Below are 144,179 nucleotides of genomic sequence, written 5' to 3'. Positions count from 1 at the left end.
CCTCTCCCAATACTGGTGCCTGTCCGCTGGTGGGTCGAGCCCCCCCGCGGTGGGGGAGAGTAACATCTGCAGAAGAAAGACCATCTTCCAGCCAAAATAAGATGTCTACTTCTTTTCGTGGACAGTGTGATACGATCCCTTTCTTACGGACACGCCCATTGCTACAAATTCCAGATGAGGCACAAAAACAGCAGGTGCTTCAACGGATATCAAGTGCTCCTTCAAGTGGGCTCTCCTCCACCTCAACTTCAACATCACAAATACTCCAGTCCTCAGAGGTGTCACCCCAATCGCACTTGCTTCCTCACAGCTCCCAAGTCTCCAGCTGCCCGTCTGAGTATGGGGTAACACAGATGGTTGAGTCTGCACAGCTGTTTACTCATACTATAGCCTGGGAAACTGAGGTCTGCTCCAGAGCTTCTGTTAATCCAGACGAGGAAATGATCTGCACTGATGCCCAGAATCTTTATGAGTCGGATCCAGGACCAGATGAAGAAGGTTCTGAGCATAATGTAGACCCTCGTTCCCAAACTGTAACTCCTGTTGGTGGAGACAATGATGAAGATGATGATGAGACTCAAATACCTGATTGGAGCGACAACTTGACTTTTCAGTCAGGGCAGGAAGAGGTTGGCTCTGAGGACGACGGGTGTGAGAACACACAGGGTGATGATGACGAGGTTGGAGATCCCACTTACTGTCAACCCACAGTCAGCCAGTCGATGAGGTCAGCAGAGGAGGTGGAGGAGGATGTGACTAGCCCAGGGGATGGGGATGACTCGGTACCCGGGCCTTTGCCTGGCCTTTGGGATGTCGCAGTTGTCGGCTCCCATGCCCATACCCTGGGGTCACTCTTTAAAAGGGTGGATAATTGTTAATTTTATAAGAGTTCGTGACGCCACCTGTGGTATCTGGTGAGAAGCACCAGCGCTGCAGCAGTCCACTGAGGCCGGTGATAAGGCAGCTCGATGGTATAGCTCCCCACAGGTGGAGCTAGGCCTCAGAATAGCGTATGCAGGGGAAATGCAGGACAGGTGAGACCCAGCTGGGTCAGAGCAAGAACGAGAACGGACACGGTAGTCACTTCAGTACCTGTTACTGGTGGAAATTCAGGCACATCCCGGAGCACTGTAGGGTGAAGGGTGCATATCAGGATCCTCCCCAATGAGCGGGTGTAGGGCCTCCTGTTTCTTGCCTCTGCGTAGTAAGTTTCTGACCTGCCTGGACCTAGGCCTAACTTTGTCACTGTCCTGCGCTGGCTGAACTTGTGGTAGGGCCTTGTCTTGGAGTTCACGCCCCCAGTATGCGGGGCCTAAGCGTCTCCTGGCTCTGTTACATATCAGCACCTTAGCGATCCTGGGATTTGTATTTCTCCAGGGATTCTGGTTATGCCTTACTGGGTCATAGAGATCCCGGTAAGCTCAGATCCGGAGTCCGGTAAATGCTTCGGGGTGAGCTGGTTAAGCTCCTCTGCCCCCTATGCACTAACTCTCCACTCACCTTCGGCCTACTCGGGCCCTCACTAGGCTATACACACTAACGGCAGCTAGCCGCGCTTCACCGATCTTATGTCGCTGGCACACCTTAAGCTCTAACTGGGCTCCCTGAATCTAGCTAACAGGAGCCTCGTGCTCCACTGCTGAACTATTAACTGAGTTCTCTAGACTAGACTGAGCTCCACTGCAGACTGACCTCTCTTAGGCTTCTCTACTGCAGGAACTCTTCAGAGGAACCGAACTGCCTAGCTCCACCTTCCCTATTTATATCCCTAACGGGCTCCCTCTGCTGGTCTGAGGTGGAAGGTGGAGATGTGTGAATGTTTATGGGGGCCTCTTGTGGAGGATTCCATCAATGCACTCTTCTAGGATCTGTGATACCAAGCGCAGCTGGGCGTCACAGATGCTATTCACGACGAGGTTAGGTTGCGCCTTCCTGGACAGAGACGGAGTTCTGGAAGCACGTCAACAACTGCATCCTCAACCACAACTCTGCCTCTGACCACAAGTCGTAGTGGCTCTTCAGGTCGCATGGGCTCTAAGCCTTGCATAGCCTGGGCATTTTTTCAGATCGAAAAGGATGACCCAACTCGTGTTATCTGTAATATTTGTCACCAAAAGCTAAGTAGAGGCCAAAAAATCCATAGTTTGAGTACTTCATGCATGAACCGTCACATGGATATGAAGCATAAGTTGCAGTGGGAAGCTCACTGTGCTACAATGCGGCCTAGCGGGCCGGGCCAACCAACGTCTGCCCCATCTTGTGCATCCGCGGCCTCTTCATCCTCTGTGACTGGGGGGACAGCAGTCACACATGTTTTTGGACGCAAACCTGCCACCTCTTTACCCGCAACAGCCAGTGTGATTGGCAGGTCATCATTTCATTTGGAAGTGGAAACACCAGCTGGTGTTGAGCGCTCTCCGACATCAAGAGCACCACCTTTGGATCAAGGCAACCTAACTTTTCCGCCTGCATCTTCCTCACAGACTGGCAAGTTTGCCGGGGACACCCTACTCAACCCCGTCTAAGCACATCAGCCAGCCCTCGGTCCCTCAGATGTGGACAAGTAAAAGACCATTTCCTCCTAGCCATGACAAAGCTAAGAGGTTGAATTTCACCATATGCAAGCTTTTGGCTACAGAAATGCTGCCTTTCCGCCTGGTGGACACAGAGGATTTTCGAGACCTTATGTCCGTCGCAGTGCCCCAGTACCAGATGCCCAGTCGGCACTACTTCTCAAAGAAAGGTATGCCTGCGCTACACCAGCATGTCGCACACAACATCACCGCTCCTTTGAAAAACTCTGTGTGTGACAGGGTGCATTTCACCACAGACACTTGGGCGAGTAGGCATGGACAGGGGCGTTACATGTCGCTGACTGGGCACTGGCTAACTATGGTGACAGCAGGACAAGGGGCTGCTGTCCAAGTCTTGCCGTCCCCACGAGTTGTACGTCAATCCTCTTTATCTAGAAGTTCCTCCACTGCTTCTGCCTCCTCAACCTCCTCTCGGTCCTCCACCTGCACCCAAAGCCTGTCTGGTAATGCCACAAGCTTTCTAACTGCGCAGAAGGAGTCCTGCACACCTCCTTACTATGCTGGCAGCAGGGCTCAACGGCATCAGGCGTTGTTTACTTTGAAATGTCTGGGAAATGTGAGTCACACAGCTGAGGAGTTGTGGTCAGCTCTGGAGACCCAATTTCATGAATGGTTGTCTCCACTGGACCTGCAACCAGGGAAGGCCATGTGCGACAATGCTGCAAACCTGGGTGCGGTCCTTAGCCGGGGCAATGTCACAACGTGCCTTGCATGGCTCACGTGTTGAACCTGGTTGTCCAGCAATTTTTAGCCCACTATTCCGGACTAGATGGCCTTCTGCAGAGGGCACGGTCGCTGTGTGCTCACTTCCGCCATTCGCATCCCGCAGCTCAACGACTTACATCTCTACAGAAGTCGTTGGGCCTGCCAGTTCACCGGCTGAAATGTGATGTGCCGACACGGTGGAATTCAACTCTGCACATGTTGCAGCGACTGTGGCAGCACCGACAAGCCCTGGTGCAATACGTTCTGACGTATAGCCTGGGCCAACGAGATCCAGAGGTGGGGTAAATCACGCTGCAGGAGTGGTCTCAGATCAGGGACCTATGAAGTTGACGCGCCCCCTGGGCAGTGGAGTACCTGGATCCGGGCCGGTAGACGCTGGGGGTTGTAGTCTCTGTGGCGGCGACCCGGTCCGTGACCCAGGGCGGTCAATCCAAGGGTAATTTGTATATGTGGGTTTTATAATGTCCGACTACGCCACCTGTGGAGTGCGGCCAAAGGAGCCGCCGCTGCGGAACAGTCCTCTGAAGCTGGTGGTTTTGCAGCAATGGTATTATTACTCCCCACAGGAAGAGTGTAGCTTCAGGGCAGTGTGGGTGGATGATGGTGGTTGTAGTGCAGGGAGTCAGTAATGAACACAGAGTCCGTGTGATGCAGTCCCAAGATCTTTACTCACAGTTGTTGCAGTCCAGATTACAGGTACCAGAGAAATCTCCCCCGTCGTGCTGTGCGTACTCAGTGAGGGGCTCAGTCCACCCCCAGATAGCTCCGGAGTACTTAGCAGGACCCCCTTCTGTGTGTCCTTTCTCTGGCCTTCTCCCTGCACCTCACACCCAGTGACACTTCTATCCGGTATCCTCGGGCCTTGGCGGGCGACGTGTGTTCCGTCCCCTGGGTCCTTTGTGGCTACCTTCGTAGTGAGACTGGTGTGGACTTTGGCCTACAGTACATGAAATGCTGCAGCCTCCAGTTTCTAGTTGAGCCTTGCTGTTTCTCCGCTAGTTGAGGGACCGGTTCCCCTTATCTGGCCTGACCCCTCTACCTCCTGGTAGCAGCGGGCGTACGGGTGGCCTTCTGCACGGCCCGTACTCCTAGGGTCCCTTCGGTTCCTGGAGCCTTACTGCTCCCACTCCTCTCTTCTCTCCTTCAGTCCTGGGCCTCCCAGGCTAGGCCCGCCTCCGGAGCAGAGCTCATGCAGAGCCTCTGCTCCTGTCACTTCTCCTCTGACTGGCTTGCTCTTTCTAAGATGGCTTCCTATTTATACTCTCCCTGTCATGTGCTCCCCTAAGCTGCTTTCTCCACCCACACCCACTACATAGGACCCTCCCACCAGCTAGGGACCTGGGACTGTGCTCTCCCTTAGGAGCAATCTCGCCCTACCCCCACTGCGGGTATGTGTTGGATGCAGGTGTTATGGTCCCGAGCCATACTCCTTCCTTACCTGAGGGTGAGATACCACACCTCTGGGTGAGATGCAGTACCTCTGTGGTGACTGAACCCTCAGGGGCGCCACACACCCTTCTGCACAGTTTTGAAATGGCGACGAAGATGTTTAGTGCTGATGACGATGCCATTATCAGCATGACTATTCTGGTGATCTACATGCTGGAGCACACGTTAAACAGAATTCAGAGTCAGGTGGTGGGACAAGAGGAGCTGGAGGAAGTAGAGGAGGAGTCATATGCGGAAGGGATAACATCTCCAAGGTCCAGACGGTCGGCAGCACCAAGGCAGAAGGCATTTGAGGGTGGGGGAGAGGGATTAACCAGGGCGCATGGTAGCAGCCAAACTGTTGAGGAAGGTGCAGGAGCCGAGGAAGAAGTGGAGGACGAACTGGCGATGGGCATGTAAGACTCATCAGATGAGGGAGACCTTGATCACATTTCTGTTGTGCGAGGTTGGGGGGAGAGGGCAGAGGAAGGTAGCATGATTCTTACCTCGCTACTAACACAACAAGGACTTGGTCCTCCTGGATGCGCAAGACACATGAGTGCCTTCTTGCTGCACTACCTGCAACATGACCCTCGGATTGTCAGAATTAGATGTAATCCCGACTACTGGGTTGCCACACTCTTAGATCCCCGGTACAAAAGTAAATTTGCCGAAATAATTCCTGCCATAGAAAGGGATTCACGCATGCAGGAGTATCAGCAGAGGCTGTTGCAGAATCTTACATGTGCTTTTCCACAAAACACCAGTGGTGCACGTAGTGAATCTCACAGTTCCAACTTGCAAACCGTGGGACTGTCGAGTCTTCATCACTCAAACCGTAACAGTAACACAGTATCTGCTGGTAACAGCAATTTTGTGGAATCGTTTCACCACTTTTTTAGACCATCCTTTGCAAGGCCACAGGAGACAAGAAGTCTGACACATAGTCAACACCTACAGAGGATGGTACAGGAGTATCTCCAAGTGAACATCGAAGCTATGACTGTGTCACTGGACCCTTGCTCATTTTGGGCTTCCAATCTGGAATAATGTCCGGAGCTCGCCACTCACGCCTTGGAGATCTTGTCATGCCTTGCAGCCAGCGCTCTCTCTGAACGTGTGTTCAGCGCTGCAGGTGGTGTGCTGACAGATAAGCGCACGCGGCTGTCCACTGAGAATGTAGACAGACTCACGTTCATAAAGATGAACAAATCATGGATCCGCAAGGACTTTTCTACCCCTGTGTCATCCTGGGGAGACTAAAAGCTTCAGCATTTGGTAAAATCACCTCACCAACTGTTTTAAGCAACTCTGGGGCAATTGATGCCACTTAAGTGGTGTCTGTGCCACAATTTTTGGAAAAAATGGAGACTCTTTTTGGAGTCCCCTTGCTGTGTTTTACGTGACGTTGGCATCGTCAATTCCAGGTGGGTTGGGTCGCTCCCCCCCCCCTTTTAGCTGTAAGAAACTACATACACTATGGCTTGGGGTAACACAGATGGTTGACTGTGAAGAGCTGTTTACTCAGAGGTCTGCTCCAAAGCTTCAGTGTCTGCTAGTCAACGTAGAATTTTTAACTGCATCTAGCCTAGGCAATACTTTGGGCGTAGTAGCCCAGCTGTGAAGCAAGCTGCACCGCCTGTGTATCTAATAAGAATTTTTAAATGCATCTAGCCTAGGCAGACTGTGGGGACCCCCAACCAAACCCAGACGCTCAGCCCCCCTACAGCCCCCCTTTCCTTGACAATACAATAATGTAACTCTTACAACTGGATGGGTGAGGATCGGTCACAGCTTTATTAACTCTTTATACTCATTCCATTAGAAAGGCATTTTATTTCTAAAATAATTCAGCTTGTTGCAGCATGCCCTGGGTCTCCACACCGGCAAGTTGGCCAACAAGTGTAACTCTCCAACATGTCCTTTCAATTTCCAGGCCACGGAGGATCCTGCGTACTCGTATGCAGGACTCTGACCCCATCCATCACTCTTAACGCTTGTTCCACTCCGTCCTGGAGTCCTGACAGGAATATGTCCAGTCCAATATCCATTAAGTGAACACCGTCGGGCCATATGAGGCCTGCTTTATCTCCTTCCAGTTGTCGGTGTTGTATCACTACACCGCCTCTGTCTCTTCTAAATTTTGCCATCCGAATATTTATTACCCGACTTGTCCGTTCGATGGCCGTGATGTCTCGCGCACCTTGCCATACCGCTATCGGCACAATCTCTGACTATACTATAGTTAGTTTTGTGAAAAATTCTCTGAAGCGCTCAGTGTCTAGTTTCATTATTGCCATTAGTTATGCGCTCTTGTGATGACCTAGGTCGTTTCCCCGGCCTGTATAACTAAGATGTCCGGACCTCTTGCCTCTATCTTGATTACCTCCATTAGTACCTGTGGCCATAGCAGGCCTCTAATACCTCTCCAGTTGAAATATGTGTTATGAAACTCTAATTTCCTCCCGCCTGGGCGGACTTTCGCCCTTTTTTCTGCCCAATATATATACGAGTGGCCTATCACCCACACTGTTGGCTTAGCGTCACCTGTAAGAGAAGCAAACCACGTTAGCATAACAAGTCCGGTCTTATGTATCTCGCCAAACACGTGGATCGCCATCTCCCTATCCTCTGAACTTCCGTTTCTGACAGTCCTGCTCTTGCTGCTTCCGTGGCCGCGCCTATGCGGAATGAGTGTGTCCCGTAATCTTTGGGGTGGTTCCCTGCCGATGCTATGCATTTATTAAATATAGTTTGGAACTGGTATCTTGATAATGGTGTTCCATCAATGTGTGATAGGAAGAAATTACTTTGTGATCTGATGGTTATATATGTTTTTACTATTGTTACCCAACTCAGTGTACCGTTTGTGGATTGTAGAAGTACCCAAGTGCCCCTGCCCGCTGGAACCGTTTTCGATTGGCGTATGCGTAGACGTATTGCATTATTGGCTATGACTACGTCCTGGTGTAATAAGCCTCCACTGGTGGTAATTTTGGATTGAGGAACTAATTCGCTTATGCATAGCGCCCCGAAGAAGGCGATCGCAAATGCAGTAGACAGTAGTGTTGCTTCAAATTGTGAGTGTCATGTTAATGGTGTTAGGGATATGATGTGAGAAATCAGTTTTAGTGACACGGGACGGGATGTCTACCCTCCTGACTTGGCTGACCCCTTTTCCACCCTTTTATGGATTGTCTGATGATGAATCTCTTTGTCACATCTCCCCAATTCAGTAGTTGGAAGTGAAATGCTACTCCGGTCAGACACCGCTGCGCTGACGCACCTGATATGCCCCTCATCATTAGCTGGTGGAGAAATTCTATGGTGACTTGTAATCTGGCTTGTTCACATTGGTCAACCCGTCTGCCTGCTACTAGTCGTGTCCACTCTTCCCATGCCTTACCGTATGCTTGACACGTCGACGGGGCAACTGACGCTCTGATTAATGGCATCAACTATTCGCCACTAGATTCCATAGGGAGGGTGGGCAACTGTTGCCCGATGGGTGGGCGTTGGGGAGGAGCTCTGTGAAAATCTGCCAATTGAATTGTGATAAAGCGTTAGCAGCAGCTTTAGACCCCTCAGCACCGTGGCTAGCGCGGACCCATACATTGTGTTTTAGGCACAGGAATGCTAGCCGGCGTAGTAGGCCTAGCACTGGGAGAGACGATGATGCCATCTTATTAATGCAGTGCGCTAGGCTGGTGTTTTTTGTTATGAAGCGTATATTTTTGTTAGCCAGGAGCGCACCCCATATTTCTATTGCTACCGCTATTGGGAAGAAAAATTATTTTCCGGGCTAGATGCAGCTAAAAATTATTATTAATTTCAAAGCTGGTGGAGCTTGGTATAGATGGCCTAATACAATGAGTACCACACACTGCTACTATGCCCAAAATTATTTTCCAGGCAAGATGCAGCTAAAAATTATTAGTAATTTGAAAGCTGGTGGAGCTTAGTATAGATGGCCTAATAGAATGAGTACCACACACTGCTAATATGCCCAAAATTAGTTTACAGGCAAGATGCAGCTAAAAGTTATTATTAATTTCAAAGCTGGTGGAGCTTGGTATAGGTGGCCTAATACAATGAGTACCACACACTGCTACAAGCCCAAATATTTTTTTCATAGCTAGATGCAGATAAAAATTATTTTGAATTTGCAACCTGGTGGAGGTTAGTATAGATGGACTAATAGAACAAGTCCCACACACTGCTACAAGCCAAAGCCCAAATATTTTTTCAGAGCTAGATGCAGATAAAAATTATTTTGAATTTGCAACCTGGTGGACGTTAGTATAGATGGACTAATAGAACAAGTCCCACACACTGCTACAAGCCCAAGCCAAAATATTTTTTCAGAGCTAGATGCAGATAAAAATTATTTTGAATTTGCAACCTGGTGGAGGTTAGTATAGATGGACTAATAGAACACATCCCAAACACGGCTACAAGCCCAAGCCCAAATATTTTTGAGAGCTAGATGCAGATAAAAATTATTTTGAATTTGCAACCTGGTGGAGGTTAGTATAGATGGACTAATAGAACAAGTCCCACACACTGCTACAAGCCCAAGCATTTTTTCAGAGCTAGATGCAGATAAAAATTATTTTGAATTTGCAACCTGGTGGAGGTTAGTATAGATGGACTAATAGAACACATCCCAAACACTGCTACAAGCCCAAGCCCAAATATTTTTGAGAGCTAGATGCAGATAAAAATTATTTTGAATTTGCAACCTGGTGGAGGTTAGTATAGATGGACTAATAGAACAAGTCCCACACACTGCTACAAGCCCAAGCATTTTTTCAGAGCTAGATGCAGATAAAAATTATTTTGAATTTGCAACCTGGTGGAGGTTAGTATAGATGGACTAATAGAACACATCCCAAACACTGCTACAAGCCCAAGCCCAAATATTTTTGAGAGCTAGATGCAAATAAAAATTATTTTGAATTTGCAACCTGGTGGAGGTTAGTATAGATGGACTAATAGAACAAATCCCACACACTGCTACAAGCCCAAGCATTTTTTCAGAGCTAGATGCAGATAAAAATTATTTTGAATTTGCAACCTGGTGGAGGTTAGTATAGATGGACTAATAGAACAAGTCCCACACACTGCTACAAGCCCAAGCCCAAATATTTTTTCAGAGCTAGATGCAGATAAAAATTATTTTGAATTTGCAACCTGGTGGAGGTTAGTATAGATGGACTAATAGAACAAGTCCCACACACTGCTACAAGCCCAAGCCCAAATATTTTTTCAGAGCTAGATGCAGATAAAAATAAATTTTAATTTTCACCCTGGTGGAGGTTAGTATAGATGGACTAATAGAACAAGTCCCACACACTGCTACAAGCCCAAGCCCAAATATTTTTTCAGAGCTAGATGCAGATAAAAATTATTTTGAATTTGCAACCTGGTGGAGGTTAGTATAGATGGACTAATAGAACAAGTCCCACACACTGCTACAAGCCCAAGCCCAAATATTTTTTCAGAGCTAGATGCAGATAAAAATTATTTTGAATTTGCAACCTGGTGGAGGTTAGTATAGATGGACTAATAGAACAAGTCCCACACACTGCTACAAGCCCAAGCCCAAATATTTTTTCAGAGCTAAATGCAGATAAAAATTATTTTGAATTTGCAACCTGGTGGAGGTTAGTATAGATGGACTAATAGAACAAGTCCCACACACTGCTACAAGCCCAAGCCCAAATATTTTTTCCAGAGCTAGATGCAGATAAAAATTATTTTGAATTTGCAACCTGGTGGAAGTTAGTATAGATGGACTAATAGGACAAGTCCCACACACTGCTACAAGCCCAAGTCAAATATTTTTTCAGAGCTAGATGCAGATAAAAATTATTTTGAATTTGCAACCTGGTGGAGGTTAGTATAGATGGACTAATAGAACAAGTCCCACACACTGCTACAAGCCCAAACCCAAATATTTTTTCAGAGCTAGATGCAGATAAAAATTATTTTGAATTTGCAACCTGGTGGAGGTTAGTATAGATGGACTAATAAAACAAGTCCCACACACTGCTACAAGCCCAAGTCCAAATATTTTTTCAGAGCTAGAGGCAGATAAAAATTATTTTGAATTTGCAACCTGGTGGAGGTTAGTATAGATGGACTAATAGAACAAGTCCCACACACTGCTACAAGCCCAAGCCAAATATTTTTTCAGAGCTAAATGCAGATAAAAATTATTTTGAATTTGCAACCTGGTGGAGGTTAGTATAGATGGACTAATAGAACAAGTCCCACACACTGCTACAAGCCCAAGCCCAAATATTTTTCCAGAGCTAGATGCAGATAAAAATTATTTTGAATTTGCAACCTGGTGGAGGTTAGTATAGATGGACTAATATAACATGTCCCACACACTGCTACAAGCCCAAGCCAAATATTTTTTCAGAGCTAGATGCAGATAAAAATTATTTTGAATTTGCAACCTGGTGGAGGTTAGTATAGATGGACTAATAGAACAAGTCCCACACACTGCTACAAGCCCAAGCCCAAATATTTTTTCAGAGCTAGATGCAGATAAAAATTAACTTAAATTTGCAACCTGGTGGAGGTTAGTATAGATGGACTAATAGAACAAGTCCCACACACTGCTACAAGCCCAAGCCCAAATATTTTTTCAGAGCTAGATGCAGATAAAATTATTTTGAATTTGCAACCTGGTGGAGGTTAGTATAGATGGACTAATAGAAAAAGTCCCACACACTGCTACAAGCCCAAGCATTTTTTCAGAGCTAGATGCAGATAAAAATTATTTTGAATTTGCAACCTGGTGGAGGTTAGTATAGATGGACTAATAGAACAAGTCCCACACACTGCTACAAGCCCAAGCCCAAATATTTTTTCAGAGCTAGATGCAGATAAAAATTATTTTGAATTTGCAACCTGGTGGAGGTTAGTATAGATGGACTAATAGAACAAGTCCCACACACTGCTACAAGCCCAAGCCCAAATATTTTTTCAGAGCTAGATGCAGATAAAAATAAATTTTAATTTTCACCCTGGTGGAGGTTAGTATAGATGGACTAATAGAACAAGTCCCACACACTGCTACAAGCCCAAGCCCAAATATTTTTTCAGAGCTAGATGCAGATAAAAATTATTTTGAATTTGCAACCTGGTGGAGGTTAGTATAGATGGACTAATAAAACAAGTCCCACACACTGCTACAAGCCCAAGCCCAAATATTTTTTCAGAGCTAGATGCAGATAAAAATTATTTTGAATTTGTAACCTGGTGGAGGTTAGTATAGATGGACTAATAGAACAAGTCCCACACACTGCTACAAGCCCAAGTCCAAATATTTTTTCAGAGCTATAGGCAGATAAAAATTATTTTGAAGTTGCAACCTAGTGGAGGTTAGTATAGATGGACTAATAGAACAAGTCCCACACACTGCTACAAGCCCAAGCCAGATATTTTTTCAGAGCTAAATGCAGATAAAAATTATTTTGAATTTGCAACCTGGTGGAGGTTAGTATAGATGGACTAATAGAACAAGTCCCACACACTGCTACAAGCCCAAGCCCAAATATTTTTTCAGAGCTAGATGCAGATAAAAATAAATTTTAATTTTCACCCTGGTGGAGGTTAGTATAGATGGACTAATAGAACAAGTCCCACACACTGCTACAAGCCCAAGCCCAAATATTTTTTCAGAGCTAGATGCAGATAAAAATTATTTTGAATTTGCAACCTGGTGGAGGTTAGTATAGATGGACTAATAGAACAAGTCCCACACACTGCTACAAGCCCAAGCCCAAATATTTTTTCAGAGCTAGATGCAGAGAAAAATTATTTTGAATTTGCAACCTGGTGGAGGTTAGTATAGATGGACTAATAGAACAAGTCCCACACACTGCTACAAGCCCAAGCCCAAATATTTTTTCAGAGCTAAATGCAGATAAAAATTATTTTGAATTTGCAACCTGGTGGAGGTTAGTTTAGATGGACTAATAGAACAAGTCCCACACACTGCTACAAGCCCAAGCCCAAATATTTTTTCCAGAGCTAGATGCAGATAAAAATTATTTTGAATTTGCAACCTGGTGGAAGTTAGTATAGATGGACTAATAGAACAAGTCCCACACACTGCTACAAGCCCAAGCCAAATATTTTTTCAGAGCTAGATGCAGATAAAAATTATTTTGAATTTGCAACCTGGTGGAGGTTAGTATAGATGGACTAATAGAACAAGTCCCACACACTGCTACAAGCCCAAACCCAAATATTTTTTCAGAGCTAGATGCAGATAAAAATTATTTTGAATTTGCAACCTGGTGGAGGTTAGTATAGATGGACTAATAAAACAAGTCCCACACACTGCTACAAGCCCAAGTCCAAATATTTTTTCAGAGCTAGAGGCAGATAAAAATTATTTTGAATTTGCAACCTGGTGGAGGTTAGTATAGATGGACTAATAGAACAAGTCCCACACACTGCTACAAGCCCAAGCCCAAATATTTTTTCCAGAGCTAGATGCAGATAAAAATTATTTTGAATTTGCAACCTGGTGGAAGTTAGTATAGATGGACTAATAGAACAAGTCCCACACACTGCTACAAGCCCAAGCCAAATATTTTTTCAGAGCTAGATGCAGATAAAAATTATTTTGAATTTGCAACCTGGTGGAGGTTAGTATAGATGGACTAATAGAACAAGTCCCACACACTGCTACAAGCCCAAACCCAAATATTTTTTCAGAGCTAGATGCAGATAAAAATTATTTTGAATTTGCAACCTGGTGGAGGTTAGTATAGATGGACTAATAAAACAAGTCTCACACACTGCTACAAGCCCAAGTCCAAATATTTTTTCAGAGCTAGAGGCAGATAAAAATTATTTTGAATTTGCAACCTGGTGGAGGTTAGTATAGATGGACTAATAGAACAAGTCCCACACACTGCTACAAGCCCAAGCCCAAATATTTTTTCAGAGCTAAATGCAGATAAAAATTATTTTGAATTTGCAACCTGGTGGAGGTTAGTATAGATGGACTAATAGAACAAGTCCCACACACTGCTACAAGCCCAAGCCCAAATATTTTTTCCAGAGCTAGATGCAGATAAAAATTATTTTGAATTTGCAACCTGGTGGAGGTTAGTATAGATGGACTAATATAACAAGTCCCACACACTGCTACAAGCCCAAGCCAAATATTTTTTCAGAGCTAGATGCAGATAAAAATTATTTTGAATTTGCAACCTGGTGGAGGTTAGTATAGATGGACTAATAGAACAAGTCCCACACACTGCTACAAGCCCAAGCCCAAATATTTTTTCAGAGCTAGATGCAGATAAAAATTATTTTGAATTTGCAACCTGGTGGAGGTTAGTATAGATGGACTAATAGAAAAAGTCCCACACACTGCTACAAGCCCAAGCATTTTTTCAGAGCTAGATGCAGATAAAAATTATTTTGAATTTGCAACCTGGTGGAGGTTAGTATAGATGGACTAATAGAACAAGTCCCACACACTGCTATAAGCCCAAGCCCAAATATTTTTTCAGAGCTAGATGCAGATAAAAATTATTTTGAATTTGCAACCTGGTGGAGGTTAGTATAGATGAACTAATAGAACAAGTCCCACACACTGCTACAAGCCCAAGCCCAAATATATTTTCATAGCTAGATGCAGATAAAAATAAATTTTAATTTTCACCCTGGTGGAGGTTAGTATAGATGGACTAATAGAACAAGTCCCACACACTGCTACAATCCCAAGCCCAAATATTTTTTCAGAGCTAGATGCAGATAAAAATTATTTTGAATTTGCAACCTGGTGGAGGTTAGTATAGATGGACTAATAGAACAAGTCCCACACACTGCTACAAGCCCAAGCCCAAATATTTTTTCAGAGCTAGATGCAGATAAAAATTATTTTGAATTTGCAACCTGGTGGAGGTTAGTATAGATGGACTAATAGAACAAGTCCCACACACTGCTACAAGCCCAAGTCCAAATATTTTTTCAGAGCTAGAGGCAGATAAAAATTATTTTGAAGTTGCAACCTGGTGGAGGTTAGTATAGATGGACTAATAGAACAAGTCCCACACACTGCTACAAGCCCAAGCCAGATATTTTTTCAGAGCTAAATGCAGATAAAAATTATTTTGAATTTGCAACCTGGTGGAGGTTAGTATAGATGGACTAATAGAACAAGTCCCACACACTGCTACAAGCCCAAGCCCAAATATTTTTTCCAGAGCTAGATGCAGATAAAAATTATTTTGAATTTGCAACCTGGTGGAGGTTAGTATAGTTGGACTAATAGAACAAGTCCCACACACTGCTACAAGCCCAAGCCCAAATATTTTTTCCAGAGCTAGATGCAGATAAAAATTATTTTGAATTTGCAACCTGGTGGAGGTTAGTATGGATGGACTAATAGAACAAGTCCCACGCACTGTTACAAGCCCAAGCCTAAATATTTTTTCAGAGCTAGATGCAGATAAAAATAAATTTTAATTTTCACCCTGGTGGAGGTTAGTATAGATGGACTAATAGAACAAGTCCCACACACTGCTACAAGCCCAAGCCCAAATATTTTTTCAGAGCTAGATGCAGATAAAAATTATTTTGAATTTGCAACCTGGTGGAGGTTAGTATAGATGGACTAATAGAACAAGTCCCACACACTGCTACAAGCCAAAGCCCAAATATTTTTTCAGAGCTAGATGCAGATAAAAATTATTTTGAATTTGCAACCTGGTGGAGGTTAGTATAGATGGACTAATAGAACAAGTCCCACACACTGCTACAAGCCCAAGTCCAAATATTTTTTCAGAGCTAGAGGCAGATAAAAATTATTTTGAAGTTGCAACCTGGTGGAGGTTAGTATAGATGGACTAATAGAACAAGTCCCACACACTGCTACAAGCCCAAGCCAGATATTTTTTCAGAGCTAAATGCAGATAAAAATTATTTTGAATTTGCAACCTGGTGGAGGTTAGTATAGATGGACTAATAGAACAAGTCCCACTCACTGCTACAAGCCCAAGCCCAAATATTTTTTCCAGAGCTAGATGCAGATAAAAATTATTTTGAATTTGCAACCTGGTGGAGGTTAGTATAGATGGACTAATAGAACAAGTCCCACACACTGCTACAAGCCCAAGCATTTTTTCAGAGCTAGATGCAGATAAAAATTATTTTGAATTTGCAACCTGGTGGAGGTTAGTATAGATGGACTAATAGAACAAGTCCCACACAGTGCTACAAGCCCAAGCCCAAATATTTTTTCCAGAGCTAGATGCAGATAAAAATTATTTTGAATTTGCAACCTGGTGGAGGTTAGTATAGATGGACTAATAGAACAAGTCCCACACACTGCTACAAGCCCAAGCATTTTTTCAGAGCTAGATGCAGATAAAAATTATTTTGAATTTGCAACCTGGTGGAGGTTAGTATAGATGGACTAATAGAACAAGTCCCACACACTGCTACAAGCCCAAGCCCAAATATTTTTTCAGAGCTAGATGCAGATAAAAATTATTTTGAATTTGCAACCTGGTGGAGGTTAGTATAGATGGACTAATAGAACAAGTCCCACACACTGCTACAAGCCCAAGCCCAAATATTTTTTCAGAGCTAGATGCAGATAAAAATTATTTTGAATTTGCAACCTGGTGGAGGTTAGTATAGATGGACTAATAGAACATATCCCACACACTGCTACAAGCCCAAGCCCAAATATTTTTTCAGAGCTAGATGCAGATAAAAATTATTTTGAATTTGCAACCTGGTGGAGGTTAGTATAGATGGACTAATAGAATGATGCTATGCCCAAAAGGTTTTACTTGGCTAGGTGCAGTAAAAAAAATTGTATTCTATACACAGGTGGTGTAGCTTGCAACACAGATAGGTTACTCCACTGACTAACACACACTGCAAGAGGCCAAAAAGGATTTGCTTAGCTAGATTTAGCCAAATGCTGTGAAAAAAACTTGCACAGCACTGGCACAGACCTGCCTGGCAAAAAGTGATAGGAACTGATGTAACCTAGCCCTCAAAAGGACTGCAATTACAATTAGTCTTTACTCCCAACCTATCTATTTAAGAGCACAGACCTGCCTGATAAAAGTGATAGGAACTGATGTAACCTAGCCCTCAAAAGGACTGCAATTACAATTAGTCATTACTCCCAACCTATCTATTTAAGAGCACAGACCTGCCTGATAAAAGTCATAGGAAATGATGTAACCTAGTCCTCAAAAGGACTGCAATCACAACTATTCCCTACTCCCAAGCTATCTGTAGATTTGTGCGAAAATTGGCTTGAAATTAACACTCAAAGTATAGCGCACACAGCAACAGCGGTGCCGCCTAACACGCAGCTGCAGCAGTGAGAAAATGGTGGCTACGTGGAAAATGGCTGGGTCTTATAGGGCAAGGACATGTGACATACACTGCCAATGACACATGCCCTTGCTTGTGTGAAAAAAAGCAGTTCGCTCCGTGTGTGTGCTGCTGATAGGCTGACAGATTGCACCTCCCCACTGTAAATGCGGGGAAGAGAAAAAAAAATGGAGATCTTCATTATTTATGCAGAGATCCATCCCCTGCCCCTCCCCCCGCCCCGCTGTACACTCAAACTGCGTATTAACATTAATTTTCAGCATTACTGAGAAAAAATCCAGTTATGATTTTGTTGCACGAACAGTTATCGAACATAATCCCGAACAGCCGAATTTTTTTCAAATTGTTCGTGTTCGCCGAATTTGAGATTGGCGAACAGTTTGAGTCGAACATCGCTCATCTCTACTTGTGGGTCTATGTGACTTGTTACCACGGATACAAAAGGTCCTGTTGGACCCAATGCTACACAACTTTCTTTGAAAAAGCAAAGATTTATTCAACGCACATCAGGGAGCGTCCAAACCCTTTCATCTAGCAGCCTAATATCAAGATTGAGGTAAGAGATGCTAAACATATTAATTTATTTATGAACTCTCTATACTACTCTATGGGGAAACATGGTACAGATGCTTAGTAAATTACTGATATTTTTCATATACGACTTGATTAGGTTAGTTAGAGAGAGTTTGCAGAGATCTGGTATAGTACAGAATAGGGTCCATTGCACGTTCTTTCTGCTGCTGGAACTCATATCAATAGCCCTAGATATGAGGGCTAATAATATTCTTTTTGCTCTTAATCCTGATAATTTTGGTGAAAAGCAATATGATACACCATTTTACTGCTCCATTTGCTTGTTAACAGCATACAGCAAGATTTGGTTGATTTGAATAGCATTGCTGTATTGTGCAAGCAGAGAAACTTGTCCATCATCTCAGGTGGTCAAATATTACTTCAGTATTAATCCTGAATTTTATTGGAAGCTGACAAATATTATACTCCATTTGAGATGTGGCAGTTGTGCATTGAAAACATATCCAGACTTGGCCACTGACCAATAGCATCGCTATACCACCACTGCATAAAAAATTGCTCATCAGACGTGATAAAAGAACCTATACATGTTTGGTGTCTACAAACTCGTAATGACCTGGAGAATAATAATGGCAGGTCAGTTTTAGCATTCAGTGAACGTGGTAAAAAAAATAAAAAAAAAAACATCTGTGGTATTGCACTTTTTTTGCAATTTCACCGCACTTGGAATTTTTTTCCCGGTTTCCCGTACACGATATGGTAAAACTAGTAATGGCATTGAAAAGTACAACTTGTCCCGCAAAAAATAAGCCTTCACACGGCCATATTGACCAAAAAATAAAAACACTATGGCTCTGGGAACAAGGGGAGCAAAAAACGAAAATGCAAAAACGGAAAATCCCAGGGTTGCGAAAGGGTTAAAGAGCGCCTGTCAGCAGGATTTAGCCCTATAAACTAAAGGCATGGCCATAATGGCACTGTGATGCTGATTAATCTGATACCTGATGTGAAGGGATCCAATCATTGGCTGCTGAATACTCACCTTGTGAAGTTTTCATAAAATGATGTCTTGTGCGCTTCGGGGAGGTATGCGGAGGCAGGGTCTTCTTCTAGTTCTCCATCCCCAATCAGACGCTTCTGCTTTTTGCGCATGAATAGATCGAGATTTTGGTTCAGTTAATTTTTCACTAAGCCGAAATCTCGATCTGAGTAGCCTCTGGAGCCATTTTATTGAGGCCCTGCACAGAGGGCGCAGACTCACACTGCGCATGCACCACCCACACAATGATGGCAGTGGGGGGAGTGGTATTTTAAAAAGGAGGCAGTTCACTGAATAATCAGTGACCTGTACAAGAAGCAGAGGAGGTTGGTGGGGGGGGGAGTGGAGAACCAAAATTAGACCCTGCCCCCACATCTCACCCCGAAGCACACTGAAGCGCAGAAGACATAATTTTATGAAAACTTCACAAGGTGAGTATTTATCAGCCACTGATCGCATCCCTTCACATCAGGTATCAGATTCATCAGCATCACAGAGCCCTTAAGGCCATGCCTTTACTTTATAGGGCTAAATCATGCTGACAGGTTCTCTTTAACTGTTCATAATCACAGTAATTTTGACCAGGGGTGCCCAAACTTTTACATACCACTGTATTCCTTACCTGGCTTTGCAGCTCATGTCCATCTGATTCGAGCTGTATACTCTTTAATGATAGACTCCTGCTGCAGTCCATGCTGGAACATAAGCCAAGTCACTAGAGAGTTTCCAGTGCTCTTTCACTGAAAACCTGAAATGCGCTCGACCCTGTAACGCACGCCAAGATGCATCACAAGCAAAATGAACTCCTGCGTCTGCATCTTGGAACCAGGAGGCTGGAAACTGAGGGCACTGACAGGGAAGCGGCTAACAACAGGAGCTACAATCTATGGCCCGACTGCCAAAGAGGAGGAACCTCTGCCCAGAGAAGTGTCGGTCACGGACATTTTGACAGGAGGAAGGAACAGATGAACCCTCAATCCTCCTCACCCCATCTAGATAGGGGTAAGATTTTTACAAGCACAGTGTACCTTTTATACAATTACCTTCAATAGGGACAGGAAAAACACTGGTGGGTGGGTCTAGTGAACCTTTCATGCGCTTCTGTTCCTACAAAGGACAAGAATGACTACCTCCTTGTGTGCCATCAACAGGGACGTCCTGGAAAAATGCTAATACTTGGGGATTTCCCCCCGTATCAAACAGATCAATTTCTGGAAGATCCCATAGGGAGAAAATCGAACTGAAGATTTATTGATTCAGAGCCCACTGCCCTTGACTGAGTGGGTGACGACTTCTGCTACAAGATTCTCTGCCCCTTTCTAGTGATGGGTAGAGCGATCAGACATTGATGACCTATCCTTTTTAATTCAAAGTAACAATCCAGTGGTAGTCATTTGAGCATTCCTCGCATCACTTTCTGAAAAATGCAGGCGGTTAGACCAGGAGAGCAAGGCTGTGTCATTATTTCTTGTGTTTCTCCCCTCTACTAACCTAACTCTACCTAACATTGAAATTACCTTGGAGGGTTCAACCATAACTCTCAATCAGCACGCCTGCTGCCTTGGGGTCATATTCGACACTAACCTTTCCTTTTCCCCTATATCTGATCACTCACTCGCATCTTAAAAACATCTCCAAAATCAAACCTTTTCTCACATTTGAAACTGCTCAAACTCTTACTGTCCCTCTTATTCACTCTTGTCTGGACTACTGTAACTCTCTTCTGATCGGTCTCCCTCTTACCAAACTTTCTCCTCTCCAATCCGTCCTGAATTCGGCAGCCAGGGTCGTATTTCTGTCCAGCCGCTTCACCGATGCCTCCACCTTATGCCAGTCATTACACTGGTTGCATTGGGTCCAATATAAACTCATCGCTCTCACCCACAAAACTCTCCACAGTTCTGCACCACCTTATATCTCCTCTCTCATCTCTGTCTATCGCCCTACAAGTGCTCTACACGTGCCCTCTGTTCTACAAATAACCTAAGACTAACATCCCCCATAATCCGAACCTCACACCTCCGTCTCCAAGACTTCTCTCGTGCTTTGCCAGTTCTCTGGAATGCACTACCCCAGACGATCCAACTAGTCAGTAAACTAACTTTCCCCTGTTCCCTCCTTCTAAATATTATTCAGAATCTGCACCCTACTAGTCATCAGTATCCACACCCTCCATGCACACGATAACTGTTCTCGATACTTGAGTATTGCACTTAAACACACTGGCTGATTGTTAGAACCCTCCTGTTTGTTTTTTCCATCTTGTGTTTTGCGGTCACATGACCATCTGCCTTTATATTCCAGCTCAGCCCTTTTGGCTGTGCTGGACTTCAGTGTTTGACTGTTTCTCTAGCCAGGTGCTTCGGTGCCTTTCTCTGTCAAGTTTGCTTGGTCCTTCTGGGACCTTTTTGTCAGTTTGTCTTTTTGTGTTCTGCAACAACTTCTCTGTTTAGGAGGTGTCCCATTTTTGCCCCAGTCCTTAGTTCTTTTAGGGACCCCTCCCCTTATGCTATAGGTCTTCGTTCAGACTAGCCGAAGACTAAGGGGGGTCTGTTCGCTAGAAACAGTCAGCCCACTACATCGTAGGGATTCAGCTTAGTGTTACTGTAGGGACAGCTTTCCCCTATCTTTCCTTAGTACTTGTTGCAGATCATAACAGTAAGTCCAGCCCAAAAAACTAAAAGGAAAGAAATTCGGGGATCAGTATGGTTTCCGTCCAGGATTTGGCTCAACGCTTGCAGGGATTTTTTTTTTTCCTTTAAAAATGCTTGTTTGTTATATTTTCGTTTGAGACCAAGGTCCTCTGGGAATGAATCACAGCGCATTGGTTTTATTATGTCACTTTTGCACAATGAACCACAGGGGTGGGCCTTTTCTCTCCAACCTAATGATCCGTGTTTAAGGTCTTTAGAAGAATTTTTTTCTGCTATGGGGCTATTATATGACGATCCTGATAGAATCTCATCTGTTGAGGCAGAACTCAGGCGTTTGAATCAGGGGTCAGGTGATGTTGAAAATTATTGCACACACTTCAGGAGATGGGCTTCAGAAGTCAAATGGAATGATCATGCGCTGAAATGCTTATTTCTTGCTGGTCTGAGTGAAAGGGTTAAGGATCTGCTAATTGCATTCCCCGCACCCGAGACTCTGCAGGATGCCATGCAATTAGCTGTTCGTGTGGACAGGAGACTGAGGTCCAGGGTGAATGAGGTAAAGACTCCTGTAATGTCAGGTCCTAGTCCCCAGAAAATCTGCTCTGACGGCGGAGAACCGATGGAGGTTGGGGCGATGTCACTCTGCTCTCAGGAAAGAGACCGGAGGTTCGCCGAGGGATTGTGTCTTTATTGTGGTAAAGCTGACCATTTGATTAAGTATTGTGAGCTTTGTTTAAGTAAAGAAAAAAAAAAAAGTCAGTTACGCCAGTATAGCTTGTTTACGCTCTGCAGGAGTATTTCTTTCTGGGAGTACTACTTTGCAGGAAAATTTCATTGAATTTCAGGTATTTGTGGATTGTGGTTCAACACTTAATGTGATTGATAAAGGGTTTTTGGAAAACCTTAAATTGAAATCCAAACCTTTGTCATCACCTATTTCTGTGATTGCAATTGATAACACTCCTTTGAAATGTATTACTCACAAGGTTGCTGCATTTCCCCTCACTATCAATGGAGTTCACCAAGAAATTTTGGACTTGGTTGTATTAGATAATTTACCCTCTCTGATCGTTTTAGGTTTGCCTTGGTAAAAATTTCACAATCCTTTGCTGGACTGGTCTACTAATGTGATTAAGTCTTGGAGACGGAAGTGCTATGATAAATGTAATGGTCGCATTGCGGCTGTGGAAAAAGGGGAATTACCTGTACCCATTCAAGATTTTTGGAGGGTTTTTTCAGAGGAGGCGTCACAAGTTTTACCTCCTCATAGGTATTATAATTGCGCCATTGAGTTTGTTCCTGGAGCTACTCTTCCCAAGAGTCGCTTGTTTAATCTGACTATTCCTGAAAGAAAGGCCTTGGAGGAGTACATAGAGACTAGCCTGGCTGCTGGTCACATTAGACCTTCTAAGTTGCCTGTGGCAGTTGGATTTTTCTTTGTTAAGAAAAAGGACGGGGGTTTATGTCCATGTCTGGATTTTCGTGAAATTAATAAGATTACCGTACGCAATTCCTACTCATTGCCGTTAATTCCTGACTTGTTTAACCAGTTGGTGGGGACCAAGTGGTACTCTAAAATTGATCTCCGGGGGGCATACAATTTGTTACGAGTGAAGGAGGGTGGTGAATGGAAAACTGCCTTTAACACTCCGGTAGGTCATTTTGAGAATCTGGTGATGCCTTTTGGTCTTACCAATGCACCTGCATTTTTTCAGAACCTCATTAATGACATCCTGAGACCTTTGACTGGTAACAATGTGTTAGTGTATTTGGATGACATTTTGATTTATTCACCAGATTTAGAGTCCCATTGGCAGAGTGTACGTAAAGTTTTGCAGTTATTGAGTGATAATTCACTCTTTGCTAAGCTGGAAAAATGTGAGTTCGCTGTGCAGAAAATTAGTTTTTTGGGCTACATTGTCTCCAGCGAGGTCTTTGAGATGGACCCGGTGAAGGTTCAGGCTGTGCAGGAATGGCCTAGGCCTACTGGTTTGAAATCTATACAGAGATTTTTGGGTTTTGCCAATTATTAGAGGAAATTCATTAACAATTTTTCTATAATTGTTAAGCCTCTGACCGATCTCACCAGGAAAGGTGCGAATACGGTCCAATGGACTACTGAGGCCATTGAAGCGATTGAGTATCTCAAAGAGAGGTTCCGTTTTGCCACTATCTTTATGCAGCCTCATGAGACCAAGCCTTTCTTGGTTGAGGTCGATGCTTCATCGGTGAAGGTCGGAGCAGTTTTATCTCAGGAGAATAAGGATGGAGTACATCCTTGTACCTTCTTTTCGAAAAAAAATTCGGAAACCAAACTGAATTATGATGTTGGAAATCGGGAGTTGCTGGCTATTAAACTCGTGTTTGAACACTGGCGTCATTTTTTGGAAGGTGCTAGATTTCCTATTCAGGTTTTCACAGATCATAAGAATTTGATCTATCTGGATGCTGCCAAGCGCTTGAATGCCCATCAAGCTAGGTGGGCACTTTTTTTTTCTCGGTTTCATTTTTCTGTTACCTATATCCCTGGTACTAAGAATGTTAAAGCCGATGCTTTATTTCGCAGCTTCTCTCCTACGGTTGGTGCAAAGGAGGAGAGCATTTTACAGAAAGGAGTTGTGGTGGCGGCATTGGACTCCGTTTTGGAGAATGGGATTCTGAAAGCTCAAGATGATGCTCCATCTAACACTCCCCATGGGAGGTTGTTCGTGCCTAGAGCCTTTAGGAGAGATTTGTTTGTGGAGTGTCATGAGTCTCGGTTGGCAGGTCATCCAGGAATTTCGGAGACTAAGAGACTTATCAGTCGCAGTTTTTGGTGGCCTGGATGGCAGAAGGAAGTCATCAAGTGGGTGCGTCAATGTACTGTGTGTGCTAGGTAAAAGGCTTCATCTACTCCTGCTCCGGGGTTGCTTTGCCCTCTGGAGGTTCCTAGTGCGCCTTGGACGCATCTCACAATGGATTTTATTACTGATCTTCCTGTGTCAGAGGATTTTTACTGTCATCTGGGTGGTCGTGGACCGTTTTAGTAAGATGTGTCATTTGGTTCCATTCATTAAGCTGCCCTGCGCCAAGACACTCGCTAAGGCATTTGTTAAGGAGATTGTCAAGCTATATGGCGTTCCCACGGATGTTGTTTCTGATAGAGGACCTCAGTTTGTGGCTCGCTTTTGGCGTGCTTTTTGTGACAGGTTGGGAGTCCATTTGTCATTTTCATCTGGTTATCATCCTTAGTCTAATGGACAGACTGAAAGAAAGAACCAGGATGTTGAACAGTTTTTGTGTTGTTTTGTGGCGGACAATCAAGAGGTGTGGTCTGAGTTTCTGCCTCTCGCAGAATTTGCTCTTAACAATAATACATCCTCTTCTGCTGGGTCTTCTCCTTTTTTTTGTTGTACTGGGAGACATCCGTCTTTTGGTTCATTCTCCAAATTGGGGTTGGCGGTGCCGGAGGAGAATTTTTCCGGTGATTTGGAGAGAGTTTGGACTAATGTACATTGCAACCTTCAAGAGGCTAACAAGAAGTCCAAGAAGTATTTTGACAGGAAACGTAAGGAGGTTTTGTTTACTGTGGGTGACATGGTTTGGTTGTCCTCAAAGAACCTGCGGTTGAGGATTCCCTCTAAAAAACTGGGTCCTAAGTTTGTGGGTCCATTTAAAGTGCTTCAGGTTGTTAACCTGTCAGCTGTTAGGTTGGATGTCCCCACTTCCTGGAAGATTAATCCTGTGTTTCATGTTTCCTTGTTGAAAAAGGCTGATGTATCAGATAGGGATGCCACTGTCTCAGTTCCTCCTGTGGTGGAAGACTGTGAATATGAAATTTCTTGAATTCTAGATGGCATAAAGGGAGATTACAGTATCTTGTCTCCAGGAAGGGTTTCGGTCCCGTAGACAACTCCTGGGTAAGGACGGATGATGTCTCTGCTCCTAGGCTTGTTAACTCTCCGTCACATACAATATCGGTTCTAACGAGTTCACATACAATGTGACTGTCAGGCGCAGGCTAGAAAAATACCTATAATATCTAATGTTTGCAATTTCAGTGCTCTAAAAGTGATCAGTGACCTTCATAGCGATGTAATAAAAGAGACTACACATAATCAGGTGCAAAAAAAACCCATTTACTTAACATAAAACTAATAACTCTGAAATACAAACATTTCAAAACTCCCGCCAAATAGTCCCCAGTTCGACTCTGTCAAAAAACTCTACAAAGAAAATTTATGGAAACAAACTTAATTTTAAGGTACCTTAAGTACTATTAAACACATATTCAATCAGAATTAGATCCTGAAGTTTCCCCAGAAAAATTACACTTGCAGAGCAAAGAGCAAGAATTACACATCATTTTTGCATGTGTCAGACAGATTGCATTATGACATTTGTGACATTCATAATTAGAAAGCCTTCTGATTCCGCTTTCCGTGGTGCAGGTGGTGCATCTCCTTCTTTTGGGAGGTGGTGCAGGTGGTGAATTTTCACTATCATCTTCTGGGCGGAATCTTTTGAGCTGAACTTGAAGGCGAGAGGGGATACCGATTGTTTTCATACTTCTCCTGCGTAGCTCTCCAAGCACTAGCTCATGGGCCAATTTTTTCAGATAGAATCGTCTACAGAGTGGTTCAAGCTTGTTTTCAAGGTAAATGACTTGTGAATTTATACCACCCAAATTCAACATAGCAAAAAATATGACCATTGGCCAGCGTTTGGTGTTTCTGCGGACGTTGAAAGTTGAGCACATCTGATCAGCTGTATCAACACCCCCTTTGGTTGCATTATAAAATGTAATTATCTCCGGGGTTTTTTGTGCCTCAGTCCCAGGATCGATGGCATCATCATCATGAAGTGTTGATAGAAGAAGTACAATTTTTTTTGCTTGTGGTACATAGGAAACCAAAACCTTTCCATTATGGAATGCAAACATACTGCTGTACTGTTGTCTCCCTTTCACACTTACAAACTGTGTAGGCAATTATTTTTTATTTTTTCTTACAGTTCCGACATATGAAAGCTTCTGCATTTTCAGATAATCAATCAGATCACAATTTGAAAACCAATTGTCAGCTGTTATATTGCGACCCGATCCAAATAAGGGCTCAGCCAGTCTTTTTACAACATCACTGGGTTTGTTGCTGACACAGTAAGGACCTTCTGGTTGTTTTCCTGCATAAACTTCCAGGTTGTAAGTGTAGGTCTTACTGGCATCAACAAGGGCATACATTTTTATTCCATATTTGTTAGGCTTTGATGGAATATATTGACGAAAAGCACATTTACCACGAAAACCAGGGAGCATTTCGCCAATAGTGAAATTCTCCCCAGGGCAATAGCTTTTTTTTACAGTTTTCAACAAATTTTTGAAATATATCACGAATTGGAGCAAGTCGGTCATGTGTTTTACGTTCGGTTCGGGTAGCTCTGTCGTCAAACCGAAGGCAACGAATTTGAAGCTTGAATCTGTTTATGGACATAACAAGGCCAAATTTTTCAACTCCATCCCCATCTTTACTCCAAAGTTCCTCCAAACCTTGTCTATTTGCCCTATAAGCTCCTGCAAGGTATAATAATCCAAAAAAAGCATGCAGTTCTATTTCATCTGTGGCCTTGATGGTTCTGTTGCAGATGAACTTGTCCTTTATAATGTCTATATATTGGTTGGTATATGTGACAATAGAGTCCAGAATGTCATCTGTGAATAATCTATTCCAGCATTCAACTGCAGTTTTTGCATTACTTGCAGTTCCTATAACTGCAGGAAGGTGAGTAATAATGTTTTGAGGTTCCCTACGTTTTTTCTGGAGTGGCTTCTTGTTCCATTGGGTTTTTTTATCTTTTCCCATATAAGATTCTACACCTTCATCCTCATCACGGTCACCATCTTGCTCTGTTTCAGAATCCACTTCACATACTTCCACCTCATCATGAGAATCAATCTCACTTTCCTCTCCTAAATCCTCATTCAGTGTGGGGTCTGCATCATCTAACAGCATGTTTGTTACTTCCTCAACATCAAGGTTTTTTGATAAATTGTACATTTTCCTCTCCATTTCAGCAGATAATCTGAAGCAAGAGAAGGAATATGTGTTAGGGAACTACTGTATATGCCTGAGCAGCACACTTTCTTTTTTAATCTGCCTTATTGCTATGAAATATCCTCACACTTTGTGCTATACATTCATAAAACAAGCTAAATAAACAATTGTGATGAATAAAAACATAAAATACCAACCTTATTGAGTGTGACGTGTTCACATACAATGAGCCTGAGAGATTAGCGCAGTTATATCTGTCCTCCTGAAGCTCTGCAATCCAACTGTGGTATGAGGTTTCACAGAGCTGCTAGAGACAGGAGACTACCTAGAGGGAGGGGATTTCCTCACAATCTGGTGAGGAAGGAGAAATGAAAGTAAAAGAGATGTGCCTGTCAGGCCTATTGTATGTGACGGAGGGTTAAAGCTTTCCACAAGAGGTTTCTGGATAGGCCTGGGCCTTGAGGATCCTCATAAAAGAAGGGGTACTGTTAGAACCCTCCTGTTTGTTTTTTCCATCTTGTGTTTTGCGGTCACATGACCATCTGCCTTTATATTCCAGCTCCGCCCTTTTGGCTGTGCTGGACTTCAGTGTTTGACTGTTTCTCTAGCCAGGTGCTTCGGTGCCTTTCTCTGTCAGTTCGCTTGGTCCTTCTGGGACCTCTAGTACCTTTTTGTCAGTTTGTGTTCTGCAACAACATCTCTGTTTAGGTGGTGTCCAATTTTTGTCCCAGTCCTTAGTTGTTTTAGGGACCGCTCCCCTTATGCTATAGGTCTTCGTTCAGACTAGCCAAGGACTAAGGCGGGTTTGTTCGCTAGGAACAGTCAGCCCGCTACATCGTAGGGATTAAGCTTAGTCTTATTGAAGGGACAGCTTTCCCCTATCTCTCCTTAGTACTTGTTGCAGATCATAACACTGATGACCGGATCATGCAACTTCATATAAAAATCCCTATTTATTATAATTGCCAGACCTGAAATAACAAGCCATTTTCACCTATTCTGTCCCCCCATTTCCTTGTAGAATGTAAGCTTGCAAGCAGGGACCTCACTCCTAATGTAACTGTTTAAACTGTCTTACATTGTATTGAATTTATTGTCTGTACATGTCCCCGCTTAATTGTAAAGTCCTGCGGAATAGGTTGGCGCTATATAAATAAAAATTATTATTATTACATCTCACACACTGAGCAACCTGCTCAAGCTATGGTGGAAAATGTTCTTTCTCTAGCATGTTGTTGCCTGCTTATGATTGGTTGAAGTCATACAGAGGTAATAAGTACACTCCCCCAGTGAAACCTCTGTGATAACACGCAGTTGGTCTTAGCAAAATTTAACTTATTGGGTGGCAAATACTTTGATTGCTAGTATTTCTGCAAGGGAGAGGAGTAATTAAAAAAATAATTGTTTTATTTGCCTTTGCAGCTTTGCAACTATTACGTGTGTCCAGTTCAACATGAATGATTTGGAAGAAAGGTTCTCTTTAAATTGCACCTGTCAGCAGGATTGGGCTCAGTAAACTACATACACTGTCAGGTGGGCGACATTACACTGATTAAAATGATACCTTGATACATTTGTCCTGTGGTTCTTGTGTAATCTTTACTTTCAGTTTGGAGATAATGATAAGCTCGTGCTTCAGGGTGGCCTGTGGGGGGGGGGGGGGGGGCTCCATCTGGTGCTCTGCTTATATAGTCATCTGTATGCTCTTATTACAGCTCACAGTGCATTCATTCACTGACCTGCCTCCTATTTTACCTAGCCCCGCACTACTAGATGCATTATGTAAAATAGGGAGGCAGGTCAGTGAACAATCAGTGACCTGTCATAAGAGCATACAGATGAATATGTAAGCAGAGCACTGGATAGAACCCACCCCACAGTCCCGCCCCGAAGCACGAGCATATCATTATCTCCAAACCGAAAGTAAAGATTACACAAGAACCACAGGACAGATATACCAAGGTATCATTTTAATCAGTGTAATGTCGCCCACCTGACAGTGTATGTAGTTTACTGAGCACAATCCTGTTGACAGGTGCACTTTAAGTCTGAGGAACTGCCTTCCACTGAAGAACTCAATATTCCTTGGAAGAAATGATTACCCAGATGAACCCCACACTCATTTGGACTTGCATCTGTGGTAATTACCACCAGATCTATCATCACCCACTGAACTCCCCAGGAAAGGTTTTCCCTGTTCTACCACCAGGCCAGGAAGTTCAAGACTTGCGTTGATATGTGACACTTTTGGTCTAAATAAGTTGATTTTTTTGCTCTGAAATGAAAACATCTCAAATGGAAGGTGCCTAGTATGGCTTTGGGCCCACTGGACAGCTGCGATGCAGGCCTTGTAGGGACATTGCTTTCCTTAGAGATTTTCTGGATCACCGGTATTTCAAGAATCTTCTGTCTTATTTTTCTTATTTGTTCTTCCATGAGGAAACAACATTGACAAGGCGGGTCTATGAGGAACCTAAGAATAAGTTGAGCTTGTTTTTCCTGGTTTACAATCTATCCTAGGTACAGTACAGACCAAAAGTTTGGACACACCTTCTCATTTAAAGATTTTTCTGTATTTTCATGACTTTGAAAATTGCACATTCACACTGAAGGCATCAAAACTATGAATTAACACATGTGGAATTATATAGTTAACAAAAAAGTGTGAAACAACTGAAAATATTTCTTATATTCTAGGTTCTTCAAAATAGCCACCTTTTGCTTTGATGACTGCTTTGCACACTCTTGGCATTCTCTTGATGAGCTTCAAGAGGTAGTCACCGGAAATGGTTTTCACTTCACAGGTGTGCCCTGTCAGATTTAATAAGTAGGATTTCTTGCCTTATAAATAGGGTAGGGACCGTCAGTTGTGTTGTGCAGAAGTCTGGTGGATACACAGCTGATAGTCCTACTGAATAGACTGTTAGAATTTGTATTATGGCAAGAAAAAAGCAGCTAAGTAAAGAAAAACGAGTGGCCATCCTTACTTTAAGAAATGAGGGTCAGTCAGTCCAAAAAATTGAGCTAACTTTGAAAGTGTCCCCAAGTGCAGTTGCAAAAACCATCAAGCGCTACAAAGAAACTGGCTCACATGAGGACCGCCCCAGGAAAGGAAGACCAAGAGTCACCTCTGCTTCTGAGGATAAGTTTATCCAAGTCACCAGCCTCAGAAATCGCAAGTTAACAGCAGCTCAGATTAGAGACCAGGTCAATGCCACACACAGTTCTAGCAGCAGACACATCTCTACAACAACTGTTAAGAGGAGACTTTGTGCAGCAGGCCTTCATGGTAAAATAGCTGCTAGGAAACCACTGCTAAGGTCAGGCAACAAGCAGAATAGACAAGTTTGGGCTAAAGAACACAAAGAATGGACATTAGACCAGTGGAAATCTGTGCTTTGGTCTGATAAGTCCAAATTTGAGATCTTTGGTTCCAACCACCGTGTCTTTGTGCGACGCAGAAAAGGTGAACGGATGGACTCTACATGCCTGCTTCCCACCGTGAAGCATGGAGGAGGAAGTGTGATGGTGCTTTGCTGGTGACACTGTTGGGGATTTATTCAAAATTCAAGGCATACTGAACCAGCATGGCTATCACAGCATCTTGCAGCGGCATGCAATCCCATCCGGTTTGCGTTTAGTTGGACCATCATTTATTTTTCAACAGGACAATGACTCCAAACACACCTCCAGGCTGTGTAAGGGCTATTTGACCAAGAGGGAGAGTGATGGAGTGGTACGCCAGATGATCTGGCCTCCACAGTCACCAGACCTGAACCCAATCAAGATGGTTTGGGGTGAGCTGGACCGCAGAGTGAAGGCAAAAGGGCCAACAAGTGCTAAGCATCTCTGGGAACTCCTTCAAGATTGTTGGAAGACCATTTCCGGTGACTACCTCTTGAAGCTCATCAAGAGAATGCCAAGAGTGTGCAAAGCAGTCATTAAAGCAAAAGGTGGCTACTTTGAAGAACCTAGAATATAAGACATATTTTCAGTTGTTTCACACTTTTTTGTTGAGTATATAATTCCACATGTGTTAGTTCATAGTTTTGATGCCTTCAGTGTGAATGTACAATTTTCATAGTCATGAAAATACAGAAAAATCTGTAAATGAGAAGGTGTGTCCAAACTTTTGGACTGTACTATATGTAAGGATTAACAGGACTAGACCGACCATCCTTGCACAATTTGTTTCAGGGTTTCCTACCATCTGAAAGTCATCCAAATAGGGGATTATTAAAATGTCCTTATTTCTTATGTAGGATGAATGAACCTTTTACGGTAATTTTTGTGAAAATTCTGGGCGCCATGGAAATACCAAAGGGTAGGCACCGACAGTTAAGAAGCTGTGCCTTGAGTTTTACTGTAACTCAGATATTTTGTTGAATTGGGACATGATAATATAGGTCTATCATGTCTATTACTGACATAAAACAGTACTGGTATAGCAGCTCTAGGGTAGATTTTTAGCATCTACATTTTGAACTTTGCTGTTATTAAATGCAAGTTTAGGGCCATTAAATTGATATTTGTTCTGAAAGAACAGTCTGGCTTTTTGACCAGAAAGAGATTGCTGTAAAATCCATGCCAAATTTCTGCTTCTGGTACTCTGACCAGACACTGTTTTTTCAGCAAGTTTAGATCCTCCTTTTTTAGGACAGTTTAGTTCTTTGCCCCTACTATTGTCTCTATTATCCTCATTGGTGGGATGATATAAAAGTCTAGTCTGAGACCCTTACAAACCATGTCTAACACCTATTAACTTGAGAGGCCCATTGATCTGGAAAAAACCTCAGCATTAACCCCACTTGGGACCCTGCTTGGGCTTTCCCTCACCCCCCCATCCGCGTCTGAGTTAAATAAACCTAACAAGAACCCTCAAAAACACAATAGTATGTCCTGGCTTATGCCTCAGAACAAATTTATCAGTTGCCAAAACGGAACACATTTTTCCCTCATTCTACATTGGTTGCACAGCTTTGGCCAGATGGAATTAAAAAGGAGTGGTCCCAGTTGGTATGCACCTTGTCGGCCAAATCCAGGCATATGAAACGGACCAAGATAGATGAGAACAATCAAGGGGTATTTTGATCATCAAACACTTGAATAGAAGGGTAGGGCACGGCCTTGTACTACAGAACGAATTACTGCGCCACAAGTCTGGTCATTGTAGTTTTTTTGGGTTTTTTATGGCTAGAAAGCAAGTATGAGTAAAACAAGTGTCTTCACGCTATTTCCTGTTGAAGCTTCGCAGCCAAAACAATAAAACATTACAAAACTCTGATGAAAAAAAAAATAAATCAGCTTACTTTTCCAATGTGATACTGGGTAGTGTAGCACAACGCTAATGCTGTTCACATAAACAACTATGCCTTTCTGCTTGATGGGCCAACTGGACCAGTCAAACCTGTGGGCACCTTATTTCAAATAGCCAACAGGTTAAAATAAACGCACTAAACAAGGATAAAAACTGGAATGTCAGGTTTAGCTGCTTGGCTTGTACAATTGAAACTAGTGCCTTCTACTTGCACCTGTAGAAACTTTACAGTGAAAAGCTTCACAAAACTAATCATTTAAAGCAAAACAAGCTCATTTTTTTGCCATGTAATATTGACTTCTTAGCACACTGCTGATGTATAAGGGTGAACAATTGCTTACCAAAGTGCCATATAAGATATAGGCAGAGTGTGAAAACGTATGTTGTCGCTTCATTTATTTGGTCAATATGCCATTAAGATGAACTTTCCTTAGGGTAGGCAACCAATATATGGTCGATGGGGTGCTACACCTGTAACTCCCGCCAATTAGATTTTACTGGTGACGAACAAAAGTTCTTTGATTTTGCCTGAACACAGCAGCTCTTAAAACTATAGCGGCTGCAGCTGGGTACTATAGATCTGCCTCTGTTCAACTGAATAAATGTTGCATCTGCAATACTCAGCTGCAGCCACAATAATGACAGAGGTACTGTGTTCTGGCAGTATCGGAGAACCTCCATCCACCGCCGGTAAAATTGATAGGTGGGGGTACCTACTGGGTGTTGCACTCCCACTGATAACATATTCATGGCCTAATCTAAACATAGGCCATCCACTTGAAGCGCAACACCAGTTATCCTAATACCATTGTCAAATAAATATTTTATGATTAGAGAGATGTGCACAAATATGTTATCTTAATATTAAACTTCATTTAAGGAAGGTTGCCACAAAGATAAAATAGCACTGTTAGCAGAGGAGTGTCATAACTGATCATTTTCACAATTGTAGTTATATTACTGATATGTAACATGAACAAATTACAGCAATTCCTCATGTCCAATGACATGTTTTATTTCTTATCTAGCTATCATAAAGTTTCTCCTTTTAATAATGTGCAAAAGTCTGCAAATATATGAAGCACGCCATGGTGGGGAATGGATCCTTCTTACTACTCATCTTGAAGAAAATTTCAGAAGGGGTGAAAAGATAGGTGGCATGCAGCCTTAGACTGTTTCGCTCATTAAATCCTTAAACAGGACAATTCTCACATTGGGTCGGATGTAATCCTCGGCTAGAGACTCCAGTGCAAATGGAATACAAATATTCACATCCAAGGAAGAACATCCCTGGCACAGAAATCAACAGAATCCTATGGACAGAAGGCTTCCAGATCTAAGATGTATTATTAGTCAGTAGGATCCTGACATTCTTGACAATCTCTCATATCTTCTGAGTAATTTTCTATCTGGATAGTAGTTGTGTGAAAGTGAAATTTGCTCTGCAGCTGCAAACTGGCTTCTTTCAGCACCATCTGAGAGTCTGCATCTTCATCTACATCAAACAAGAAATGGAGAGTGGTTATACAAGGAAACACGCACATGCAGATAAATATTAAGGGCAGATCACGTTTGTAGGTTATCCAATAATATGTATTTTTACAAAAGGTTATTACTGTAGGGCGAGACTCCATTGTCAGTGCAGTAACAATTCAGCTGTAAGAGGACGCCCAAAAAGGTCAGATAGGCAATATCCAGAAAATACACTGGTATGGTACATTGTGGATGAGATTTAACTAGATCTCACTCACACAGTATAGAAAATCCACATGCTCCATCCAGATGTTAAAAATATCATATATAGATATTTTTATATACACACAGTAGAGACGTCTGTTATCCCAATGATCTAATTTCTTTACTGTTGGGAAAAAGATGCAAATGATTTGTGATAGTCTGCAATGCTATTTTATTACTTATATAGCACCATAAATTCCACAGCGCTTTACAGAGGACATTGTTGTCCCCATTGGGGCTCATAATCGAAATTCCCAACCAATCAGTCTTTAGAATGTGGGAGGAAAACGGAGAAACCCAAGCAAACACGGGGAGAACATACAAACTCCTTGCAGATGTTGTCCTTGGTGGGATTTGAACCCAGGACCCCAGCGCTGCAAAGCAACAGTAGTAACAAGTGATGCCTGTTTTTCCAGCATTCCTCACATGTATTAAATCTGTCAAACAGTCGCAAAATCATGTTCACGGAGTGAAGAAAACTTAAAGCCCGAGCACGCTATAAATACTCGGTGCTCGGCCAAGTATACTCGGCGAAAGGGTTAACAAAACATACTGGCTCATCACTAGTAGTAACCACTGAGACACCGTCCTCCCCATAAATTGTTGTTGGCTGTACAGATTAGCTTCAAGTTTTCATATGCATGTGTTAAGGTTTCTTAATCTTGTTATCACTTTCATCATGATTTTGGTTTACAAATAGCTAAAACTGCATCATAACTCTGTAAGGGGATTATATCACACTCCCCACCCCCCAACCTTATATTCTGTCTATATGCACATTTAGAAAACTATTTCTGTTGTTGAGTAGCAATGCCATATTTGTACCTCACACTCCATGCTCCTATTATTAATAGGTCTGCCATGTACTGCAATGCAAATCCGCATGTGCTGTGCACATCATGCGCAAATTTCAGTTGTGGATTCCCACTGCGGTAAAAACCGCAGCAAGACCAATTCTAGTGCGATTCCACTGCAAAATCGCCGCCAATGACTTGCATTGGACCACATAAGATCCGAATGACTACATGTAGTCATGCGAATCTTATGTGATTTAATGCGCGGATGGTACCCGGGTCTGGAGAAGAGGAGACTCTCATCCAACCCAGGTACCATCGTACCTAAAAGTTAAAAAAGAATTATAAAGTTAAAAATAAAATAAGATAATCATACTCACCTCTCCGGCGCCCCCGGTCTCCTCCCGGTGACGATGCGCTCTCCTCGGCTCCCAGCGGTGATCTTCAAGGACCTTCGGTGATCTCATTTAGTCAGCTGATGGTCACGCGACCATCACCTCCTGACCGCTGACGTCATGGAAGGTCTTTTTACATTACCGGTACCCGCCACGGAGCCAGAAGTGACGCCGGGAGCAGACCGAGGCTGCCGGAAAGGCGAGTATAAGGTTATTTTTTATGTTCTAATTCTTTTTTTTAACATTATGTTGGTCAAATAATATAAATCCATTCCAGTTGCATGGATTTATATTGTGTGACCAACTTTCAAGCATTTTTCCAAGTGATTCTAAAATCGCTTGGATAAGCGCTTGACAAAAGAATGTGAAATCGCATGCTAAAAACGCTTGACAAACGCTTGTCCCTGGCAGAAAAAACGCGTGTAAAATCAACATGTGTTTTTTTCTGGCAGGGAGATGCAGAAACGCTCAGGAAAAATCCGGAGCATTTCTGCATCGTGGGCACATAGCCTTACACTTACAGACTAAGGCTAAGTGCCCACTATGCATTTTTTAAGTGTTTCCGCAGTGGCAATTCCGCCGCGTTAACGCTTAAAAAACGTTTGGTAGAAAGTCCCCAATGATAATGCACATGTGCTGTGCACATGCTGCGGAAATTTACGCTATGGATTATCATTGCGGAAAAATCCGCAGCACTACCATTAATTTTGCGGAATCGCAGCGTTTTAGCCGCCATTGACTTGCATTGGAAGGCATAACATCCGCATGACTACACATGCGGATATTATGCGGTTCAATGCGCTTATGGTACCCGGGTCTGGAGAAGAGGAGACTCTCCTCCAGACTCTGGTACCATAGTACCTGTAGTTAAAAAAGAATTAAAATTAAATAAAAACCTTATACTTACCTTTCCCGCACCCCCCGGTCTCCTCTGAGCAGCGCTGCTGTCTCCTTGGCTTCCGGCGGTGGTCTGCAAGGACCTTCCGTGACGTCATTTAGTCATGTGACGGTCATGCGGTCAGGTGATGGTTGCGTGACCATCACATGATTAAATGACGTCATGGAAGGTCCTTTTAAAAGCACAGTCAGCCGCCGAAGATACCGGACGCATCGCTGAGGAGACCGGGGGGCCATCTGAAGGTGAGTATAATGTTTTTTTTTATTTTTTTTTTACTATTGATGCTGCATTTGCAGCATCGTAACTTGGTCACACTATATAAATCCATGCCGGTTGCAAGTGATGCTAAAATCACTGGAAAAGCACTTGACAACCCACATGCGAAATCACATGTTCAAAACGCTTCACTTACGCTTCTACCTGGCAGGAAAACGCATGTACAATCCGCATGCGTTTTTTCTGCCAGGGTAGATGCAGAAACGCTCAGGAAAAATCCGCAGCATTTCTGCATTGTGGGCACATAGCCTTACAAGCTATTTTAATGCGTTTTTGCGGCTAATATTCGGCGCAAAAACCCATTAAATCTGCATCGTGTGCACATAGCCTAAGGGGCTGGTGAACTGCTCCATCAGTACTGACATACCTTGTTGGGAGTAATTGACACCAGAATTAAAGGTTTTCTCGATGCAGTCATGGAGGTGAACAAAGTGCCAATCGGTTGGAGCTATAGTCCCGAGATTCCTACGCCAATGTGACAGTTGTGGTGCTTTGATACTGCACATGATTGGAGAACTGAGGTAAATGGAAGTCTATAAAAGACAGTGTTTATCACCAGTTGACTATGTGTGCACAGTGAGACACATAACATACTTGAAAAACCTGTCCTGAGAACAAAGGGAAGTCACTGTCCAGCCACCCAGGAGTAAGGCTATGCGCATACTGAGTTATATGCTTAAGAGATTTACACACAGTCTGAATGACCACAGTCTGAATAGATGCCAAGACATCAATCCACCCACCGCATGGGCCCATTACAAAAAGACATACCAGCCTGAATTAGTTTTTCACACTGACACAGAACACTTTTCTGTAAGGTTGAACAAATAGTTTGCAGACGCATACTGGCCAGGCTGAAGACAAAAGAACACACTTTTGGCATCCTTGTGGCGAATAAGGACCTATGTCAACGTTAGTATACGTATGCAAATGAAGTGACAGTCAGTAGCCTCTGAAGAGACCTACAGCAGCACAGAAGGTTCAGTTGAGTCAGCAGCAAACTTGGGCACTACCAGACCGTCTGGATCACACACACTGGTTCTAATAGACAGGCATTGGTGAGAGACCTTGCCATCAGCTATTCTTGTGTGATCCTGGGAGTCCAAATTTCAGCAGTAATCCAATCAGCTATGAGAAGGTGCTGGGCAAAGTTCTAACATTGCTCAGTGCCACAAATGTGTTAGAGGTTGTGATTGGTACTGCAACTATTGAATGGGAATAGTTGCTGCAAGTGGCAGTTCTAGGCACAGCAACTAAATGCACATTGCCATGCCTACCAAAGAAAGAAAGGGACAAGTCACAAATCTTTTATTCAACTGATTTTCAAGGATGTCAGCAGAGTCCCACAGATCACATACTAATGTAGTGATGACTTTATTACCTTCTGTACTTAATGGGCTTTTCATATAAAGTCCTCCAATTAGACAGAAAATGTAAGAAACAGTCCACTTCTAAGGATTGTATATACTAGAAAAATAGTTAATGCTAGTTTGACAGGTAATCACTTACTTATTGCTATGTGAACAGAAAGAACGGGTTGAGACACTGTAAGAGCCCAGATATGGAGGCTGTGAAGAGCTTTCACTCCATGGATAGAAAGAAGGGTATCCTTGACCATGTTAAAGTCAACACCTTTAGGAGTACCTGTAGTGAGACAAAAATGCTGTATTCTGTTATGGACAATTAGAACCCCAGCACAATTGCCTTCAGCTCCAATCGCAATCAATAAAATGACACAGCTTTTATACTTACCCTCCATTAGTACAAGCAGAACATCTCTAAGAATGGTCAATGTGGTACCCAGGACCAGGACAGAAAACAGGAATGTGCAGATAGGGTCGATAATTTTGTATTCTGGCTGGTAGAAGACACAGATTGCTGATTAAGGCATTATATTCAGATACTGCAGTATTTAGAATTCACGGCCTAGCATTTTCACACACAGTTGGTAGAATGTGGTAAAGTAATTAAAGGGGTTGGGCCACTTTATTTTAACAGCATAAAGTCAATTGTGGACCACCTAACTTATATGACTTGGTTGATGGAGGAAACAAATGGAAGCAAAAGAAAGAATGTGAAGAATCAATAGGGCTGTCCCAAAAGCATGCCATCTAAATATCTATATCAGAAGATGGCATGTTTTCAGAATAAATGATTTGTGTATACATAAAGTTGCTCAGGCAACATACTGTGTGTTGGTACAGATATGTAGATAATATCTTTTGTATATGGGATGGCCCTATTGACTCTACATTCTTTTGTTTCCTCCATCAACCAAGTCAGACCCCATTTGAGTTTAGCCTTAATTCATCCATGGAAATTGAACTTCCTTGATACCCTAAACATTAAAGATTAACAAGGGATACTAAGCATAGACCTTTATACAAAACGAACAAACAGTTATACTTCTTCACTTTGAAATATACTTTTTTCTATCTTCATAAATCTATATGCATATTCACATCTTAATCTTCTTTTTAGACACATTTAGGCCCATTATCCAGCAGGGCAATACCTTGACAAAGACCAGGGAGGGGGGGGGGGGTCGAAACAAAGTGGTTCATTCAACATTCTATTTTCTAATATATCATTGACATATCCTTTTATGACGCATCTTCTATTGAATATATTACTTCACGTTTGCATCATTTTGAGAATGTGTAGTGAACTTTTCTACTTTATTTTAACAAACGTGTTGGGAACATGGGATTTTGTGATAATTACTAATATATTGTGAAAATAAAAAATAAGGGACAACCCCTTTAAGATTTCTGTTATCACGGAGTTACCTTGAAATAGATGACATAAGCAGCAACTAGGACACCTAAGCTTTGTAGCAGGTCTCCCACCACATGAATAAAGGCAGCACGAACGCTAGGGTTTTGCAGCTCTCCATTACTGTGTGAATGAGAGTGAGTATTTTCACCCCCGTGACTGTGTCCGTGTCCAGTCTGATGAAGTGTCACACCCATTCTATAGAAAAAGAATTAAAGATAATGAATTTACACAAACATTATACTGCATAAAATATACAGTTAGGTGCAGAAATATTTGGACAGTGACTGAATCTTCATGGTTTGGGCCATTTTGGACTTAAATTGAAACAACTGAGATACTAATTGAAGGGGTGTAACAACCATATCCTGTGAAACGTTAAGAATTTGCAATCATTTTTCTACAAAGCCTCCTCATTTCAGGGGCACAAAAGTAATTGGACAAATTAACTTTACCATAAATAAAATGTTCATTTTTAATACTTTGTAGAAAATCCTTTGGTGGCAATGACTGCCTGAAGTCTGGAAGCCATGGATGTCACCAAATGCCGGGTTTCTTCCTCTGTGATGCATTGTCAGGCCTTTACTGCAGTTGTTGGTTGTCTATGGGTATTTCTGCCTTAACCCCTTAATAACATCTGACGTACTAATACGCGTCTGTGCCCTGGGACTTAAGAGCCAGACAAGTATTAGTACGTCATCGTGATCGCGCGCGCACACAGGCTGTGCGGGCGCGATTGCCGCCGGGTGTCAGCTGATAGTACCGGGTGTCAGCTGTGACAATGTGCAGGGAGCGGTCCTGCACCGCTCCCAGCACATTAACCCCCGCAATGCTGCGATCGAAGTCGATCGCAGCCGATCGCAGCATTACGGGGGCAAGGGGAGGTGATCGCAGATACTCGCCTCCTCTTCCGGCTTCCAGCGCTGTCTGCAAAGGCTTCCCGGGTGTTGCCATGACGACCCGATGTCGTCATGACAACATCCGGGTCACCAGACAGCAGGAAGATTGTTTGGACATGCGTAGTGCATCTCCAAACAATCTTCTCACTGTGCAGCGCTGATAGCCTGTATGACACAGGGATGGTGCTGCATTCCTGTGCCATGCAGGCGATCAGAGGAAAAAAAGTGAAAGTCCCATAGTGGGACAAAGTAATAAAGTATAAAAACGGTCAGTAAGTGAAAAAAAAAAAAACGAGGCAAAAAACAATGCTTTATCACATACCGCCAAATAAAAAATGGAATAACACGCGATCAAAAAGACGCATATAAATAAAAATGGTAACACTGAAAACGTCATCTCGTCCCGCAAAAAACAAGCTGACATACAGCTCCATCAGCCGAAAAATAAAAAAGTTATAGCTCTCAGAATAAAGCTATGCTAAAAAATATTTTTTTCTATAAAATTGCTTTTATTATGTAAAAGTGCAAAACATAGAAAAACTATATAAATGTGGTACCGCTGAAAACGTACTGACCCGAAGAATAAAGCTGCCTTATCACTTTTACCACACGCGGAACAGAATTAAAAAAAAAAAACAACAATTCCTGAATTGTTGTTTTTTGTTTATTCTGCCTCCCAAAAATCGGAATAGAAAGCGATCAAAAAATGTCACGTGCCTGAAAATGGCACCAATAACAACGTCAACTCATCCCGCAAAAAACGAGCCGTCACATGACTGTCTGCCAAAATCTGGAAAAATTATAGCTCTCAAAATATGGCGATGCAAAAACTAGATTTTACAAAAAATGCGTCTTTTTGTGTGTGACAGCTGTCAGTCATAAAAACCCCATATGATTCTGGTATTGCTGTAATCACACCGACCCGAAGAATAAAGTCGTCTAATCACTTATACCGCACGAGGAACGGCGTCAAAAATAAACTCTTGGGTTAGGATTGGGCTAGGGTTAGGGCTGGGTTTGGGGTTAGGGTTGTGCTAGGGTTAGGGTTGTGCTAGGGTTAGGGTTGTGCTAGGGTTAGGGTTAGGGTTGTGCTACGGTTAGGGTTGTGCTACGGTTAGGGTTGTGCTACGGTTAGGGTTGTGCTACGGTTAGGGTTGTGCTACGGTTAGGGTTGTGCTACGGTTAGGGTTGTGCTACGGTTAGGGTTGTGATGGGGTTGGGATTTTTTTCAAAAGTAAGAAAAAAGATGACGATATGGCGACTAGTGTTGAGCGCAAGTGCTCGCTACTTGAGTTTGCATCGGGTGCTCTGGTATGCATTGAGTATCGTGGGTATTTGAGTGACATGCTCGAGTCTCTGCCCCATATGCTTCGCGGCCAAAAAAACTTTACGGGGATTGCCTGCCATGCACGAGCGATCCCCACATGGTTTTTTTTGGGTGTCTAATAACCGTGAAACATGCGGAGCAGGGACTCGAGCATGTCACTCGAGCACACGCTGTATATGGTGCATACCTGAGTACCCGATGCAAACTCAAGTAGCGAGCACTTGCGCTCAAGACTAATGACAACTTATTCAATATGATGACCTAATGTAAAAACAAATTCTGTGTCGTACCTCTGGGTTCAAAATGTTCACTATACACCTTAATAAAATCCTTGAGGGGTATAGTTTCCAAAATGGGGTCACTTGTGGGGGGAGCTCCACTGTTTAGGCACATCACGGGCTCTCCAAACGCGACATGGTGTAAGCTAACAAATTGAATGGAAAATCGGCTCAAATTGTTAGCGGACGCCATGTTGCGTTTGGAGAGCTACTGCGTGCACAAACATTGGAGCTGCCCCACAAGTGACCCCATTTTGGAAACTAGACCCCCCAAGGCACCTATCTAGATGCATAGTGAGCACTTGGAACCCCCAGGTGTTTCACAAATTGATTCATAAATATGAAAAAGTGTTGTTTTTTTTTTCACTTTTTCATTTTTACGAATCAATTTGTGAAGCACCTGGGGGTTCCAAGTGCTTACTATGCATCTAGATAGGTGCCTTGGGGGGTCTAGTTTCCAAAATGGGGTCACTTGTGGGGGAGCTCCAATGTTTGGGCACACAGGGGCTCTCCAAACACAACATGGCGTCCGCTAATTATTCAAGCAAATTTTACAATCAATCAAAAAGTCAAATGGCGCTCCTTCCCTTCCGAGCCCTGCCGTGCGCCCAAACAGTGTTTTTTCCCCACATATTGGGTATCTGCGTGCCCAGGGGAAATTGCACAACAAACTTTGGGGTCCATTTTTTCTTGTTACCTCTGTGAAAATAAAAAAAATTGGGTCTAAAGTAACATTTTTGTGAAAAAAGTTAAATGTTCATTTTTTTCTTCCACATTCAAAAAATTCCTGTGAAGCACCTGAAGGGTTAATAAAGTTCTTGAATGTGGTTTTGAGCACCTTGAGGGGTGCAGTTTTTAGAATGGTGTCACTTTTGGGTATTTTCTGTCATAAAGACCCCTCAAAGTGACTTCAAATGTGATGTGGTCCCTAAAAAAAATGGTTTTGTAAATTTTGTTGGAAAAATGAGAAATCGCTGGTCAACTTTTAACCCTTATAGCTCCCTAACAAAAAAAAATTTTGATTCCAAAATTGTGCTTATGTAAAGTAGACATGTGGGAAATGTTATTTATTAACTCTTTTGTGTGACATATCTCTATAATTTAAGGGCATAAAAATTCAAATTTTAAAAATTGCAAAATTTTCACCAAATTTCCGTTTTTTTTCACAAATAAACGCAAGTGATATCGAAGAAATTTTACCACAATCATGAAGTACAATATGTCACGAAAAAACAATCACAGAATCAGGGGGATCCGTTGAAGCGTTCCAGAGTAATTACCTCATAAAGTGACAGTGGTCAGAATTGTAAAAATTGGCCTGGTCATTAACGTGCAAACCACCCTCGGGGCTTAAGGGGTTAAAAGGGGTTTTCCCACAAACAAAAGTTAATTTTAATCAATAGGTCTTGGAATAATAATAATTTCCACAATTGGATGTGATTAAATAAAATGTCCCTGTGCTGAGATAATCTTATAAATGTGTCCCTGCTGTGTACTGTGTAATGGCTGTGTCTGACCATACAGGGACATGGCCTGATCATACCACATCTCCTGGGCAGGGGAGGAAGCAGAAGAGTATACTGACATTACAGTATGGCATCACAAATTATTCATTCTTTGAAGTAAAACATTGTTTAAAAAGAGGCAGTGAAATGTTTAACCTCACAAAAAGAATCAGCTGTGATCCCATGCTGTCCTGTCTGTATACTCTTTTGCTTCCTCACCTGCCCAGGAGCTGTGGTATGATCAGACCATGTTCCCGTACACGGTCAGACACAGACAATACACAGGGAACATTTATAAGATTATCTCAGCACAGGAACATTTTATTTAAACACATCCAATTGTGGAAATTATTATTATTCCAATATCTATTGATTAAAATTAACTTTCATTCGTGGGTTTATCTTAAAGGTGAAGAGAAAGACAATAAAATCCACGGTAACAAAAAGTATCTTCTTTATTAATACATGACATAATACAAAACTGAGTACACACCCACATATTTATATTACCTCTAAAAATTAAAAACATCATATGATCAGCCAATTGAAATGGTAGTAACAAAAAAACACAAATTAAAGAAAAAAAAAAAAGCAAAATATACTTATAGTCATGAGTGCACTTATACATAATTTAAATGCACAATTATATGAGCTAGACTACAAAACAATACAAATAAAGGGTAAACAAGGGGCTAAATGGGAATGCCATTAAAGGGACTCTGTCAACACAGGATGACAGTTGAAACTAAGTACAGCCGCTCGGTGCTTCACGGAGGGGCTAATCATTTATATACACCTTCCCACCTGCTTGGTTTCCATCTATCTATGCCCTTATCTGGCTCTATGAAGCCAGAGCTGTCAGAGGGGGAATGTTGTTGGGAGATTGAGGGAAAACAAGCAGGTGGAAAAGTGTATATAAATGATTGCCTCTGCCATGAAGCACTGAGCGCCTGTACTTAGTTTGAACAGTCATTCTGTGCTGACAGAGTCCCTTTAATGAACTAGATGTATTACACTTCTGTGTATAGTAGTATTACAAGACCCAATGAGGGCTCCAATATAACAGAAATAAAAATTAAAAAAAAATACAAAAATAAAATAAAAAAAAAAGTATTCGATGAGAACAAAAAGCTTTGCCACAGTAAAAGTGAAAAATAAAATTTTAAATTACAAAAGAACTGCTCAGGATTGGACATATAACTGATGGGTTAACACAGACCTCAATTGACAGTGGCGATTATTTGCACCATCCACAAGCAAGAGTGTGAGAAAGACTTTATTTTTCTTTCTTTGATTATTGAGTAATTATTAGTTTTCTCTTTTTTTAGCCTAGAGACTTGAATACTTGCACTTCAATATTCATCATATGGAGCACTCTAGTGGATTTCTAAGATCGGGACTCCAAAATTCATAAAAAAACACTAAACAATGGTGGATCAACTTAGCATTTTTCATGTTCTAAAAAAAGCTTGCACCACTTATTTCTTTTGTGTGATCTTGTCTTTTTTTATTTTTATTTTCTTATGCTTTAACTATTGACAACACCACACATTAATCACTAATTAATCACACACATTAATCATTAATCAATTGATCACATTAATTCCACATTTATAATGGTGTGAAACTTTTTTCAGCCTTTTCCCTCATGGTCATACAGAACATGCACAGCACCTCTGATGAACTACTTACTCGCGTTTTGAAGCCAGTGCAATGTATTTGGGGGTTCAGTTTATCTCACTCGATGGGTGATGATGACAAGTTTACCTTATGGGATGTCTCCTTTCCCTGCTTATTACCATAGTGGACACATCATATTGTCTAAGGCCTTGTTTCTCACACTCTTGATTGTGGATGGTATAAGTGAAGGTCATTGTCAATTGAGGTCAATCTAGAGCAGTTTCTTTTGTAATTTAAAAAGTATTTATTTTTTCCCTTTTACTATGGCAAAGCATTTCGTTCTGATCGAATAGTTTTAAATTTCATTTTTGTCATTTCTATATTCTTATTTTTTCTGTTATGTTGTAGCCCTCATTGGCTCCTGTAATCCTACTGTACACATAAGCGTAATACATCTAGTTCATGAATTGAGTAACAACCTTTTGTCAGCCACTTGTTCAGACATTATTTGTATTGTTTTGTTGTGGTTGAAACTTTGCTGTCTCCCTGTATTGTGTGATGTATTAATAAAAGTAGAAGATCCGTTTTGCTACCGTGGATGCAGTTGTCGATCTTTTTACTTTTGGACCTTATGGAGGATTGGGATCATCCTCTTTTTGGCATGTTGAACCACTACCTACATATCAATTTATTTGTGGTGAGGTGCTGCCCTACATTTACTATTTTTCTTAAGTTTAGTTTAAAGCATGTGAAATGCATGCTCAGTGGGGTTGAGATCTGGTGATTTACTTAGCCATTGCAGAATATTCAACTTTTTTTGCAGTATGTTTTGGGTCATTGTCCATCTGTACTCTGAAGCGCCATCCAATCAACCTTCCTGCATTTGGTTGAATCTGAGCAGAAAGTATAGCCCTGTGCACTTCAGAATTCATCAGGCTGCTTCGGTCTTCATTCACTTTATCAAACACTAGTGACCCAGTGCCGTTAGAAGCCATGCATGCCCATGCCATCACACTGACTCCACCATGTTTTACAGATTATGTGGTGTGCTTTGGATCATGATCCATTCCAAGCTTTCTCTATACTTTCTTCTTCCTATCATTCTGGTATTGGTTGATCTTAGTTTCATCTGTCCAAGGAATGTTTTCCAAAACTGGGCAGGCATCTTTAGATTTTTTTGGCATAGTCTACTGTTCTCTGGCCTCTCTATATTTAAGACGGATTAGAGGTTTTGCACCTTTTGGTGAACCCTCTGTAATATCTGCTCTCATGAAGTCTTCTCTTCATGGCAGACCTAAATACAGAAACACCTACTTCCTGGAGAGGGTCCTTCACTTGGGTGGATACTGTCGAGAGGTTTTTCTTCATCATGGAAAGGATTCTGCAATCATTCATCACTGTTGTCTCCTGTGGATATCCATGCCTTTTTGAGTTCCCAAGCTCATCAGTGCAATTTTTTTTTTGCAGAATGTACCAAACTGTTGACTTGTCCATTCCTAACATTTCTGCTCTCTCTCTGATGAATTTCTTTTTTTTAGCCTGAGGATGGTCTATTTCTTCTCCACTGAGAACTCCTTATACTGCATGTTGTGGGTTCACAGCAACAACTTTCAAATGCAAATGCCACATATGGCATCTGTTCCAGACCTTACACCTGCTTAATTGATTATAAATTAATGAGGGAATAGCCCATTATAAAGCTTTTGAGATAATAGTCCAATTACTTTTGGGCCCTTTAAAAAGAGGCAGCTACATATTAAAGAGCTGTAATTCCTAAGCACTCGCATCCATTAGGGTGTTAATACCCTCATATTAGAGTCTGCACTATAAGCCCATATTGATTATATAACTGTATCTTGAATGTTTTGGCAAACAGCTAAAATGCCAAAACTTGTGTCACTTTCCAACTATTTCTGGACCTAACTGTATTATTCACCTAGCACACAGAAACATTAAAGTGAAACACATAAAAAGTACAATTATTTCTTATGGTCTAAAACCTGTGAGGAAATGATTGCATTCAAAATGCTTTTGGGCTCAATGAGTCTTCCATTAGACTAGGTGAAAAGATTCCCTGTAACTGTCCAATGGGAGAAAAGTCTTGACAATCATTCATAGCATGTTTGCTTATGATAGGAACAGTCACTTTTTTGGGGAAGCCTCAAGCCCATTTAAGTTCAGGTTTAATGAAAAAATATCAATAATTTGCATGCAGATAGATTTCAATTACAATATATATAATTTTTTTTTTCAAAATTGTAATTAAATCTATCTGCATGAAAATTATTGATATACAGTATATCAATAAAATAAATAAATCAATAAAAGGCCTTGCTGGCTAAGAGGACTCTGTTATATTTTTATCTTTGGTTTCCCAGTTAACCCCAAGAGGGACTGTTTATTTTATTGGGACACTGCTGGAGTTTATATACACTGATGACTTCCCTCCCATCTCTACACCATTCCCATACAATCACACCCTTTTAAAGAGGTAACCCCCAGCATATAATATGCTGGCAGAAAATCTAATGGTTTCAATTCACACAGGCCAGCAACCTGCGTGACACATACCTCCCCTTGCATATAATACCAGTGACTCTGGTTTGGGCACCTACCAACACCAGGCAGGGAATCCTAGAGAGGGCATCCGCGTTCCCATGTAACTTCCCGGGTCTATGCTCCACGTGAAAGTTAAAATATTGGAAACCTAGGAACCATCTAGTTACCCTGGCCTTTTTTTCCCCTCTTCTCCCTCAACCATCTCAACGGGGCACGGTCTGATACTAATTTAAATTTCCGGCCTAGTAGGTAATATTTTAGTGTATCCACTGCCCACTTTATAGCTAAACACTCTCTCTACTATTGCATAGTTCTTCTCTTAGGACGAAAGTTTCCGGCTCAGATAGAGAAAGGGATGCTCTTCCCCATTTATCTCTTAGAAAGTACGGCCCCTAGACCAACCACTGAAGCGTCCGTCTGGACCACAAATTCTTTCTTAAAGTCTGGCGTGACCAGGACCGGCTGCTTGCACAGTGCTAGCTTCAACTGTTGAAAGGCGGTCTTTTTCTTCCGTCCTTTTCACCATGGCTGATTTGGTGCCTTTTAGAAGATCCGTCAGTGGTGCGGCCATCATGGCAAAATTCAGAATAAACCGCCGATAATATCCCACCATTCTCAGGAACACTATTACTTGCTTCTTGGGAGAGCGGTTGTGGCCAGGTCTGGATTGCCTCCACTTTCTAGACTTGCGGCTGTATTTCGCCTCTCCCGACGACATAGCCCAAGTATTTGGCCTTTTCTTTTCTAACAGCACATTTTCTCGGATTTATAGTAAATCCCGCCTTTCTCAGAGCATCCAGAACGGCCTGTAGCTTAGGAGATGACTAGCCCAGTCTGGGCTAAAGACCACGATGTCATCAAGGTAGGCTGCGGCATACTTCTTATGTGGGGCTAGGATCCGATCCATAGCCCTCTGGAAGGTGGCTGGGGCCCGCTGCAGTCCGAACGGCATCCGCGTGTATTGAAAACACCCATCAGGTGTCGAGAAAGCAGTCTTCTCCTTGGCCGTCTGGGACATGGGGATCTGCCAGTAACCCTTCGTCAGGTCAAGAGTTGTGATGTATCTCGCCGGTCCAAGCCTTTCGATGAGTTTGTCGACGCAGGGCATTGGGTACGCGCCACACTTGGAAACCTCATTCAGCCGGCGGTAGTCATTACAAAACCTCCATTCGCCATTGGGTTTTGGCACGAGGACGATTGGGCTTGACCATCCACTCTGACTCCTCTATCACCCCGAGGTCTAACATCCTCTTCACCTCGGCCGAGATCACCTCCCGGAGTGCTTCTGGAATCCGGTACAGCTTCAGATTCACTCTTATGTGTGGCTTTGTTAGCACGTCATTCTCTACCACCTAAGTATGCCCCGGCAACTCTGAGAACAGCTCCTGATTCCGCTGCAGTAGTTCTCGACACTGTTGCTTCTGGGCCGGTGATAGAGTCTCTGCAATAGTGACCTCCTTCACCTTGCCTTCGGGTGCGTATCGCAGACAAGAAGTTTCCACAGGTTCCCGGTCCCGTCACGGCTTGAACAAGTTCACATGGTATATTTGGTGTGGCTTTCTTTGGCTAGGCTTGTGGACTTAATAATTAACCTCGCTGACTTTCTCCACCACCTCGTACGGTCCTTGCCAATTGGCCAAGAACTGGCTCTTGACGGTAGGGATTAGCACCAAAACAGGGTCCCTGGGCTGGTACGGTCTTAGTCTCGCCGACCGGTTATATGCTTTCGCATGGGCTTTCTGCGCCTGGAGAAGTTCCTTCACGATGGGCATCACCTTTGATATTCTCTCCTGTAACTGGGCGACATGTTCGATGATACTCCAATGTGGCGTGACCTCGGCCTCCCAGGTTTCCTTGGCGATGTCTAGGAGACCTCTTGGATGCCACCCATATAGGAGCTGAAACGGAGAGAAACTAGTGGAGGCTTGAGGAACTTCTCTGACGGAGAAAAGTAGAAATGGGAGCAGGTAGTCCCAGTCTCGCCCATCCTTTTCAATGACCTGAGCATCACCTTTAAGGTCTTGTTGAAGCGTTCCACTAGGCAGTCTGTCTGCGGAAGATAAACCTGACGTCCGAATCGGAGCTATCTGAAGGACTCTGCAAAGCTCCTCCATCACCTTGCTCATGTAGGGGTTTCCTTGGTCTGTCAGAATCTCTATTGGCAGACCTGTTGGAGCAAAAATATGGACCAGCTCTCGGACTATACTTTTACTGTATTAGTTCCTTATGGGTACCGCTTCAGGGTCACATAGTGCATGATCACCAGGATATATTGGTGGCCCCGAGCTGATTTAACTAAGGAACCCACGAGGTCCATGGCAATCCTCTCAAAGGGAACCTCTATCACAGGTAGTGGAACTAAGGGGCAACGAAAGTGGGAAGAGGGAGCAGTTATTTGGCAGGTGGGGCAGGACCTACAGTAGTTCTGAATTTTTCGGTAACGCCCTGGCTAACAAAACCTTCTCAGTATCCTCTCCTGAGTTTTCTCGACCCCTAGGTGTCCCCCCAGAACATGTGAATGGGCCATATCTAGTACCCTCCGTCTGTATGGCCCCGGCACTAACAGCTGTTCCACTATCTCACCACCCCTTAGTTTAGCTACCCAATATAGAAACTCCCTCTGTACTGCAAAGTGGGGAACCAGGTGTCGGCCCTTGGCTCTTGGTCAACCCCATTACATACAGTAACCTGGTCAAACGCCAGTATTAAGGTCAGGTTTCAGATTTGAGCAGTTGCAAAGTTCTCTCCGGACATGTCTAACTCAGGGAGGTCGGCCTCCTCGGTCACCGTCTCACCCTCGTCGCCAGCAAGGATCCACAGTGGGAACTCATGCACCTGAGACTTCGTTAGGGGGGGTTCTTCTCCAGGGACCTGGCTTTTGCCCACACTATTAGTCCAGTTCCATTCCCCCACAAGTCCCAAAATAAAGAAAAATCACGGCCCAGTATGACAGGATGTATCAGTCCTTAACCACCCCGACTTCGTGAGATTGAGCACCACAGTTTGATACCACTGTCACTGTGGCCACAGGATAGTCCTTGGTGTCGCCATGGATGCACTGAACACCCACAGTTTTGGAAGGGATCAACTGGTGGGGAAGGGTAGCTCTGATTAAGGTCACCAGACTCCCAGAGTCTAACAGTCCAAGCACTTTCACTCCATTAATGGATACGGCACACGCCTGCGGCCCCTCGCCGGGTCGACAATCCATACTGCAGGCTGGGTAAGCATAATAGGAGACCTGTCTGCCTAGGCTGCAGTCCATGGGCTCAGGGTATGACACCTGGCGGCTACGTGCCCAGGGTTGTGACACCGCCAACAGACTATGTCCTTAACCCCAGTCCTTGTGGCACCTTCAGTGGGAGTGGGACGCCCCCCAGTGGTGGCTTTAGACCCCTTCCGTGGTGAACCCGCCCCCTTTGGGGTATCCCAGTACGGAGAAATTACTATATCCGGTTTCCCGAGTGATTTCTCAACCACTTGGTACCTCGCTACCAGGCCGATGAAGTCATCTGCGTTCTGGGGATCGCCCTGGGCAACCCAAGTCTGTACTGGCTTGGGAAGGGAGTGCACGAATATGTCAATCACCACCCGCTCAACCATCTGGGCCGGAGTGGGGGACTCTGGTTGCAACCACTTCTGAACGAGATGCAGTAGGTCCAACATCTGACAGCCAGGGGTTTGCCATTGGCATACGCCTAGTGATGGACTTGTTGGGCTCTAACCGCCATATTCACTCCCAGGCGTGCTAAGATCTCTGTCTTTAGTTTGGCATATTCCTTGGCATCCTGCAGTGACAAGTCGTAATATGCCTTTTGGGGTTCACCAGACAAATATGGCGCCTGAACCTCTGCTCACTGTCCTGGTGGAAGTCTCTCCTGATCAGCCACCCACTCAAAGACAGTCAAAAATGCTTCTACATCATCCCCAGGGGTCATTTTCTGCATGGCCCGTCTTACCGCCTTTCTGACATGGCAATCATCAGTCGGCCCTGGAGGTGGGGTGGTTGCCCTGCCTTGGATGGCGTCCGCCAGAAGCTGTATCTGCTGCTGCGCCTCCGGCTGGTGCTGCTGCTGCGCATCTTGCTGCAACTGGATCTGCTGAAGCAACAGTTTGATCATCTCCTGGTGCTGCTGCTGACTTTGCAAGTGCTGCTGGTGCATCTGTTGTTGGCTTTGCACCAGGTGCTTAATGAGCTCCTCCATGCTACCAGCCTTCTCTGGCTGGGTGGCGGCCTGCCCCCAGGATATCCACCGTTTCTTATAACAGGCACACGTGCTCCTGGCATCTTGCTCGCACTCTCACACCAACTGTGGCAAGATGACTCTCTCGGCTCTCCGGCGGCAGACACAGCACACACGGCTTGGGTAAGCTTCCTGCGGGTTTATTGTGCGGCATAAACTGCAGCAGCGTCCCAATAAAATAAACAGTCCCTCTTGGGGTTAACGGGGAAACAAAAGATGAAAATATAACAGTGTCCTCTTAGCCAGCAAGGCCTTTGCCAGCTGCAGATAGTCCTGTGAAGTGTCCGCAACACCAGTCCTCCGGTGTTGCTCTCTGGTGTGAGCCACACACTCAGCCTGGAGACTTCCATCTCCAGAAAACACACTCCACCCAGGAAACAAACTGACTGAACACTTATACCCTGTTCAGCCACACCCTGAGGGGGAGGTATGGGGAATGACTTCCCTCCCATCTCTACTCTACGTCATTCCCATAAAACCACATCCTTTTAAAAAGAGGTAACCCCCAGAATATAATATGCTGGCAGAAAATCTATTGGTTCCAATTCACACAGGCCAGCAACCTGCGTGACACATACCTCCCCTTGCATATAATACCAGTGACTCTGTCACAAATTATATAATATATATATATTATATCACTGGTATTATATGCGAGGGGAGGTATCGGGTCCATTATACTCTTTGGGGCTGTTCACATGTCCTTGATTTTTGGAGAACAGAATGATCCGTAAAAAAAAACATGACGACATGTATGGTTTTGATCCTAGTCACGGTTTAAAATTTCCCATGCTAGTCGGAGAATTTGTGATAATCATGGACAGCACATGGTTGGCATCAGTGTGCTATCTGTGATTAACACTGCAATAAATAGGAGAAACTTGCAATTTTGTCCATTTTTTTAATCAATGAAAATCACTGATTAAACATTCATGGTAAAAGTGAAACAGCGCCTAAACACTGATGTTCATCAAGGTTTTGGATCCGCTATTCAACACTGTGTTTTTAAATACGAGAGAGATCACAGAGGTCTTATCCAAAAAAAATTTGCCTGTGGATTTCATAAACAGGAGTTTACTGCAACTTATTATGGCAATGCCTTCCCATAAATTAGGAATACTTATATTAACAGCAATCTATCAATTAATTGTGGTTCATGGTGGACAAACCTTAATGCTAAAGATCTTTTAATATTCTTAACTACACTAGTGGACCAATAAATAGAATGTTAGAGACAATTGTTAGTGAGAGCAAAAAAAATCCATTACATACAGAATATTCACGGCGACTGCACAGCCGGATGTGATTAGCATCGCTTCTCCTTCAATTTCATAGTCTCCTGAAATTATCCGTTGTACAGCCAAATACACTAAGACACCAGTCACTACCCAGATGGACAGGACAGATAGGAGGGCTCCCAGGATTTCTGAAGATGAGAGAAAACAATGCAGGCTCAGGACTACATATAGGAAATGAAATGTAACACATATGCAGATAAAGCAGCAGTTCACTGTGGTAATGCTAGACTGGCAGATTAAACTAGATCAAAGTGTAAATGGTGGGATAGCAAACTGGCATCAGCTCTTAAGGTTTTAATGACTTACCGAATTTTTTGGACTATAAGACGCACTTTTTCCCTCCAAATTCTGGAGGAAAGTGGAGGTGCACCCATGGGGAGCAGTGAATATTCATTTTCCCAATTACTGCGCAAACTGTAGCTGCAGCGCGGCTCCTGGTATGTATGGCACGCTTCATCCCTCATCCTGGTATGTATGGCCCCCCTCATCCCTCTTCCTGGTAAGCTTAGCACCCCTGGATGCCCATCACACTGCACACAAAAAAATAAACAATTATACTCACTTCCTCTCTCCTCCAGCGCTGCTTCCTGCTCTGCGGCTGACAGGGATCTCACTGTGTGAGCCACGCATGGCGTAACTGCCATGCGCCCTCACACCGTGAGATGGTCTGCTGGAATAGTCACTGCTCCTAACGCCGGGACTATGTGCGTGGGGACCAGAGACCATTCACTCTCCTTAATAGAGCGCACACTGTACCCGCAGCGCGGCTCCTGCTGCCGCTCTGCGGTCACGTGTGCCCACTATAAAAGACCATGAATATTCCCTACAACCCACTCCCATGGACGTGAGAAGTGAATACACAGTGAGATCCCTGTCAGCAGCAGAGAAGGATGCAGCGCTGGAGGAGAGAGGAGGTGAGTATAATTGTTTATTTTTTTTGTGTGTAGCGTGATGGGGATCAGAGGGTGCCAAGCATACCAAGATGAGTGAGAGGTGCCAAGCATACCAGGAAGAGGGATGAGTGGGGCCATATACATACCAGGAAGAGGGATGAGGGGGGCCATGCATATCAGGATGGGGATGAGGGACACATATAACAGGAAGGAGGGGGCCATAAATACCAGGATGGGAGATATTAACAGAATTGTGGGACATTACCCCTATAACAGTGACAGCAGAAGACCCCCTCTCCCTCCCCCTCTCATGACCACATTTTTTTTTCTATTTTCCTCCTCTAAAACCTAGGTGCCCCTTATGGTCCAGTGCGTCTTATAGTCCGAAAAATACGGTAATCAATGGTGATTACATTATAATACCCTTTTAATGGATTTCTAATAAAGGAGAAGCAAAGCTTTTGTATTTTCAGTGATTGTGCCATCAATTCTTTTTTCTCCAATGGCATAATCCATGTTCTGCTTACTGCAATCATAGCAAAGCTTTCAGGAAACCTTTAAGGTAGAAGAAATATACACTACCCGCATGTGAGAGAAGGCAATGTTGTGGAGTATAATTGAGCTAAGGCACAGAATGGGTAGAACAGAACGTAATACTGTACATCATATAACATACCACCAGATAAAATCTTTAGGTTTTAAAATTAACCTACGTATATACAATATGTATACACAATTTTACTTTGTATAATGGATGCCATGTACAGAGTCACAAGATCAAAGGTGTTGTCCGGGGTTATAATATTCATGACCTAAAGTTGGGAAAGATCATCAATATCGGATCGGTAGGGGTCCATCATCTAGCACCCACACTGGTTAGCTGTGATAAGCTCTAGTGGTGGCCAGATGTAAACATTGAACAAAGCTGAATAGCACAGCTCCGTTGTGTTGGGCTGTTCTGCTATTTTCAATGTTTACATCTGGTCGCCGCTGGAGCGCCAGTTGACAGACCACCATCAATCTGATACTAATGACTCGTCTTAAGCACAGGTCTTCAATATTATATGGCTAGGCAACACCTTTAAACCATTGTGTAATTAGCATGTCATTGAATGTTGATGGTATGTTAGATCATAGTGTAGATTGTCTCAAGTAAAATAAGGGCTAACTTTGTGAAGGAAAAAAAAAAAAAAAAAACGCAGATAGACTTACAGAAATATTCTACCATCTAGTCTTATAAACCCCACTTCTCATCAAATATAGTAAAGTGGCTGCTCACCTGCCCGATGCCAGCCAAAATTCATAGTTTTTGTGGCTGGGCGAGAAGACATCCAGAGGGCAAATAAACTGATCATCATGCTTGCAAAATCTGTCAGAAGGTGGGCAGCATCAGTCATGATGGCCAAACTGTGTGCAATGTACCCACCTGTCGATAGAGAAAGAGGTGGGTAAAAATGTGGATTCTCTGTCCACTCACACAAAAAAATAAAAGAAAAAATCCAGTTTGTAGAGAATACAGACATCTTTAAAGGGAATCTGTCATCAGGATTTTACATTATGAACTATTTATATGTGCATGTAGCTTTTTCAATCACAGGTCGAGCAATACCATGACAAGACATGACCTCCATTACTTAGAAATCAGCATTTTAATTATGGAAATTAGGCTAAAGAGCTATTGCAGATCTGAAGCCTCTGTCACTCCAGCTCTATTTCCCCACATTCTCCTGCTTGAGTGACACGTCCTTCGCCTGAAGTCACACAGCATAGAGGCTGTCAGTCAAGCAGGAGTAGGTGGCAAGGGGTGGTGAATACAACTAGACACACAGACTTCAGATCTACAGCCTCATTTGCCTATGAATTCAAATGCGGATTCCTCGGTAAGGGAGGAATGAGCTAGCCATGTAAAGGTATTGCTAGACTGGTCTTTGAAAGAGCTATATGCACATATACAGTGAAGGAAATAACTATTTGATCCCTTGCTGTGTTTGGTAAGTTTGCCCACTGACAAAGACATGAACAGTCTATAATTTTAAGGGTAGGTTAATTTTAACATTGCGAGATAGAATATCCAAAAATAAAATTATATAAAATTAGATACTTCTTTCTCACTGCAAAATGTAAAAAAATGTATTTGATCCCTCTGGCAAACAACACTTAATACTTGGTGGCAAAACCCTTATTGGCAAGTACAGCAGTCAGACGTTTTTTGTAGTTGCTGATGAGGGTTGCGCACATGTCAGAAGGAATTTTGGTCCACTCCTTTGCAGATCATCTCCAAATCATTAAGATTTTGAGGCTGTCGCTTGGCAACTCGGAGCTTCAACTCCCTCCATAAGTTTTCTATGGGATTACGGTCTGGAGACTGCCTAGGCCACTCCATGACCTTAATGTGCTTCTTTTTGAGCCACTCCTTTGTTGCCTTGGCTGTATGTTTTGGGTCATTGTCTTGCTGGAAGACCCAGCCACAACCTATCTTCAATGCTCTTACTGAGGGAAAGAGGCTGTTGGCCAAAATCTCGCGATACATGACCCCATCCATCTTTCCTTCAAAACGGTGCAGTCGTCATGTCCCCTTTGCAGAAAAGCATCCCCAAGTATAATATTTCCCCCACCATGCTTCACGGTTGGGACGATGTTCTCAGGGTTGTACTCATCCTTCTTCCTTCAAACATGGAGAGTTGAGTCATTGCCAAAGAGCTAAATTTTTGTCTCATCTGACCACATCACCTTCTCCCAATAACTCACAGAATCATCCAGGTGCTCATTGGCAAACTTCAGACGGGCCTGCACATGTGCCTTCTTGAGCAGCATTGTTACCAATGGTTTTCTTGGTGACTGTGGTACCAGCTGGCTTGAGATCATTAACAAGTTCTCCCCCATGAAGTTTTAGGCTGACCTCTCACCTTACTCATGATCAAGGATACCCCGCGAGGTAAGATTTTGCATGGTGCCCCAGATCGATGTTGATTGACAGTCATTTTGTATTTCTTCCATTTTCTTACTATTGCACCAACAGTTCTCTCCTTCTCACCCAGTGTCTTAATTATGGTTTTGTAGCCCATTCCAGCTTTGTGCAGGTCTATGGTCTTGTCCCTGACATCCTTAGAAAGCTCTTTGGTCTTGCCCATGTTGTAGAGGTTAGAGTCTGACTGATTAATGGAGTCTGTGGATAGGAGTCTTTTATACAGGTGACTATGTAAAACAGCTGTCTTTAATACAGGTAACGAGTTGTTTAGGAGTGTCTGGTCTGTAGGGGATCAAATACTTATTTCTCACAGCAAAAAAAAAAAAAAAAAAAAGATCTAAATTTATACAATGTGATGGTCTTGATTTTTTTGAGATATTCTCTCTCAATGTTAAAATTAACCAACCCTTAAAATTATAGACTGTTCATGTCTTTGTCAGTGGGCAAACTTACAAAAACAGCAAGGGATCAAATACGTATTTTCTTCACTATAGTTTGTGGGGTGAAATCCTTATTCCCTTTAAATAAGCTGTTCCACTAGAGGCATTACACATGGGGGCCAGCAGCTACATTACGTCAGAAACTAGTAACTAGAAATTAATTGAAAGCATCGTGCCATTCGATGACAGCCATATATGAAAGCGTGCACGTCCAACCAATATTACCTTATGGCATTCTTTTATTAAAGTGGCTGTATACCCAGCTAAGAAGATCTCAGATGTACAATACATGTTGACAAAACAGTTGCATACAGTAGTTATTTCCCTCCCACAGCTTCTCTATTAAGCCATTCATACTATGGGTCCATGTGCATTCTTTCTGCTATTATGAACAAACGTACTTTCTATAAAAAAGGTGGACGTAATTCGTTGGCAGATACATCTGGCACTTATTTCTGCTAAATTAAAAAAATAGAATAGGATTGTTGGAGTTAAAATCATCTCTCAACAGATGTCAAAACAGTTAAAATCATCTCTCAACAGATGTCAAAACAGTATGCAGCATGTATATCTTATGGCATTGGTCAGCTTGACAACATCGGTGGCTATTAAAGATTGATTTCTGTGACTGTGAATTGTTATTTAATTAATACAGGAATTCCAATGTCATGGTTCTCCTACCTATAACCTCTCCAATCATGAACAGCAGACAGACTACAGATGCCACATAAAGTTTCTTTCGAGCACGTTCCTTTTCTGTGCTGTGCCACTCATCTTGTGCTTTGTTGGAATGGCAGTGCTTCTTCCCCTGGTTACCCAATTCAATACCATTTAGATCCGACATATATGCAAACATTTGATTATGGAAGTCTTTGCCCAGAACGCCAGAGTATGACCTAGCAAATACAAGAAGTTTTCATTAAAAAACAGAACATAGATTAGCAGCAAAAAAGCATGGCTTCTTTTAGTGAGTGGCATATTAGTGAACTGTGACATTTGTGTTACTTGTATACAGGGGCTACAAAAAACAGAAACTAAAGGCTCATTACACGATAATTTTGCAATATAAACAGACTGCCCATCATCCGATGAACGAGCAAAACACTAATATATTGGGAGATATGATCTTTTGTGCTGCCCAAAAAAAAGATCATTCACAGCAATGAATCTTGCCAAACAGGACTCGCACTGTCAAGAACAATGGTTATATGCGCACTGAGTGATCTATTACAGTTTCATCAGTGCGCATCGATAAGACAGGTCTTACTTGCTTGTGATGCATCAGAACTAAATAGTCTAAGTTGGGGAAGTAAAGGGAGAAAAATATAGGCATAAATTACATTTATGGGATCAAATGACTAAATTGGCATGTGCATATGGATTCACCCCTTTTGCTATCAAGTCCCTAAAAATTTCTGGTGCAAGAAATTGCCTTCATAATGTGTCACCCAGACCTGGATGCCACAAGTGAAATAAAGCTGTGTCTGAGAGCAGGGGGGAGGTTCTCTGGTCAGGGGAACATTAGCATGCAATGCCTCCTGTCTCAGGCCAGTAGGGGGAGCTGGCTGCCCCTATAAAAGCTGGTACTGGGGACAGGGTTAGGGAGAACTGGATTGCCTGTCTCAGCTTTGAGACGTGTCCCAGAGTGGAGCAGGGACAGAAAGTTGATTGCACCTAAGAGGAAGTGTGGCAGTAGGAGAGAGCCACAAGCCAGAGACAAGAGGCGAAGAGAGCCTGTCTTGGCAGAGAAAGACTTCGCTTTACCAGACTTTGGTGTCTGAGGCTGGAAGGATTCCACATCCCCCAGCAGAGAACCAGTCCGCAAGGGACTGTACATTCCTTGGCCTAAGAAGCCTGGAGGCCCTGTCACAACCGAAGGGACCAGTAAAGCCGTACAAGGCTGGGAGCAGAAAGGAACCCACGTCGCAGGCCATACAGGCGAGAATACACGGAAAGCTCGGAAACGTGGGCTGTTACCCTATCAGGAGGAGATAGCCAGAAGGAGCGCAGAAAGCACGGTAGGCCTACACCCTCACCCTGACCAGGGCCAATTTCCCCGTTGCTCTCAGACATCCAGGTCCCCTCCTAGCTGGGACTGTTTATGGGTCAGTTTACCTGTTTCAGTAAAGACCCTGGACTGCAACTTGTTGTCTGTGTGCTCCTTGCTCCTCCAGCACTATCAGCACCGGGACTCTCACTACCATCACTCCCAACATCCACTATACTGCCCTGGGGCCGCACTCTTCCCGTGGGGAGTCACACTACCATAGCTGCACACCTCATCAGCCCCAGCGGTCTGCAAGCAGCGGCGGTTCCTAATAACCGCAATCCACGGGTGGCGTAGTCGGACATAATCAATAACATATAACGGACTACCACTGGCCTGACCACCCTGAGCCACGGAACCGGGTTGCCACTACTACTCCCATCGTTTCCCCCTATTGCCCGGATCTGAGTGCCCCACGGCCCAGGGGGCGAGTCAGCTCTGGCGTAGTTGGCAGGATTTCGTGCCCGCAACCACCGGGTATTGCTTGCCTGAAAAAGACTTTTGTAACTTACCTGTGGCAAAGTTTCCCGCCATCCGGAGTCGTTTCCCGCCATCCGGAGCCGATTCCCGCCATCAGACGCCATCTTGGACCGTTTCCCGCCGTCTTCTGCCGTCTTCCCGCCATCCGCAGCTGTTTCCCGCCATCGGACGCCATCTTCAGGACGCCGCGCGGGAAGAAGAGGGGCGTGGACGTCAAAACCGCGCGAGATCCGAAGCTCCGCCCCACGCACCGACGCTGCGCAAGGTCCTGGAAGGGAGAGAGAGCGACGCCGACGTCATCAGGACGCGACGCCAGGTCCTCGTCCATAGCAGCAGCAGCGGAGCCGCAGCCTACAGAAGAGGATCGCCGGAAGGTAGGCCACACTTCACTAGGGGGAGAGGAAGATGTCGGACACAGAGGCGCCCACTACCACCAACGCAGCTGCAGCAGCGGTGATGCCCTTTTCCCTGCCCTACATCCCTGGAGCGGCCTGGCTGCCCAAATACTCAGGGGAGCCCCATGCCCTAACTGACTTCAAGGAAAGACTGTATAGTTTGTTCCAAGTTTACCCCCTGACAGAGGAACAGAAGGTCAGCATATTGACAGGGCAGTTAACTGGCGCAGCCCAAAGGGAGGTAAAATCATGGCCCATTGAGGAGAAAGGGACTGTGAAGGGTATTCTGGCCCGGCTGCGGGGTACCTTTGATACACGTACCTCCGCTGAAATTAAAATGAGGTTCTATGGGTGTAGGCAGCGGGCACAGGACAGCATCAGAGACTATGCCCTAAATCTGCAGGAAGCCTTGAGGGCTATTCAACAAACTGACCCTGGCAGTGTGCAGGAAACGGATAAACTGCTAACAGAACAATTCATAGAGGGTCTGCTGTCTAGCGCCCACAGGGCCCAGCTGCGCCTCATGTTCTTCCAGAACCCCGACCTGACCTTTGCCCAATTTAAGGACAGGGCCATAAGGGTGCTCCGTGAATCTGCAACCAGTGGCGCTATAAACCCCCGGCGCCCTGCTATCACCTACCACCAGGAGGCGGCGCCCTCCTCTATGGACTCCGTGGAGGCTGATGCACAGGCCCTGAACCAAGCCCCGTCGAAAGGCCTGCACCACCAAGTCCAGGAGCTGACCAGGAGCGTCGCGGCGTTGACCAGGACCGTCCAGGCGTTGCAAGTGGACCCGTCAAGACCCATCGAGCTGGCTTCAAGTCCGGAGGATGTCCCGTGGCGTCGACAGAGGAGGATCCCGTCGTTCCGAGGGAGGCCCACAGACCGCTACGCAGAGGATGGACAGCCCATTTGCCGTCGATGCAACCAGCCCGGACACATTTCCAGGTACTGTAATTTAAACGGGTCCAACCTGGGGCAGAGGGCCAACCCCCAGGCATAAGATCACCAGGCCCTTACAATTGGCGTAATAAGTACGTTGGGGGGCGCCCGGTTTTACCCGTGGTGCTGGACGGTATCCCCATGAGCGCCTTGCTGGATACTGGGTCGCAAGTAACCACTATCCCTTATGTACTTTTTAAGCAGTATTGGACTGATGCTGATATCACACGGTATCCAGACAGTAACTGGAGCATCATCGCCAGTAATGGCTTACCCGTGCCGCAGATGGGGTTCAAGGAGATGACCATTAAAATTGGTAAAGTTGAACTGCCGGCACAGGGAGTAATTATTGTGGACATTGACCGTCATGAAAGTCACCCTAAAATAACTGTGGGTACTAACATAATTGAAAATTGTCTTTCAGAAGTAATTGTAATTCTACAACAGGTGGCGGTGAATGCTAGTTCCAGCCAACAAAGAGTCCTCAACAAGGAAATAAAAGCCCTGATGAGACGGCAGCAGGTAGAACTGTCTGGTGGTGAGATCGGTAGCGTAAGACTCAGTGATCCATTCCCCATTTCCATGCCTCCCAAAAGTGAAATGATGATCTGGTGTCGGACTGCAATCGGGTTGAGAGGTAGAGACTACCAAGCCATGGTAGAACCCGTGTACTCAGACAGCAGGCCCACCATTTTGACAGCCCGGGGGGTGGTTGATGTCCGTCATGGGAGGGTGTCCGTCCGCATCCTCAACATTGGGGAGAGGGAAGCCAAACTGTTTGTCGTCGAACACCAAGCTATCAGGGCCGTGGAACCCTTGCCTCCATCTCCACAGGCGGAGGGTAATGGCTCCCAGAAACAAAAGGAGGACTGGTGCCAGAAACTCCACGTGGGTGCTGACTCCACTCCCCTGCACCAAAAACAAGGAGTCTACCGGGTGGTACGGGAGTACGAGAGAGTCTTTAGTAAGCACCCGCTAGACTTTGGCAGAGTAAAAGGGATAGAACACCACATCCCCACAGGGAGCCACCCACCAATAAAAGTGAGGCACAGACCTGTACCCCCTGCACATTATCAGAACGCCAAGGGTATGCTGCGGGAAATGAAAGAAGCTGGGGTCATTAGAGACAGCTGTAGCCCCTGGGCAGCCCCCTTGGTTCTGGTCAAAAAGAAAGACGGCACCATGAGAATGTGCGTGGACTATAGACAAATCAACCGTATCACCCACAAAGACGCATATCCGCTGCCTAGAATAGAAGAGTCTTTAGCCGCACTAAAATCTGCTAACTTCTTTTCTACTTTGGACCTTACTAGCGGGTACTGGCAGGTTCCTGTGGCAGAGGCTGACAAGGAGAAGACCGCCTTCACCACCCCGATGGGACTGAGCGAATTCAACTGTATGCCTTTCGGGCTCTGCAACGCACCAGGGACCTTCCAGCGGCTGATGGAATGCTGTCTAGGGCACCGAAACTTCGAGACGGTCCTCCTTTACCTGGACGACGTGATCGTCTATTCGAAGACCTACGAGGACCATCTCTAGCACCTGGCTGAGGTGTTCAAAGCCCTGGCAGGCTATGGCCTGAAGGTGAAACCATCGAAGTGCCACCTGCTGAAACCAAAGGTCCAGTACCTAGGGCACGTGGTAAGCGCGGAAGGAGTGGCCCCCGACCCTGACAAGGTCACGGTAATCAAGAGCTGGCCAAGCCCCTCGAACATCAAAGAGGTGAGACAGTTTCTCGGGTTAGTAGGCTACTACCGAAGGTTCATCCCCGGGTTCACTAAGATGGCAGCTCCTATGCAGGACCTCCTGATCGGACAGTCCAAGTCCAGAAGTCAAAAGCCACCCTTCAAGTGGGATAAACCGGAAGAGGGGTCCTTCCGCCAGCTAAAGTTGGCCCTCACTGGGGATGAGATCCTGGCCTACCCTGATTATGGCCAGCCTTTCATTCTCCACACAGATGCCAGTAATGTGGGACTGGGAGCCGTACTGTCCCAAAACCAACAGGGCAGAGAACGGGTGATCGCATACGCCAGCCGGAAGCTGAGGCCCACCGAAAGGAACCCGGAGAATTACAGCTCCTTCAAGCTAGAATTCTTGGCGGTGGTGTGGGCCGTGACGGAACGCTTCAAGCATTACCTGGCCTCCGCAAAGTTCACCGTGTACACGGACAACAACCCGTTGACACACCTGGACAATGCAAGACTGGGTGCCCTGGAACAGCGGTGGATGGCCCGTCTCTCCAACTATGACTTCGTGATCAAGTACCGGACAGGCAAAACCAACGCCAACGCGGACGCCCCATCAAGAATGCCTCACTTACCTGAAGGTGACGAAGACCCAGAAGAGCTGGAGGAGGTAGAACTCCCTGCGTTTCACCGGTATGGAGCCGCTCAACACTCTCACCGCGTGAAGGAGGAGGATCTAACAACTGTGATGATGAATCCCCTACCTCACCACAGCTGGGCCGAGACCCAAGATAGTGACCCTGCAGTCCGCCTGGTGAAAGATCTGCTGACCCAGGAAGACGCCCGCCTAGATCCTGATGCCCCAGAGGAAGCCAAGCAGCTATGGAAGGAGAAGAGCAAGCTGTTCCTCTACGAAGGCAAGTTGTGCAGAAGGATTGTTAACCACCGGACGCACGAGCTGACCTGGCAAGTCGTGGTCCCAAGGCGAGATGCAGCTATGGTCCTGGGGGCTTACCATGACAGAGCGGGACACTTCGGTTGGAAGAAACTGGAGTTCCTACTAAGAGGAAGGTTCTTTTGGGTCGGCATGAGAGGAGCTGTGGAAAAATGGTGCAGAGACTGTGGCCCTTGTCACCTAAGGAGGAAGGACCGTACCAGCCAGAAGACACCCTTGAGGCCCATCGTCACCACGCAGCCTCTTGAGCTGGTAGCTCTGGACCACGTCAAATTGGCTCCAAGCCGGTCCGGATACATCTACGCCCTGACAATCGTGGACCACTATTCCCGTTTTCTAGTGGTGGTCCCGGTAAAAGACTTGACAGCCCAAACAGCAGCCAGAGCCTTCCAGCAATACTTCTGTCGTCCACACGGGTATCCGGAACAGGTCTTGACAGACCAGGGTCCAGCGTTCGAAGCTGAAATCTTCCAGGAGTTCTGCAACCTCTATGGCTGTAAGAAAATACGGACAACGCCTTACCACCCCCAAACCAACGGGATGTGTGAGAAGATGAACAATATAGTCATTGATCTCCTGAAGACGTTGCCCCTGGAGGAACGCAGCCTGTGGCCAGAAAAACTGCCGGACCTGATAGACATGTACAACAATATCCCGGTGAATGCTACAAACTGCACCCCGGCTTACCTGATGCGAGCCAGACCGGGTAAGCTGCCCGTAGACCTGGAGATGGGAGTCCTAATACCTGAGGACACCTCCCCGGATGCGGACTGGGATACGGAAAGGCGACTGCAGTACAAGAAGGTACAGGAGAGTGTGGAGAAGAGCCTGGCCCAGGTGAGAGAGAAGCAAGAAAGACTCTTCAATCAACACGCCCCTGCTGGTCCCCTAGAACCCGGTGAGCAAGTCCTAAAGCGAAAAAGAAGGCTACATAAGTTGGACGACCAGTGGGAAAGGGAACCCTACACCGTACTGCAGTCTGACCACGACAACCCAAAGGTGTGCGTAATCACCAAGGACGGAGGAGAAACCACTAGTGTCGTCTCCAGAGACCACCTCAAAAGGTGCCCCGAGCAACTCCGTAGTACAGAAGAGGATCAGAGTGACCTTGAACCCGCAAAGGACAAGGAAGAAATGATCAGCACCGTTCTCGGAGAGTTCCCTCAGTCCTGGACTCGCATAAATGATGCTATAGTGGTACCTGTCCTGCATTTCCTGCAACCGGCACAGCAACAACCAACACCAGAGCCGGAAGGTGAAGAGGAGCAAGCGGTTCCAGAGGCAGAAGAGCCTGTATCAGCAGCCCAGGAGAGTCAACCCTCTGCTGACAGTGAGCCTGCCATGCCTGCGGTAAGCCAAAGAACCCGCAGACAGCTGCCTGCCCTACCTGTACACCCAGCTGGTAGCTGTACCCCTAACGCTAGTACGGAAAGCCAGGTTGGTCCACCACCAGACAGTGGGCTACGTAGGTCAACCAGGAGCACAAAGGGGCAGATACCCGCTCACTGGAGAATATAGGATGTACTAAAAATTGTAAATAACCCTGTTGCCAAATGTTGAAATGTTTGCCAAAGTTACCTGCATGTTTATTGATAGTGTGTTTCAGTCTCTTGCAGCAACCATAAGGACTCACAGGTTATGGACTTTTATAACCGGGACCTGGTATGGACTGCGTTCGGAGCCTAACCCAGGAATGAACTAAGACTGTGAAGGACTTGGGGTAGGACAGACCCCCACCTGGTTAAGGCTCCCCGTTGTTTTAGTGATATGGACACCCGGTCACAGGCCACACTGTGACCTAAAGAACTCAATTTGTGCGCCGTCTGTCTATTAATGTTTTATTGTTGTGCATATTGTCTTTGTTTATTGTTTAGTCCCGGAGTACTAAATTTCACTAGGGGGGAATGTGTCACCCAGACCTGGATGCCACAAGTGAAATAAAGCTGTGTCTGAGAGCAGGGGGGAGGTTCTCTGGTCAGGGGAACGTTAGCATGCAATGCCTCCTGTCTCAGGCCAGTAGGGGGAGCTGGCTGCCCCTATAAAAGCTGGTACTGGGGACAGGGTTAGGGAGAACTGGATTGCCTGTCTCAGCTTTGAGACATGTCCCAGAGTGGAGCAGGGACAGAAAGTTGATTGCACCTAAGAGGAAGTGTGGCAGTAAGAGAGAGCCACAAGCCAGAGACAAGAGGCGAAGAGAGCCTGTCTTGGCAGAGAAAGACTTAGCTTTACCAGACTTTGGTGTCTGCGGCTGGAAGGATTCCACATCCCCCAGCAGAGAACCAGTCCGCAAGGGACTGTACATTCCTTGGCCTAAGAAGCCTGGAGGCCCTGTCACAACCGAAGGGACCAGTAAAGCCGTACAAGGCTGGGAGCAGAAAGGAACCCACGTCGCAGGCCATACAGGCGAGAATACACAGAAAGCTCGGAAACGTGGGCTGTTACCCTATCAGGAGGAGATAGCCAGAAGGAGCGCAGAAAGCACGGTAGGCCTACACCCTCACCCTGACCAGGGCCAATTTCCCCGTTGCTCTCAGACATCCAGGTCCCCTCCTAGCTGGGACTGTTTATGGGTCAGTTTACCTGTTTCAGTAAAGACCCTGGACTGCAACTTGTTGTCTGTGTGCTCCTTGCTCCTCCAGCACTATCAGCACCGGGACTCTCACTACCATCACTCCCAACATCCACTATACTGCCCTGGGGCCGCACTCTTCCCGTGGGGAGTCACACTACCATAGCTGCACACCTCATCAGCCCCAGCGGTCTGCAAGCAGCGGCGGTTCCTAATAACCGCAATCCACGGGTGGCGTAGTCGGACATAATCAATAACATATAACGGACTACCACTGGTCTGACCACCCTGAGCCACGGAACCAGGTTGCCACTACTACTCCCATCGTTTCCCCCTATTGCCCGGATCCGAGTGCCCCACGGCCCAGGGGGCGAGTCAATAAGTCATGTGCTTCGTGAAAGGAAGTCCACCTGTGTGCAATCTAAGTGTCACATGGGCTTTCAGTGTACTTTAATGAGAAAAGAAAATGAACTTTTTAGAATTTACCAAATGGCTGCAATGAAACAAAGTGAAAAATTTAAAAGGGGTCTGAATACTTTCCATACCCACTGTATGCACGCCACAGGGGCTGCACCACCATTAAGCAAGAGGCACCACTAAACAAAAAACAACATGAAGACCAAGGAGATCTCCAAACAAGTCAGGGACAAAGTTGTTGAGAAGTACAAGCCAGGGTTTTTTAATAAAAAAAATATCCCAATCCCTGATGATCCCGCAGAGCACCATCAAAGTCATGATCATCAAATGGAAAGTCAAATGAATTTGGAACTCAGAATATAAGCAAAAATATTTTTTTTTTATTGCACAGATTTTCCTCTGTTTGCACTGGTTAACGTTTTGGCCAATTTCTAGCCTTCTTCAGAACAGTTAACTGTTCAACTGCAGGCCTATGGTTTGAGAAGGCTGAGAAAGCTGAACTTTGGGATCCTGAAAAATGCACCAAAAAACGCACCAAAACCTGTTTTTGAAGCAGCGTCTTCCCTATCAAGAGCTCAGGTTTTGCTGCAGAGAAAAAGATGATCAAAAAACGCAATGTGTGAACATAGCCACAGGGGTTTATAACCGAAACATTGCTACTTAACCCTGTACCTTTCGCAGCGTCATTAATGACCATGAGAAAATACTAATAAATCGTGTTTGAAGCATCCTTCCTTTTCCTCTTGTGTGCTGTTCCTCCCTATGAAAGGACAGCAAAGTACAGCTACAGGTCCACACTCCTACTACCCAAAATTATAGAAAAGAAATGTAAGGCTAGTAGGAGTACTGAAATAATACAAATGGGCAGAAATTTACTAAACTGAATATATCAACATTTACATACCCTGCACAACTTTATGGTGTAAAAACTTGAAAAATATTTGGACAACCCAAAGTTATGCAAACATTTTTAAGCTTTTGGTGCTTTTAGGCTGCCCCCCCCCCCCCTCTTTTCAAAAAGTACGAGGAACTGGGGCATGACTAAGCGTGTTTGACTAATTCATGATAATTTAAGCTACTAATGTACGGTAAATTTACTTTGGCAGTAACATTTCCAGGGATTGCTCAGTGCAGTTGAAGGATGTGCTAAATTCATAAAGAGGTGCACTTCTCTTAACTACTTCACCACTGAGCCTGTTTTCACTTTCCTAACCAGGCCAAATTTAGCAATTCTGACTAGTGTCACTTAATGTGCTAATAACTCTAGAACACTTCAACATATATGAGTGATTAGGAGATTGTTTTTTTGTGACACAGTGTAATTTATATTAGTGGAAAATTTAAGAATTTGGGGAAAAAATTTGCAATTTTCAAACTCTTAATTGTTATACCCTTAAACCAAATAGTTATAGCACACAAAATAGTTAATAAATAACATTTACTCAATGTCTACTTTACAAACAGCATCATTTTTTAAACAATCTTTTGTTAGAAAGTTAGAAGGGTTGAAAGTTTCAGTAATTTCTCATTTTTCTACCAAAATTTACAAAACCAATATATATATATATATATATATATATATATATATATATATATATATATATATATATATATATATATATATATATATATATATATATATATATTTAGAGACCACGTCAAATTTGAATGACTTTGAGAAGCCTATATGGCAGAAAATATCCAAACGCAATTTTAAAAACTACACCCCTCAAAGTGCTCAAAACCACATTCAAAAAGTTTATTAACCATTTACGTGCTTCACAAGAATTAAAGCAATAAGGGAAAGAGTTAAATGAAAATTTTATTTTTTCTCCCCACAAAAATGTTGCTTTACCCCCAAATTTTGCATTTTCACAAGGGTAACAGGAGAATATAGACTGTACAATTTGTTGTGCAATTTCTCCTGAGTACATGGATACCCCATATGTGATGGAAAACTGTTTGGGCAAACGGCAGGGCTTGGAAGAGAAGGACCACCATTTCATTTTTGGAGTGCAAAATTGGCCGCAATAGACAGCGGACCCCATGTCGCGTTTGCAGAGCCCCTCATCTGCCTAAACAGTAGAATCCCTCCACGATAGGCCCCATTTTGCAAATTACACTCCTAAAAAAAATGTATCTATATGTGTGATAAGCATCTTTAACTCACAGTTGCTTCACAGAATTTTCTAACGTTGAACCGTGAAAATGAAAAAATATATTTTTCCCACAAAAACTTGCTTCAGCCCCAAATGTCTAATTTTTACAAGGATAACAGCAGAAAGAGGAAAGTAAAATTTGTTGTGCAACTTCTACTGAGTATACAGATACCCTGTATGTGGAGTAAAACTACTGTTTGGGTACACGGCAGGACTTGGAAGGGAAGGAGCGCCAATTGAAGTCTGGAGAGCAATTTTGGCTGGAGCCCCTGACATACCAAAACAACAAAAAAAAAAAAAAAAAAAACACAAGTGAACCCATTTTGTAAACTACACCTTTTGGGGAATTCATCTAGGGGTATAGTAAGCATTTTAACCTTCAAGCGATTCACAGAATTGTATAATATTAGGCTGAGTAAATGGAACTAAAATGTTTCTTTGGCTCCAAGTTTTTAATTTTCAAAAACAATAGCAGAAAATGAATGGTATAATTTGTTACACAATTTCTCTTGAGTGTGCCAATACCCCATATGTGGTCGAAACACCAGGGTTACTTATCGGTAGCCGTTTTTTCCAGAACCCATGACCACACACCTAAGAGAGGAAATTGCCCACCAAGGACAGGAAACCTTCTGAATTAAAAGGGCAGCACCTCTCCCCAGCTTCAGTTGGATTACAGTGCATGAGAGGACCTCCATAAAAAAATTATAAACATAACCAACATCACACAATCTATAGCGCACACCCATATGGTGATAAAGGGGGGGGGGGGGGGGCGAGGATATACGGGTGCTGTCATGAGTTCTGGAAAAACCGGCTACCAGTAAGTAACTTTGGTGTTTTCCCCTTCAGCCATGACTGGAGAATTTTAAACACCTTAGGAAGGGACCACAGTTTGCAGCACCCTTCTACCAAAAGGTAGCCATTTCAGCGCTACCATTTTGATTTGCATTCGTCTTTTTGATCGCGTTTTATTCCATTTTTTGTTTGGCGGTATGATGATAAAGCATCGTGTTTTTTTGTTTGTTTTTTTACTGTGTTCACTAAAGGAGTTAAACTAGTGGGACAGTTTTATAGGTCAGGTCGTTCCGGACGCGGCGATACCAAATACGTGTACTTTTATTGGTTTATTTTTTTTTCATAATAAATAAATATTATGGGTACAATATATTTTTATTTTTTGGGGATTATTTTTTTTATTTTTACAATTTAAAAAAAAAAAAAAAAAAAAAGTTTTCACTTTCTGGCACTTTTTTTTTTACTTTTACACTTTGTCCCACCATGGGACTTTCACTTTTTGCAGCCTGATCGGCTGTATAGAATAGAGAGCAGCAGCTCCTTATGCTATTCAGCCTCTCAGCGCTGCACAGGGAGAAGTTATTTTAGTCGTGCACATGACCAAAGTAACTTCCGCTGTCTGGTGACCCGGGTGTTGTCATGACAACATTGGGTCGTCATGACAACATCTGGGAGCCGCCACAGACACGCGGGACGCCGGAGAGGAGGTGAGTACCGGCGCTTACCTCCCCTTGCCCCCGCAATGCTGCGATCGACTTCGATCACAGCATTGCAGAGGTTAATGTGCCAGCAGTGGTGCAGGACAGCTCCTGGCACATAGCACCGGGTATCAGCTGTGACAATCAGCTGACACCTGGCGGCGATCGCCCCGCACTGCTTGTGTGCGGGCGTAATCGCAGTGCGCGTAATAGTACATAGCTGGCTCTATAGCCCCAGGGTGCAGCTACGTACTATTACTGACAAGGTCGGAAAGGGGTTAATGCTACCTTAGGAAGATAAGCCGGATCAGGTCTTAACACAACTCTATCCTCATATCTGTGTAAAAGGTGGGATTGTAGAAAGGGCCTGTATATCACTCACCCTACGGGCTGATGTCAAAGCTACCAATATGATCGTTTTGAGGGTAAGATACCTAGCAGACAACTCATGCACGGGTTGAAATGGGTGTTTGGTCAATACTTCTAGCACCAGGTTTAGATCCTATGGGAGGACCCTAGGCATTGGGACTGGCCTGGACCTACCACAAGATTTCATAAACCTTGATATCCACTTATTGGCCACGAGGTTACAACTACAGTACAGACCAAAAGTTTGGACACACCTTCTCATTTAAAGCTTTTTCTGTATTTTCTTTACTATGAAAATTGGACATTCACACTGAAGGCATCAAAACTATGAATTAACACATGTGGAATTACATACTTAACAAAAAAGTGTGAAACAACTGAAAATATGTCTTATATTCTAGGTTCTTCAAAGTAGCCACCTTTTGCTTTGACTGATTTGCCCACTCTTGGCATTCTCTTGATGAGCTTCAAGAGGTAGACTTCCAACAATCTTGAAGGAGTTCCCAGAGATGCTTAGCACTTGTTGGCCCTTTTGCCTTCACTCTGCGGTCCAGCTCACCCCAAACCTTCTCGATTGGGTTCAGGTCTGGTGACTGTGGAGGCCAGGTCATCTGGCGTAGCACCCCATCACTCTCCCTCTTGGTCAAATAGCCCTTACACAACCTGGAGGTGTGTTTGGGGTCATTGTCCTATTGAAAAATAAATGATGGTCCAACTAAACGCAAACCGGATGGAATAGCATGCCGCTGCAAGATGCTGTGGTAGCCATGCTGGTTCAGTATGCCTTCAATTTTGAATAAATCCCCAACAGTGTCACTAGCAAAGCACCCCCACACCATCACACCTCCTCCTCCATGCATCACGGTGGGAACCAGGCATGTAGAGTCCATCCGATCACCTTTTCTGCGTCACACAAAGACACGGTGGTTGGAACCAAAGATCTCAAATTTGGACTTATCAGACCAAAGCACAAATTTCCACTGGTCTAATGTCCATTCCTTGTGTTCTTTAGCCCAAAGAAGTCTGCTGCACAAAGTCTCCTCTTAACAGTTGTTGAAGAGATGTGACTGCTGCTAGAACTCAGTGTGGCATTGACCTGGTCTCTAATCTGAGCTGCTGTTAACCTGTGATTTCTGAGGCTGGTGACTCGGATAAACTTATCCTCAGAAGCAGAGGTGACTCTTGGTCTTCCTTTCCTGGGGCGGTCCTCATGTGAGCCAGTTTCTTTGTAGCGCTTGATGGTTTTTGCAACTGCACTTGGGGACACTTTCAAAGTTTTCCCAATTTTTTGGACTGACTGGCCTTCATTTCTTAAAGTAATGATGGCCACTCATTTTTCTTTACTTAGCTGCTTTTTTCTTGCCATAATCCAAATTCTAACAGTCTATTCAGTAGGACTATCAGCTGTGTATCCACCAGATGTGACGTGTACTAACACTATTTAGTTTTCAGGGACCTTACAATGTTTTAGGATATGAGCCCTCTTTTATAATAATATAACCACTTAGTACATGAGCTGTCTTTATTAGTCAGATTATATTAGCTCAGGTATATACGCCATGCTGCTTTGATGATTATCTAATACTATTGGGCAGTACAACCGGGGTCCTGTGTGTCCCATATTGCGGTGGAATTTTTTGCACACTATGTGTTGTCTTGCATTATTTTTTGTACCAATTATCTGTATACGATAACAATTTTTAATGAAAAGGAATAATAAATCAGTTTTAATTGGCTATTTGATCGTGGTTGTTTTGGTTGTGAATATCTATTTTGCCGTTATATGGTCTATAATTGCCACTCACTACATTACAATATGTGTATGAGTATACCATGAAGTGGCACTGTTTGGAAACTATATTATATGTTGGTAATGTGTTATGCACATTGTTCTCTTTCCCAATAGATATGGACTATAGAGCCAAAGAACAAACTTGGCTCAGTCAGATGGACCAGGTATTTGGTGCATGTGGTGCCGAACAGCAGACTGAGAGCGATCTTAATTGGGACAGCCAAGTTCAGTCCATTCAGGATTTACTAATTAAACGGACAAAAATCTGGTGGAACAGGGCGTTTCTACAAAGATATATGACGAATAAATTAATTCCAAGGGGCCTGAGGGTGCGAGTGATCCCAACATTTATGGTTGAGGATACTGAGTTTATCTCTAATTGGGAGGAAACTTGTAACAAATGTTCCTTTGGACTGATACAGTTGTTGATAGATCTCAACAGTAAAAATATACTAGCCCTTGATAATCTCATCGATGAAGCACAGATCAAATTTAAACTCGGGTGCCCTAGTGATAAGATTATAACTTTTGAAGCCCAAATTGAGAAAAATTTGGATGTGTGTGTCAAGAAATTCATGAGGTGCAAACATCAAAAATGATAAGAGACCAGAAAGACTTTTCAACTAATATGATATACCATTGGAGGAAGCCATCTGCCCAATCATCACATACACAACGTACGCCCTCAGTGACGTCCATTTCATCTTTAAGTAAATCATCTAGTATGTCATCCTCTTCCATTATTACAAGATCCGGTCTGAATTTAAAAAGAACTCGCGAGACCAACTCTCATTCATACAGACGGAGACCTTATAAACAACTTTACAAAAATAATTGAGTTAATAAGGTAATCAATTTGAGTAAATATGAATTGACTAATACTGACCTTGCTTTATTAGGTAAAGGCCTTTCATTTTCACCTAAAAATGAATTTAATTTGTTTACGGCCATTAAAGACCTACATTTATTTGCAAGGTCACTGTTATTCAAGAAATACTACTTTGATGACCAACTCCATACTTTATTCCCCACAGAACAAGAACAAGTAGCTATACGGACATTAGAGGAACTCGCAATTGAACATAACACGGAGGAGGGAGGTAAGATCCCAGCAACAATTAAAACTAAATCTAAGAAATTCCCCCCATTATCGACATGTGCCGCGATCGATCTTTTCGTCCAGGTGGTGACCAAGCAATTTGAGCAGATTCCACGCTTTATTGTGAATGACAATATCACTCACAGTGAACGTGAACGCCTGGCAGTACTTGGGAATCTTCCTGATGTGGTACTAAAGCCAGCCGACAAAGGTGGTAACATCGTAGTGTGGCCCAAAGATATGTACGAGAAGGAGGCCTTTGGACAATTGAATAATAAGACATGCTATAAGCGATTGACGTTTAATCCATTGTCCTCCTTCTCTGTGCAATTGTCTAAGATTATTAAGAGAGCTGTGGTGAATGGGATCATTACAGAGGATCTGGCTTTGGCACTTCATGTCAGTGAACCTACCATTTCGACCCTATATTTACTTCCCAAACTCCATAACAATATGTGTACACCACCTGGACGTCCTATTATTTCAGGGACAGGCAACTTTTTGGAACATATTAATCGCTGGATTGACAGCAAACTACAACCCTTAGTTGAGAGTCTCCCTCCTTCCTCCGTGACACAGGTGAACTATCGAAAAGAGTAGATGGTCTATATCTAAGTGAGGACATGCTTTTGGTGACAGGTGATGTGGAATCCTTGTACACCAATATTAAACACGAGGACGGATTACGGACAGTTGGCTTCTACCTTAAGTCATCCAATATGCAGAGTGCTGTGGCGGAATTGGTGATGGAGCTTCTTGAATTTTCACTGACGCACAACTTTTTTACCTTTAAAGGGTCCTTCTACCTACAGCTCCAGGGCACAGCGATGGGTGCAGCATTTGCCCCTGCATATGCTAATCTCTTCCTGGGGCTGTGGGAGAGGGACCTTACCATGTCGGATCGGAGGGCATCAATGGACTGCGTCCCTCTTTGGACGCGGCACATTGATGATATCCTGCTGATCTGGCAGGGTTCTATTGAGGCCTTATTTGATTTTATGGAATCATTGAACAATAACAATATAAATATTCATATCACTTATACTTGGCATAGAGATACTATTAATTTTTTAGATGTGTCCCTGAGTAGAGACATAAATAATTCTATTCAGACTAGTATATATAGGAAGGATACCTCTACAAACATGTTGTTACATGCAACATCCTCACATCCTTCATATATGATTGAGTCTGTACCTATTGGTCAGTTCCTGCGCTTAAGGAGAATCTGCTCCGATAATAAAGACTTTGAGAAACAGGCTGAGGATCTTAAACTAAGATTCTACGATAGAGGATATAGCAAACGTATGGTGAAGAGAGCTTACCATCGGGCAAAACACTCCATTCGTCATGAACTGATATATAAAAGTAAAAAACCTAAGATGGATAATAAAACTAGGTTTATTACAGGGTATCACGGACAATTTGGACGGATGAGGGAGTGCCTAAATAGAGCATGGCCAATATTGTTAACGGATCCTGCCTTAGCTAAAATTCTCTCTGATCGACCTTATATCACCATACGTCGGTCAAATAACTTACGGGATCACCTTGTGCAAAGCCACTACCAGGGAGAATCAAAAAACACGTTTCTAGATAGGAGCGGTCCTGAGCCTGGCAGTGTACCGTGCGGTCGTTGTGTCGCATGCCCAAATATGGAGCGGACAAATACATTTTCAAATGCATCAGGCTCTAAAATATATAAGATCAGAAATCGGATTACATGTACTTCAAGGTATGTGATTTACTATGCTACATGTCCGTGTGGACTAATATATATTGGCCTAACTACTCGCCAACTGAAAGTTAGGATTAGGGAACATGTGTTGGGCATTCTTGCGGCCATCGACTGTACGGACATCTCCACGCTCAGGACAATACCCCGGCACTTTAAACTAATGCACGGTTGTGATGCCTCTGGATTTGGGGTGAGGGGCATTGACTCACTGGCAATTGGAATTCGGGGTGGCAAGCTGAGCCAACGTTTGGCTCAGCTTGAGACCCGATGGATTTGGAGGTTGAACACTGTACAACCTAATGGATTAAACGAAAACTTGAGCTTTGTTCCCTTTCTTTGATCGCTCTCTGTCTGACACATAAAGGTGCATTGTTTTTATTCTTTTAACTTTGATTTTAACATTCACAGCTCATCGCACATATATTTGTTTTGGTGGATCGTCCTGGAAATGTGGAACTTATATGGCATGGACATGGGTACATTTAGAGACTATCGAGGGATGGTGGACTCTTTATCAGCATATGAAGGCTTTTGGCATTACAGAAGTGCATGAAATTCGGATCCTGTGAACTCTATTGTGAATTCTATTGACAATAATATATGATTGTGACCAATAGTGTTTTTCTTTTTATGTTTTCTGATGTAATTATGGGTTTACATGATCTGTGATTTTATGTGCCTTCCTTTGATATATTGTACTTGATATACGGTGGCTATGAGGCATGTTCTGGGTGGACATGGTTTCGTAATATAATGTGCCCTTTGGTCCCTCTGCCCCTTTCCCGTACCATGCTCTACCACCCTCATGGTTTGCCATGTGAGTTGTAGTGTGGGTCGGGTGGTGGACTTTGGAAACTTATGGGAGTTGGCATTGCCCGCCTGCTCGTAGATGCATAATCATGGGAACCTGAATTATGTATATGTGCATTCTTAGACTATGTGACATATTTTTCGTAACATATGAACGATCTGTGCATTCTATATAATAAGTGAGAGCTCTTTTATGTCACATGTATTCTATATAATAAGTGAGAGCTCTTTTATGTCACATGCATTTGATGAGATTTAAACTGAGTAAGGTTTCCCATGATATATGCGCTCCATGAGACTAGACTCACATTAAATAGAAAATTGAGTGTGGCTTTGCACTATAGCATTATTTAATCTGATACTTTGGGCCAATTTGGGATTGATGGCTATCTATATTATCACATAATAATAATATAACTGACTACTATTGTCAATGTATGTATAAGACTGATTCTTTATAGCCATGTGCTGTGAAACATCCAATGTGGGTAAGAAATGATTTTAAGCCCTGTATGCCACCGTATATATGTTTATATATATTTTTATATTTATGTAGAATGAAAAATATTGCCAAGGATAAAATATATATGCGGATAATGTGTAATGTACCTCTCTGTGCCACATATGACAATCACTACTAATAGGACCTGAACGCATGCGCTGTACGGTTCCAATACACAATCTCTGGCTCTCTGCAAGGACCTGCGTGGTCACATGGGCCCATGTGACCATCACGTGATCCTTGCTTGACGCCGACGTCACTGATCGTCATGGTAACCGCGACGCGACATGCGTCGATTGGTCCTCCTCTGTACAGCGATTGGCTAGAACCATGCTTAAAGATACACACCTCCAGGTTTGGTCCACGCCCCCTGAGGAAGGCAGCGCCGAAACGCGCGTCGGGGTGGGAGCAGGACCCACGTTGGAAGCCCAACAAAGTAGCGGTTTGGTATCTAGGTACTTATTGTGATACATGTCTCTATAGATATACCAAGTGATATTGACATCATATACAGAACTATGATGTATAGTACCAGTGTATTGTAGGTCCATATACTGTTATTATATATATATTGTTACTACATGCATAGAGATACACACATGGCGGTTGGATACAGGTATAACATGACCCTGTGACGTGTACTAACACTATTTAGTTTTCAGGGACCTTACAATATTTTAGGATATGAGCCCTCTTTTTTAATAATATAACCACTTAGTACATGAGCTGTCTTTATTAGTCAGATTATATTAGCTCAGGTATATACGCCATGCTGCTTTGATGATTATCTAATACTATTGGGCAGTACAACCGGGGTCCTGTGTGTCCCATATTGCGGTGGAATTTTTTGCACACTATGTGTTGTCTTGCATTATTTTTTGTACCAATTATCTGTATACGATAACAATTTTTAATGAAAAGGAATAATAAATCAGTTTTAATTGGCTATTTGATCGTGGTTGTTTTGGTTGTGAATATCTATTTTGTGATTTTGCCGTTATATGGTCTATAATTGCCACTCACTACATTACAATATGTGTATGAGTATACCATGAAGTGGCACTGTTTGGAAACTATATTATAAGATGCTGTGGTAGCCATGCTGGTTCAGTATGCCTTCAATTTTGAATAAATCCCCAACAGTGTCACTAGCAAAGCACCCCCACACCATCACACCTCCTCCTCCGTGCATCACGGTGGGAACCAGGCATGTAGAGTCCATCCGATCACCTTTTCGGCGTCACACAAAGACACGGTGGTTGGAACCAAAGATCTCAAATTTGGACTTATCAGACCAAAGCACAGATTTCCACTGGTCTAATGTCCATTCCTTGTGTTCTTTAGCCCAAAGAAGTCTGCTGCACAAAGTCTCCTCTTAACAGTTGTTGAAGAGATGTGACTGCTGCTAGAACTCAGTGTGGCATTGACCTGGTCTCTAATCTGAGCTGCTGTTAACCTGTGATTTCTGAGGCTGGTGACTTGGATAAACTTATCCTCAGAAGCAGAGGTGACTCTTGGTCTTCCTTTCCTGGGGCGGTCCTCATGTGAGCCAGTTTCTTTGTAGCGCTTGATGGTTTTTGCAACTGCACTTGGGGACACTTTCAAAGTTTTCCCAATTTTTTGGACTGACTGGCCTTCATTTCTTAAAGTAATGATGGCCACTCGTTTTTCTTTACTTAGCTGCTTTTTTCTTGCCATAATACAAATTCTAACAGTCTATTCAGTAGGACTATCAGCTGTGTATCCACCAGACTTCTGCACAACACAACTGATGGTCCCAACCCCATTTATAAGGCAAGAAATCCCACTTATTAAACCTGACAGGGCACACCTGTGAAGTGAAAACTATTTCTGGTGACTACCTCTTGAAGCTCATCAAGAGAATGCCAAGAGTGTGCAAAGCAGTCATCAAAGCAAAAGGTGGCTACTTTGGAGAACCTAGAATATAAGACATATTTTCAGTTGTTTCACATTTTTTTGTTAAGTATATAATTCCACATGTGTTAATTCATAGTTTTGATGCCTTCAGTGTGAATGTACAATTTTCATAGTCATGAAAATACAGAAAAATCTTTAAATGAGAAGGTGCGTCCAAACTTTTGGTCTGTACTGTATGTAATGCCCCCAAAGCGGATACCTGGACCTTAAGTGTACTAATAGCTAACCCTCCAGAATAGAACCAACTGGAGGCCTTTGACCCAATGGCTTCCCTAACAACTCCAAGAATTTTTTCCCTGTCCTGCCGTAAATTTTTGTTATGGGTTTTCTACTTCCTAGCAAGGTGAAAACTAAGCCTGGCGAAAACTCTTTGTTACTCAATATTGCCCTTTCAAATTCCACACTACTAGATGGAAGCTCTTTACTTGACAGTGGAATATTGGCCCCTGTGTAAGAAGGTCCTGGATCTCCGGCAGAATCCATGGATCTGATAACATTCTTAGCAGGGAGAACCATGGTCTTTTTGTCCAGAAAGGGGCAATAAGATTCATTCTCACCTGATCCTCCCTGATCTTTTTCAAGACTGCTGGAATCATCACTATCAGAGGGAAGGCATAAGCAATCTTGAAGTCCCAGGGAATCTACCGCACATGGGTTTTTCCTTTTGGTCTAGTGAACAGAACCTGTTTACCTTTCTGTTGTGTTTGTCAGCAAACAAATCTATTTAAGGCAACCCCCATAGATTAACTATCTGCAGAAACACTCCGGAGTTTAGGGTCCATTACCTCTGTTTCAGCTTGTTGCGGCTTAGGAAGTCTGCCTTGGTGTTTTCTGCTCCTCTTATGTATAGTGCTGTAAGGTACAGAAGATGTTGCCCTGCTACCTCAAAGAGTCTTCTAACTGCTTCCATTAGGGAGTGGGACCTTGTTCCCCTCTGGTGGTTGATATACGCCACCGTAGCTCGGTTGTCTGACCAAAGAGGAGAGGAAAAAAAGTCTTCTACAGCCTTTCCCACTGCCTACAGTTCTTTTAGGTTTGATGACCTACCTTTCTCGGGGAGCGTCCAATACCCCTTAATTGCATTATTCCTCAGGTGTGCCCCCAACCCAAGTTGCTCGCATCGGTTGTTATTATGTTGTTTACTGGCCTCACCCATTGGACCCCTGAAGCTAAATGAGAGGGAGTTTCTGACCTCTAAAGAAAGTTGCACCTTCCCTTCTAAACACCCTTTTAGCAATCTTTGCACAGACGGTTTTTCCCACTGAAGCTGTCTTTTGTGAACTGGGCCCATCTGACTGCTGGGATCCAGGTTCTTAGGGTTCCTAACAGGTACATAGCTTTCCCTAAGGTCATCTTTAGAACTTGTATGGAGCCGAGGCCAATTGGACAACCTTGTCTACCTTGTCCTCGGGTAAGAAACAAGTCTGAAGTTCTGGGTTCAGAACAAGGCAAAGGAAGGTCTGAACTCTAACGGGTTTTAGCCTTGACTTCTGAGTGTTCACCAGCCAGCCCAGATTTTGTAAGACTACTCACCTCTTTCAACTGTGTATCACAGTGATTTTCTGATTTTTCTACCATGAGGCAGTCGACTAGGTAAGGAATGATGACTGTTTCGGATGCATAGAAAAGATGTCATCTCTGCTATTAACCAGGTGAATACCCTCGAAGCTACTGACAACCCGAATTGAAGAGCTCTGAATTGAAAATGTCTGATCCTTCCTTGTATGTATAGGGCCACTTTCTGATGGTCCAGATGAATCGGGATGTGATAGTAAGCATCCTTTAAAATCTACTACCACCATAAAACAATTGTGGTGAAGAAGTTTTATGACCTTATTCACATACTCCATCTTGAAAGTGTGATTTTTTTATCCAGTGATTGAGACTCTTCAGATTGATGATGGTCCTGAATGAGCCATTCGTTGCTTTTTTTTTTTAATCAAAAAGAGGGGGAATAAAATCCCCTTCCTTTTTTATGTGCAGGATCTTGCATAGAACCCGCTTCTCTACTAAGCCCAAGATCTCTGTCTCTAGGGCAAGCTGTTTTTCTGCTGATCTTCTGATGAGGGTTATTACAAAAGATTGATGCAGCAGTTGATAGAATTCTATTTTCAGGCCTTCCCTTACTATATTCAGGATGCAGGTGCTGGAGGAGTTGTTCTCCCAGGCCTTCATGAAGAGCGAACGCCTTCCCCTACTTCTGATCTGGAGTCATGGAGAGGATTTTTTGGAAGCGAAGGAAGGACCTCTGAATATGAACCCAGTCTCTTTTATTCTTAAACTCTCACCTCCTTCTTTGCCCTGGAGGATGTCCCCTACTAAATGGCTTCCTCCGAAAATAAGTTTTCCTCAAATCCCCGAAAATCAAGGAAAGCTTGTTTTCTTGTCACTGGCCCTTTCTAGGATGTCATCCAACTTCTTCCCAAACAAAAATTGGCCATCACACGGTATAAAGCACAGTTTATTTTTTGACTGCAGATCTCCCGGCCAGCCCTTGAGCCTCAAGGCCGGTCTTGCTGCATTTGATAATCAGGCAGACCTAGCCGTTAATTTTACAGAGTCAGCAAATGTATCCGCTAGGAATGCTGAAGCACCGTGCAACAAGGGCAGGTTAGACAAAATCTTATCTCTTGAGGTTTTTTTTTTTTTTTTTTTAAAGCTGTTCCTCCAGCTGTTGCAGCCAAGCAATAAGGGAATAGGCGGTACAAGTTCCGGCTTCAGATCCCCTGCTGCCGCCTCCCATGTGTGCATCTGCCTTTTTATCTACGGGATCTCTGAGCACCCCCGAATCCTCAAAGGGTAGCACTGACCTCTTTGATGATCTTGATACAGTGCAGTCGATCCTAGGGACCTTATCCCAGGAATCCGAAACTTTCTAATCAAAATGATATCTCCTTTTCGAGGATGAGGGCAAAGCACTCGTCTTCTCTGGTTTCCTCCACTCTCTGTTAATGAGTGCCTGGATCTTACTATTGACCGGAAAGGTGCATTTCTTTTTCTCCTCTAAGGCTGTGTGTCCAAGATGCAGAAATGCTCCCGATTTTTCCTAAGCGTTTCTGCATCTCCCTGGCAGAAAAAACGCATGCGGATTGTACATGCGTTTTTCCTGCCAGGGACATGCAGATGTGAAGCGTTCTTCACATGCATTCCGCATGCGGGTTGACAAGCTCTTTCCAAGCGATTTTAGCATTACTTGGAAAGTGCTTGTCAACTTGGTCACACTAGCATGAGTTTACAGTACAGACCAAAAGTTTGGACACACCTTCTCATGTAAAGATTTTTCTTTATTTTCATGACTATGAAAATTGTACATTCACACTGAAGGCATCAAAACTATGAATTAACACATGTGGAATTATATACTTAAAAAAGTGTGAAACAACTGAAAATACGTCTTATATTCTAGGTTCTTCAAAGTAGCTACCTTTTGCTTTGATGACTGCTTTGCACACTCTTGGCATTCTCTTGATGAGCTTTAAATCTTTAAATGAGAAGGTGTGTCCAAAGTTTTGGTCTGTACTGTATATAGTGTGACCGTAAAAGAATGTTTAAAAATAAATCTATACAGGACGGTGTCTTGCTTCCCTCCGTCCTGGCTGCCGGCACATCGCGGTACACTGCACTGAAGGACCTGCCGATGTCAGAGTCGCATGACCAGTCACATGACTATGAGGTCAACGCAGGTCTTTCAGTCCATCGCGATCTGGACGAGCGCACCGGGGGCCGTCAGAAGGTAAGTATAACATTTATTTTTTATTTTATTTATTTATTTATTTTTACAGTTTTCTATGGTACCCGGGTCCGGAGGAGAGTCTCCTCTCCTCTAGACCTGGGTACCATCCGCACATTGAAAGCATGTATTCCGCATGTGCTTATCTAGTGAAGCGGAATGCATGCGTTCTATTGCAAGTCAATGGCGGCAAAAACGCAGCACTTCCGCAAAATAATTGCTAGTGCTGCATTTTTTTCCGCAATGATAATCCGCAGCGGAAATTTCCGCAGCATGTGCACAGCACATGCGGATTATCATTGGGGAACATGGCAGGCCTTCTACCATGCGTTTTTTAAGCGTTTATGCAGCGTTTTTGCCGCTGTGGAAACGCTTAAAGAACGCATAGTGGGAGCACAGCCTAATCCTCCAAATTGCGTCCTCTAGGGATTTAGCTGTCTTCTCCTCCCTCAAACCCATTGCTGATCTAATGGCTTTAAGTAGCTTATCTGTATCCTTTGCAGGAAAGCAGGGTCTGCCCCCCATGTCACTGTCTGAGGAGGATGAGGACAAGGACTCGCTATGGTATTGTCCTTTTCATAATGAAGAGGAGTCAGAGTCAGACCTAACTCTGTTAACTAATGAATAAACAAATGGTGACATTCACGAAGGTCACTCACCCCCGTTGTCACTGAAGGACACAGGAATCGGAGACTGTTGCGGGATACCCAACGCATCCTCTCTGGACACCGAGGAGTCTTGCGATGCTCCGCTCCTCTGGCAGGGATGGCTGCTGCTCCTGCCATTCGAACGGCTGTCTCCCTGATGGTGAGCTGGTAGTTGCTGCTGCTGATTGTCTTGTGGAGGACCAAGACAACCAGGCAGGCAAGGTAAACTGGGGCGTGAGCAGCATTCTTCTCCACTGCTCTCCCTTAAGAAAGGGAGAGCCAGCGCCATCTTCTGGGTCGGCCTCCTCCTGTCTCCGATGATTGCCGCCCACCCCCCTCGCCGACCGGGTGTGCCGTTTCCAAGTGTCCCGGTCGGTGAGGCCATTTTCTTCCAGCGCACCCCCTGACGTCACTCGGGCACAAGAATCCCAGCGTGCCTTGCGCCCGTGACATCAGAGGTGCGCACCACCGGATGTGCTTTCTGGCCACTCTGGGGAGTGAGGCAGGGGGAGGACGGCGCAGCGGTCCAAGACACGCTCTGGATCTGTCTCTGCCCTCTGCTCCCGCACGTGCACAGAGCCCCCAGGGGACCCGTGAATGGCTCTTCCAGGTACCTGAAGGCCGGTGCCACACACAGCCTGCTCTTCTGGACACCGGGACCGGGCTGGGTACGTTTTTCTTCCATTTTTTTCCGCCGTATCTCAATACAAGGTTCCCATCAAGGACAGGAAATTAACTAATGAGGGGGAGAGGTGCAGACCGTTTTATTTCAGAAGGTCCTTGGTGGTCGGATCCCTCTCTCAGGTGTACTGTCATGGGTGGTGAAGGGAAAAACTAGTTTTGGAGGCACAGTGCAACGCTCAGAAGGGAAGAAGCGCCATATTGGAGTTCAGATGTTGCTGGAATTTTTTGAGGGTGCCATGTCACATTGACAGAGCCCCCGATACCAGAACAGCGGAACCCCCCATAAGTGACCCCATTTTATAAAGTACACCCCCAATGAATTAGTCTAGGGGTGCAGTGAGAATGTTGACACCACATGTGTCTCACAGAATTTTATACCATTGGGCGGTAAAAAAAGAATAATTACATTTTTACCACTAAAATTTTGTTTTAGCCCCAGATTTTATTTTTTATAAGGGCCAACAGGAAAAAAAAAATGGACCTTACATTTTGTTGTGCAATTTCTCCTGAGTGCATCAATACCCTACATGTAATCAAGAAATACTTTTCAGGCACAGTGGAAAGCTCAGAAGGGAATGAGTGCCATACTGTAGTGTAGATTTTGCAGTTATGGTTTGCGGGTGCAATGTCCCAAAGGAGATGCAAGAACAGCAGTACCCCCATAAGTGACCCCATTATACAAACTACACATCTCAATGAATTAATCTAAGGGTGAAGTGATCATATTAGCATTATAGGTGTGTCACAGAATTTTATACCATTGGCCAGTAAAGAAAAAATAATTACATTTTTACCACAAAAATTTAGTTTTAGCCCCAGATTTTACATTTTCACAAGGGGAAATTGGTAAAAATGGCAAAATTTGTCACCGAATTTCGGCTGAATGCGGCAATTCCTCATGTGTGGCTGTACAGTACTGCTTAGCCACATGGCGAGACGGAACGCTATTTGACTATTGGAGAAAAAAATTATTGTAGAATAGTTTGTGGACTCCATATAGAGTCCCTAAGTGCCAGAAGATCAGAATCACCCCTCCATCAGCAATGGATGTTGCTATGTGAAAACTCCAAATCTGCCACTGTAGTGTCGATACATTACAGTGCACAGTACATTATGCCCAGTTCCTGCTTCTGGAGACACACACCTGTAAATTGAGTGGGCTCTCATTGCTACAGAAATGCCAAACATGTGGACGCTATATATGGTTTAGGCACACTAGGGCTCAGAAAAGAGGGGGGGGGGCATTTGGATTTGGGAGCACAAAATTCACTGTATTTCCTTTTGGGTGGCGAGGAGCCTTTTCCAGAGCCTTATTGCTACTAGTAACATGGAAGCCCCATATATTTCTATTAACAGATAACGGATCTGAGTGGGAACTTGCTTTTTTTGTGGACTGAATTGAAGCTTTTATTGGGAACATTTTACATAGCATTTTGGATCACATTTATCCTGTGCTTTACACTGAGCACTTACATTGGGGTTTCCATCTAAATCTCAAAATGACATGATTCAAATGAAACCCCTGGAGGGACCCAATCACAATAATGAGAATGCAGAGTTACTCTAGACTCCATCAGGCCTCTGTTCAGCGGTGTCCTTTTCAGAGGTTTCAAAACTATGGCCAACCATGCTTTTATGGACACTTAAAAAGAGGGACACCATACAGTATAAGTGATTAGACAACTTTATATTTATATTGTTTTTTTATGTTTGCCTGCTATCACACACTAAAAGATGTGGGGGGGGGTTGTTTTTTTTGCAAAAACAATTTTTTTTCTGTATTTCTGCTGACAGATCCATGTAAAGCTTTTTTTTTTTTGCGGAACCAGTTGACGTTTTTTATTGGTACTATTTTCGAGCCCATAACATTTTTTGATAGCGTTCTATTCCAATTTTTGCAAGGCGGAATGAACAAAAACCAGCAATTCAGGAATTGTATTGTAGAAGTGCTAAAGACAGGTTTATTCTTCGGGCCAGTAAGATTGCAGGGATACCACAACTTTCTCACGCTGCGAGTGGTGATGTCAGTAAGGTTACTGCAGTTCACAGGCCGGTTCACACAGAGGTTACAGTGAGAACCGACTATGACCTGCGGTAACCTTAATTAAGTCACCGCTTGGCACTGCAGCCGCGTTCTCACACTACTGTTAATGTGTTCTAGGTGCCGTACTGAGCAGTCACATTACTGATGTAACCGCTCAGCACAGTATCCAAATGTAGCACAGTTGGGGATCGTCATGGAACGTGGTATGGATTTTACGGCAGACCACTTTGAATTTTTTTTTTGGATGGTAATAAATGGTCAGGGAGTGCTTTTTACAATTAAAAGACTTTTCACTGTGTGTTTATTACTTTTGACTACAGGGGTTAGTAATGGGGGTGTCTGACAGATGCCTATTAGTGTTGAGCGAGCACTAAAATGCTCGGGTGCTCGAAGCTCGGGCCGAGCTCACCGTGATACTTGGGTGCTCGACCCGAGCAACGAGCCCAATGTTAGTCTATGGGAGACCCGAGCATTTTTGCGGCGGCACCCCCGGCAGTCTGTAGAAAGCCTAAAAAGTGGCCAAAATGATAGTGACAGTTCTCAAATGACATGGGGACAGTATGGGGATCACCCCATGAAGCATTTCTGCTGTCAACAACGTGGTCAGAGGTATTAAGCCACTTTTATGGGCTCACAATAAAACGATCAAAAACTAAACAAACTGCTTTCCTGTGAAATATGTTAAGGAACATCCTTTCCAGGGTAAAGACTTGTGTATAAGGTAAAATAAATAACTAAAAACAAAAATACTCCTCCACACCTTGGGCTATATTCACAAGTAGCATTTTTTATGCACTTTTGTATTGCTTTCAACCGTGACAAATGCATTCACCGGGAAATGTCATTTTAACATTTTACAACCTTATCTGGCCATGTGCTGTGTGACACATGCATACAGTGCTGAAAAGACATGGGAACAGCATGGGGAAGACCCCTGGAAGCATCTGACACCCAGGTCACTGCCTAAAAGTGTGCTCATCAGAAGTGATCCTTGCCGCATCAGAAGATGCAGACTTGCAACTATCCCCGTGCAAGTCCTTGTCCCAGGGCAGTGTTCAATTGTACCTCTCCCATTCCTTGCAATGCAAGCGCAAGTATGCAGCCTGCCACCCACCCACCCACCCACCCCCAGGCTGCAATACCATACTGCTGGCTTACTTGCACTTGAAATTGGGACTTTTAGGCATGTGGAGGCGGAATCTGGCCACCATGTCATGGCTGCGTCGGCGGCCTGGTATCCATACTCAGTCCCCAGCCACCCCTATTTGAAGGACAGCCTAACCACAAACACGTGGACAAGTGAATGTGGCCAGGGATGGTTCATCTGACTGACACCGTCACACTGGGTTAATATTGTGGAAGCCGGGACACAGTTTGAAACTGGGATGAAACACGTCCTCCAGACATAAAGGATTGCGGGTCCTGGGTCAATCAGGCTTCAACACAAAAGTTCAGAAGGTAGACAGCAGCAGTGGTCGGCCTCCTACACAACGAGTAAATTATTCATAATCATGAGGCCATCCATCTCCTTAGCTTTCTGTTCCTTGGAATGCAAGCGCATGTATGTAGTAGCGGCTAGGCCTGAGGTGGTCAGCGTTTTGGCGCATATCCTACCTCCTCCAAGGATTGCTGGATGTTTTCCTGCTACTATCCCAGTTCTATGACTCCCGTTAAAACAAAGCTTCAGGTGATGAATGATGGATGAGGTGGTGGCAAAGGAGAACGAGCAGGAGGAACAGGGATCATTCACATCAATATCAGGAAAGTCAACCAGATATGTCTTGTAGGATATGTTTCTGTACCAAAAGGAGCGGTTCAGCAACACAGTTATAGGGCATACAGTGATGAGTACAATGCCTACCAAAAATTTCGAGGCACTCCAATGACCCTTGGAAGTGACATGGAGGTCAGAGTGCCTTAACTAAACCGTTTTTTCCATTTATAGCAACTGGGTCTCCTGTACCCTGTTGGACTAAGCAGTGAATGGAAGGTTTTCCAAAAATTATGAGGAACTGCAATGCCCCTTGAAACAGACATGGATTACAGCATACTAAAAACCTTCCACCCATTATTGGGGAGTGGGTCTCCCTTAGTGTTCGCCTATGCATTGAAAAGCAAAGGCTGACTAAAATTAGTAGGAAATGCAATGCCCGTTGGAAGAGTCGTGGAGGTTAGAGTTAATTAAAAACAACATTTCAATGCCCTTTGGAAGAGCTGTGGAGTTCAGAGTGGTTTAACATGACGTTTTTAATGCCCCTTGGAAGAGATGTGGAGGTCACAGTAGCTTAACAATACGGTTTTAATGCCCCTTGGAAGAGTGGTGGAGGTCGCAGCGGAATAGAAAGACAATATCAATGCCCCTTGGAAGAGTGGTGCAGGTCACAGTAGCTTAACAAGACGGTTTTATTGCCCCTTGGAAGAGATGTGGAGTTCAGAGTGGTTTAACATGACGTTTTTAATGCCCCTTGGAAGAGATGTGGAGGTCACAGTAGCTTAACAATACTGTTTTAATGCCCCTTGGAAGAGCTGTGGAGTTCAGAGTGGTTTAACAAGACGGTTTTCATGCCCCTTACAAGAGCCATGCAGTACAGCATATTAAAAACATTATTCCCATTATTGGGGAGTGGGTCTCCCATAGTCTTTGCCTATGCCTTCCAAGCAAAAGCTGTCAAAAATTTGGATGGAGGAACTTGCAATGCTGGCAACACGGACCACAGTCACCCTGGTGGTATAGTGGTGGTGGAGGCTGAGGATAAGGAGAAGAGCAAAATGCAGCCGAAATGAGGAAGCGTATACCCATGTGTGGGTGTGAAGCGGTGCATGGGAATACACCTCCCGAAATAACACAGTGGATTTGACTTTATGTTACTCTGCTGTCATTTGGTGGTGATGAGAAGTCTGGCCCAATCCAGCCCTTGTTCATTTTGATAAGGGTCAGCTTGTCAGCATTGTCAGTTGACAGGCGAGTGCGCTTATCAGTTATAATTCCCCCAGCGGCACTAAAAACATGCTCCGATAACACGCTAGCGGCAGGGCAGGTCAGGACCTCCAAGGCATACAGAGCGAGTTCATTCCAAGTGTCCAGCTTGGATACCCAATAATTAAAAAAGGCACAGAGGAATCACGGAGGACGCTGGTACGGTCGGCAAGGTACTCCCTCACCATCTTTTGAAACTTTCCACTCCTTGTGAGAGTACCCCGCGCCTCAGGGCCTGTAAGCTGGGCGGGTCTCAGAAAACTGTCCCAGAATGTTGACAGTGTTCCCCTGCATCTGCTGGATTGGAGTTGCCTCTCTCTCGCGTGTACGCCTTAGTTGGTCAACGAACTGTGACCTCTGCCACTAGCGTGTTCAGATGGGAATTTTTTTTAACAGTTCTGCAGCAAGGGCCTTCTGGTACTGCCACATTTTTGTAGACCTCAGGAATAAGAGAGTCGAAGTTCTCCTTGTAGCGGGGGTCTAAAAGTGTCACCAACCAGTAATGACTGTCACCCAACATTTTGACAACGCGAGGGTCACGGTTAAGGCAGCATAACATAAAGTCAGCCATGCGTGCCAGACTGGTAACGGGCAAGACTTCCGTGTCCTCACCAAGATGACGACTGACCATGCTCTCCTCCTCCTCCTCCCCCCTGTCCTCAGGCCACCCACGCTGAACCGACGGTATGACAGTTGTACAGGTACTACCGTCCACAGCGCATGATAGCAGCTCCTGTTCTTCCTCCTCCTCTCCCTCATTGTCCCCCAATCCACGTTGGGATGAGATGAGGCTGGGCTGTGTGTAATCGCCCATTACGGCTTCTTGATCCATCTCATCATACTCTGGCTGCAATGCCTCCTCTTTAATTCTCTGCAGAGAGCGTTGCAAAAGACAGACAAGTGGGATGCTGACGCTAATGATGGCATCATCGCCACTCACCATCTTGGTGGACTCCTCAAAGCTTGTCAGGATGGTACATATGTCAGACATCCAGGTCCACTCCTGATATCTTATGTGTGGAGTCTGACCTGAATATCGACGGCCTTGTTGCAGCTGGTACTCCAACTGCTCTCTTCTGCTCACAAATCCTTTGCAACATGTGGAGGGTAGAGTTCCAACGTGTGGGGACATCACACACCAGTCGGTGTGCCGGAAGCTGCAAACACTGCTGCAACCCAGCAAGGGCGGCGGAAGCTGTAGCTGACCTCTGAAAATGAGCTGACAGGCAGCGTACTTTGACGAGCAGATCTGGCAACTCGGGGTACGATTTAAGAAACCGCTGAACCACGAGGTTAATCAAATGAGCCAGGCATGGTACGTGTGTGATCTCGCCTCGCCTCAGAGCCACCAACAGGTTACAGCCATTGTCACACACGACCATGCCTGGATGTAGGTTCAGAGGTCTCAGCCACAGATCTGCCTGCTCTTTCACAGCTGTCCACAGCTCACAAGCAGTGTGAGGTTTATCACCTAAGCTTATGAGTTTCAGCACAGCCTGTTGCCGCTTGGCGGAGGCAGTACTGCAGTGCTTCCAGCTTGTAATTGATGTGGTGATTTCTGAGATGGAGGCTGAATATGAAGAGGAGGATGATGCGCAGGAGCTGTACACTGTGGGGGCAACTCTGACTGACATAGAGCCCGCAATCCTCGGTGTGGGGAGGATGTGTTCCATCCCAAGGTCCGACTGGGTCCCGGCTTCCACTATGTTTACCCAGTGTGCCGTCAGGGAGATGTACCGTCCCTGGCCACAAGCACTTGTCCACGAGTCCGTTGTCAGGTGGACTCTCCCAGTAACTGCGTTGTTGAGGGCACGGCAGATGTTTTGGGACACGTGCTTGTGTAGTGCGGGGATGGCACACCGGGCAAAATAGTGTCGGCTGGGGACAGAGTACCGAGGGACGGCCACCACCATAAGGTTGCGGAAGGATTCCATCTCCACCAGCCTAAAAGGCAGCATTTCCAACGTAAGCAGTCGTGAAATGTGCGAATTTAGGACTGTGGCCTGTGGGGCGTTCAATTTGCGCTTTCGTTCAAAGCTCTGGGATATGGACAATTGAACGCTGCAGTGGGACGTGGACGCTGATGCTGTTTCTTGAGTAACTAGCATAACAAGTGAAGACTGAGAGGAGGGGGCATCTTTGCATGCAGTATGGACAGGGGATTGCCTTGCACGCACAACAGGGGGTTCTCTTACACGCACAACAGCGGAAGAAGCAATGGTGACACCCGCTGACACTGGTCGTGGACCCTGGGGTTCGCTCCACAAAGTCGGCTGCTCTGCTGTCATGTGCCTAATCATGCTGGTGGTGGTCAGGCTGGTAGTTTTGCCACGCCTGCTGGCATGGCAGGTGGTACAAATGGCCTTTTTGGGGTTATCAGCAGAGTCTTTAAAAAAATTCCAGACTCTGGAAGACCTACCGGTTGTACTGGCAACATCCCTCGTGTTGGTGTTCTGGGGAACTGTTGCCCGCCTTCTGTGTGCGGCCACCACACTGCTTCTTCCTGCCTGTTGGGGTACTCTGCCTCCCTCCCCGTGTGCTGCTGGCCTCGCTCTGCGTGTCCTCCTGCCACGTTGGGTCAGTTACTAGATCATCCACCACCTCCTCCTCTTCCACTTGCGCACCACGATCCTCCTCCTCACTTCGTGGCAATTGTGTCTAGTCATCGTCCACCTCTTGTGACAAATTGCCAGCTTGGACTTCCTCTGGCCGTAGCTGTTCAAATATTTGGGCATCGCTACATGGGATCTCCTCTTCCACCACTTCAAGCTGAGCAGGTGAGGGGCACAAATATGGAAATGAACCAGTGAACAGCTCTTCAGAGTGTCCAAGTGTGGGATCAGTTGCTGTCTGACGACACTCGGCATGGTGGGAGGAAGGAGCATCAGGGTGAGGAGGAGTATGCAGTCGAGACTCACAGCTACTAAAACTTGACAGTGTGGAAGACAGACCGGAGGTGGTGGTGCCTAGGTGACTGGAAGTATTATCTGCTATCCAATTAATAACCTGCTCACACTTATCAGTTCGCAATACTGGTGTTGTAGTGTGCTTCCCTAGTAATTCGGTCAAGAAGTGGGAGCGAGAAGATGTGGCTGTTGGTTGTGGCACATTTTCACCTTGGCCACGGCCCCGTCCTCTACACGCACCATCACCAGAACGTCGACTTCCACGTCCCTTGCCACGCGCCTTGCCCATTGTAAAGGAAGTAAAATAGCTTACACTCGCACTATCAATGGAAAAAGGGTAATAATAAGGAGATTAGAACCGTGGAAGAGGAAAACCACAGTTCTATTTCTCTGGCCTACACCAGAATCTTTTAAACAGATATATTTGTGTCTGAACACTGAGCGAGACACTCAATTTTTTTTTTTTTATGTAAAAAAGGCAAAAAGGTGGATAATACAGAGATTTGACGCTGTGCCACCTGCCAATCACTGTAATGCTCACAAACATGGCTGCGGCATTACAGTGACTGACTGGCAATCCCTGCATGTTCATTGGCTCTGTAAAGAGCGCAAAACGTGCAGGGCGGAGACCCGAGCTCCAGCCCGAGTAACCGGGAAATGCTCGGTGCTCGCCGAACATCCCGAGTAGTGAGATGCTCGGGCGAGTACCGAGCAGTGTCGAGCATGCTCGGTCAACACTAATGTCTATCCATTACTAACCCCTGGGCTTGTTGTCAGGGGAAAATACACAGCTGCCATCAACCCCAAAACCATTAGCCTGCTTGCCAACACACCAGGGCAAGCAGGAAGAGCCGAGGCTAAGCGTGAGAATTGGCGCATCTAATTGATGCACCATTTCTGGGGTGGCTGAGGGCTGGTGTTAATAGTCAGGGGGCCAATATCCATGGCACCTTCCCAGCCTATTAATATCAGCCCGCAGCTGTCTGTTTAGCCTTTGCTGGTTATTAAAAATAGGGGGTAACGCACGTCATTTTTTTGGGGGGTACCACATTTTTAATAACCAGTAAAGGCTACGCAGACAGATGAGAGCTGTTACTAATAGGCTGGGGACCTTTATGGAAATTGGCGCCTTCCCGAATAATAACACCAGCTCTCACCTGTCTACTTTCCCTCAGCTGATTGATAAAAATAAGGGAGACCCCATGCCATTTTTTTTTATTTAATCATTACATAAATACAGGTACAGAAAAGTACACACACAAAGCACTGATTAGCTATCTCTCTATTAAGCTATATATCTATCATCTTTCTCTATCTTTGCACCTTTTTCAACATCTGTCATTTGTATTCTTTATTTTACAGGATCCAGGGATATAAGGCATTTAGATGTGGCGAGGAATCTCCTCAGGTGGACCCCAATATGCATCAGGGTGGCCTCTGACACTTCCTAATCAGAACCCCGGGATTCCCAGCCGGCGCGCGCCAGCCATTACAGCGTGCCCCATATTCCCAGCCCGGGCACGCCAGCCATTACAGCGTGCCCCATATTCCCAGCCCGGCACACCAGCCATTACAGCGTGCCCCATATTCCCAGCCCGGGCACACCAGCCATTACAGCGTGCCCCATACTCCCAGCCCGGGCACACCAGCCATTACAGCGTGCCCCATACTCCCAGCCCGGGCACGCCAGCCATTACAGCGTGCCCCATATTCCCAGCCCGCGCGCACCAGCCATTACAGCGTGCCCCATATTCCCAGCCCGGGCACACCAGCCATTACAGCGTGCCCCATATTCCCAGCCCGGGCACACCAGCCATTACAGCGTGCCCCATATTCCCAGCCCGGGCGCACCAGCCATTACAGCGTGCCCCATATTCCCAGCCCGGGCGCACCAGCCATTACAGCGTGCCCCATATTCCCAGCCCGGGCGCACCAGCCATTACAGCGTGCCCCATATTCCCAGCCCGGGCGCACCAGCCATTACAGCGTGCCCCATATTCCCAGCCCGGGCGCACCAGCCATTACAGCGTGCCCCATATTCCCAGCCCGGGCGCACCAGCCATTACAGCGTGCCCCATATTCCCAGCCCGGGCGCACCAGCCATTACAGCGTGCCCCATATTCCCAGCCCGGGCGCACCAGCCATTACAGCGTGCCCCATATTCCAAGCCCGGGCGCACCAGCCATTACAGCGTGCCCCATATTCCCAGCCCAGGCACACCAGCCATTACAGCGTGCCCCATATTCCCAGCCCGGGCACACCAGCCATTACAGCGTGCCCCATATTCCCAGCCCGGGCGCACCAGCCATTACAGCGTGCCCCATATTCCCAGCCCAGGCACACCAGCCATTACAGCGTGCCCCATATTCCCAGCCCGGGCGCACCAGTCATTACAGCGTGCCCCATATTCCCAGCCCGGGCGCACCAGCCATTACAGCGTGCCCCATATTCCCAGCCCGGGCGCACCAGCCATTACAGCGTGCCCCATATTCCCAGCCCGGGCGCACCAGCCATTACAGCGTGCCCCATATTCCCAGCCCGGGCGCACCAGCCATTACAGCGTGCCCCATATTCCCAGCCCGGGCACACCAGCCATTACAGCGTGCCCCATATTCCCAGCCCGGGCACACCAGACATTACAGCGTGCCCCATATTCCCAGCCCGGGCACACCAGCCATTACAGCGTGCCCCATATTCCCAGCCCGGGCACACCAGACATTACAGCGTGCCCCATATTCCCAGCCCGGGCACACCAGACATTACAGCGTGCCCCATATTCCCAGCTGTCCATGGAGTCAGTCACCTTTCTGTACGGACTCCACAGCCCTAGCGCTGCCCCATCCCCAGGACACGGACTGCAGCCGGTGCGCATTGCACACGCAGGTGGGAATAGTGAACTTCTCACCGGTTCTCTCCATGGAGCAGTTGCAGCTTCTCGTTCATGTCCATGATGTCCGGGTCTGTGTGTCCGCTCCGCAGCGATGACTGGTCTCACCAATGTCGGGATGTCTGTCCTTTATCTACCCGGAGTCCGTGAAGCGCCGAGTGCAAAGAGCCGGCTGCAAAAGTTCCCAAGCTTCTAACAGCGCCTCCCGCCTGGAACAGCCGCAGCCCCTCCATTCATGGCCAGGATCAGTGCACACGAGCCGCGCATTCCTGCACTGCTGGAGGGAGCCCGAGGTGAGCGGCGCCCATGGCATCCCTGCAGAGGGTCTCACATTGGGGGTGCGCCTACACCTCGTGTGTGACTGCCAGCAGGGAGGGTGCACCTACACCTCGTGTGTGACTGCCAGCAGGGAGGGTGCGCCTACACCTCGTGTGCGACAGCCAGCAGGGAGGGTGCACCTACACCTCGTGTGTGACTGCCAGCAGGGAGAGTGCACCTACACCTCGTGTGTGACTGCCAGCAGGGAGGGTGCACCTACACCTCGTGTGCGACTGCCAGCAGGGAGGGTGCACCTACACCTCGTGTGCGACTGCCAGCAGGGAGGGTGCACCTACACCTCGTGTGCGACTGCCAGCAGGGAGGGTGCACCTACACCTCGTGTGCGACTGCCAGCAGGGAGAGTGCACCTGTACATGTCTGAGTGCTAACATGGAGGGTGCACCTGTACAACATGTCTGAGTGCTAACATGGAGGGTGCACCTGTACAACATGTATGAGTGCTAACTTGGAGAGTGCGCCTGTACAACATGTCTGAGCGCTAACATGGAGAGTGCACCTACACCTCGTGTGCGACTGCCAGCAGGGAGAGTGCACCTACACCTCGTGTGCGACTGCCAGCAGGGAGGGTGCACCTACACCTCGTGTGCGACTGCCAGCAGGGAGGGTGCACCTACACCTCGTGTGCGACTGCCAGCAGGGAGGGTGCACCTACACCTCGTGTGCGACTGCCAGCAGGGAGGGTGCACCTACACCTCGTGTGCGACTGCCAGCAGGGAGAGTGCACCTGTACAACATGTTTGAGTGCTAACATGGAGGGTGCGCCTACACCTCATGTATGAGTGCTAAAATGAAGGGTGCGCCTACACCTCATGTATGAGTGCTAACATGGAGGGTGCTCTTACATCTAGTGTGTGACTGCCAACCTGGAGGGTGCACCTGTACAACATGTCTGAGTGCTAACATGGAGGGTGCACCTGTACAACATGTATGAGTGCTAACATGAAGGGTGCACCTACACCTTGTAATTGTAAAAATTGGCCTGGTCATTAACGTGCAAACAACTTTCAGGGGTAAAGGGGTTAAAGGCAATCTGTCGGTAGGTTCAACCCTCCTAAGCTGTCTATAAGGGCATGTAGGTCATAGAAAGCTGAATAACATGATACCTTGAAATTTGCAATCCTATGTCTTATTTAAGAGAAATCCATGTAAATGAGCTGTTCAGGGCTATGGGCCGGACACTAATTTGCATGAGACTCCGCCTCCAGAGCTTATTTTAAATGAGAGGGCATTACCAGTGTGAGACATGTAACTAACACAGAACAGGAGAAAATAAATTTGTCTCCTTATAAACACATTTGCTGTAGCTCTCACAGCTCTGCTGTATTGAAAAATTATTGCAACTTTGGTTGCCTGTGAGATGGAAGTTAGGCCACATTCACACGTTCAGTATTTGGTCAGTATTTTACCTCAGTATTTGTAAACAAAAACGAGGAGTGGGTGAAAAATGCAGAAGTGACGTGTTTCGATTATACTTTTCCTCTGATTGTTCCACTCCTAATTTTGGCTTACAAATACTGATGTAAAATACCGACCAAATACTCAATGTGTGAACATAGCCTTATCATACACAGTTCTGCTGGGAGAGCAGAGAGCGGCCATTACACCTCGTGTGTGAGTGCTACCATGGAAGGTGCACCTACACCTTGTGGGTGAGTGCTACCATGGAGGGTGCACCTATACAACATGTCTGAGTGCTAACATGGAGAGTGCACCTGTACAACATGTCTGAGTGCTAACATGGAGAGTGCACCTGTACAACATGTATGAGTGCTAACATGGAGAGTGCACCTGTACAACATGTATGAGTGCTAACATGGAGAGTGCACCTGTACAACATGTATGATTGCTAACATGGAGGGTGCACCTACACCTCATGTATGATTGCTAACATGGAGGGTGCGCCTACACCTCATGTATGAGTGCTAACATGAAGGGTGTGCCTACACCTCATGTATGAGTGCTAACATGGAGGGTGCTCTTACATCTAGTGTGTGACTGCCAACCTGGAGGGTGCACCTGTACAACATGTATGAGTTCTACCATAGATGGGGAGCACCTACACCTCGTGTGTGAGTTCTACCATGGAGGGTGCACCTACACCTTGTAATTCTAAAAATTGGCCTGGTCATTAACGTGCAAAAAGGAGGAGAGAGCAGAGGCCCAAAAAAAAGATTATCCATCACAATTATATGTAAAAGTATAAATTTTATTAGAACATTGTAATTTGGGGTGAATATACATACATTGAATTACACTGTGTGTTAAAATGGCGCGCTCAGTGGAGACAAAAAATTCCTAAAAGGTACAGTTACCATAGTATATGTAATAATATCAGATATCAGTGACATGGTAAATACCCACACTTGTATATCCCGCTCATTAAGACCTTACAAGAGATGGGGCTGTACAATAATCAATCTATCGGAAGGTAGGTATTGCCATGTGAATCAAAGTTACCTTGAATAGCTGCCACGTGCGCACCAACCCCGACGCGCGTTTCGGCGACAAGCCTTTGTCAAGGGGTATATAGACAGAGTGAATGAGTGCAGGGTTAAAAAGGTATCATCGACCAATGAGATGGTGCCGACTATAACACACCCCCACGCCCTCCACTTGTGTATGTTTGCGGCGCTGGATGTAATGCACACGCCCGGACTGACTGGCGTGTGCGTGTATATGAAGTGATTCCACTGGACCGTACCGGAGAGTGAATGCCTGGAGGGGCGTAACTAAGTATCCACCCGATCCGACCAAGGTCGCACGATGGCATACGACGCCAGTGCACCAAGGAGGGACCGAGCAGAGGGACCAGGTGCTACTCCATATCAGACCCCGGACACGGCTGTTGACCCACACCGGGGAATACAGGAACAGGCAGGTTAGGCTGGCACACAGACTGGTGGGTACAGGCAGACACGGCATGTATGCAGACGGGTGGATGCTGGCAAGCACGACTAGTATGCAAACAGGGAAGTACTGGCAGGTACGGCCGGTATGCAGGCAGGTGGATGTTGGTAAGCACGACTGGTATGCAGGCAGGGAGGTACTGGCAGGTACGACAGGTTGGAGCACAGAATGGATAGGACCCAGTACAGACTGGGACTCAGGAACAGAACCGCAGATGCGGTGGACAAACACAGCAGAGTGAGGCCGCCCGGAGTGGCGAGCAAGAGCAGAGCAAGACGAGGCCGCCTGGAGCAGTGAGCAAAGGGTCAGAGCAGAGCGAGACTGCCGGAGCAGTGAGCAAAGGGTCAGAGCAGAGCGAGACTGCCGGAGCAGTGAGCAAAGGGTCAGAGCAGAGCGAGACTGCCGGAGCAGTGAGCAAAGGGTCAGAGCAGAGCGAGACTGCCGGAGCAGTGAGCAAAGGGTCAGAGCAGAGCGAGACTGCCGGAGCAGTGAGCCAAGGGTCAGAGCAGAGCGAGACTGCCGGAGCAGTGAGCAAAGGGTCAGAGCAGAGCGAGACTGCCGGAGCAGTGAGCAAAGGGTCAGAGCAGAGCGAGACTGCCGGAGCAGTAAGCAAAGGGTCAGAGCAGAGCGAGACTGCCGGAGCAGTGAGCAAAGGGTCAGAGCAGAGCGAGACTGCCGGAGCAGTGAGCCAAAGGTCAGAGCAGAGCGAGACTGTCGGAGCAGTGAGCAAAGGGTCAGAGCAGAGCGAGACTGCCGGAGCAGTGAGCAAAGGGTCAGAGCAGAGCGAGACTGCCGGAGCAGTGAGCCAAGGGTCAGAGCAGAGCAAGACTGCCGGAGCAGTGAGCAAAGGGTCAGAGCAGAGCGAGACTGCCGGAGCAGTGAGCAAAGGGTCAGAGCAGAGCGAGACTGCCGGAGCAGTGAGCAAAGGGTCAGAGCAGAGCGAGACTGCCGGAGCAGTAAGCAAAGGGTCAGAGCAGAGCGAGACTGCCGGAGCAGTGAGCAAAGGGTCAGAGCAGAGCGAGACTGCCGGAGCAGTGAGCAAAGGGTCAGAGCAGAGCGAGACTGCCGGAGCAGTGAGCAAAGGGTCAGAGCAGAGCGAGACTGCCGGAGCAGTGAGCAAAGGGTCAGAGCAGAGCGAGACTGCCGGAGCAGTGAGCCGAGGGTCAGAGCAGAGCGAGACTGCCGGAGCAGTGAGCCGAGGGTCAGAGCAGAGCGAGACTGCCGGAGCAGTGAGCCGAGGGTCAGAGCAGAGCGAGACTGCCGGAGCAGTGAGCCGAGGGTCAGAGCAGAGCGAGACTTACGGAGCAGTGAGCCGAGGGTCAGAGCAGAGCGAGACTGCCGGAGCAGTGAGCCGAGGGTCAGAGCAGAGCGAGACTGCCGGAGCAGTGAGCCGAGGGTCAGAGCAGAGCGAGACTGCCGGAGCAGTGAGCCAAGGGTCAGAGCAGAGCGAGACTGCCGGAGCAGTGAGCCAAGGGTCAGAGCAGAGCGAGACTGCCGGAGCAGTGAGCCAAGGGTCAGAGCAGAGCGAGACTGCCGGAGCAGTGAGCCAAGGGTCAGAGCAGAGCGAGACTGCCGGAGCAGTGAGCAAAGGGTCAGAGCAGAGCGAGACTGCCGGAGCAGTGAGCCAAGGGTCAGAGCAGAGCGAGACTGCCGGAGCAGTGAGCCAAGGGTCAGAGCAGAGCGAGACTGCCGGAGCAGTGAGCAAAGGGTCAGAGCAGAGCGAGACTGCCGGAGCAGTGAGCAAAGGGTCAGAGCAGAGCGAGACTGCCGGAGCAGTGAGCCAAGGGTCAGAGCAGAGCGAGACTGCCGGAGCAGTGAGCCAAGGGTCAGAGCAGAGCGAGACTGCCGGAGCAGTGAGCAAAGGGTCAGAGCAGAGCGAGACTGCCGGAGCAGTGAGCAAAGGGTCAGAGCAGAGCGAGACTGCCGGAGCAGTGAGCAAAGGGTCAGAGCAGAGCGAGACTGCCGGAGCAGTGAGCAAAGGGTCAGAGCAGAGCGAGACTGCCGGAGCAGTGAGCAAAGGGTCAGAGCAGAGCGAGACTGCCGGAGCAGTGAGCCAAGGGTCAGAGCAGAGCGAGACTGCCGGAGCAGTGAGCCAAGGGTCAGAGCAGAGCGAGACTGCCGGAGCAGTGAGCCAAGGGTCAGAGCAGAGCGAGACTGCCGGAGCAGTGAGCCAAGGGTCAGAGCAGAGCGAGACTGCCGGAGCAGTGAGCAAAGGGTCAGAGCAGAGCGAGACTGCCGGAGCAGTGAGCAAAGGGTCAGAGCAGAGCGAGACTGCCGGAGCAGTGAGCAAAGGGTCAGAGCAGAGCGAGACTGCCGGAGCAGTGAGCAAAGGGTCAGAGCAGAGCGAGACTGCCGGAGCAGTGAGCAAAGGGTCAGAGCAGAGCGAGACTGCCGGAGCAGTGAGCAAAGGGTCAGAGCAGAGCGAGACTGCCGGAGCAGTGAGCCGAGGGTCAGAGCAGAGCGAGACTGCCGGAGTAGTGAGCCGAGGGTCAGAGCAGAGCGAGACTGCCGGAGCAGTGAGCCGAGGGTCAGAGCAGAGCGAGACTGCCGGAGCAGTGAGCCGAGGGTCAGAGCAGAGCGAGACTGCCGGAGCAGTGAGCCGAGGGTCAGAGCAGAGCGAGACTGCCGGAGCAGTGAGCCGAGGGTCAGAGCAGAGCGAGACTGCCGGAGCAGTGAGCCGAGGGTCAGAGCAGAGCGAGACTGCCGGAGCAGTGAGCCGAGGGTCAGAGCAGAGCGAGACTGCCGGAGCAGTGAGCCGAGGGTCAGAGCAGAGCGAGACTGCCGGAGCAGTGAGCCGAGGGTCAGAGCAGAGCGAGACTGCCGGAGCAGTGAGCAAAGGGTCAGAGCAGAGCGAGACTGCCGGAGCAGTGAGCAAAGGGTCAGAGCAGAGCGAGACTGCCGGAGCAGTGAGCCAAGGGTCAGAGCAGAGCGAGACTGCCGGAGCAGTGAGCAAAGGGTCAGAGCAGAGCGAGACTGCCGGAGCAGTGAGCAAAGGGTCAGAGCAGAGCGAGACTGCCGGAGCAGTGAGCAAAGGGTCAGAGCAGAGCGAGACTGCCGGAGCAGTGAGCAAAGGGTCAGAGCAGAGCGAGACTGCCGGAGCAGTGAGCAAAGGGTCAGAGCAGAGCGAGACTGCCGGAGCAGTGAGCCAAGGGTCAGAGCAGAGCGAGACTGCCGGAGCAGTGAGCCAAGGGTCAGAGCAGAGCGAGACTGCCGGAGCAGTGAGCCAAGGGTCAGAGCAGAGCGAGACTGCCGGAGCAGTGAGCAAAGGGTCAGAGCAGAGCGAGACTGCCGGAGCAGTGAGCAGAGGGTCAGAGCAGAGCGAGACTGCCGGAGCAGCGAGCCGAGGGTCAGAGCAGAGCGAGACTGCCGGAGCAGCGAGCCGAGGGTCAGAGCAGAGCGAGACTGCCGGAGCAGCGAGCCGAGGGTCAGAGCAGAGCGAGACTGCCGGAGCAGCGAGCCGAGGGTCAGAGCAGAGCGAGACTGCCGGAGCAGCGAGCCGAGGGTCAGAGCAGAGCGAGACTGCCGGAGCAGCGAGCCGAGGGTCAGAGCAGAGCGAGACTGCCGGAGCAGCGAGCCGAGGGTCAGAGCAGAGCGAGACTGCCGGAGCAGCGAGCCGAGGGTCAGAGCAGAGCGAGACTGCCGGAGCAGCGAGCCGAGGGTCAGAGCAGAGCGAGACTGCCGGAGCAGCGAGCCGAGGGTCAGAGCAGAGCGAGACTGCCGGAGCAGCGAGCCGAGGGTCAGAGCAGAGCGAGACTGCCGGAGCAGCGAGCCGAGGGTCAGAGCAGAGCGATACTGCCGGAGCAGCGAGCCAATTGTCAGAGCAGAGGGAGACTGCCGGAGCAGTGAGCCAATTGTCAGAGCAGAGGGAGACTGCCGGAGCAGTGAGCCAAGGGTCAGAGCAGAGGGAGACTGCCGGAGCAGTGAGCCAAGGGTCAGAGCAGAGCGAGACTGCCGGAGCAGTGAGCAAAGGGTCAGAGCAGAGCGAGACTGCCGGAGCAGTGAGCCAAGGGTCAGAGCAGAGCGAGACTGCCGGAGCAGTGAGCAAAGGGTCAGAGCAGAGCGAGACTGCCGGAGCAGTGAGCAAAGGGTCAGAGCAGAGCGAGACTGCCGGAGCAGTGAGCCAAGGGTCAGAGCAGAGCGAGACTGCCGGAGCAGTGAGCCAAGGGTCAGAGCAGAGCGAGACTGCCGGAGCAGTGAGCAAAGGGTCAGAGCAGAGCGAGACTGCCGGAGCAGTGAGCCAAGGGTCAGAGCAGAGCGAGACTGCCGGAGCAGTGAGCCAAGGGTCAGAGCAGAGCGAGACTGCCGGAGCAGTGAGCCAAGGGTCAGAGCAGAGCGAGACTGCCGGAGTAGTGAGCCAAGGGTCAGAGCAGAGCGAGACTGCCGGAGCAGTGAGCAAAGGGTCAGAGCAGACAAGAACCGCCGGAGCGGTGAACAAGGCAGAGCAGGCAGAAACCGCCGGAGCGGCGAGCAAGGCAGTGAAGAGGGGACAGGGCTCTGTTCACACGGAACAGACAGGAAGGGAAAGGCAGAACCAGATACCCACAGGGTACTAGCAGAGAAGTAGCGAGTGGACCACAAACTCACAAACGGAAGTACAGTGACAACGAGCAGGAGCTAGGTACGAGTTCAGACTCTGCAGAAAAAGGGAAGATATGGGCGTAGAGAGAAACGGGAAACAGGCTGGAAGATGGTTAGGGCAGGAACAGACACTGGGAAAAGACAACAGACAACAGATCTAGGTATACGGCCCTAGAGGGCAGAAGGAACAGGCTAAGAGCGTGTTCACACGGGCCTGGAAATACAGCCTCCAGGAAAGGCAGCTGGCTAGAGAACACAGACAGGACTCAGTTCAGACACAGGAACTGATACCGCAAGGCAGGAAACATAGACAGGACCTGGCACATCGGTGACTAGAAGCCAACTGACAGTACAAGATGCTCAGGCAAGGATTCCAGGGAGGAGCTGGGTTAAATACCAGGTGACAGACAGTAATAGGCTGAGGAAGCATCAGGGGTGTGTGCAGTAGCTATAAGAAACAGGAAGTTCAGCGGGCCTTGCCCTAAGCAGACAGAGCAGAGCAAAGCAGACCATATGGAAAGAAGCCAAAGTGATAGTCTGGACTGGAAATCAAGTGCGCAGTCTTGCACAGTGGGAGATGGACCACTATGCAAGGACGCTGCCAGGTATGTTACACTGGACATATGTAATAGCGCCTGCAGACTCCCAGAGATGCCTAGCGCCAACCAGAAGTGATGTAATCGGACGCCATAGTAACCAGACATACATAGTGGTGGCGCCGCCCATATACCCAGGGATGCAATGCGCAAACCAGAAGTGACACACCTGTTCCCACGGTAACCAGGACGCCCAACAGCGGCGACATCACTGGAGTGTCCAGTTGGAGATGTTGCAAGCAGGAGAGCGTACCGGGACCATGGGACACGTGCGTACAGGTAGGCAGAGCATTGTGTAGGGGAGGGAAAAAATTATCCTATTAAGGTAACGTTGTAACACCAGCAATCGTGCATATGAATCTATATATGGGAGCAACAATCACTACATATGCACTCATGGGAAGGAGCAGACCCTAATACATCCTATAAAAGTATACAGCTACATAACATATAATCATATAGGGTATTTCCCATGTGGTAACGACTCCATGTAACCATGAAAACATGTTAAGTATATCCAAACGTCGGAAAGGAGGTCACCTATTGAGGATGAATATAACATATTATTCCCATATCACATATACAACATGTACATAGTAGCAATAGTGCGTAAGCACGGTACGGCATATAGCTGATTGTAGATGTAAGCGATCTTGTTTGCATAACATCAGAGGGAGACAGCAACTGAATTCATGCTTGTATGGCCAGGGGTATCATATAGATGCATAGTAAATAGGCCAAAGGAGGCAAATGGGCAATGTACCTAATGTTAAAAATACATAGTTAAAATAAATAAAAACAACAACACAGTGAATCAATCATATGCATGTCGAGGGGGGAAGAGGGGAGGGAAGGGGAAAGAGGGAGGGGTGAAGGGGAAGGAGGGGAGGGAGGGGGAAATGGTGGCGATCACAAAATTGGGATGAAACTCAGATTCTCATTGAGACCATTTGGGTGGATAGTATTAAGGGTCCAAATCCACCTGGCCCCCAATTGGGCCAGGCGTTTGGAGATTTGACCCCCACGGATACTCATATCAATGCAATCAATGCCTTTTACTCTCAGTAGGCTACTGTTACACTGGTGGTATTGTTTGAAATGCCGTGGGATAGTTTTTAAAGTGGACAAATCTGTCTGCTCCAATGCTGAGGAGATGCCCAGTACATGTTCTCTAATTCTTATTTTGAGATGACGCGTAGTGAGGCCCACATATATGAGCCCACAAGGGCATGTAGCATAGTATATAACATTTTTGGTTGAGCAATTGATGCGTTTTTTGATTTTGTATTTTTTTGGACCGCTCGCATCGCAAAAATCCTCAGTCTTATCAACATTGGTGCATGCTCTGCAATGCCCACACTGTGTACAACCAAGTTTGATAGTCACAGCATCCAAAAACGTGGGATTAGGTTCTCCTACATAATGACTCCTAATGAGCTGATCGTGGAGGTTCTTGGACCTACGAAACGTAATTGAAGGTGTCGGTGAAATAAATTTCGATAGTATCGGATCACATCTCAAAACCGGCCATGCCTTTCTTAGTGCCTTTTTCATTGCAGGAATCTGTATGTGGAATTTAGTGATAAATCTGACCATATCGTTATGTGAAGTATCGTGAATAGTGTTGAGCATTCCGATACTGTAATATCGGGTATCAACCGATATTCGCGGTATCGGAGTTCCGATACTGAGTTCCGATACTTTTAGAATATCGAATACCGGAATCGGAAGTTCCCATAATGCCTGCGCTCTGCAGTATCTATGAAGGATGACAAGCTGGATGGCAGCGCTCAGCTGCGATCCAGCCTGTCATCAGAATGCCATCCCAGCGTGAGAGAATCCTCCTGATTGTTTAAAAGCCGGCGGGCGGTAAAAAGCCGCCGGCTTTTAAACAATCACACAGCTCCATACTGCTTCCCCGCAGCCTCCCATCCCGATCCGCCGCTCCCCCCGCCACCTCCCATCCCGATCGTAAGTTAGGACCGGGCGGGGAGCGCAGCACCAAGGAGTGGGAAGCGAAGGACCCGGGCGGGGAAGCCGGCAGTGAAAAGACTTCACCGCGGGCTTTCCCGTTCTGTGCTGCGCTCTCCCGCCGGTTATTTCAAATGAACAGCTGAGGTATCAGCTGATGCTGAGGTATCAGCTGATGCTGATCAGCTGTTCATTTGAAGTAGCCGTGGTGCCCTCAGAGGGTTCATGTGAGTTCATGCTTGACTGCATGAACTCGCATGAACTTTCCCACGGCCGCACAGGTCAGCCACACCTCCCAGACCATCCCATCAATCCAGGAAGACAAGAATCCCATACCATTCCCGTCTTCCTGGATCATGGCTGAGCACCTGAGGTGGTACAAGAGGATGGACCTGAATGTCCCGGTCATGATTGGTGTGTGCGCGGTGTCTGCAAATGTCTGCGCGGTGTCTGCGGGTGTCTGTGGGTGTTTGCGGGTGTCTGCGTGCAGGCAGACATAGGCCGATGTGACACTACTACTGCCATCGGCCTATGTCTGTCCCCCGTCCACTCGTGCCAGCAGGATCAGCTCGATGGGAGCAGTAGTTCCCATTAGCCTGATCCTGCTACTTAAACTGCCCCATATGTTATTTTTGCCCCTATACACATGTTTTATTTTTTTAGGCCCCCATAATTTTTTTTTGTTTTTAGTCCCCAATAAATTTTAAATACATTTCGTTGGTGGCCAGTGGTTACCTAAAATAAATTAGTTTATTCATTACCTGTCCCCGCCGATCGCCACCTAAAATAAAGTAAAAAATAAAAAAATACACCTATACTCACCTAGACACCTAATTCCCCGAAGCCATCGATCTCCTGTAATAAAATATAAAATAATAAACCACAACCTTATCCTTACCCCTCCGTAGTAGTCCACGAGTGTCCCACGATGATCTCCAGTTTAGAGCAGCCACATAAAATGTGAGCGCTCTAAACCGCTGCCGCCGCTAGAATGACGGGGCCGTAAAGCAGCCCCAGCCCGTCATTGCATAAGCGGGTTCGCCGGAGTTCAGGCAGTGCTGCTCCGGTTAGCTCCTTTACGGCCCTGCTGTACCGTGAGAAATTCCGACGGTACAGCAGGGCCGTAAAGGAGGTCACCGGAGCTGCGCTGACTGAATGCACTCCGGTGACCTCAGTCAGGGGCTCACGCTGCCGGGAGCGGACGTGTTCCCGGCAGTGTGAGCTTACAGCAGCCATGCACAGCTGTCACCATCTCCAGATGTGACAGCTGTGCATGGGAGATTAGCGCAGGAACGTGGACAGGTAACTATTTTTTTTTGTAAACTATGAATTAAATAAAATGGTGTGTTTTATTTCAAATAAATTATTTTTTTCTGGGTGTAGTGTGTGTTTTTTCTTTTTAACACTTTGTTGGTTAGTAATGGGGGTGTCTTATAGACGCCCATCATTACTAACCTGGGCTTCATGGCAGCTGGCGCTGACATGAACCCCACCACTATTACCCCCTGCCACCGCACCAGGGCAGCGTGGAAGAGCGAAGCTAAGTGCCAGAATTGGCGCATCCTATGAATGCGCCAAATCTGGGGCGGCTGAGGGCTGCTGTTTCTAGCCTGGGAGGGGGCCAGTATTCATGGCACCCTTCCTGGGCTATTAATATCAGCCGCCAGCTGTCTGCCTAGCCTTTGCTAGCTATTAAAATAGGGGGGACCCCACGTCATTTTTTTGGGTGGGTCCCCTATTTTAATAGCTAGTAAAGGCTAGGTATTCAGCTGGGGGCTGATATTAGTAGCCTGGGAAGCTCCGTGGGTATTACCCCTTCCCAGGCTTCAAACATCTGCCCCAGCTGTCTGCTTAACCTCCGCTAGAGACTAAAATTATGGGGGATCCCACGCCAATTTTTTCTTTAATAAATCCTTTATTTTAACACTAAATGACACTTGAGGGGTTAATAAAGATGCAGTCCCTAAATTATTATTTATTTTTTAATTAATTTTTCCCAAAAATTTTGACGTGGGCTTCGCCATATTTTTGTATGCCAGCCAGGTACAGCCTCCAGGAACTGGCTGCCCCCAACTCCCAGCTGCCTACTTGTACCTGGCCTGCTTTGTGTTATCCGCTGGCCCTAAGGCCGAAATTCATGGGGTCACGCCAATATTAGGCTATGTGCCCACGATGCACAAATGAAGCAGAAATTTTCATAGGATCGCCAATTCTGGCACTTAGCCTCGCTCTTCCACGCTGCCCTGGTGCGGTGGCAGGGGGTAATAGTGGTGGGGTTCATGTCAACGCCTGCTGCCATGAAGCTCAGGTTAGTAATGATGGGCGTCTATAAGACTACAAAGTGTTAAAAAGAAAAAACACACACTACACCAAGAAAAAAATAATTTATTTGAAATAAAACACACCATTTTATTTAATTCTTAGTTTACAAAAAAAAATAGTTACCTGTCAACGTTCCTGCGCTGATCTCCCATGCACAGCTGTCACACTGCCGGGAACACGTCCGCTCCCGGCAGCGTGAGCCCCTGACTGAGGTCACCGGAGTGCATTCAGTCAGCGCAGCTCCGGTGACCTCCTTTACGGCCCTGCTGTACCGTCGGAATTTCTCACGGTACAGCAGGGCCGTAAAGGAGCTAACCGGAGCAGCGCTGCCTGAACTCCGGCGAACCCGCTTATGCAATGATGGGGCTGCTTTACGGTCCCGTCATTCTAGCGGCGGCAGCGGTTTAGAGCGGTCACATTTTATGTGGCTGCTCTAAACTGGAGATCATCGTGGGACACTCGTGGACTACTACGGAGGGGTAAGGATAAGGTTGTGGTTTATTATTTTATATTTTATTACAGGAGATCGATGGCTTCGGGGAATTAGGTGTCTAGGTGAGTATAGGTGTATTTTTTTATTTTTTACTTTATTTTAGGTGGCGATCGGCGGGGACAGGTAATGTATAAACTAATTTATTTTAGGTAACCACTGGCCACCAACGAAATGTATTTCAAATTTAGTGGGGACCAAAAACAAAAAAAAAATATGGAGGCCTAAAAGAATAAAACATGTGTATAGGGGCAAAAATAACATATGGGGCAGTTTAAATAGCAGGATCAGGCTGATGGGAACTACTGCTCCCATCGAACTGATCCTGCTGGCATGAGTGGACGGGGGACAGACATAGGCCGATGGGAGTAGTAGTGTCACATCGGCCTATGTCTGCCTGCACGCAGACACCCGCAGACACACGCAAACACCCACAGACACCGCGCAGACACCCGCAAACACCCACAGACACCGCGCAGACACCCACAGACATCCGCAGACACCACGCACACACCAATCATGACAGCTGTTCATTTGAAATAACCGGCGGGAGAGCGCAGCACAGAACAGGAAAGCCTGCGATGAAGTCTTTTCACTGCCAGCTTCCCCGCCCAGGTCCTTCGCTTCCCACTCCTTGGTGCTGCGCTCCCTGCCCGGTCCTAACTTACGATCGGGATGGGAGGTAGCGGGGGGAGCGGCGGATCGGGATGGGAGGCTGCGGGGAAGCAGCATGGGGCTGTGTGATTGTTTAAAAGCCGGCGGCTTTTTATCGCCCGCCGGCTTTTAAACTATCAGGAGAATTCTCTCACGCTGGGATTTCATTCCGATATTAGTGTCCCATTGACTTGCATTGGTTTCCGGTATCGGAATCGGCGATATCCGATATTTTTTGGGTATCGGTCCGATCCAATCCGATATTTCCCGATATCGGAAGGTATCGCTCAACACTAATCGCGAACCTTATATAATAGGTCGTGCCTTGATGAAAATTTAGCCCTATGGTAAGCTCTTTTGATGGCCCTCTTACTGTATCCCTGTTCATGGAATCTGGATGTCAATTCTCTGGCCTGTGTTTCAAAGTCGTGCTCAGTTGAACAGATCCTGCGGAGTCGCAGGAACTGTCCGACTGGGACAGACTGTACCATGTGTTGAGGATGGGAGGAGGAAGCATATAGGAGCATGTTGGTAGAAGTAGGTTTCCTATAGATGTTAGTCTGTATGAGCCCATCCTTATCCTTTTTTAAAAAGACATCCAAAAATTCAGCTTTTTCTGCACTATATTGGTAGGTAATACAAATATTACGGTCATTGGCATTCAATTCTTCCATGAATCGTGTCAGTTCCAAAACAGTGGCCTGCCAGATAATCAGAATGTCATCAATGTGCCGCGTCCAGGAGACAACGCAGCACATTGATGACAGCCGATCTGACAGGAAGAGGTCTCTTTCCCACAGCCCCAGGAACAGATTGGCATATGAAGGAGCAAAGGCTGCCCCCATGGCTGTTCCCTGGAGCTGCAGAAAAAAGGACCCCTTGAAAGTGAAAAAATTATGGGTCAAAGTGAACTCTAACAGTTCAAGTACCAAATCTTTGATTGATACCGGAAGGTCAGAGCCATCCAGGAAATACCTAGTTGCTGACAAACCGTCCCCATGTCTCATATTGGTATATAGAGATTCGATGTCAGCTGTGACTGAGATGGTGTCAGAGTCCAAGTATACCCCATCCATTTTGCGCAGAAAATCAGTAGTGTCTTTTAGGAAAGAGGGTAAAGTCTCCACCAAAGGCTGCAATTTAGAATCGTTCTATCTATTTACCATCTCCAAATAGTCGTCCCCCCCCGTTATAATGGGCCGTCCAAGAGGAATAGATGAATTTTTATGGAGTTTGGGTAACAAATATAGTGTGGGTATAGTGGGTTCAGTTACAATTAATGCCGAAAAGAGGTCCCGAGTGATCACCTTATTACTCAAGGCTTTATTAAGAATAACCTGCAGTTGTCGACTGAAGGCGGACATGGGGTTGTATGTACGTTTTTTATAACAGGTAGAATTATTTAGTTGGCGAAATGCCTCAGACTCATACATTTTCTTTGGCCAGATAACAATATTCCCCCCCTTGTCCGCCTGTTTCAGTACAACATCAGACAGGTTACTCAATTGTTTCAATCTCATATGTTCCTCCCTGGTGAGGTTATCCTTATTAATTTGGCATGGTATATTCCGAAATTCATTAGTAACAATTTGCACAAACAGGTCAACGTTTGTGCAATTAGAAAGGGGAGGGAACTTCTTGGAGTGGGGTCTAATAGATGGAGGAATCTTACCGTGTTCGGAGGTATTATGTTCAGTGGCCAAATCTTCTAAAGTTCTTAGGGCCAATTGTTCCTCCTCTGTTGGAAACAATTTATCAAGATTAGTATCATGAAAATGGCGTTTAAATATTAATGACCTAGCAAATATATGCAGGTCTTTAATAGCAGTAAATTGATCAAAACCAGAGGAAGGAGAAAAAGTGAGCCCTTTAGTTAGCAAGGATAAGTCCTCTGCAGAGAGGACATGATTGCTAAGGTTAATTACCTTGTTGTCTTTTTTTTCTCTTGTCTATCAGGGTAGATTCATATCTTTTATATGGATGGAAATTGTAATCACGTTGTTTGCTGACTCCAGATCGAGTCATCATAGATGTAGAAGATGTATCTGAAGTTTCACTGAGGGATGACGCTGAAGTAACAGATGGAGTGCGTGATTGCTTAACCAAAAATGTTATATACTATGCTACATGCCCTTGTGGGCTCATATACGTGGGCCTCACTACGCGTCATCTCAAAATAAGAATTAGAGAACATGTACTGGGCATCTCCTCAGCATTGGAGCAGACAAATTTGTCCACTTTAAAAACTATCCCACGGCATTTCAAACAATACCACCAGTGTAACAGTAGCCTACTGAGAGTAAAAGGCATTGATTGCATTGATATGGGTATCCGTGGGGGCCAAATCTCCAAACGCCTGGCCCAATTGGAGGCCAGGTGGATTTGGACCCTTAATACTATCCACCCAAATGGTCTCAATGAGAATCTGAGTTTCGTCCCATTTTTGTGATCGCCACCATTTCGCACGTGTCCCATGGTCTCGGTACGCTCTCCTGCTTGCGACATCTCCAACTGGACACTCCAGTGATGTCGCCGCTGTTGGGCGTCCGGGTTACCATGGGAACAGGTACGTCACTTCCGGTTTGCGCATTGCATCCCTGGGTACATGGGAGGCGCCACCACTATGTATGTCTGGTTACTATGGTGACCAATTACATCACTTCCGGTTGGCGCTAGGCATCTCTGGGAGTCTGCAGGCGCTATTACATATGTCCAGCGCCGCAAACATACACATGTGGAGGGCGTGGGGGTGTGTTATAGTCGGCACCATTTCATTGGTCAACGATACCTTTTTAACCCTGCACTCATTCACTCTGTCTATATACCCCTTGACAAAGGCTTGTCGCCGAAACGCGCGTCGGGGTTGGTGCGCACGTGGCAGCTATTCAAGGTAACTTTGATTCACATGGCAATACCTACCTTCCGATAGATTGATTATTGTACAGCCACATCTCTTGTAAGGTCTTAATGAGCGGGATATACAAGTGTGGGTATTTACCATGTCACTGATATCTGATATTATTACATATACTATGGTAACTGTACCTTTTAGGAATTTTTTGTCTCCACTGTGCGCGCCATTTTAACACACAGTGTAATTCAATGTATGTATATTCACCCCAAATTGCAATGTTCTAATAAAATTTATACTTTTACATATAATTGTGATGGATCATCTTTTTTTTGGGCCCCTGCTCTCTCCCCCTTTTTGCATGTTTTTACAGATGATCCCTCTGCATTCTAGGTCCTAGGTGGGCGATGCTTATGATGGAATACAATATATATAATGAATGCACCATATGTATATTGCCCAAATCTGTTAGATTTCCTCTTCTGGTCATTAGCGTGCAAACAACTTTCGGGGGTAAAGGTGTTAAAGGCAATCTGTCAGTAGGTTCAACCCTCCTAAGCTAAATTCAAAAACTAAAGAAAATGATGCATAGCCCCTATCACAAATTTAGGGTGCATCATGATGTACCCAAACATTTAAACCAAAACCAAGAGAAACAGGAAGGTACATATGTAGAAATGCGCACACCTCAATACATATTAAGTAAAAAAAATATACAAGCTTTATTATACACTTTTAAAAACACTAAAACACAACACACATGATTAACAACACCCAAATACCACAATGCATGATTGGCAGTATACAGAATATAGATATAATAAATAATTTAAATTCATATAATAATCACATATCACAGCACTCCAATATTACTCCATATACACTGTAAGCCCTCATTATATATCAGCCCAAACCGTGGACAAACCTTGCATATAGCAATTGCATGAATCTGTGTCCCTTAAGTATAGTCCAAATAAGCAATACCACAGTCAAATCAAATGCATATAAGTAATTATATCACTGCCCAATAACCAGATGAGGGTTGATTGGTAAAACCAATCATTGCATATACATAGCCATATCACCACTTATGGATTATGTGTGGATCGATTGATAAGCCCCACGCGTGTAACTCAGCTTCATCAAGCTGTCTATAAGGGCATGTAGGTCATAGAAAGCTGAATAACATGATACCTTGAAATTTGCAATCCTATGCCTTATTTAAGAGAAATCCATGTAAATGAGCTGTTCAGGGCTATGGGCCGGACACTAATTAGCATGAGAATCTGCCTCTGGAGCTTATTTTAAATGAGAGGGCATTACCAGTGTGAGACATGTAACTAACACAGAACAGGAGAAAATAAATTTGTCTCCTTAGGCTATGTGCCCACGATGCAGAAATGAAGCAGAAAATTTCTGCAGCATTTCTGCATCTCCCTGGCAGAAAAAACGCATGCAGATTGTGCATGCGTTTTTCCTGCAGAATACATGCGGATTCACATGCGTATCCACATGCGTTAACGCATGTGTTTCCGCATGCGCACTGACAAGCACTTTCCAGGCGATAGCATCACTTGGAAAGTGCTTGACAACTAGGTCACACTGTATAAATCCATGCAAACAGCATGGATTTATACAGTGTGACCGTAAAAATAAAAAAATAAAGCTATACTTACCGATCCCCCGCCGCGTGTGCTGTCGCGTGTGTTGTCGCACTACTTCCGGGTTGCCGGCATCTCGCGAGACAGCCTGCGGTCACATGACCGCGACGTCATCTCAGGTCCTGGAAGGAGAAGCATTGCACGGGCCGCCGGACAAGTGAATATAAACTTTATTTATTATTTTATTCTTTTTTTTACAGGTACAATGGTACCCAGGTCTGGATGAGAGTCTCCTCTCCTCCAGAACTGGGTACCATCCACACATAGAGACGCATAGAATCCGCTTGTACAAATATACAGACGCGGATTCTATGCGTCTCGATGCAAGTCAATGGCTGCGCTTCCGCAAAATTAATGAACATGCTGCGGATTTATGAGCGCTGCAGAAACGCTGCGGAAAAATCCGCAGCATGTGCATTGACATTGCGGAATGCGATTGGGGACCATGGGGTGCGGATTACCATGCGTTTCCGCTTCGGAAATTCCGCAGCATAAACGCATGAAAAGCGCATCGTGTGCACGCAGCCTTATAAACACATTTGCTGTAGCTCTCACAGCTCTGCTGTATTGAAAAATTATTGCAACTTTGGTTGCCTGTGAGATGGAAGTTAGGCCACATTCACACATTCAGTATTTGGTCAGTATTTTACCTCAGTATTTGTAAGCAAAAACGAGGAGTGGGTGAAAAATGCAGAAGTGACGTGTTTCTATTATACTTTTCCTCTGATTGTTGTACTCCTAATTTTGACTTACAAATACTGATGTAAAATACTGACCAAATACTCAATGTGTGAACATAGCCTTATCTTACACAGTTCTGCTGGGAGAGCAGAGAGCGGCCATTACATGTCTCACACTGGTAATTCCCCCTTTTAGTTAAAATAATTTCTGAAGGCGGAGTCCCATGCAGATGCCACTTACGTAGCATGATATCCCCACAAACCCCACACAGTCAACCAAGCCCCCCCACACAGTATGATGGTCACCCCAGCACCCCACCTCACATAATATGATGGTTCCCCCACAGTTTCACATGCGTTATAATGGTTAACCCACAGACCCCCATACAGTATGATGGTCATCACAAACAGTATGATACAGTGGTGGCCAAATGTATTGGCACCCCTGCAATTCTGTCAGATAATACTCAGTTTCTTCTTGAAAATGATTGCAATCACAAATTCTTTGGTATTATTATCTTGATTTAATTTGCTTGCAAGGAAAAACACAAAAGAGAATGAAGCAAAATTCAAATCATTGATCATTTCACACAAAACTCCAAAAATGGGCCAGACAAAAGTATTGGCACCCTCAGCTTAATACTTGCTTGCACAATCTTTAGCCAAAATAACTGCGAACAACCGCTTCCGGTAACCATCAATGAGTTTCTTACAATGCTCTGCTGGAATTGTAGACCATTCTTCTTTGGCAAACAGCTCCAGGTCCCTGATATTTGAAGGGTGCCTTCTCCAAACTGCCATTTTGAGATCTCTCCACAGGTGTTCTATGGGATTCAGGTCTGGACTCATTGCTGGCCACCTTAGAAGTCTCCAGTGCTTTCTCTCAAACCATTTTATAGTGCTTTTGGAAGTGTGTTTTGGGTCATTGTCCTGCTGGAAGACCCATGACCTCTGAGGGAGACCCAGCTTTCTCACACTGGGCCCTACATTATGCTGCAAAATTTGTTGGTAGTCTTCAGACTTCATAATGCCATGCACACGGTCAAGCAGTCCAGTGCCAGAGGCAGCAAAGCAACCCCAAAACATCAGGGAACCTCCGCCATGTTTGACTGTAGGGACCGTGTTCTTTTCTTTGAATGCCTCTTTTTTTTTCCTGTATACTCTATGTTGATGCTTTTTCCCAAAAAGCTCTACTTTTGTCTCATCTGACCAGAGAACATTCTTCCAAAACGGTTTAGGCTTTCTCAGGTAAGTTTTGGCAATCTCCAGCCTGGCTTTTTTATGTCGCGGGGTAAGAAGTGGGGTCTTCCTGGGTATCCTACCATACAGTCCCTTTTCATTCAGACGCCAACGGATAGTACGGGTTGACACTGTTGTACCCTTGGACTGCAGGGCAGCTTGAACTTGTTCGGAGGTTAGTCGAGGTTCTTCACCCACCATCCGCACAATCTTGCATTGAAATCTCTCGTCAATTTTTCTTTTTCGTCCACATCTTGAAAAGAAAAAGTGCCATGGGCTTTAAACTTCTTGATGACACTGCGCACGGAAGACACAAGAACATTCAGGTCTTTGGAGAAGGACTTGTAGCCTTGAGATTGCTCATGCTTGCTCACAATTTGGTTTCTCAAGTCCTCAGACAGTTCTTTGGTCTTCTTTCTTTTCTCCATGCTCAATGTGGTACACACAAGGACACAGGACAGAGGTTGAGTCAACTTTAATCCATGTTAACTGGCTGCAAGTGTGATTTAGTTATTGCCAAAACATGTTAGGTGCCACAGGTAAGTTACAGGTGCTGTTAATTACACGAATTAGAGAATCATCACATGATTTTTCAAACAGTGCCAATACTTTTGTCCACCCCCTTTTTTAGGTTTGGTGTGGAATTATATCCCATTTGGCTTTAGGACAATTCTTTTTGTGTTTTTTCATTGAAGACAAATTAAATGAAGATAATAATACCAAAGAATTTGTGATTGCAATCATTTTCAGGAAGAAACTGAGTATTATCTGACAGAATTGCAGGGGTGCCAATACTTTTGCCCACCACTGTATATAGTATGATAGTCCCCCCCCCCACAGGCCTCTATATAGTATTATGTTCCCCCCCACAGGCCCCTATATAGTATGATGTTACCCCCATAGTATGATGGCCCTCCACATAATTTGATGTGCCCCCCCCCCCACAGCCCCAATACAATATGGTGGTCCTCCCACAGACCCCTATATATTAAATGGTCAACCACAGCTTTCCATATAGTATGATGGGCCCACACATGCCCCTATATAGTATGATGATCCCGCTACAGGCCTTTATATAGTATTATGGATGGTCCCCCACAGGCACCTATATAGTATTATGGTCCCCCACAGGAACCTATATGGCATGATAGTCCCCCACAGCCACAATACAGTATGATTGTTCTCTTACAGCCTTCCATGTAGTATAATGGTCCTCCACAGCCCCACACAGATGATCCTGTGGCGCCCCTGAGGGTTCAGTCGCCACAGGGGTACTGCACCTCAGCTTGAGGTGTTGTATCTCCTCTTCCAGGTAAGGATGGAGCACTTCTCAGGACCCTACTTCACCACTCAACATTACACCACTCCTGTCCTGCAGGGGGCCTAAATGCACTAGGGTGCTGCCCCAGCCCGGGATATAGGAGATGGGGGGAACCAAAGATAGGGGGAACCTTGTAGTGGGTGAGGGTGGAGAACACACTTTTAGGTTACACTTACTAATTCATATTTAATCTACAGCCATCTTAGGTTCAAGGTCTTTGATTGTGATATTCATTGCTGATTGTGGCCTTCTGCTAGAACCTGCAGCCTATTGAAGATACACGGTCCTCTTTCTCTGGCCTTGAGACGAGGAGCGGGTCAGAGTTAACCACTGCCTCTACCCGGTCAAGGTCCCTACCTAAGAAGGCCTGGAGGGGAGCAGAGGAGACAAGCTCCACAGGCAAAAGGATCCCAGGGGGATACGGACGGAGCGGCATACGCCACCTGTATTTCTTACTCTGGCCTAGTTAGAGGGACTCCTGCTGCAAGAGGGGTGACCGGCCCCCGATATCTGACTCTGTTACTTCACGTCTCAGTCAGAAAAGCCCGGAGGCTTAGTGGATCCCAGGAGGGATACGGACGGAGCGGCATACGCCACCTGTACATCTCTACCTGCGTTTATCCAGTGGGACCCGGCCTTACACCTAGTTCTAACCACACATACAGTCAGGAGAAGACTTAGTGGGAGAACTCACCAAGGAGAGGAACACACACCAGAGGGGTCTCGATAGGTTCTCCTGATCTACCTGGAAAGTGCTGGACCCCCTTCCCGGTGGCCGCAGTACGCCGCGAGGAGCAGAGGGAAGCTTTGCGGCTACAGTTCATCTTAATGTGAGTAAAAACCCTGGATGACTTCACATCCCGCTTCAGCCTGTTATTTTCTGCGCGGCACTGCACCCACCATCCTTTCTCACACTGCCCTGTGGCCTACTCCGCCTGCGCGGAGCCGTTCCATCTCAGCTGTCTGTAACACCGGCCTCAGTGGACTGAAGCAGCGCTGGTGTCCATCACCGGAAACCGTAGGTGGCGTAGTCAGAAAATACCACTCAACCCTGAAAGCCCATTAAAAACTTTTATGTGACCGCCCTGGGCACGGACCGGGTCCGGGCCACGACTGCAACCCCGAGACATCTACACTGACCCGGCTCCGAGTAACCCCATTTCTCAGGGAGGGCCTCACAATCCCCCACTGTCTCAATACACCATAATGGTCCCCCCACAGAACCTTATATAGTATGATGATCCTCCCCACAGGACCATATATATTGACCATATATATTGTGATGGCCCCTGACACAAAATTATCAGCACCACAGTCCACAAAAAAAAAACTAATGCTCTCCAAATCAAGCCTTCACGTCTACTGTAGCCGCTATCTCCTCTTCAATTGTGTCTTGCAATGGACGCCGCTGGACCGATGCAGTGACATTATCGTGCCACACGACGTCAACTACATGGTGCCGGCCTCCAGTAGGCAGGAAGCACCCTGTGGCCTGCAGGAGTAAGAGGCAGAGTACGAAGTTGGAAGCTCTATGCTCCGCCACAGCTGTTAAAGGGGTTGTCCACTACTATTTAAAACATGCGAAAGCTTTTTTTATGATAAAAAACAGCTTCTTTGTAATTACCTCCCTCTGCCTTTTCTGCCTGTGAGCGGCGCTATCACTGGCCGCTCACAGGCATCACGTGACCCCCCGGCTGCAGCCGGCTCTGACATCCGCTGACGTCACAACAAGTCCAGGCTGCAGCCGGGGGTCTCTCTCTTCCACGTTCCACGATGGATGCCAGGCTGTGGGCGGGGTTATCCCCGTGCGTCATACCCAACATCCACCGCGCGCTCTCCCTCTCTCTATTCATTGGGAAAGCGCGCAGTGGATGATGGGTGTGACGCGGGGGGGTAACCCCGCCCACAACCCAGCAGCCACCGCGAGGACCCCAGCGATGAGTCATACCTCAATAGACAGGACGTCAGCGGGGGGTCACGTGCTCCCTGTGAGCGGCCAGTGATAGCGCTGCTCATAGGCAGAAAAGGCAGAGGGAGGTAATTACAAAGAAGTTGCTTTTCATCATAAAAATGCTTTGGCATATTTTAAATAGCAGTGGACAACCCCTTTAAACACTACCACCGGCATATTGAGGATGTCGATACTGTTAACATTTGAGTCATAAATGATACGGCCCATCTGGCAAAAAAGCATCCTGTACACAATATGGTAAGTAGGCAAAAATGGCACTTTTTTTTATACTATTGCTTACATGATAAGGGCTAGTGCTGCTGGCTCTTGTGTAGTCCATTGCTTCTCAAACTGTGAAGCTGCCTTTACAAATGAGATGACACTGAGTTGTTAGTGAGGCTCAACTAAGGAGTCGTTCACAAATGTGGGGGTTTAAGTTGTACAATGCTTTTTCTCGTAGAAATGTCAGATTTGGCAACATAGCTGACTTATTTCGGACTCATTATATTGTTATATACAGGTCAGGAAATATAAAAATGTAAACTGAGCAGTATATTTCATATTGCCATAATTTTCCACCACTAATATCTATATCAAGAAGAAGACCTTGTGTAGAAAGGAGATATATACATATACCCTGCTCAAAAAAATAAAGGAAACACTTAAACAACATACTGTCCAGGAGTTGGCGGATGCTTTAATCCAGGTCTGGGAGAAGATCCCTCAAGAGAACATGTGCCGCCTCATCAGGAGCATTCCCAGGCAATGTAGGGAGGTAATACAGGCACGTGGAGGCCACAAACACACTACTGAGCATCATTTCCTTGTCTTGAGGCATTTCCACTGAAGTTGGATCAGCCTGTAATTTGATTTTCCACTTTGATTTTGAGCATCATTCCAAATCCAGACTTCCATGGGATATTAATTTTGATTTACATTGATCATTTTTATGTTTTATTGCTCTCAAAGCATTCCACTATGTAGTGAATGAAGATTTGCAACTGTGATATTAGTGTTCCCTTTATTTTTTTGAGCAGTGTGTGTGCGCGTGTATGTGCATATGTGTATGTGTGTGTATGTATATATATATAAATAAATATATATATATACAAACATATGTATATGTGTGTGTGTATATATACAGTATATATGTGTATATATATATATGTGTGTGTGTGTGTATATATATATATATATATGTGTGTACAGTACTGATCAAAAGTTTGGACACACCTCATTTAAAGATTTGTCTGTATTTTCTTGACTGAAAATTGTACATTCACACTGAAGGCATCAAAAGTATGAATTAACACATGTGGAATTATATACTTAACAAAAAAGTGTGAAACAACTGAAAATATGTCATATTCTAGGTCCTTCAAAGTAGCCACCTTTTGCTTTGATGACTGCTTTGCACACTCTTGGCATTCTCTTGATGAGCTTCAAGAGGTAATCACTAGAGATGAGCGGTGTTCGACTAGAACTGTTCGCCAATCTCAAATTCGAGCTGTTTTGGGCGGTGTTCGAGTTGTTCGACGAACCCGAACGATTTGCAAAAAATTCGGCTGTTCGAGGTTATGTTCGATAACTGTTCGTGCACCAAAAGCGTGTCCTGCATGTCTGGCGCTATTTAGAGCACCAATCATGCAGGGATTGTCTGCCACTCACTGTAATGCCACAGCCATGGTGGTTGTGGCATTACAGTGATTGCCCAAATCGATGGGAACAGTGCCAACAGTGAAACATGAAAAGCCGGCAATTCAGCAGCGGCATACACCTGTACCCGACAATTTAGAACCGAAAGAATAGAGCTTCACACATAGATTAGATAGATATAAACATGTCAGCCACATATATACGAAGTACAGTGAAAGTGCTGCTTACTGTACTTGTCATTTAGCGTAAAGGATTTATCAAAAAAAATAATAGTGTTTTCATGCACCGTCTCTTTAAAAAAGCCGGCCGGCAATTCAGCAGCGGTACCCGACAATTTAGAATAGAATGAATAGAGAATCACACATAGATTAGATAGATAGAAACATGTCAGTCACATATATAAGAAGTGCAGTGACAGTGTTGATTACTGTACTTGTCATTTAGTGTAAAGGATTTATTTAAAAAAATAATAGTGTTTTCATGCACTGTCTCTTTAATAAAGCCGGCCGGCAATTCAGCAGCGGTACCCGACAATTTATAACAGACAGAATAGAGCATCATACATAGATTAGATAGATAGAAACATGTCAGCCACATATATACGAAGTACAGTGACAGTGTTGCTTACTGTACTTGTCATTTAGCGTAAAGGATTTATCAAAAAAAATAATAGTGTTTTCATGCACCGTCTCTTTAAAAAAGCCGGCCGGCAATTCAGCAGCGGTACCCGACAATTTATAACAGACAGAATAGAGCTTCACACATAGATTAGATAGATAGAAACATGTCAGTCACATATATATGAAGTACAGTGATAGTGTTGGTTACTGTACTTGTCATTTAGTATTAAAATAAAGGATTTATTATTAAAAAAATTGGCGTGGGGTTCCCCTTAATTTTAGGCTCTAGCAGAGGTTAAGCAGACGGCTGGGGCAGATGTTTGAAGCCTGGGAAGGGGGTAATACCCACGGAGCTTCCCAGGCTACTAATATCAGCCCCCAGCTGAATACATAGCCTTTACTAGCTATTAAAATGGGGGACCCCCCAAAAAAAATGACGTGGGGTACCCCCTAATTTAATAGCTAGCAAAGGCTAGGCAGACAGCTGGGGGCTGATATTAATAGCCCAGGAAGGGAGCCATGAATATTGGCCCCCTCCCAGGCAAGAAACACCAGCCGTCAGCCGCCCCAGAAATGGCGCATTCATAGGATGCGCCAATTCTGGCACTTAGCCTCGCTCTTCCACGCTGCCCTGGTGTGGTGGCAGGGGGTAATAGGGTTGGGGTTGATGTCAGCTTATAATGCCAGCTGACATCAAGCCCAGGTTAGTAATGGAGAGGCGTCTATAAGACACCCCCATTACTAACCCCATAGTCAAAGTTAAAAAAAACACAAACACCCAGAATAAAGTCCTTTAATTGAAATAAAGACACAATCCTTTATTGTTCTAAATTGAACCATACTTACCGTCACGCCCATTCCAGCTGAAGCCAACGATCTCCTGCAATAAAAGAAAAATAATAAAGCAACCTCATCCTTACCTTTCCATGGTTCCCACGACAGCTTCAGCTCTGCTACATCGAGATGACAGGCTGGACCGCAGCAGAACGCTGCCATCCAGCCTCTCATCCCGCAGACACTGAGAAGCGCAGGCTTGCTTGCGCTGCTCAGCGTCTCTCTGTGACGACATCCAGATGAGCCGAGTTCATGTCCAATGAACTCGGCTCACCTCATGCACGTCACTGACAGCGTGGGAAAATTCTCAAGCTGAAGCGGTGAGTGCAGGAGAATTCTCCCACGCTGTCAGTGACGTGCATAAGGTGAGCTCATGTCCAATGAACTCAGCTCACCTCCTGCACGTCACTGACAGCGTGGGAGAATTCTCCTGCACTCAGCGCTTCAGCGTGAGAATTCTCCCGCTGAAGCGCTGAGTGCAGGAGAATTTTCCCACGCTGTCAGTGACGTGCATAAGGTGAGCTCATGTCCAATGAACTCAGCTCACCTCCTGCACGTCACTGACAGCGTGGGAGAATTCTCCTGCACTCAGCGCTTCAGTGTGAGAATTCTCCCACGCTGAAGCGCTGAGTGCAGGAGAATTTTCCCACGCTGTCAGTGACGTGCATGAGGTGAGCCGAGTTCATTGGACATTAACTCGGCTCATCTGGATGCCCTCACAGAGAGACACTGTGGAGCGCAAGCAAGCCTGCGCTTCTCAGTGTCTGCGGGATGACAGGCTGGATGGCAGCGTTCTGCTGCGGTCCAGCCTGTCATCTCGATGTAGCAGAGCTGAAGCTGTCATGGGAACCATGGAAAGGTAAGGATGATGTTGCTTTATTATTTTTCTTTTATTTCAGGAGATCGTTGGCTTCAGCTGGAATGGGCGTTATGGTAAGTATGGTTTAATTTAGAACAATAAAGAATTGTGTGTTTATTTCAATTAAAGGACTTTTTTCTGGGTGTTGTGTTTTTTTTTAAATACTTTACTAGAAATTCATGGTGGTCATGTCTAATATTGGCGTGACCCCATGAATTTCGGGCTTAGGGCCAGCTGATAATGCCAAGCTGGCCCTAACCCCTTTATTACCCAGTGAGCCACCGCATCAGGGCCCTGGATGAGTTGGGTACAGCGTCAGAAGATGGCGCTTCTATGAACGCGCCATTTTCCGGGGTGGCTGCGGACTGCAATTTGCAGCGGGGGTGGCCCAGAAAGCTTGGGCCTCCCTGCGCTGCGGATTCCAGCCCCCAGCTGCCTAGTTGTACTTGGCTGGACACAAAAACAGGGCGAAGCCCCACGTCAATTTTCTTTAAATTATTTCATGAAATAATTAAGAAAAAAAGGGCTTCCCTATATTGTTGTGTCCGGCCAGGTACAAATAGACAGCTGGTGGTTGGGGGCAGCCCGTTCCTGCCTGCTGTACCTGGCTGGACACAAATATAGTGCGAAGCCCCACGTCAATTTTTTTTAAATTATTTCATGAATTTCCTGAAATAATTTAAAAAATTGAAGTGGGGCTTCGCACTATATTTGTGTCCAGCCAGGTACAGCAGGCAGGAACGGGCTGCCCCCATCCACCAGCTGCCTATTTGTACCTGGCCGGACACAACAATATAGGGAAGCCCTTTTTTTCTTAATTATTTCATGAATTTCATGAAATAATTAAAAAAAATTGAAGTGGGGCTTCGCACTATATTTGTGTCCAGCCAGGTACAGCAGGCAGGAACGGGCTGCCCCCATCCACCAGCTGCCTATTTGTACCTGGCCGGACACAACAATATAGGGAAGCCCTTTTTTTCTTAATTATTTCATGAATTTCATGAAATAATTAAAAAAAATTGAAGTGGGGCTTCGCACTATATTTGTGTCCAGCCAGGTACAGCAGGCAGGAACGGGCTGCCCCCAACCACCAGCTGCCTATTTGTACCTGGCCGGACACAACAATATAGGGAAGGCCTTTTTTTCTTAATTATTTCATGAATTTCATGAAATAATTAAAAAAAAAGTACGTGGGGCTTCGCCCTATTTTTGTGTCCAGCCAGGTACAACTAGGCAGCTGGGGGCTGGAATCTGCAGCGCAGGGAGGCCCAAGCTTTCTGGGCCCCCCCCCCGCTACAAATTGCAGTCCGCAGCCACCCCGGAAAATGGCGCGTTCATAGAAGAGCCTCATCTTCTGGCGCTGTACCCAACTCATCCAGGGCCCTGGTGCGGTGGCTCACTGGGTAATAAAGGGGTTAGGGCCAGCTTGGTATTATCAGCTGGCCCCAAGCCCAAAATTCATGGGGTCACGCCAGTATTAGACATGACCGCCATGAATTTCTAGTAAAGTATTTAAAAAAAACACAACACCCAGAATAAAGTCCTTTAATTGAAATAAAGACACAATTCTTTATTGTTCTAAATTAAACCATACTTACCATCACACCCATTCCAGCTGAAGCCAACGATCTCCTGCAATAAAAGAAAAATAATAAACCAACCTCATCCTTACCTTTCCATGGTTCCCACGACAGCTTCAGCTCTGCTACATCGAGATGACTGGCTGGACCGCAGCAGAACGCTGCCATCCAGTCTGTCATCCCGCAGACACTGAGAAGCGCAGGCATGCTTGCGCTCCTCACTGTCTCGCTGTGACGGCATCCAGATGAGCCGAGGTCATGTCCAATGAACTCGGCTCACCTCATGCACGTCACTGACAGCGTGGGAAAATTCTCACGCTGAAGTGCTGAGTGCAGGAGAATTCTCCCACGCTGTCAGTGATGTGCATGAGGTGAGCTCATGTCCAATGAACTCAGCTCACCTCCTGCACGTCACTGACAGCGTGGGAAAATTCTCCTGCAATCAGCGCTTCAGCGTGAGAATTTTCCCACGCTGTCAGTGACGTGCATGAGGTGAGCCGAGTTCATTGGACATGAACTCGGCTCATCTGGATGTCGTCACAGAGAGACGCTGAGCAGCGCAAGCAAGCCTGCGCTTCTCAGTGTCTGCGGGATGAGAGGCTGGATGGCAGCGTTCTGCTGCGGTCCAGCCTGTCATCTCGATGTAGCAGAGCTGAAGCTGTCGTGGGAACCATGGAAAGGTAAGGATGAGGTTGCTTTATTATTTTTCTTTTATTGCAGGAGATCGTTGGCTTCAGCTGGAATGGGCGTGATGGTAAGTATGGTTTAATTTAGAACAATAAAGGATTGTGTCTTTATTTCAATTAAAGGACTTATTCTGGGTGTTTGTGTTTTTTTTAACTTTGACTATGGGGTTAGTAATGGGGGTGTCTTATAGACGCCTCTCCATTACTAACCTGGGCTTGATGTCAGCTGGCATTATAAGCTGACATCAACCCCAACCCTATTACCCCCTGCCACCGCACCAGGGCAGCGTGGAAGAGCGAGGCTAAGTGCCAGAATTGGCGCATCCTATGAATGCGCCATTTCTGGGGCGGCTGACGGCTGGTGTTTCTAGCCTGGGAGGGGGCCAATATTCATGGCTCCCTTCCTGGGCTATTAATATCAGCCCCCAGCTGTCTGCCTAGCCTTTGCTAGCTATTAAATTAGGGGGGACCCCACGTCATTTTTTTTGGGGGGTCCCCCATTTTAATAGCTAGTAAAGGCTATGTATTCAGCTGGGGGCTGATATTAGTAGCCTGGGAAGCTCCGTGGGTATTACCCCCTTCCCAGGCTTCAAACATCTGCCCCAGCCGTCTGCTTAACCTCCGCTAGAGCCTAAAATTAAGGGGAACCCCATGCCAATTTTTTTAATAATAAATCCTTTATTTTAATACTAAATGACAAGTACAGTAACCAACACTATCACTGTACTTCATATATATGTGACTGACATGTTTCTATCTATCTAATCTATGTGTGATGCTCTATCTTTCTGTTCTAAATTGTCGGGTACCGCTGCTGAATTGCCGGCCGGCTTTTTTAAAGAGACAGTGCATGAAAACACTATTATTTTTTTAAATAAATCCTTTACACTAAATGACAAGTACAGTAAGCAACACTATCACTGTACTTATTATATATGTGACTGACATGTTTCTATCTATCTAATCTATGTGTGAAGCTCTATTCTTTCTGTTCTAAATTGTCGGGTACAGATGCTGAATTACCGGCCGGCTTTTTTAAAGAGACGGTGCATGAAAACACTAATATTTTTTTTAATAAATCCTTTACACTAAATGACAAGTGCAGTAACCAACACTGTCACTGTGCTTCTTATATGTGTGACTGACATGTTTCTATCTATCTAATCTATGTGTGATGCTCTATTCCTTCTTGTCTAAATTGTCGGGTACCGGTGTATGCCGCTGCTGAATTTGCCGGCCGGCTTTTTTAAAGAGAGTGTCTTCTGAGCAGTTTGTCAGCTTTTGGACACCTTTGCAGGTGTTTTCTATGTGTTTCTATGTGTTTTTGTTTGCCTGCCATTGGTTTTAACGGTGTTCGACGGTGTTCTAAGGTGTTCGACGAACAGTTCGACGAACAGTTCCTCGAACATCCCGGTGTTCGACGAACCGAACCGAACCCGAACACTACGGGGGTGGCTCAACACTAGTAATCACCAGAAATGGTCTTCCAACAATCTTGAAGGAGTTCCCAGAGATGCTTAGCACTTGCTGGCCCTTTTGCCATCACTCTGCGGTCCAGCTCAACCCAAACCATCTCGATTGGGTTCAGGTCTGGTGACTGTGGAGGCCAGGTCATCTGGCATAGCACCCCATCACTCTCCTTCTTGGTCAAATAGCCCATACACATCCTGGAGGTGTGTTTGGGGTCATTGTCCTGTTGAAAAATAAATGATGGTCCAACTAAATGCAAACCGGATGGAATAGCATGCCGCTGCAAGATGCTGTGGTAGCCATGCTAGTTCAGTATGCCTTCAATTTTGAATAAATCTCCAACAGTGTCACCAGCAAAGCACCCCCACACCATCACACCTCCTCCTCCATGCTTCACGGTGGGAACCAGGCATGTAGAGTCCATCCGTTTACCTTTTCTGCGTCGCACAAAGACACGGTGGTTGGAACCAAAGATCTCAAATTTGGACTCATCAGACCAAAGCACAGATTTCCACTGGTCTAATGTCCATTCCTTGTGTTCTTTAGCCCAAAGAAGTCTCTTCTGCTTGTTGCCTGTCCTTAGCAGTGGTTTCCTAGCAGCTATTTTACCATGAAGGCCAACTGCACAAAGTTTCCTCTTAACAGTTGTTGAAGAGATGTGTCTGCTGCTAGAACTCTGTGTGGCATTGACCTGGTCTCTAATCAGAGCTGCAGTTAACCTGCGATTTCTGAGGTTAGTGACTCGGATAAACTTATCCTCAGAAGCAGAGGTGACTCTTGGTCTTCCTTTCCTGGGGCGGTCCTCATTTGAGCCAGTTTCTTTATAGCGCTTGATGGTTTTTGTAACTCCACTTGGGGACACTTTCAAAGTTTGCCCAATTTTTCAGACTGACTGACCTTCATTTCTTAAAGTAATGATGGCTACTCGTTTTTCTTTACTTAGCTGCTTTTTTCTTGCCATAATACAAATTCTAACAGTCTATTCAGTAGGACTGAGAGGAGACTTAATAGCTGTCTACAAATATGTCAAGGGCTGTCACATTGTAGAAGGATCATCTTTATTCTCATTTGCACAAGGAAAGACTAGAAGCAATGGGATGAAACTAAATGGGAGGAGACACAGATTAGATATTAGAAAAAACTTTTTGACAGTTAGGGTGATTAATGAGTGGAACAGGCTGCCACGAGAGGTGGTGAGTTCCCCTTCAATGGACGTCTTCAAACAGAGGCTGGACAGACATCTGTCTGAGATGATTTAGTGAATCCTGCTTTGAGCCGGGGGTTGGACCAGATGACCCAGGAGGTCCCTTCCAACTCTACCATTCTATGATTCTATGACTATCAGCTGTGTATCCACCTGACTTCTGCACAACACAACTGATGGTCCCAACCCAATTTATAAGGCAAGAAATCCCACTTATTAAACCTGACAGGGCACATCTGTGAAGTGAAAACCATTTCCGGTGACTACCTCTTGAAGCTCATCAAGAGAATGCCAAGAGTGTGCAAAGCAGTCATCAAAGCAAAAGGTGGCTACTTTGAAGGACCTAGAATATAAAACATATTTTCAGTTGTTTCACACTTTTTTGCTAAGTATATAATTCCACATGTGTTAATTCATAGTTTTGATGCCTTCAGTGTGAATGTACAATTTTCAAAGTCATGAAAATACAGAAAAATCTTTAAATGAGAAGGTGTGTCTAAACTTTTGGTCTATACTGTGTGTATATATATGTATGTGTATGTATGTGTATATATGTATACTAGCTATTGAACCCGTTCTACGCCCGGGTGGCGAGCATTTTTATTGGTATATGGTCTCCCATGCTGGTGTGTGCTGCCCCCCTCCTGGTATTTGTGCTGCACCCATCCTGTCCCCATCATCCTATCCTGGTACGCATGGCACCCCTCATCCCTAATCTTGGTATGCATGGCACACCTCATCCCCATCCTGGTATGCATGGCACCCCTCATCCCTATCCTGGTATGCATGGCACCCCTCAGCCCCAATCCTAGTATGCATTGCACCCCTCACCCCCAATCCTGGTATGCATGGCACCTCTCAACCCCAATCCTGGTATGCATGGCACCCCTCACCCCCAATCCTGGTATGAATGGCACCCCTCATCCCCAATCCTGGTATGCGTGACACCCCTCATCCCCAATCCTGATATGCGTGGCACCCCTCATCCCCAATCCTGGTATGCGTGGCACCCCTCATCCCCAATCCTTGTATGCATGTCACCCCTCATCCCTATCCTAGTATGCATGGTACCCCATCCCTCATCCCTATCCTGGTATGTATGGTATCCCTAATCCTGGTATGCATGGTACCCCATCCCTCATCCCCATCCTGGTATGCATGGCTCCTCATCCGAATCCTGGTATGCATGGCACTCCTCATCCCTATTCTGGTATGCATGGCCCCTCATCCGAATCCTGGTATGCATGGCCCCTCATCCCCAATCTCGGTATGCATGGCACCCCTCATCCCCAATCCCGGTATGCATGGCATCCCTCATCCCCAATCCCGGAATGCATGGCACCCCTCATCCCCAATCCCGGTATACATGGCACCCCTCATCCCCAATCCTGGTATGCATGGCTCCCCTCATCACCAATCCTGGTATGCGTGGTACCCCTCATCCCCCAATCCTTGTATGCATGGTCCCCTCACCCACCAATCCTGATATGCATGGTCCCCTCACCCCCCAATCCTGGTATGCGTGGTACCGCTCACCCCCCCAATCCTGGTATGCGTGGTACCCCTCACCCCCCAAACCTGGCATGCATGGTCCCCTCACCCCCCAATCCTGGTATGCATGGTACCCCTCACCCCCCAATCCTGATATGCGTGGTACCCCTCACCCCCCAATCCTGGTATGTGTGGTACCCCTCACCCCCCCAATCCTGGTATATGCGTAGTCCCCTCACCCCACAATCCGGGTATATGCGTGGGCCCCTCACCCCACAATCCTGGTATGCGTGGTACCCCTCACCCCCCAATCCTGGTATCTGTGGTACCCCTCACCCCCCAATCCTGGTATGCATGGTACCCCTCATCCCTTTCACACTGTACACACATACAAAAAAAATAAACAGTTATACTCACCTTTCTTCTCTGTACTCCAGCGCTGCTGCATCCTGTTCTGCCGGAGGCCAGGGGAGGAGTGCGGCACCGGAGCACCGCGCTGTCTGGCGCCATTTTGCTGAAGACGCACTGTAAATGTGTCTTCAGTAAAATGGCGCCGGATAGCGCACGCGCCGATCCGATGCCTTACTCCTGCCCCGGTCTCTGGCGAAGAGAGGAGCCGCGGCAACGCTCCTCCCGGTCAGGTAAGTATGCAAGTATGGCGCCGGAGATCGTGGTATGCGTTCAGTGCCTACGCATACCGCAATTTCCGGCGCCATACACCTCCTCTTGTAACGGCTGGATGCCTGCTTCTGGCTGGAGCCAGACTGCGCGTCATGCCTGCGCAGTCTATCGAGGCTTCAGACAGAGGGACACATCCCCGGTTATTAGTGTTGAGCGAACATGCTCAACACTGCTCGGTACTCGCCCGAGCATCACGCTACTCGGGATGTTCGGCGAGCACCGAGCTTTTCCGGGTTACTCGGGCGGGAGCTCGGGTCTCCGCCCTGCATGTTTGGCGCTCTTTACAGAGCCAATGAACATGCAGGGATTGCCAGCCAGTCACTGTAATGCCGCAGCCATGTTGTTTGTGGGCATTACAGTGATTGGCTGGCCGCACAGCGTCACCTCGAGTATTTAAAACTGGGCGCCGCCATCTTGGACACAGTCGCTCCGGATCAGACAGTGTAGGGACAGCGCTGCTGATTTAGGGAGAGATATATCCTGCAAAATAGTTAGTATAGGGTCTGTAAAGGCTGCCAGATCAAACAAACAGTCCTTCTCAGGACTAATATCCATCCCAGGTATATCAGGCAGGCAGGCAGGCTGTATAGGAGACGCAGTGGTTATACCAGCAAACGCTGCATTACTGTCCTGTGTGCTGCTCCTGTTGCTGAAATTGCTGGACTTAGCTCCAGGTCCCGGGGGCCAGGAAAAATCCATTTTTTTTTATCTAAATCCTCTTTTTTTTTCCTCCTTCACAATGTACAAATACCCATCTTATTAACCTTTTGGTGCCCCCCCCAAAAAAAGTGTGCCTCTGATTTTTCAGACACAAATATATCTGTTGAAAATAGTCTGGTGTAGGCCAGAGAAATAGAAGTGTGGTTTTGCAGTTCTATGGGCCATTTGTATAAAAAAAAAACAGTTTGAGTGTGTCGCTCACTGTTCAGCCGCAAATATATATATATTTTAAAAAGCCTGGTATACACCAGTAAATTATTACTGTGGTTTTGATGTTCCACTGTAAAACATCTCTATTATCCTGTTTTTGGCATTTTTTGCTGTATAAAAATAATAATAGTGTCTCCCTGATTTTTCAGACACAAATATATCTGTTGAAAATAGTCTGGTGTAGGCCCGAAAAATACAAGTGTGGTTTTGCAGTTCCACGGTACAAACCTCTGTATTATCCACTTTTGGGCCATTTGTATCTAAAAAAAACAGTTTGAGTGTGTCGCTCACTGTTCAGCTGCAAATATATATATATTTTAAAAAGCCTGGTATACACCAGTAAATTATAACTGTGGTTTTGCTGTTCCACGGTAAAAAATCTCTATTATTCAGGTTTTGGTAGTTTTTTCCGTAAAGAAAAACAGTAGTGTCTCCTGACTGTTGTGACACAAAAATATATCTGTTGAAAATAGTCTTGTGTAGGCCCGACATCCCAGTGTGGTTTCGCAGTTCCACGGGTCAAATCGCTGTACTATCCAGTTTTGGGCCTTTGGTATCTAAAAAAAAAAGCAGTTTGAGTGTGTCGCTCACTGTTCAGCCGCAAATATCTCTATATAAAAAAGTGTGGTATACCCCAGTAAACAATAACTGTGGTTTTCCTCTTCAACGGTTCTAATCTACTCTTTATTACCCTTTTTCCATTTGATAGTGCAAGTGTAAGCTATTTTACTTCATTTACTATGGGCAAGGCGCGTGGCAAGGGACGTGGAAGTGGACATTCTGGTGATGGTTCGTGCAGAGGACGGGGCCGTGGCCAAGATGAAAATGTGCCACAACCAACAGCCACATCTTCTCGCTCCCACTTCTTGACCGAATTACTAGGGAAGCACAGAACAACACCAGTATTGAGAACTGATCAGTGTGAACAGGTTATTAATTGGATAGCAGACAATACTTCCAGTTACCTGGGCACCACCACCTCCGATCTGTCTTCCACACGGTCAACTCTTAGTAGGCATGAGTCGCGACCACATACTCCTCCTCACCCTGATGCTCCTTCCTCCCACCATGCCGAGTGTCGTCAGACAGCAAGTGATCCCACACTTGGACACTCTGAAGAGCTGTTCACTGGTCCATTTCCATATTTGGGCCCCTCGCCTGATACGCTTGAAGTGGTGGAAGAGGAGATCCCATGTTGCGATGCCCAAATATTTGAACAGCCACGGCCACAGGAAGTCGACGTTGGCAATCTGACACAAGAGGTGGACGATGACGAGACACAATTGCCAGGAAGTGAGGAGGAGGATCGTGGTGCGCAAGTGGAAGAGGAGGAGGTGGTGGATGATCTAGTAACTGACCCAACGTGGAAGGAGGACATGCAGAGTGAGGCCAGCAGCACACAGGGGGAGGGAGGCAGAGCACCCCAACAGGCAGGAAGAAGCAGTGCGGTGGCCGCAGACAGAAGGCAGGCAACCGTTCCCTGTAACACCAACACGAGGGACGTTGCCAGTACAAGCGGTAGGTCTTCCAGAGTCTGGAATTTTTTTAAAGACTCTGCTGATAACCCCAAAAAGGCCATATGTTCCACCTGCCATGCCAGCATCAGCAGGGGTGACAAAACTACCAGCCTGACCACCACCAGCATGATCAGGCACATGGCAGCAAAGCACCCGACTTTGTGGGGCGAAACCCAGGGTCCACGACCAGTGTCAGCGGGTGTCACCACTGCTTCTTCCACTGTTGTGCGTGCAATAAAACCCCCTGTTGTGTGTGCAAGGCAATCCCCTGTCCATACTGCATGCAAAGATGCCCCCTCCTCTCAGTCTTCACTTGTTATGGCAGTTTCTCAAGAAACAGCATCAACGTCCACGTCCAAGTCCCACCGCAGCGTTCAATTGTCCATATCCCAGACCTTTGAACGAAAGCGGAAATTCGCAGCTAACGCCCCACAGGCCACAGTCCTAAATTCGCACATTTCACGACTGCTTGCATTGGAAATGCTGCCTTTTAGGCTGGTGGAGACGGAATCCTTCCGCAATCTTATGGCGGTGGCCGTCCCTCGGTACTCGGTCCCCAGCCGACACTATTTTGCCCGGTGTGCCATCCCCGCACTACACAAGCACGTGTCCCAAAGCATCTGCCGTGCCCTCAACAACGCAGTTACTGGGAGAGTCCACCTGACAACGGACACGTGGACAAGTGCTTGTGGCCAGGGACAGTACATCTCTCTGACGGCACACTGGGTAAACATAGTGGAAGCCGGGACCCAGTCGGACCTTGGGACGGAACACATCCTCCCCACACCGAGGATTGCGGGCCCTATGTCAGTCAGAGTTGCCCCCACAGTGTACAGCTCCTGCGCATCCTCCTCCTCCTCCTCCTCCTCATGTTCAGCCTCCATCTCAGATATCACCACATCAGTTACAAGCTGGAAGCATTGCAGTACTGCCTCCGCCAAGCGGCAACAGGCTGTGCTGAAACTCATAAGCTTAGGTCATAAACCTCACACTGCTTGTGAGTTGTGGACAGCTGTGAAAGAGCAGGCAGATCTGTGGCTGAGACCGCTGAACCTACATCCCGGCATGGTCGTGTGCGACAATGGCCGTAACCTGGTGGCGGCTCTGAGGCGAGATGAGATCACACACGTACCATGCCTGGCTCATGTGCTTAACCTCGTGGTTCAGCGGTTTCTTAAATCGTACCCCGAGTTGCCAGATCTGCTCGTGAAAGTACGCCGCCTGTCAGCTCATTTTCGCAAGTCTGCTACAGCTTCCGCCGCCCTTGCTGTGTTGCAGCAGCGTTTGCAGCTTCCGGCACACTGACTGGTGTGTGATGTCCCCACACGTTGGAACTCTACCCTCCACATTTTGCAAAGGATTTGTGAGCAGAAGAGAGCAGTTGTGGAGTACCAGCTGCAACAAGGCCGTCGATATTCAGGTCAGACTCCACACATAAGACCTCAGGAGTGGACCTGGATGTCTGACATATGTACCATCCTGACAAACTTTGAGGAGGCCACCAAGATGGTGAGTGGCAATGACGCCATCATTAGTGTCAGCATCCCACTTGTCTGTCTTTTGCAACGCTCTCTGCAGAGAATTAAAGAGGAGGCATTGCAGCCAGAGTATGATGAGATGGATCAAGAAGCCGTAACGGGCGATTACACACAGCCCAGCCTCATCTCATCCCAACGTGCATTGGGGGACAATGAGGGAGAGGACGAGGAGGAGGAGGAGGAGGAAGAACAGGAGCTGCTATCATGCGTTGTAGATGGTAGTACCTGTACAAGTGTCATACCGTCGGTTCAGCGTGGGTGGCCTGAGGACAGGGGGGAGGAGGAAGAGGAGGAGGAGAGCGAGGAGGAGAGCATGGTCAGTCGTCATCTTGGTGCGGACACGGAAATCTTGCCCGTTACCAGTCTGGCACGCATGGCTGACTTTATGTTACGCTGCCTTAACCGTGACCCTCGCGTTGTCAAAATGTTGGGTGACAGTCATTACTGGTTGTTGACACTTGTAGACCCCCGCTACAAGGAGAACTTTCACTCTCTTATTCCTGAGGTGGAGAGGTCTACAAAAATGGGGCAATACCAGAAGGCCCTTGCTGCAGAACTCTTAAAAAAATTCCCATCTGAACACGCTAGCGGCAGAGGTCACAGTTCGTTGCCCAACCAAGGCGTACAGGCGAGGCAGGGGAACACTGTCAACGTTCTGGGACAGTTTTCTGACACCCGCCCAGCTTACAGGTCCTGAGGCGCGGGGTACTCTCACAAGGAGTGGAAAGTTTCAAAAGATGGTGAGGGAGTACCTTGCCGATCGTACCAGCGTCCTCCGTGATTCCTCTGTGCCTTTTAATTATTGGGTATCCAAGCTGGACACTTGGAATGAACTCGCTCTGTACGCCTTGGAGGTCCTGGCCTGCCCTGCCGCTAGCGTGTTATCGGAGCGTGTTTTTAGTGCCACTGGGGGAATTATAACTGATATGCGCACTCGCCTGTCAACTGACAATGCTGAAAAGCTGACCCTTATCAAAATGAACAAGGGCTGGATTGGGCCAAACTTCTCATCACCACCAAATGACAGCAGAGTAACATAAAGTCAAATCCACTGTGTTATTTCGGGAGGTGTATTCACATGCACCGCTTCACACCCACACATGGGTATACGCTTCCTCGTTTCGGCTGTTTAATCTTCTTCTCCTTATCGTCAGCCTCCACCACCACTATACCACCAGGGTGCCAGCATTGCAAGTTCCTCCGTCCTAATTTTTGGCAGCTTTTGCTGGGAAAGCATAAGCAAATGCCATGGGACACCCACTCCCCAATAATGGGACTTATGTTTGTAATATGCTGTACTGCATGGCTCTTGTAAGGGGCATTGCAAGTTGCTCCGTCCTAATTTTTGGCAGCTTTTGCTGGGAAAGCATAAGCAAATACTATGGGAGACCCACTCCCCAATAATGGGACTTATGTTTGTAATATGCTGTACTGCATGGCTCTTGTAAGGGGCATTGCAAGTTTCTCCGTCCTAATTTTTGGCTGCTTTTGCTGGGAAAGCATAAGGAAATACCATGGGACACCCACTCCCCAATAATGGGACTTATGTTTGTAATATGCTGTACTGCATGGCTCTTGTAAGGGGCATTGCAAGTTGCTCCGTCCTAATTTTTGGCAGCTTTTGCTGGGAAAGCATAAGCAAATACCATGGGACACCCACTCCCCAATAATGGGACTTATGTTTGTAATATGCTGTACTGCATGGCTCTTGTAAGAGGCATTGCAAGTTGCTCCGTTCTAATTTTTGGCAGCTTTTGCTGGGAAAGCATAAGCAAATACCATGGGACACCCACTCCCCAATAATGGGACTTATGTTTGTAATATGCTGTACTGCATGGCTCTTGTAAGGGGCATTGCAAGTTGCTCCGTCCTAATTTTTGGCAGTTTTTGCTTGCAAGGCATAAGCAAATACTATGGGAGACCCACTCCCCAATAATGGGACTTATGTTTGTAATATGCTGTACTGCATGGCTCTTGTAAGGGGCATTGCAAGTTGCTCCGTCTCAATTTTTGGCAGCTTTTGCTTGCAAGGCATAAGCAAATGCTATGGGACACCCACTCCCCAATAATGGGACTTATGTTTGTAATATGCTGTACTGCATGGCTCTTGTAAGGGGCATTGCAAGTTGCTCCGTTCTAATTTTTGGCAGCTTTTGCTGGGAAAGCATAAGCAAATACTATGGGAGACCCACTCCCCAATAATGGGACTTATGTTTGTAATATGCTGTACTGCATGGCTCTTGTAAGGGCCATTGCAAGTTGCTCCGTCCTAATTTTTGGCATCTTTTGCTGGGAAAGCATAAGCAAATACCATGGGACACCCACTCCCCAATAATGGGACTTATGTTTGTAATATGCTGTACTGCATGGCTCTTGTAAGGGGCATTGCAAGTTGCTCCGTCCTAATTTTTGGCAGCTTTTGCTTGCAAGGCATAATAAATACTATGGACACCCACTCCCCAATAATGGGACTTATGTTTGTAATATGCTGTACTGCATGTGACGCGCCCCCTGGGCCATGTGTACACGTGTGTGGGATACCCGGTGCCGGGTCTCTGGGGTCTGTAGTCTCCGTGGCGGTGACCCGGTCCCGTGGCTCAGGCTGGTCAAACCAGTGGCAGTCTTTCTTAGGTTTTGAGGTTAATTGTCCGACTGCGCCACCCGTGGATTGCGGTCAGGGAGTACCACCACTGCGAGGCAGACCGCTGAGGCTGGTGTTGTGTGCACAGCATAGAATGGGATAACTCCCCTCGGGAGGAGTATAGCCTCAGGGCAGTGAGTGTGGATGATGGGGGTGATGGTGCACGAGCGCAGCAGGAACGACTCAGAGTCTTTGCAGTGCAGTTCAGGGTCTTTACTGATGATTATAAGGTAGACCCTCCCGGGAGTACTGGCTAGCATAAGAGGCCTGGTCAGTCTGTGAGCAAGCAGGAGTTCCCCTGGCCAGGTGGAGTTGTAGGCCTCCCCGTCTGTCTGCACTCTTCCTGGCTACCTTGCTGTAAGCGGGTAGAAGTAGCCCACGTCCCTGAGTGTACCGTGTAGTGCTCACCCGTATGGCTGGTGACTTGGGGCCTTCTGTTAGCCTCCGCTCCACGACGGCGGTGCTGGTCCCTTGCTTGTGACTGAGCCTCCGGGCTTCTATGGCCAGAGGACCTGAAATCCCCTGCCGGCTGGTTTCTGCTGCTGGATATATAAGTCCTCACAGCTTTGGACTCCTGTGTCCGGTTCCTATTGTCTTCTGCCAGGGCGAGCTCTGCTCAGCTTCCAGCCCCTGGTCTTTAGCTCCTAGCTCCTACAGAGCTCCTTGCTGTTACTTTCCCTTGCTCTCACTCTGACTCTGACTGTTCTCTGACTCACTCAACCCCGCCCCAGATCCAGTTTATAAGAGCAGAATTCTCCCCTCCCAGGACTGGGGCAGGAGGATGTTGCATGTTTAAGGGATCCTGACCAGGAAACCTCCCACTTGCTCTCCGACGTAATATCTCTATTACTGTGGTGACCAGACCCCTGGGGTGCCACACATGGCTCTTGTAAGGGGCATTGCAGTTCCTCATAATTTTTGGAAAGCCTTCCATTCACTGCTTAGGCCAACAGTGCACAGGAGACCCAGTTGCTATAAATCGAAAAAAAGGTTTAGTTAACGCCCTCTGACCTCCATGTCATTTCCAAGGGGCATTGGAGTGGCTCGAAATTTTTGGTATGCATTGCACTCACTGTATGCCCTATAACTGTGTAGCCGAACCGCTCCTTTTGTTACAGAAACATATCCTACAAGACATATCTGGTTGACTGGCCTGATATTAATGTGAATGGTCCCTGTTCCTCCTGCTCTTTCTCCTTTGCCACCACCTCATCCATCATTTATCACCTGAAGCTTTGTTTTAACGGGAGTCATAGAACTGGGACAGTAGTAGGAAAACATCCAGCAATCCTCGGAGGAGGTAGGATATGCGCCAAAACGCGGACCACCTCAGGCCTAGCCGCTACTACATACATGCGCTTGCATTCCAAGAAAACAAAGCGGATGCTAACTTCTATCATCATCATCATGCTCCTCACCTAGGCACTCTCAACTCCCCTGATGGAGAAGCCAGGGCCCACCGGAGGAGTCTGGTTCTCTGGTGGGCTCGTCCAATGCTGCCCTAAAGCAGGCCAGGCTAAGAAAAGTGTGGGGGAAGGTGACAGGAGATATCAGGGCGGCTGGGGACTGAGTATGGACACCTGGCCGCCACCTGGCGGCTGGGGACCGAGCGTGGACACCCGGCCGCCGGGCGGCTGGGGACAGAGTATGGATACCTCGCTGCCGAAGCGGCCATGAGGTAGTGGCCAGCTTCGGCCTCCTCCAAACTAAAAGGCCCCATTTCAAGTGAAAGCTAGCAGTATGGTATTGCAGCCTGCGGGTGGGTGGGTGGTTGGCTGCATATTTTCGCTTGCATTGCAAGGAATGGGGGAGGTACAATTGAACACTGCCCTGGGACAAGGACTTGCACGGGGATAGTTGCAAGTCTGCATCTTCTGATGCGGCAAGGATCACTTCTGATGGGCACACTTTTAGACAGTGACCTGGGGGTCAGAGATGCTTCCAGTGGTCTTCCCCATGCTGATCCCTTGTCTTTTCAGCACTGTATGCATGTGTCACACAGCACATGGCCAGATAAGGTTGTAAAATGTTAAAATGACATTTCCCGGTGAACGCATTTGTCACGGTTGAAAGCAATACAAAAGTGCTAAAACGCATGACAAATGCTACTTGTGAACATAGCCCACGGTGTGGAGGAGTATTTTTGTTTTTGGTTATTTATTTTACCTTATACACAAGTTTTTACCCTGGAAAGGAAATTCCTTAACATATTTCACAGGAAAACCGTTTCAGTTTCGTTTTTGAACGTTTTATTGTGAGCCCGCAAAAGTGGCTTAATACTTCTGACCACGTTGTTGACGCAGTGACCTGGGGGTCAGAAATGCTTCCAGGGGCGATCCCCATGCTGCCCCCTGTCTTTTGAGCACTGTCACTATCGTTTTGGGCACTTTTTAGGCTTTCTACAGACTGCCTGGGGTGCTGCCGCAAAAATGCTCGGGTCTCTCATAGACTAACATTGGGCTCGTTGCTCGGGTCGAGCACCCGAGTATCACGGTAAGCTCGGCCCGAGCTTTGAGCACCCGAGCATTTTAGTGATCGCTCAACACTATCAGTCGTCATCTTGGTGAGGACACGGAAGTCTTGCCCGTTACCAGTCTGGCACCCATGGCTGAGTTTATGTTACGCTGCCTTAACCGTGACCCTCACATTGTCAAAATGTTGGGTGACAGTCATTACTGGTTGATGACACTTTTAGACCCCCTCTACAAGGAGAACTTTCACTCTCTTATTCCTGAGTTGGAGAGGTCTACAAAAATGGGGCAGTACCAGAAGGCCCTTGCTGCAGAACTATTAAAAAAATTCCCATCTGAACACGGTAGCGGCAGAGGTAACAGTTCGCTGCCCAACTAAGGCATACAGGCGAGAGAGACACAACTCCAATCCAGCAGAGGCAGGGGAACACTGTCAATGTTCTAGGACAGTTTTCTGAGACCTGCCCAGCTTACAGGCCCTGAGGCGCAGGGTACTCTCACAAGGAGTGGAAAGTTTCAAAAGATGGTGAGGGAGTATCAGCGTCCTCCGTGATTCCTCTGTGCCTTTTAATTATTGGGTATACAAGCTGGACACTTGGAATGAACTCACTCTGTATGCCTTGGAGGTCCTGGCCTGCCCTGCCGCTAGCGTGTTATCGGAGCTTGTTTTTAGTGCCGCTGGGGGAATTATAACTGATAAGCGCACTCGCCTGTCAACTGACAATGCTGACAAGCTGACCCTTATCAAAATGAACAAGGGCTGGATTGGGCCAGACTTCTCATCACCACCAAATGACAGCAGAGTAACAGAAAGTCAAATCCACTGTGTTATTTCGGGAGGTGTATTCCCGTGCATCGCTTCACACCCACACATGGGTATACGCTTCCTAATTTCGGCTGTTTTTTGCTCTTCTCCTTATCCTCAGCCTCCACGACCACTAAACCACCAGGGTGACCGTGGTCCATGTTGCCAGCATTGCAAGTTCCTCTGTCCTAATTTTTGGCAGCTTTTGCTTGGAAGGCATAGGCAAAGACTATGGGAGACCCACTCCCCAATAATGGGAATAATGTTTTTAATATGCTGTACTGCATGGCTCTTGTAAGGGGCATTAAAATCGTCTTGTTAAGCTACTGTGACCTCCACGTCTCTTCCAAGGGTCGTTAATATTATCTTTTTATTCCACTGCGACCTCCACCACTCTTCCAAGGGGCATTAAAAGCATCTTGTTAAGCTACTGTGACCTCCACGTCTCTTCCCCAGGGAGTTGATATTGTCTTTTTATTCCACTGTAACCTCCACCACTCTTCCAAGGGGCATTGATATTGTCTTTTTATTCCACTGCGACCTCCACCACTCTTCGAAGGGGCATTAAAACAGTTTTGTTAAGCTACTGTGACCTCCACGTCTCTTCCACGGTGCATTGATATTGTCTTTTTATTCCACTGTAACCTCCACCACTCTTCCAAGGGGCATTAAAACTGTCTTGTTAAACCACTCTGAACTCCACGTCTCTTCCAAGGGGCATTAAAACCATCTTGTTAAGCTACTGTGACCTCCACATCTCTTCCAAGGGGCATTGTTAAACCACAAGGGTCTTGTTAAACCACTCTGAACTCCACGTCTCTTCTAAGGGGCATTAAAACCGTCTTGTTAAACCACTCTGAACTCCACAGCTCTTCCAAGGGGCATTGACATGTTGTTTTTAATTACCTCTAACCTCCACGACTCTTGCAACGGGCATTGCATTTCCTCCTAATTTTTGTCAGCTTTTGCTTTTCAATGCATAGGCGAACACTAAGGGAGACCCACTCCCCAATAATGGGTAGAAGGTTTTTAATACGCTGTAATCCACGTCTGTTTCAAGGGACATTGCAGTGCCTAATAATTTTTGGAAAGCCTTCCATTCCCTGCTTAGGCCAACAGTGTACAGGAGACCCAGTTGCTATAAATGGAAAAAACGGTTTAGTTAAGGCCCTCTGACCTCCATGTCGCTTCCAAGGGGCATTGGAGTGCCTCGAAATTTTTGGTAGTCATTGCATTCACTGTATGCCCTATAACTGTGTAGCCGAACCTCTCCTTTTGTTACAGAAACATATCCTACAAGACATATCTGGTTGACTGGCCTGATATTGATGTGAATGGTCCCTGTTCCTCCTGCTCTTTCTCCTTTGCCACCACCTCATCCATCATTTATCACCTGAAGCTGTGTTTTAATGGGAGTCATAGAACTGGGATAGTAGCAGGAAAACATCCAGCAATCCTCGGAGGAGGTAGGATATGCGCCAAAACGCGGACCACCTCAGGCCTAGCCGCTACTACATACATGCGCTTGCATTCCAAGAAAACAAAGCAGATGCTAACTTCTATCATCATCATCATGCTCCTCACCTAGGCACTCTCAACTCCCCTGATGGAGAAGCCAGGGCCCACCGGAGGAGTCTGGTTCTCTGGTGGGCTCGTCCAATGCTGCCCTAAAGCAGGCCAGGCTAAGAAAAGTGTGGGGGAAGGTGACAGGAGAAATCAGGGTGGCTGGGGACTGAGTATGGACACCTGGCCGCCACCTGGCGGCTGGGGACCGAGCGTGGACACCCGGCCGCCGGGCGGCTGGGGACAGAGTATGGATACCTCGCTGCCGAAGCGGCAGTGAGGTAGTGGCCAGCTTCGGCCTCCTCCAAACTAAAAGGCCCCATTTCAAGTGAAAGCTAGCAGTATGGTATTGCAGCCTGCGGGTGGGTGGGTGGTTGGCTGCATATTTTCGCTTGCATTGCAAGGAATGGGGGAGGTACAATTGAACACTGCCCTGGGACAAGGACTTGCATGGGGATAGTTGCAAGTCTGCATCTTCTGATGCGGCAAGGATCACTTCTGATGGGCACACTTTTAGACAGTGACCTGGGGGTCAGAGATGCTTCCAGGGGTCTTCCCCATGCTGATCCCTTGTCTTTTCAGCACTGTATGCATGTGTCACACAGCACATGGCCAGATAAGGTTGTAAAATGTTAAAATGACATTTCCCGGTGAACGCATTTGTCACGGTTGAAATCAATACAAAAGTGCTAAAACGCATGAAAAATGCTACTTGTGAACATAGCCCAAGGTGTGGAGGAGTATTTTTGTTTTTGGTTATTTATTTTACCTTATACACAAGTTTTTACCCTGGAAAGGAAATTCCTTAACATATTTCACAGGAAAAACGTTTCAGTTTTGTTTTTGAACGTTTTATTGTGAGCCCGCAAAAGTGGCTTAATACCTCTGACCACGTTGTTGACAGCAGTGACCTGGGGGTCAGAAATGCTTCCAGGGGCGATCCCCATGCTACCCCCATGTCTTTTGAGCACTGTCACTATCGTTTTGGGCACTTTTTAGGCTTTCTACAGACTGCCGGGGGTGCTGCCGCAAAAATGCTCGGGTCTCTCATAGACTAACATTGGGCTCGTTGCTCGGGTCGAGCACCCGAGTATCACGGTAAGCTCGGCCCGAGCTTTGAGCACCCGAGCATTTTAGTGATTGCTCAACACTATCAGTCGTCATCTTGGTGAGGACACGGAAGTCTTGCCCGTTACCAGTCTGGCACCCATGGCTGAGTTTATGTTACGCTGCCTTAACCGTGACCCTCGCATTGTCAAAATGTTGGGTGACAGTCATTACTGGATGATGACACTTTTAGACCCCCTCTACAAGGAGAACTTTCACTCTCATATTCCTGAGTTGGAGAGGTCTACAAAAATGGGGCAGTACCAGAAGGCCCTTGCTGCAGAACTATTAAAAAAATTCCCATCTGAACACGGTAGCGGCAGAGGTCACAGTTCGCTGCCCAACTAAGGCATACAGGCGAGAGAGACGCAACTCCAATCCAGCAGAGGCAGGGGAACACTGTCAATGATCTAGGACAGTTTTCTGAGACCTGCCCAGCTTACAGGCCCTGAGGCGCAGGGTACTCTCACAAGGAGTGGAAAGTTTCAAAAGATGGTGAGGGAGTACCAGCGTCCTCCGTGATTCCTCTGTGCCTTTTAATTATTGGGTATCCAAGCTGGACATTTGGAATGAACTCACTCTGTATGCCTTGGAGGTCCTGGCCTGCCCTGCCGCTAGCGTGTTATCGGAGCGTGTTTTTAGTGCTGCTGGGGGAATTATAACTGATAAGCGCACTCGCCTGTCAACTGACAATGCTGACAAGCTGACCCTTATCAAAATGAACAAGGGCTGGATTGGGCCAGACTTCTCATCACCACCAAATGACAGCAGAGTAACATAAAGTCAAATCCACTGAGTTATTTCGGGAGGTGTATTCCCATGCATCGCTTCACACCCACACATGGGTATACGCTTCCTAATTTCGGCTGTTTTTTGCTCTTCTCCTTATCCTCTGCCTCCACGACCACTATACCACCAGGGTGACCGTGGTCCATGTTGCCAGCATTGCAAGTTCCTTTGTCCTAATTTTTGGCAGCTTTTGCTTGGAAGGCATAGGCAAAGACTATGGGAGACCCACTCCCCAATAATGGGAATAATGTTTTTAATATGCTGTACTGCATGGCTCTTGTAAGGGGCATTAAAATCGTCTTGTTAAGCTACTGTGACCTCCACGTCTCTTCCAAGGTTCGTTAATATTATCTTTTTATTCCACTGCGACCTCCACCACTCTTCCAAGGGGCATTAAAAGCATCTTGTTAAGCTACTGTGACCTCCACGTCTCTTCCACAGGGAGTTGATATTGTCTTTTTATTCCACTGTAACCTCCACCACTCTTCCAAGGGGCATTGATATTGTCTTTTTATTCCACTGCGACCTCCACCACTCTTCCAAGGGGCATTAAAACCGTCTTGTTAAGCTACTGTGACCTCCACGTCTCTTCCACGGGGCATTGATATTGTCTTTTTATTCCACTGTAACCTCCACCACTCTTCCAAGGGGCATTAAAACTGTCTTGTTAAACCACTCTGAACTCCACGTCTCTTCCAAGGGGCATTTAAACCATCTTGTTAAGCTACTGTGACCTCCACATCTCTTCCAAGGGGCATTAAAACTGTCTTGTTAAACCACTCTGAACTCCACGTCTCTTCTAAGGGGCATTAAAACCGTCTTGTTAAACCACTCTGAACTCCACAGCTCTTCCAAGGGGCATTGACATGTTGTTTTTAATTACCTCTAACCTCCATGACTCTTGCAACGGGCATTGCATTTCTTCCTAATTTTTGTCAGCTTTTGCTTTTCAATGCATAGGCGAACACTAAGGGAGACCCACTCCCCTATAATGGGTAGAAGGTTTTTAATACGCTGTAATCCACGTCTGTTTCAAGGGGCATTGCAGTGCCTAATAATTTTTGGAAAGCCTTCCATTCCCTGCTTAGGCCAACAGTGTACAGGAGACCCAGTTGCTATAAGTGGAAAAAACGGTTTAGTTAAGGCCCTCTGACCTCCATGTCACTTCCAAGGGGCATTGGAGTGCCTCGAAATTTTTGGTAGGCATTGCATTCACTGTATGCCTTATAACTGTGTAGCTGAACCGCTCCTTTTGGTACAGAAACATATCCTACAAGACATGTGTG

General features: G+C 46.0%; 1 protein-coding gene across 2 annotated transcripts; it reads right to left on the bottom strand.

The window, feature by feature from the left end:
- Positions 1-33,570: 33,570 nt before the first annotated feature.
- Positions 33,571-95,408, bottom strand: SLC30A2 (solute carrier family 30 member 2). 2 transcript variants are annotated; one of them, XM_073666665.1, is made up of 9 exons: positions 95,280-95,388; positions 94,910-95,241; positions 58,305-58,519; positions 55,495-55,641; positions 53,297-53,450; positions 39,607-39,790; positions 38,570-38,675; positions 38,327-38,461; positions 33,571-34,212 (listed from the first exon to the last, which is right to left on the bottom strand). In XM_073666665.1, the coding sequence occupies exons 2-9, from the start codon at positions 94,951-94,953 to the stop codon at positions 34,067-34,069; spliced, it is 1,131 nt and encodes a 376-aa protein (XP_073522766.1). In that variant the 5' UTR covers positions 94,954-95,241; positions 95,280-95,388; the 3' UTR covers positions 33,571-34,066. The 2 variants fall into 2 exon arrangements, with proteins under 2 accessions (XP_073522766.1, XP_073522765.1); XM_073666664.1 differs by having other exon boundaries at positions 94,910-95,408.
- Positions 95,409-144,179: the final 48,771 nt, after the last annotated feature.

This window comes from Phyllobates terribilis, unplaced genomic scaffold (assembly GCF_046119375.1).
Source record: "Phyllobates terribilis strain yellow unplaced genomic scaffold, ASM4611937v1 Scaffold_2__4_contigs__length_985480577, whole genome shotgun sequence".
In the NCBI taxonomy this organism is placed as follows: domain Eukaryota; kingdom Metazoa; phylum Chordata; class Amphibia; order Anura; family Dendrobatidae; genus Phyllobates; species Phyllobates terribilis.
This window is presented reverse-complemented; position numbering and strand designations above follow the sequence as displayed.

Coding starts and splice junctions, on each gene's coding strand:
- SLC30A2 (XM_073666664.1), bottom strand. CDS start 94,953: ATGGACATGAACGAGAAGCTGCAACTGCTCCATGGAGAGAACCG. Junction 55,642..58,304: donor CATGATTGGAGAGGTTATAG/GTAGGAGAACCA, acceptor CTCTATCGACAG/GTGGGTACATTGCACACAGT. Junction 53,451..55,494: donor TTTTGGCTGGCATCGGGCAG/GTGAGCAGCCAC, acceptor TCTCATCTTCAG/AAATCCTGGGAGCCCTCCTA.